This window comes from Urocitellus parryii, chromosome 5 (assembly GCF_045843805.1).
Source record: "Urocitellus parryii isolate mUroPar1 chromosome 5, mUroPar1.hap1, whole genome shotgun sequence".
NCBI lineage: Eukaryota > Metazoa > Chordata > Mammalia > Rodentia > Sciuridae > Urocitellus > Urocitellus parryii.
Genome location: NC_135535.1, coordinates 86294139 through 86438317, shown reverse-complemented (window position 1 = coordinate 86438317; position 144179 = coordinate 86294139). Strand labels below are relative to the sequence as shown.

The following is a 144179-nucleotide window of genomic DNA, read 5'->3' as shown; positions in this document are numbered from 1 at the left end:
AGGCAGAAAGAAAAAACATTTCATGGAAGTAAGTAAAATGGGAAAGGGGTAAATGATAATGAGACATAGCTTATTTAGCCATCACTATTCTATTCCATCTTGTTTTGGCATCCAGAATGAAGTATATAGCAGGATATGTTGCATCAGTTAGTATTTCACTACTGTAATGAAATACCTGAGACAGGCTAACTTTATTTTTTAAAGAGGTTTATTTAACTCACTTTTGGAGATTCAAGATCATGGTGCCTAAATAGACTCAGTTCTGGTAAGGGGCTGCATCACATCGGGTTAGATATCAGTGGCATGTAGCTATGGTGGGAGTATATGAAGGAACAATTGAAAATTTGTTGAGACAAGCTGAAAGGCTGGGTGGGGCAAGGCTCAGACTCTTATAGCAACCCTCTCACAATAACTAACTAGTATCTCACAAGAAATATCTCAATCTCTTCTGAGGACACCTAAAGACATACCAGTAGGCCTCCCTCTTAAATATCTATACTACCTCTCAACATCACCACCCTAGAGACCAATCTTCTAATACATGAAACTTTGAGGGTATCCAAACCATTCCAAACAAAAAGAGGGAATGATACCAGATAGTCACTAAGGACAACCCCCTCTGCATCCCTAGAGGTCATCAAGAAACCACAGACACAAAGTGACTAATAGGATCATTGGGATTATGGGCTGCAAGTCAGTGTGTCCTCCTGACTCTGAAGATAGGTTGTGTACTCAATGTAGACAGATAAAACATCTTTTATCATCTTCCACTTCATTCTTTAAGTATTGATATAATCTAGAAGTGTAATTTTAAGAAAATAAACATGTGTTGCCTTCATTTGAAAGATAAGTCTCAAGAAGCTATGCTTTGACAAAGTAACGGTAGCTCAAATTTTTTGAAATTAAGTATATTATTACAATTGCTAAATTAGTCACTTAAGTTTTTTTTGCAGCTGGGTAGAAATAAATAGTATTGCTTAGAGATTTTGAAAAATATTGCTGGAAAAATTAGGCTTATAGATCTGTCAAACCAATCTTATCATTTTTCTATAACTGAGTGGAACAGAAATGTTTCCTTGATATAAAAATTAGTGAAAGTCATTAAAATTATATTTTAAACTTACTCACCCCCCCACACATGCACATATAAAAACGATGCCTTTCACATAGTAGGCTTTAGTAAATATTTGCTGATTCAAATTTTTAGAAAAAAGCATATGTCAAATTGAATTCTATGTACAAACTATCTCTTAAACGCACTTTTTTTTAGAGTTTTGCTCTACAAAATAAAACAACATAAAATTTCCATAATTAATGACTTCTTTGATTTTACATGTTATATTTTGTCATCTTAGTATTGCTTAGCATTGTTCTGGATTTGATGCCTCTACCTTACTTCTTAAATGTAAAATGTAAATACCTATTCAGAGACTGGAAATGTCATACATTGTCCATATAGTAGGGCTCTCTTCTCCATTATGTAAAAATAACCTAGTTTAAGAGAATGAAATTGGAAGAAGGGTGGGAAGGTATCAAATATGTCCCTGAAAACCTCTTGGAGCTCAATGACCTTGTTATTACTACTTATCTCTGGAAACCTGTGACTGTGACCATTTATGATGCATAGTAGCATCATTTCCAAAGCAGGGAAAAACAAGGGAAGTCAAAGTCCTAGAGGGAGAGAGAGTATCAAAGATTGAGAACTTAGGTAATGCTCTGCTTAGGAAACCCAGTGAATGTGTAGGTCTTGAAGTTCTCCTTCTGGTAGGTGATCCTCAGTGAAAAAGCCTCATCAAGTTCTCAGTCATGTTGTTTTCTTCTACAGAGAAATTCACTACACGTGAACACCCATACAGAGTGTACATATAAATATAAATTTGTGTCAAGAATTACTTCGTTGGGGTAATAAGATATTGAGTGGGGGAGACTTTTCTGTTGTTCAGAATAGCGGCTATAGTTCAAAGCTCAGGGTAAGAGTACAAAGCACCCTTCAGGCTGTAGACAGCCACTAATAAACTTCTGACAGCTGGAGTCAGGTTCATTAGAACAAACAGAACTGACCCTAACACCCGTAACCACTACTACAACCCCTCCCCCACAGTCACTCCAAGAAAATGGCTGATTGTGAAAGGAGAGTTTGGACAGTCAACCTTGTTGAGAGAGCATTATGGGGGCATCATCTCCTTCCCCTCCTGCTTCCTCCCTACTACTTACAAATTGAAGGAGCTAAACATTAAGAGGAAAGGGAATGAGTGCCCAGTACCGCACCTTGCTGTCCTCCTCTTCCAACTCCTTAAACAAATCTAGAGCACAATGACAAAGTGAAAGAACTTTGAAATGGACCTGAGGTTTTGAAAATTTTTTAAACAGATATGGGCTAGTTTTGAGTGAGTGACTGACAGTATACAGTATGCCCAACCTGTTATTAGAGATGAGAAAGGAGGAATCATTAAGTCCATGTTAGATAAAGCAGAACGGTTTTTTACTTATACTCCAATAATGGAAGACTCCTCAGTTAACTATTATGCTTCACACAGATGAAAAGGTAAATGCTAAGTTTTATGCAAGCCACAAATAATCATTGTACATTAACAAAAGATAAAAATGAAATTTCCAGGTTTCTGAGAAATATGATCAAATGTGCATTTCTCTGCCTGCAACCATGAATATATTTTCCTAAACATTTTCCCCTGTCTACATTATGATGCTAAGAACTAAAAGACCTCCTGGGTTTTCACCCAGTGCCTGGCAAAGGATATACTCATTTGTGCACGACAGGGTATGGGTGGGCTGCAGGAAACAGGGACCTGTGTATATTTCATGCCTATTCTTTACCAACTAGACATCCTAAATATGTGATTCCATTTAATCTTCAAATTGTGATAGACAAACAGATAGATACAGGTAGAGTTAATTATTAGAATTAAATGTCAGCAAGTTTTAACTAAAATAGCCCACTATGTTGAATTTAGTTTTTTTCAAAGTAAGAATGTTTACTTTTTAAGTATGACAGTTTGGAGAATATAAGAATTTCCCACTATTATATCCACATAAACCTAAGGCACGTTGCCAGAATCATCTATAAAATCAAGTATAAAACTAGTGTGAAATAAAATCTAAGTTCTTTTTCTTTTTCTTGACAATTTCCACTAGAAAATGATGGGATTGGCGTAAATCTCTAAGGTACATTCCAACTCCTGAAGTCTAAGATTCTTACATGGTAAAGTGGAAAGGATAAACTAAAAAGCTCAGTTGTTTGTATCAAGCAAATCTGAATTAGCCAGGTCTAAGGTTATATCCACACAATGCCACCTAATCAGTTGAAAAGTGAAGATTTCAGGCCAACTGTAGATTTGCCATTACAGAGGAGGCAAATGGCCATACAAAAAAAAAAAACCATACTAACAAAAAAAACACAAAGTTTTGCAATTAAAACTGTGCTCAGATGTGAACTAAGATCTCTGAGATTTCTCAAGTCCTACAATCTCCTTTCCAATAATAAACTATACCCCAACAATTTCTCTTTCTCTTCCAGGAGTGCTGTGGCTACACACACCAAGTGGAATTTCCTCTGGATTCTTTTCCCAGAGGCTTTTGAACTTCAGCATTTTGAGGTTGCACAATCTTAAATTAACCTCCTTGAATGCTGAGGCCAAACAGACCTTATTCTAATTTCTTCTTTTTACAAATCAGGAAACTGAGGCTCACTGGCTTGTTTCTTAGCCTACATCAGCACAAATTCCAGCAACGCGGGCTATTACATTTTCATCTCAAGATAATTTCTTTACAAAAAATATTACATGTTCTTTGTTTCTCTTACCATTGGAGCCCAAACTACTAAAACTACCTCAAAAGAAAGAAGTGTTTTTATAAAAACTGGAAATGATGTGTTGTAGTGAAGGAGAAAGATGTGGAAAGAGGAAACACGATAAAAAGAAAGGATTGTTATTTGGTGGTGTTGATAAATTTCTCATCAGGTGATTTGTCATTTGTTGAGTTAAAGGCATTAGAAGCATAATTTCAGGCTCCCCCCTAGATTTCACATCTGATTTAAAATAAACCAAAGTGGACTTTTAAAAAAATAAGATCCTAAAAGGATACTTTGTTCTTTTTTCCTCTGAAGTGACTCCAAAATCAACAAAAACAAAAAGGAAACCACTGAAGGATGGGCTGCCTCCATCTGGATTGTTTGGTCACTGCTTGGTTCAATTTAATTTAACTCAACCAACTTTTATTGAGTATGTGAGATGTTTAGGGCATGAGCACTTTTATTTTCCTGTCCCATGACTGTGTAACTCTGAAGTTATAGAAGTTAGTTGAATGGGAGGTGACAGGTGAATGGAAATTAGAGTTCAAGATTATATTTAGCCTTTCAAAACTACACTTTTTGTACTTTCTGAGGTAGCTAGTTTCAGATGGAGATGTGATGCTGGCAAAGTATCTGGCAAAACTAACTGAATGTCAGTGTGATTACTTATTTCACTTACATTTCATTGAGTTAATGAGTCCCCCGCCCCCCCACCACCTTAGTGTGCCAGTGGATTAATATGTATCTGTGTATGTGGGGGAGGGATGGTTCATTCTCTTGATTGCTTCAGAACTGCGGCTCAAAACTACCTCTAAGCTATTTACACGAGAAAAGTTACCGTCACATCATATTGATATGCACAGAATAATTCTCCCAGAGTCAAATGTAAATGTCCCTACCTTTATAACAGCAGAAACATAAACTTTCCTTCCAGTTATCCCAAATGTTACTAAGATTAAGAACTTTACGTAGTAATCATTGTAACTTTGGATTTACAAACACAAACAACAAAGACCAAACATACCCATGTTAACTTTTGTTTTGTTTCATTTTGAGTTTACAAAATTGATGCTAAAAAAGTCTATAACATTTTTTAAATGTATTAACATAGGGGTGCAAAGATTGCCGTGAGATTACTGTGTAAAAGCTTTGAATTTAATTGTTCATTCTGGAGACAGGTGTTAATATTTGTATAAAATGTTAGATTTGTTTAGCACTTCGTTCCACCTAAGACATTTATAGATATTAGTTTACTAAAGCTTACCACATCATTGAAGTGTAAAAAGACCTAGAAAGTATGACTTTCCATTTAAAGATGGAGAAAACGAGAATCAGAAAGTGATAGCTTATTTGGTCTGAGAATAAGCAGGTGGTATGTTTCAGAGATGCCTGGGACTCAAGGATAGGAAGCCACAGAGCTCCTGCCCAGAACCCTGTAGCCAATCCATGTATCTAACTCCTTATGTCATTGTTGCAGGTTCAAGGGTTCATATTGTAGTGAGTGCAGAAGGAGGACGCTTTAAGAAACTAGTTCTTAACAGTTCTGGTCCTTTGTAGCTCAGAAGGTGTCAGAAGAACTTTAATTCCAACCTCATTATCAATTTCAACCAAATGAATGAAGAGCTGTGGAGCCGTCACACCAACAGAGATAGAGGACCCAGTACCAATGCCAGCAGCTTTCCAGAACAGATTTTCTAGGCTTTTGGTCTTGTACTAGAGTTATTTGTGTATATAGTGCCATGGAAAACAAACTGCAGAGTTAGAAAAATAAGCCCAGTCTTGGCTTGGCCCTCTGGTAGCTGTGTGACATGCAAAAGTCATTACACCCAAGTAGGCTCAGTGACCTTCTCTGAAGAACTGGTGTAGTAGAACCATGTGACCACAATGAGAACTAAATGGCAAAATATAAAAAGATTTTGAAAATCAGTGGACTAAAGTGTTATTTTTCCTTCTGAAGTAGATCTTCAGGTGGGGTGGGGGTGGAGGAGATTTGGGGGTTGAAAGCTTGTATTCATGTAACTCAGTTTGTTGTTTGCAATTGATTCAAACTTATTTGTGAAAGATTCCAAAGAACTCTGCTTATATTCAAAAGCCAAAAGCTAGTTCAGGTTAATTAGAAATGCAAAGTGACTCAACTTGGAACTTTCTTTGTTGCATTATTAATTAAGAGGTTTTCACTAGGCATTATGGCTCAGCTCAACTAAAGCTTGAAGAAAAGGGAAAGCAATGACCCAGGACTCAGTGTGTAGAACCTCTGGTCAAGTTAACAGTCAGGTGATGGAGCACTGAGGGGAAAGCACCGGATCTGTAGGATGAGCTGTCATCGACTCCGTATGGGGAAGATGCGACTCACTGTAGTATCGACACCCCAAAAGGCTGTGCTGTTGCTCACAGCTTTCTCACATGGATTCACTGTCTTCAGTTACATTTTCTTTGTATGCTACAACACTGCCGTATCTCATCTGGTTTTTCCACATCTCTTCACATAAAAGAAACTTTTGACTAGAAGTAAAACATTCCCAAATTATTTTTCCTTTACCAGAACTAAAATAAAACACAATTATGAATTAAAGCAAGGGGAGCATCAAGAAGGAACCAAATCTTTACTTTTTTTATATTTTAACTTTCACTTGAATCTCACTTTTCTGGTTTTTACAGAAATTGGAGGTACTTAAAAATTGCAGGAGGAGCTGTAGAATTCTGACAACAAGAAATGCCTACTCCATGCCAAAAACTTCTTCAGAAAAATGGAAAACAAATTTGAAATTTCCCAAACGTCTATTATTATGACTCTGATTGCAATAAACTCAAATGTAAAAATTCTGTAATTGCCCTACAACAATTATTCTTTCTTCAGGACAGGTGCTCTGACTAAATAAAATAATTGTTAAGGTTCAAGGTTGTAAAATATTCAATGTTCTGATTTAGTTTTGAGTTATTAGTTTTTAAAATTTTTTAATTTTTTTTAGTTGTAGTCGGACACAATACCTTTATTTTATTTATTTATTTTTATGCCGGGCTGAGGATGGAACCCAGGGGCCTCGCACATGTTAGGCAAGCACTTTATCACTGAGTCACAACCCCAGCCCCCTGAATTATTAGTTTTTTTAAAAACCACATGAGCTTAAGTCTGGCTCCAACGAGTTCCCTAAGCTTTCTTTGAAAGAGTTTTTAAGTTCAGTTTACAGTTGAGTTAAAAAGTAATCTTAAAAGTCAGGTTCACATCAGGTTTAGCCAACCTTGTGGTTTCTTATGGTTTGAGATTGAAAGGTGTGTTCAGGCCCAATCTTGGCTTCAGAGGCCTGGGAGGTTTGCTTGGGTGGCAGATATTGAGAGGTAACAGGCTGAGTTTTATGCAGTGTCTGTGCAGCAAGAGATAAAGAGGGGAGAGGTCATCTGCTTGGAGAGGAGAAAAGGAAGTGCCCCAGTCTCCTGCAATTCAACCTGAAAAGTCACTGTGCTGTGGCTTCCCCTGCCACCCTGACACTCGAGTTCCTGGCAGTTGAAACAGTAAATGGGGGCTGGGTAGGGGAGGAAGGAGAATAGTCTCCCCACAGAGGCCAGTTCCTTCTCTTGACACCTCCTCCCACTTTACCCAAGGCTGGTCTCCCAAGGGGGCACACCCACGGTCTGCTGCCAGGAAGAGCTTTCTCCCACCCCCTTCACCTCTTCTTTGACTAACTTAAATGTCACTTATCAGGCAGACCTCCTGGACCCTCTGCTTTGAAATTATATCCGTGTTATACATGTTCATGTTCCCCTGTATTTCTCCTTTATTGTTGGTATTACAATGGTAGCTGTGATGATTGTGTGGTTATTGCTCATGTTTGTGGTTCTCGTCAAATTTTTGTTATTATAACAAAACACCCAAGGCAGGCTAACTTTATGAGAAAAGTGATTCATGTAGCTTACAGTGTTGGACTCTGGAGGTCTCCTGCAATGGCATGGCAAAGGCTCAGAGAGGGTCACCATCAACAACCCATCTCCCACCATCTCTGCTTGCAAATATCACATCATGGTGAGAGTGAATGTAGATCTCTATGTCTATGTGGCCTTTCTCCCCATCCTTCTTAAGCCACTGGAGTTCAATCATGGAGCTCCACCCTTACAAACTAACCTGGTTACTTCCCAGAGTCCACTCCTCAGCAACATAGTCAATTCAGTTTCTACCCTCTTGACACCATTAATCTAAGACTTTGGGGGATTAAACTTCTGCTTAAGTCTGGGGGAACAAACTATTAGCAGCTAGTTTCTTTTATGAGACTCTTTAATCCACAAGTGAAGAACAATGGGTGTTACTTAATCCTCTACTCTCAGCCCCCAAACCTATCAAGAAGAAGGCCAAGAAACCAATCCCATCCATGAATTGCTTGTCCCATCTTCAAGTCCCATTTTATATTCTAAATATCCTTGGGTGAACTACACCTTTAGCAGTTAGTAGAGATAATTAAGACCATCCATGATTGAGGCCCTAATGTGTGCTAAACATGAAACGAAAGACACCATAGAAGTTACTCAATGAAACCTTCTCAATACTGTGAAGTGTGTGAAGTTATTATTTCTGTGTTACAGGGAGAAGAAATCAAGGCTGGATTAAGCCGGGGCTGAGGTACATCTCCATGTGGAGTAGGGAAAGGGGGGCAGGGGGTGAGGAGTGTGTAGAGGAAAGTAAGATGAGACCAGATGAAGATCGGAGTGTGTGAGTGAACATTGCTCATGTCATCATTTCTCCAGAGTGAGTCCTGTCTGTACCCAGTTAACAGAAATGCATATGTCATTCGTGTTGCGACTGAGGGCAGTAGGAAGCTTGCATTCCAGAGCTGAATCCCCTTTCCTATTGCTCCAAGAAAAGAAAAATGACAGATCAAAGGAGAATGCCAAAAAGAGATTTGACTTTGTGGCCCCTATTGTTTAATACCTATTAAATGGATTCTTTTTCTAGGTGTCTATAAAATTTTAGCTAAGACATGGGTGGTCAGCATAGATAAGCCCCCTTCCAATCTTGTTAGTCTACAATTCCAGGTCTCTGTAATGATTTCCTCTGTATTCTGTCAATGGCTCCTACTTCCCTTCAGACTGAAGCTTCATCTAGCACTGAAGTTCTGACAACATCTAAAATGTCTGAACTGATAGTGTCATAAAGACATTTTTTTAGCCTCCATTTATATCCCATCAAGATAGATAAGTAGGAATTGGATAATTAAAAAGTTAATTTGGTCCTTTGTGACAGCCATACTTTTCCGGCATCTCATTCCCACCCTTGAAGCAAGGATGGGCAGGAGCTACTCTGGAGTTTGTCACGTAGCACTTTTAACTCTTCAGTGACAACTGGCATGCAGGCAGGACTGCAGAACAGGCCTTCCTCCCAAATCCAGGCGACTCTCTCCTCCTCCATATTCCTGGCATTTCCAGGGTTGTGTAAAACTACGTGGATACGGAACTGTGTTAAATCGTGACAATTACATAATTTGGTGTCCTACAACTTTTAAAGAAGAGAATGCTGCTGGTAAATGAAAACTTTAAAGAGTCTCAGAGGGGTTTATTTGATTAATAGGACTGTGATTATTTTGGTGTAACTTGAAATTATTGAATTAGAGTGAGATTTGAGACATGAAAACATTTGAGAAATAATGATGGTAAAATATGATTGTGGAGGTAGAAAAAAAATGTCCTCTTCCACCAATACCCATAACTCATGGACTCGCCAATTTGGGTGAAAAAACTGTAGGGACCAAAGTTACCTTCTTCAAGTAAAGATGAGCTTAGAAGGAAAGAGACTCCATGGCTCTCTATTCCCATCATTTAGTCTAAATTCATTTGCCAGTCACACTAAGAAGCAGGAAAGCATCGAATGCTCTGTCCTGAACCAACTGGCAACCTCTCCCCTCTCTTTTTGCAGTATTTTAATTTATAAATTAGTTATTTAAAGTAGTATGCTTTAGTAAAAGAGGAAAATGAAAATAAGTGACAGCAATACAAAGATACTATATCACCATATGTGATTTTCCATGAAGTTTAAGAAGAAGAATCCATACGGTGTGCCAAAATAAAAGGTTAATAAATGAATTACTTCCAGTTTGGCCATTATTGCAGTTTACAAATTCACACACAAAACTATATATGTATGCACTAAAAATGGGAAACAATAACTTAGAAGAGAAAAAATATGAAACCTATCCACAATATGAAATTCAATAAAAGAAATTGAATACACTAGAGTTTTAAGCTTAAGTGGGCTTCTTTAAATATTTTTATTTCATTATGAATATTTTATCAAAAAAATAATAGTTTTAGCACAGATTCCACTTTTCAAAGCTCACATAGCTCCAACACTGAGGTTATCTTGTTTGGCATTAGAAGAGCTCATGTCTACATTAAAGCTGGAATCTTAGAAGTGACATAAACAGGCCTTTTTCTATAAAGATAAAAGGCTACGCTTTAAAGGATTTTATATTTATAGATAAATGTTTCCATAGTAATCAGTACTATAAAACTTGCTGGTGTCAGCACTACTTTGCATACAAAAATGGCTCATATTAAAATGAGCTAGATTCAGAGAATCAAATGTAAATTCTTTTTCCTTAAAAAAAGAAAAGAAAAGAAAAGAAACAAGGTGGTGGGTGGGATAACTTTTGTGAGAAGACCAGAAGTCTTCTTGAATTTTGTTCGAAACTCATCTACTTTTGGTCACATGCATCCCATACTCCCACAGAACACACCAGGGATGAAGGCCTGACCTTTAAGGACAGCGAGGAGCATGATGAAAAGTAATTTACAACAGCACACTCATTATTACATCCTCAGATGATGAGCTTGGAGCTATGCATTTTAGATTTTCCCAGCATCTGAGGCCAGTTTTTTTTTTTTTTTTTTTTTAAGAAAGAAAGTTCAGGAAGAGGGAAAACAAAGTTCAGAAGGAGGGAAGATTAAAAAGACAAGAATGCATTTGTATTGCCTTAGTAATCGAGTCAGGAATGCATGGGAGAAATGTCACTTGTAACACTGTATAAAACAGGTAAGAAATCTGTTTTTAATATCCATGGGGATCCCCCAAAAAAAGAAACATGTATTCACTGAAAAAAGTGAATAAGCATATTCACAGAAACCCTATTCAAAACTGCCTCCATCTGGAACCATCTGAAAATCTACCAACAGACTAGGTAAATAAGTTGAGGTACGTTTATGAAATAAAATGCTATAGAATCAAAGTGAACTATTGTTATATGAAACCACACCATGTAATGTTGATCCAGAAGGCAGGGACACAGAGAAGACATATTGCAGGGGACTCTATGCAGAGCTCACAAATGGACAGAACTGATCTTCTGGTTATGTGACCTTGGGATTAGACAGTGACTGGGAAGGGAATGGCGGAGGGTTCTGGGAACATGGCGATGTTTTTAAAATTAATCTACTGGTTACAATGGTGTGTTCATTTTGTGAAAATTTGTCAAGCTGAACATTCATGATTTATGCCCTTTTTTGGCATGAATGTTATACATTATTAAGAATGGAAATAGCATTGAGGTAGTCTGAGCATTTTTTATTATATAAACATAAGTGTTGCCATTGTAATCAGCTCAGTTTTATCTATCTTAGATACCCCGCCAGTTCTGTTTCTCTTGGCCAGCAACCATTTGATGCGCATAAGAGGTTACTTTTATAAGGTGAAGTACACGTGTGCACGGTATGCACATTTCCAGTTCCAGTTCCCCAAGTTTTCTGTGATATTCTAGGAAGACACATATTCAGTTTTACCACCCCAAAGCCACTAAAATCTAGGACTTTGCTGGGGGTGGGTTGATGCCAGGAAGCAATTTTTAAATAATGAAGCTGCTCTGGACTGGGTGGTGACTGTGCTAGCACCTTACTAAAGGGGTGAGTGTAGGCATGAGAAGTCCTTCAATTGCAAAAGAGAGAGAGAGAGAGAGAGAGAGAGAGAGAGAGCGCCACCCTGGTGATCTATGAATGTATCACACTGGGCCCTGAGAGACTGGCAGATGGGGTGGAATCATGGGTCTTCTTGCTTCTTCAGCAGAGAATTTTAGCTTGTCATTCTCACGGCTTTCGATGTGTCTGGAAAAAATGGAAAATTAAGTGGGATTTTGTTTTGTTTTGAGTACTGGGGATTGAACACTGAGCCACATCCCCAACCCTTTTTAATATTTTGGTTTGAAATAGGGACTCACTAAGTTGTTTAGGGCCTCACTAAGTTGCTGAGGTTGGACTTGAACTTTCCATCCTCCTGTTTCAGACTCCCACTTCGCTGGGATTACAGGTGTGTGCCACCACACCCAGCCATTCCAGGAGGTTTTACTCCTTGCTCTGTACAAGAGGAGTATCTCAGCTTTTTTTTTTCTTTTTTCTTTTTTTTTTTATTCTTCAGCATGAGAAGCAGCTAGCTTTGAAGTGGAAGCAGTTAGGGTAAGGTGGTGAAGAGCTGAGGCACTATAATCCCTGACTATGTCACCTCAGGTATAATACTTCACCTTCACAGTGGATGCCTTTGCTCCTTCACTGTGAAAGGGAGGTGATCCTAGAGCGTTCCTCATATAATCTCAGCAAGGACTAAATGAGATAGTAGTGAAGTCAGCAGGTCATTATATCCTGGCACAAAGTGCAGTAAGCACTCAATAAATGTTAGCCATTATTGCTATTTTATTATTGCTCTTGAAAAGTGTTCAGCTTAATATCTGGATTTTTCCATTGCATGGGGCTTATAAAAATAAAATCCTGGCTGTCTCCATATTGCAAATATTCATACATAATCTTCAAACCTCAGGTACACTGGCAGCTATGTTCATTGGTGAGAGCTGGACAGCCAGGAACAGAACTTCTGAGACAGGATAGCTCTGTGTGTAGGAAGGCTGTCTCCAAAACACCACAGGAAAGAAGCCTTCTGAACCCCAGTTTTCCCCACACTTCTAATTGAGTTTCTTTTGGTCTCTCCCATCCTTTTTCCTCACTCCTTTGTCTTTTTATATCTGTTCTTGCTTCCTGACCTTAGCCTAAGTTTAGGAGTCAGGTTGCTGAAAAACTCAAAGACTAAGCCTAAACTGAAGGAGCTAGTCATAAAAGGAAGAATGAAAGAAGGCACTAAGAGAAGGGAGTGTATATTGGCAGGATTCATTCGTGCACACACATAATACCTTTGGACAGTCTCCTGAGATGAGTTGCATGGCGATACTGCTGCCTGTATTCAAATGTATTTAATAGTCCTCATTGCATTTCTAATCATGTTGCTCATAAGGGAATTTCTACCCTGAGATATGACAGCAAAGCACAACAGGCATGAGGAATAAATATTGGCAAAACAAAGAGTGAAATATTTTACCTGCAACACTGGCCTTCACCTTTGGCAAAAGCAAAACAAACAAAAACAAAGAACTGAATTTGGCCATGAGTTTCCTTAGGATCTAAGAAAATGCAAATTGCTAGGCTGGCAGTTTTTCCAACATTTCTTTTCATTTCTTTCTCCATTCCCTTTTCTCAAGCAAACTAAGAAATATAAGTGCCAGAGTTTCATAAAAAGTTCGTTGTTTTTCTTCCTGTGGTGGTTGTTTTGGTTGTCCATGATCAGTAGAGAGTGATGTGCGATCAGGTAAGTCAAACACTGTGTCAAGATTGTGGGTCTTCAGTTTTGCATCATCAAGAAAGTTAGATAAACTAGATCTATTGTCAGATTTTCAAAGCCTGTGAATTTTAATAGAGGAAGGGTCAAGACTTCCTGCTGTGAATTGTCAAGATTGAGCCATGACATGAAATTACCTAGCTAAACAACACCCTGTTGTATTTCCAGGTGTATCTTTCACACATGGTTGGTGAGCTCCTGAAATCTTACTGTGAGAAACAACACAGGTATCAAACTTGATAGTGCCTGACACTTTGCAAACCCCCAACCAGTGACACTGAGCATTGTTGTTACAGCCCTATGGGAAATCCCTTGACCTGGTGGTACCCAAACAAACCTTTCCCACAAAGCTTTTCTAATATGATGGCAATACCTGAGCATCTAAGAAAACACAGGTGGAAACTTGAGCTTTGAAAAATTCTATATGAGATAAAACTGGAGCTATCATTACACACATGTGTAGTGGTAAAAATGACCCAATGGTAGCTTCACTAGGAAGCTTCAGTTTCTGAATTTAGACGAATCATGTAAAAGGTAATTCTATAACTATAAACAAGACGGAATGAAGGAAAGTAAAGAAAGGTGGGAATCCTCTACAAATGTGACAGTGTGTCTCTATGGTGGTGGTGGGGTTGTTTGTTTTTAGCTCTAGATGGAAACAATACTTTTATTTTATTTATTCATCTTTTTAAAACGTAGTGCTGAGGATCGAACCCAGTGCCTGTACACATGCTAGGCAAGCGCTCTATTACGGAGCCATGACCCCAGCCCCAGACTGTGCTTTTGCAGCTGTCCACACCCTTGCCACACAGGGGGTTTCACTATAAAGGAAGACCCCCACCAAGATGGCTGGGGAGCCCCCCAAAACTGCACTTCTTGTTGGGTTTCTATTTTTCACACATAGTCAAGGTTCCTTCACATGCATTTTCTTTTACCTTGCATTTTTTCCCCCTTTCATACCATTTCAATGCCTCAGCAAAGATAACACAAATAAACAAGAATCAAACCCTTGGCTTTGGCAAGTTTCAACCGCTTAGGTTAAAAATCATGGTGATGGTTGTAGAATTCTACAAATACACACCAAAATCCAGTGAATTGAACCCTGAAAATAAGTGATTTCTAGGGTATTAGAATTAAATTTCAATAAAGTTGCTTTTAAAAGGTTACAAAGTTTAGGTCAGGCTGTAATCCATGGATTTGGAAAAGGAGACAAACTACCAGAATACCTTGCACTTAAACTAAATAAATCCCATATCCAGGTCTTTTGAGGATGGAGTGCTAAAGCAAGGGCCCCCTGATTTGTCCACCTCCCTGACCACAGAACAACTTTTAGGAGGGGGTGGGTAGAAATTTCTGGATAGATTTGGGAACTGTGTGAACAGATACCTTCCTTCTCTCTATATTAGCCCAAATCCACAAAAGTTATCTGAGAAGTTGACCCAGAAAAATCCTCGTGAAGTTTGCTGCAAACCAGATGTGTAGGAAATCAGTGAATGAGAAGCTCAGACATGGCACAAAAAGCCCAGGAACTACAAGGGACAAGGAGTTTACAGCAGCGACCTTTTGCAAACAATGAGGACAATGAGGACCCAGCATGCAGGAGTGGCAGCTAAGAGGACTATAGCCTACTTCCATCCCTTCCTCTTGGTACTACACAATCCCTTCAGAGCTTAAACACCATCCCAGAACAAGTAAAGGAGACCTTGAATTGACTGTAAGGTTTTTACCTTTTATCCAAATGCAGTATCAATCCAATTTTATTTTAAAAAGTTGCATGGGTTGAGACTGAGTTTGGAGATTGAAATTTTATCTGTTACAAGGCTATTTTATAATCAGCACAGGAAATCATGAGGGCTGAGGTCTTGAATGCCACAAACCATAGTGGGCTGGTTTTCACAAAGGGTGAAGAGATTTTTCTGTCATCTATGCCTCTTAAGGCAGATCCACTGGACATTCCAGATTCAGAAGAGAAGCATCAGGAAATTAAAGAGACATTTACATTTTCTGTTTAAGAAATACCATAGTTGGAATTACTTGCGCAGTAACGATCTCTCCTTCCCTGAAAGGTTACACTACAATGACATCAAGTCATTTCATGGGTTGAAATATTCTACTAAACCTCAAACAATCTGTTCAGAATGGCTTTGAGTTAGAAAGGGGAAAGTATATTAGAATGTTTATTATAGGGTTTTTCCCATATGAGTCATATTCTAAACTGCCATTCAGTTGCCAATGTGTGCTCTTATTCCAACTCCTCTTCAATCTCGAGAGTTGCTTCTTGGTTTATTATGCATCAGAAGCCAATGTTATCAGGAAACACATGTGCTTGGTATCTACCATTAAAAATGGAATCACATCTCTTTTTACAATCACCCCATAATTCTGCTCTCTTTCATATCTGAGTTTCTCGAAAGAATGATTTACATCTGGTCCTCTTCATCTTTGCACTTCTCATTTGTACTTTCATTTTCTGCAATCTGATTTCTGCTCCAAACATTTTCAGTGAAGGGGTGTGGCAGCTTGTCCATATCACCAGTGACCTCCATGATTCCCATTTCAATGGGCACCTCTCTGTGCCTGATAACACAGTCCTGGAGCAGGCAGACAGCACCTCTTTATTGAAAGGATCTCTTTTCTTGTCTTTTGTGACACTGCTTTGATTTTTCCTTTTACTTTACTGGCTGCTCCTTCCCATTCTCTTTTGCTGGTTTTTTCCCTTGCTAAATGATCTCTAAATGGAACTCAAGGCTGAAATGGAAAGCCTCTCATCTTCTCTGATATCTCATCATTTCCATGGGTTTAAATATCATTTTAATTCTGATGACTCCAAAATGTTTATCCCCAATCTAGGCCTCACTTCTAAGCTCTGCATTCCAATTACAACATTGCTTATTAATATAGTGTATTTTGCAGATGTCTCAATCTTAAATCCAAAATGGAATTCTTGATTTCTTCCTCAAACTGGTTCCCACATCATAAGCAAATCTTTTCCTTAGTACATGGCATCACTGATCTCTTAGTTGATTGAGTGAGAAATGTAGGTGTCATCTTGATGTTTATATTTCCTTGTGCCCCACATCTATATAATTGCAATAGTGAGTCTTGTCAAATCCATCTCCAGTTTTTTTTTAATTTGTTTTACATAATCAGTTTTTTGTTTTGATTTGTTTTACATCTCTTCCACCACCTTGGGTAGCTCACCATTATCCCATTGCATGGACTACTGTAAGTTCCATTGATCTTGCCTCTTCCATTTTTACCCCTTACCAAGCCATGCTCAACATAGAAGCAATAATGATCTTGCTAAACTTGATATTGTCTGCTAACAGATATTGTCTGATATCACTCCACTGTTTCAATATCTTACCAGAGATCTTAGAATAGAATCCAAAGCCCTTATCATAGTCTGTGATATCCTGTTCACCTCCCTGGTCTCAGCTTGTGCTAGCCCTGTTCTTGACTCAATGTGCACCAATCACTCTAGTACTCTATTTTTTTGGTTTCATTTTGTTTTTAATATAGCAGGTCCTATGTTTCAACACTTTTTTTTTTCCTGCCTGGATTCTCTTGTTCTTTGGCCTTTGGACTAAATATCAAGTTCTTGAAGTTTTCCTTCCTGGACCCTCTGTTTAATGTCTTATCTTCTATCTTATGTTTATTTCCCTTAACTCTATAATACTTAAACTGATTTCAACTATTTTACTTATTTATCTGGTTACTTTTGGAATTTGTGTCCCGAATATAAGCTACCAGAATGTAAGTTCCAATTTGCACATAAGATAAATAATGACCATCATGTTCATTATTGTATTCCTAGAAATTAGAACAGGGCCTACTACAGAGAAGATACTTAAAAATATCTATTGATTGTTTAGTGTTAACACAACAGAAGGCAAGTTCATATCCTCGTGTGTTTGTATGTGTATGTAAGGGGAAAAAATGAGAGTTCATAAGTATCCATTCTAATACCCAGTGAGATAGTGGTTATGGCATAAGGTCCTTCCATATAAAAATAGTGAAGATAGCACACAGAGATACCCTCATTCATCTACCTGTGAGATTTATTTAAACAATGATCTCCAAAGTTGTCAGGGTATCTTTAACACTGAGCAGATGTTGTGCCATATTAGGAGCTTGAATATATATTTGTTCATGGATGTTTTTAGAACATGTTTTCATGTTTGCTTGAACTTTTTTACTCATCTGTTTCATCTGGAAATTGTTTACTCATTTCATATTTCGAGCTAGTTCTTGATGGGTTTATGTATGTGTTTATATGACACGAGAGTACATGGTCATTCTTGATAGTAAAGTCCAACATCTCTTCTTCCCATAATATTACATTATATTACATTCTGTTGGATGTTAAATGTATTCTAAATTGCTTTCAGACAACTTCTCATCATAATCAATAAAAAGGTAAAGTATCTGTTGCCACCAGGGAATGTATATGCCATTGCTGTGTCCATGTCTCTAGCACTCAGCATCCCCAGGGAATTTCCCATCTCATACTTACCCTGGTTTTGGTTTCTGTTATTGTTGGTTTTACATGTCAATTTGGCTTGGCCATAGTACCCAGGTATTGGGTCAGATATTATTCTGTTTTTTTTTTTTTGACAAGACTAATATTTAAATCAGAAAACTACAAGTAAAGCAGATTATTATTCATAATGTGAGTGGGTCACATCCAATCAGTTAAAAACCTTAATAGAAAAGAGTGACTGCCCCAAGAAGAAGGAATTCTACCAGCAGACTGCCTTTGAGCTTAAACTCAGCATCAGATTTCCCTCTGGTCTTAGCCTGATGGCCTACAATGCAGATTTTAGAGTTGCCAAGCCTCCACAATTGCATGAGCCAATTTTTTTAAAATAAATCTCTCTATATAGATACATATCCTGTGGGTTCTATTCCTCTGGGGATCCCTGACAAATACAGTTTCCATCACCAACCCATTTTCAATTTGATTCCCATTTTTAAGAGTACCATAGAAGCCGCGAACAAGACTAAGACTCATTTTGTTTTTTCTATTTGAAACATTCACAAAGAGTAAGAATAACTGTAATTTGGATAAATGGAAGTACCCTGTTCTCTGTGGTGGAGCACATTAGTCTCTGTGACCTCAAGACTCACCCTAGTCACTCTTTCCACCAACTCAAAGGCAACAGATGCTGTAAATGATATTGTAGCGGAAAGCTCAGCAATGCAAGTTCTCTGCTCTCCACTCCTCTATTGACCAGTCTTATTGACTTTGGCCAGGTCAAGAGCTTTTCATTGCTTTAGTTTCTCCATCTGTTTGTGTAATGCTTATTTCTCCGATATTCTGAACTCCTTCCATAAGCAGGTGCCCCAGAAGAGCAAGTGTGGCTATTGATCCTGTGCTATACCCACAGAAAGTCTCCGATTAACATGCCTGAACACATTACCCTGCTTTGTCACACATTAAAAGCCTGAAGATTACCAGAAGTATTTGATTTGGGTTGTTCTTTGAAAGATATGACTGTAGCCACAAATATGTAGAGAATACTGGTGGAGGACTCTTGAATCACAAAAGTAAGTCCTTCCCTCTTCTGGCCGCAATCTTTGATGGTAATGAAGAATGTGTTTACTCAAGTTCACAAAAGAGAACTTGGTTTGCTCTGTTTTAGCAACAGATTAAGATTTTCAAAGAAATACTGGCAATGTAGGTCATTTTTTTTTAACAAGCTTTGAAGCCATCCTGAAATCTTATCAGCATGTCAAGATTTAAAAACTCCCACCTGTACATTGCTCTTCCTAGAACTCATTTGAGCAGCTGCTGCCTCCTCGTTCACTGATTATGTGTGAACAGAAAAGGAGCATACACTCAGCTCTAGGCACTAGAAACCTCCGTAAGCCATTTCCATCTCCTTATGGCCTGTCTGGTAGGCAGATTCAAAGCCAACATGGATTCCTAGGGATATATTATAATATATATTATGTGATTAAGTTGTGCTGGCTTACCTGCAATGGATTTGTACTCACTCTCTCTCAGAGCCCCCATATTTCTAGCAGTAATCTTCCCAAAGGGAAGGCTTGCTCACTGGGCTCTTTTTAAAAGGCGTGCAAATCTCAACACTGCAGCCATTTAATGCCACAAATGTGATTGTAAAGCGAGCACAACAAATGAAAATATTGTACTTTCATCATTCATCAATAGGAGGCTTATGTGTAATATACCCACTGCAGGCAGGTCTGGTGTGTATGTTCATTTGTTAAGGAAACACATCAAATTACTTCACACACAGGAACCATATAAAGAGGGTCAAAAGTCAGCCCCAAAACTAAGTCGCAAAGAAAAATCCCTGCAGAGAACAATCTGCCTCTCTTTTATTCTTGGCCATCACAGCTTTTTCTCTTCTAGGTGACTTCTGTTTAAAACAAGTAACAAACCTTAGTTTCTATAAAACGATTCAGCCCACATAGGATGATGACATTTTAGGGTAGACATAGAGCATGTTACCATATGTTAACTTCAAAGCCTTCTCCTAACTCTCAAACTATATTCAAACCAAATATCAGATGGGTGTCATCTGCAAGCCACCGAGTTTCATCAGAGTGTCCACCACCAACACATTAAAATCACTGAATTTGATCCAGAGAGAGCCATACAGCAGAGCTGGTGGACAATGAACTCAAGTCACACCTCTGATCTAACTTGATGTTTACATACATTTGCAAAAGTAAAAGCTCTGAGCAAGCACAGCCTGGAATTTACTTCCTGGTATAACAGCAATTCTTTTCTTCCACTCTTTTGGAAAGCTGGAGCAAAACCTTTTTAACAAATAACACCCAAGAAGAACTTGCCACAGAAGTGTGATTTTCCCAGCTCAGTGTCACAATTATTCAGTGTGTTGAGCTCTATATGTCTTTTAATTTCCTATAATCCCTACCATAGTATAATGTGGAATTCCATTTATTCTATTTTAATAGGGATGAAGTCATCCAGGGTGGAAACTATGACCTGATTGAAAGTACTGAAATGCTGCTATGTCTCAGACTGGGCTCTGGCACATGCAGAAGTATAAATTAAACTCTTCTGCAGACATTTGATCTCTTGCTATGAAAAGGGATATTGTGTTTCCTCTGTTTAACAGTATTCTCTGTCCACTGTGAAAAGAAGCCTGTTTGCTTAAAAAAGTGTGGCATATTTTTTCCACTATGAGTGGCATTGCAAATGAAATCACAGCACGCACCAAATACACTTCCAATGGTCTATATGAATTGTACATATATCAAGAGAAGCCAATGTTGAAATTGTGGTCACTTAATATGAGATGAATAATTTAATAATATGATGACTGATCACAACCACATCTCTGGATGCTAAGACTGGCAGCTTTTGTTGAGTGCCCACCTGCAGACAGCACTGTGCAAAGCAAGCTAAACAGAAACAGTTGTGCCTTCTAATTCCAGTCGATCTTGCTGCACTCCAGAGGCTGCCCACGCACCAAGTTAGGATATCACCGTGACTGGTGGGACATTATTCTAAAAGTGCATGCATGCTTTATCAAGTTGAACAGAAACATTTTCTTTCATTTCCATCCACAGACCCCTTGTGTCCTATTAAAAACCATAATAATTCTTGGTGAAAGAGTATAGACTAAAAACTCTATGATAGCATACTATGAAAACACCCTACAACAAACCTTTCATTAGCATCTAGCATATGGCAGGCACAGTGTGGACTGGATGAACCAAGGCTATCATCTTTGGGGAAAAAATTCTGGCAAAAGTTTTGACACTCGTTTTTGCCCATTCTATGGAGGTATTTCAGGCATTACTGAAATTTTGTTTTTCTTATAACAACTCCTTTTTATCCTGATGCCTTGGACTCTCTGTGCCATATCCCCTGGAGGCTGGTGAATGAGAAAGGTGCTCATTTCAGCTACTTTGTGCTGGTCAGAGCCAGGGAGACCCTGTGGGAAATCCTACTCCTCTGGATACCCACCCACCCTCTCAGTCTCGGCTAAAAACATAGCTGCTCCTAACTTGTTTCTTTATTGGGGTTTGGAAAAACCATGCTCAGTTTCTACAAAAACATTTGAAAACCATGGGTGAAAAACATGCTTTTGTGCCTTTAAATAAGTTTCATTTTTTAATGGCTTCTTTGGAGCGATGGCATAGACGAGCAAGTTACATGGCAGGTGCCACAGACCCAAATGATGACTTTTGTTGTCCTAAACAGCAATCAAGTGTATTTGGAAGAAACAAGGGATTTATTTTTCTTAACTAAAGCACCAATAACAAGTTTATTTCACTTTGTAATGAAAGGAAAATATTATAGCCTGACCCACAGTTTTTTTCTACCCTAACCTAATTGGCAGTACTTACTTTAGTAAAATAATCTGGAGACCCAATAAAAAATTTGGCACAGTTACTTTTTATATTGCTGTCATTCCTTCTACCAAAGTGGCTTGCAAAATTATAGAACAACTAACCCCAACTATTTCCTCATTATTTTGATGCTCTGAAAGTCCTCTATTATAGTATCCAATAATATATGATGAGTTGAATGAAGAATGCTATTTGACTCAATTTACTTAGTCATTTTTGCAGTGTTTTCCAAAATTTCATGAAGATCAAGAACACCTGGAACATTTGGCAAAAATAGATTCCTGGGCCCCAAACAGACTCATAGAACTAAAATTTACAGGGGACATGGATGGAAATCTATACACCTAGCAGGCACTGAGGATGATTCCTATTTTCACAGAAGTGATAGAACAATGGGACACATCTGCATCAAGTTCAGACTCTGAGTTAATGTGTCTCATTCTACCCTGTATATAGTTCCCTCATTAAAGAATAATGGTTGAACTGGAGAGGTTAGAAACTTAGGACCTTGGCAAATGCACATAACTAGCCTGCCAACCCACTAGACTAGCAAATGATAAGTTTGGAATTAGAAGTTAAGTATTTTACTTTTCCAGCATATGCAAACATAAAATCATTTGCTTCATACTAATATCCCTTCCTCTTCATGCATTTTGATGGAGAAGTAGCAGTCAGAATATGGCAGCTGAAATGGGTGAATCCAGTGTGTGTATGTCTAGTCTTAAAAAACTTTCATTGCATAATTTTTTATTGTACCCATTACCCTAGGAGATGTTCTGAGTTTCCTTTAAATTCCCAAGGCTACCACTCTTCAGACAGTAAGGAGCTGGAGTTTTTGTGTATTTATTTTTTTGAAAATCCTTTCATAATATATGATTGGTGTGTGTCTTTGTGGGTGACAAATGACTTCTCTTAAGAATGATGCATGACCTTTCCAAGAAAAGTGAAATATTGAGTGGCTGTCTGGTGAATTCAAGCATTAGAGACAATAAAGTAAAGAAAGTTAAGAAAATGTACATTACCAGTATGATGAGATGCTCTTTGGGACCCTGAATGCACCACTGACCCATAAATCACTCTGGAGTTTGGCTTGTGCAGACTGGTCAGTTTTGTCTGCCTCTCTATCCCTCCAAACCCTTCATCAGCTCAGTCTCCTACGGGATCAAGTTCAAAGCAGTTTGGATGGTGTAGGAGCAACTCTGGAGACCTAACTATCTCCTTCCTCTCTACCTTCTTTCAATCTTAACCTATACTCAGTATTGAGCATCAGGAGCCCCGTAGTTTCCTGCATGGAACCTGTGTTTCCCAACATTTGCTAGTGTCATCACTCTCCTAGGAATATCCACACCCTTTCCCAACACCTTTGTCTTTAGGACTTAGCTAGGGCTCATCTTCTCCAAGAAGCTCTCCCTCTTCTGGCCTCATGGTCATTGAAATCAACAATGTCAACATCATCCAAGCTGTACAGTGTGAACTACAGAACAAAAGAATAGAGAAGGGAGAGGGCTTGTTAGCATTTATGCCCTCCCCCTCATTTATGTGTCGGTGTAGAGCCTGACCTACAGAAGGTTCTCAAAAAGGTGGTTATTGACTAAAAAAAAAAAAAAATGTGAGTCAATTCTGAGTGTTTGCAAGTAGTTAAAATGATGAGACTGGATTATGCCTGCCAACATTGCTTTTCTGTAGTCTGATGTCCTTCAAAAATGACCACAGTCATTTTTTGTTACAACCTTGGAAAGAAGGCCAGCAGTACAAAAAAACACTCCATTTACTTTTGATGGAATATATTTGTTTGGTATGCAAGACGATTCTTTGTGTGCCTGTTACATGTACATTTAAAAAATTAGTTGCACCTTTTCCTTTTAGAGGTGCTTAGTAACCATGTTGTTTCAGATACAAAGGCCTATAGAGCAATGCCCACTGCCCTGTGAATGGGGCCTTTGTTCTCAGTGCTGTTTTGGTAGGAAATGGTTGCTATTTAGGTCTCCAAGAGGGAATATAAACTATGCTCACCTAATCAAACAGACCAGTAAATACAGCAGTTAATCTGACAACTTCAAATTCCTGAGTTGCATTCTGAGAAACAATTTAACACCAACAATCATTTAAAACCTATGTAAATCATAAGCCTTTGGTTACTAAGAGGTTTATTGTCTTTTATTTCATTTCATTAATTACTGCAAATGCCTGGTTCTAAATTATATTTCAGCATGGAGATTTCTTGGTAGTAGAAAAGCAATCACATCGGAAAATACAGCATTAGAGCTCAAAAATAAAACATGTTACCCAGATGTCAAAGAAAGGAGGTGAAGAATGTGGGTGAATACATGAAAGCAAAAGACAAAGCTTTCAGGTTGGTTTGCCATGGAGGGGGATTGGTCCTGAGGACAGAGGAGACCCCAATGGAAGTCCCCACGTGGTCCTTTGTTCTCACCTCTTCAGATAGTTACTTCAAACTAATCTGCCCTGTGGCTATGGAATAAAAACCAGTACCTGTTTGTTCAAGTCATTAGCAGTTTAACAATTCCTCTGCCAAGTCACCTTGAGAGTCCTAGTCACCATTTGAGGAATAAGAGCACAGAAGCAAGCGTGTATGTGTGTGTGTGTGTGTGTGTGTGTGTGTGTGTGTGTGTGTGTGTGTGTGTGATCCAGCCAGTTCTGAAATGCACTATATAATGATAACCTTAGCCCAAACAAAACCAGCAAAAACATGTGCTTGTTCAAGGTATGGGATAGATACATCACCGTTTAGATCCTGTTTGCTCACTATCACAATAGCCTCTTCAAACTCTGTCCCGGAAATATTCTAGGGGGCAGGCTCCACTATGCACACAGCCTGTATTAGAAGCACTTATCTGAATGACTCCTTCCCTTCTGAAGAGAAAAATCTAGTGTTTCTGATTTTTAAAGGAGCCATTGTCACTCCTGGTTGAATGTTTATTTTACCATCTTCTGCACAGTGGAGGGCATTTCACCTAGAAAGAGTGATTACAGAGCACTGGGACAATTTGAATACTCTAATCAATGCTAGTTAAAGTAGGAATAAATAAACTTTTATGGCACCAGGGTCCCTAACCTTCATGGAAATTATTGTTAATTTATTGAATCAATAATCTTAAAATATTAAATTATGATACCCTTTGTTTTACTAAGCCCTTCTCACAGTGTGTTAAAAAAACAAGGCTTTATACATATTGCAAAAGACTGAAAGGAGGGATTTTTAAACCAAGACTTTGTATGTGGTCCATTATGCAGGACATGAGACTATAAAAGTCAAAAGAGTTGTGTGCACGGGGAGGGGGTGACTTGAACACGAGTAGACATTAAAATAATAATAATAATAATAATAATAATAATAATAATAAAATCCCTTTACAATTTACAGTGACTGAGCAAGTAATTTGGATTCTTTTTCTTATTAACCCTGTCACTACTTACAGTCATTTGATTTTACTCTTTGGTTGTTTGAAAATTATTACTTACTAGGAGCATACATATTACAAATCAGGGAGAATATTTTTAGCAGATACAGGGTGGATGCTGACTAGCCAGAAGAAATAGTTGCCCTCAATATTTTTTTCCTAGCCACAGTCTCATTTTTAATCTGTTCTCTACCAAAACCCTTAGGGAAAACCAAACTCCCAGGCTCATTTTGAATTTCGAAACTCCTGCTATCCTCACTCAGCAAGGATAAGATAAAGTGGCTAAAACCTTGTCTGGCCCTCTCGTTGACTCCAAACAAAATATAATGTTCCCTCTCTGGGGCCATCCCAGTTCTGCTTCTCCACCCCACACACAAGTTTAACAGGTCATGAGAATTGTATCCTTGAAATCTTTATTAGTTTTCTCATTATGTTTTTACCTTTCATAGCTATCAAAATATCTTTTGGGTACCTATTCATCCTGTTACAAAATTGTACCCAAATGCAAACTCTCTGGCTTTAAAAAATAAAATATAATGGGGAAAAGTGCACATTTGGGGTAATATCTGCAGATGAGACATTATTGTAGAAGCAATGTCCCAGAAGCTCCTAATATCCAAAGCTTTCTGTATAGATTAAGCTCCTCTAATGGCTCTACAGCTACTATACACAATTATCTGCTCACTAACAGCATCCCTTAAAACAGACGTAAGGGATCTTTGAAGCCGAGCTCTGCATACCTTAATTACGGAACCAATTTGGGACACTATTTGTTCCAACATTTTTTAAAGGCCTTCCCTAGATTATAAGAACACATCTAATTCAGGATTATTTTTTTTGTGCTTGGAGACTGCAGACTTGAAGTGCAGGCCCCTGAAATGGCCCCCCAGAGTGCCGGCATTTGCCACCACATTCTGCTTGGGGGTTTACAGTTTTTGTTACACACTGACCTAAAGCCAGAAATATTGTTCCCTGGAGCTGAACTTGTGTCAGAAGTGTACCCTTCTTGAGATCCAACACTGACGAAGGACTGTAATATTTAGCACCTGAAGGGCCCCCGCCAGAAAACTAGAAGCCAACAATGTATGGAATTTCCATCAATCATTGATATAGGGCTTTGAGGAACTGCAGTTGAGTTCAAGTACAATCATCCTGGGACTCTGAGGAGTTTGAGAGATATTCCTGGACCAAAGGACAGAAGGGAGACCCAACACGTACTGAGTACCTACCACATGCCATTAGTGATGGTAAACCAACCAAATCCTCCTAGAGCTGAGTTTTGGGCAGAGGCCTTCTGTCTGATCTCCTGGTAAGAGAATGACACACTGGCAGGAAAATCCCAGGACCTGCATTGATTTAATAGGAATCCTAGTCAATCCTTGGCTCTGGCTAAGGATTCTATCTTGGTCTTAGGTTTTTCTCCCTTGCATATTCCTGGATCAGCTCTCAAGTCCCTGGAATATTGTTGCAGGATAAGAAAGACTCATATCCATAAGTCTTCATTATATTCCATTGCAGGGGGAACTAAGTGGAATTTCAGGCAGCCGGTGAGGACTGGACTGTAATAAACATAAAACAATGGCTGTCCCGTACAGATTGGCTCCTATATACCAAGCACTGCCACAGGAGACTCCTAGGTGATTCCACTTGGTTTTTACAACAGCCCTTTGGGTTGAGCATACAATCTTCATTTTAGGACCAAAGAATGGAGATTTCTGACTGGTTAAGGGACTTGCCTAAGGGAATAAGGCAGCAGAGCCAGGAAGTGGCAGATGTCACAACCGGGTCTTCCTGCTCCAACCATCATCCTTATATCAGTAAGGCACAATTATAGACTTCCCCTGAAGTTTGTCATGTCTGTCTATGTATCTTCTAGGCCTTGGCAACTTTTCTCTTTTACTCATAGAAATGAATCCAAACCTCGTTCTGAATCAATATTCGTTATTTAGTTTCAAGATTCATACATTTCGGTGAATTCATTCATAAATAAGAAGGTTCAGTATTGATTTAACATTAGTGGGTCTATGAATATTAAAGCTAATTGTACTAATTGTGTTCTTCCAACATGAATCCTTTAATGTTCGTGCTCTTCTCCTTAATGCTCCAAAGAATGAATTCTCTTCCCATGTTTCAGTAAGAAATTCAAACAACTTTAATACAAGGGAAAGGAGGTTATTTTGTGAATACATATGCAAAAACTGAGACAGAAATCTTAGGGGGAAATTCATAAATGGCCATGTGCTGAGCTTCACAGAAATGAAAGCACCGTTTAAAAACAAGAAGGACCTACATACCAGAAAGTGAGATTTTGTCACTTCACATTGTAGAAACAAGGGTTGGGTGCTCAGCTTTTCCTTTCAGAACTAAAGTTCTCATCTCCTCATTCCATCCTGTGAGTTTTGGCTGCTGATATCTGATAATTTAGACTCTCTCCATGAATCATTTGGCCTAACTGAGCCACCTCTGCCCAATATGATACAGCTTCCTGGAAGCAGCCTGCCTATAAGGGCTAGCCTACACTTACACATAACTGTAAGGGGCCACCCTACTGGAAAATGCCCATTAGATTAGATGGGGCTCTGTTGCATTGGAGTTCAGACTCTATCTCTGCCTAACCCTGATTCCCCTTCTCCCTTGTGATTAATTCCTTAGAGAACTATCCTGCAAACACATCTCCATCTCATAGTCTAATTTGCAGAAACTGACCTAAGACACTGCCAAAGATGCAGAAGTTTACTAGAGACTTGCCATCCGTCTCTTAACCCTTCTCTGTCTTTGTGTTGCCATTCTTCTCATTACCAACCCCATTTTTACCTTGACCAAATGCCTTATTTTTATTGTTTCATGGCTTCTGGTTTTGAAATTTTCTGCATTCCAGGAGAGTCCCTAAGGGATATATAGAAGGGCATAAACTAGTTGAAGATATGGGTTATTTTAATAATTTTTATTTAGACAGATCCATTGCAGTATCAATTGCCAGGAGTTGGGTGTTTGTCACTATTTCAGTACTAGAGGGCAATATAAGCCCACATTTATCCCAAATATACTATTGGTATGTATTCAGAAAGACACAGAAGAGTACTTTGTCAGAATAGTCTGTCCCCTGGGGCCAAGATATTCCCTGAGGTTTCATCCACAGACACTACAGGCTCTGGACAGTTACCATGGACAGACCAGCCTCAAGCTCCTATGTCACACTTGTGGTCACAAATGCCACCAAATTGTGTCACACCCTGAGCCAACAGCCCACCTAGACCAATACAATGCTACATTAGGATCATGGCCCATGCTTCTATGGATTACCTATTGTTAAGATGGACTCATGGCCTAAGACCACTGCCAGCTAGCCACAGGCTATCCTCTCTGGAATAAAAGTCCAATAATCTTGGGCTGCATGTCTTACCCCAGCATTGGAGATGTTCCAGAGGCTCCATTTGAGGGTAGGCTTGGGGATGGGAGGTATTTAGGATCTGCCAATTGTTAGGTTAGGAACTTGGTCTAGCACCAAGTTCCAGGGAAAAGTCTTATGTTACTACCCTGTCTTACCCCCATATCATATCCACTGCCTAAAGAGTAGTGAAGGCAGTCCATTGGCCAGAGTCTCATAGCCATACGGACCTGAGCAGTATGAGGGATGCACAAAGGCCTATGCCACAGCTGGCAGTAGTAGGTTGAAGGACAGGGGGGTGGAGACTCTTTCTGATGCAGCCAAAATGTGGATCTGTCTCACCAGTACACAAGTTTCTACCTGATGCCAAAGCAAATATAGAGGGTCTATGAATTCTGGCCTGTTTATGAGGACCTCAGTGTTTCCTGGATGCTGGGTCTCACTGACGCTGGGCTCCCAGACAAAGTCCTGTGCTAGTTTTCATGACCTGCTTGCCAGCAGGTGGAGTCCTGTTCTCTGCTCTGCTAACCAAAATTGGAGAAGGGGTGGTAGTCGCAGTCAGCCACATAGCCTACCACAGTTCCAGCAACTTAATTTGTAGTTCCAGATGGGTAATAGGGGTCATGGGGCTTTGCTAAGTACTGGGTTACCCTTAGCAAGCCTGGTATTGGGTTGCAAGCCTAAGGGCTGGCCTTAATTCTTCTTCTCCCAGTGGGAAGTATCTCCCTGGGAGCGGGGCTGCAGAGAGTTGGGGGGAGAGGGAGAGATGACAAGGACAACTCCTTCATTCCTGCCTTCTTCAAAAGTCTTTTGTCAATACTAAAAGCAGGCACTATGTTCTCTCACCTGATTTCTTTAGCTCTTGTGAAGTCGTTTGATATGTGAATAGCTGTTCAACTTGGTGTGTCTGTGAGGGGATGATTGCTGGAGGATCTCACTCAACCACCATCTTGCTGTGCTCCTCCTTTCTCACCTTTCAAAGAACTACTTGCTGCCCAGTTCTTGTCCAAGGCTCTGCTTTTGGGTGTAGGTGGAACCATTTGGTTGTAAGAATGGACTTAAGCTGCATTTGCAAGCCATATATAAGAGTAAAGAAATCCATTTGTCTGTTTAATGACACTGAAAATGCCATTAGGTATATAATAGACTTGAAAACAATTCTCATGAAATAAGAATAAAAAGATGTAAAGATATTTTTTTATTATGGTAGCTACTTGGGCCCAGGCTTCTAAACTCCAGTCTATTTTCTATGATGAAGGGTTTTGAGTGGAAAAAAATCTAATCTGAATACTTAATATTCCCCACTCACATGACCAGGCAGAAGTTGGCTATAACTGAATGCTACTGCCAAATTCGACAAACCTCTGTGTCTGCAGGTGGGGCTTTACTCAGAGTTCATTTAGTTCCCTTAGCTGTCTCACTGACTCTAAGGTTCTAGGGGAATCATGTTACCAGGAGAGTTTGACCTACTTCTCATGTAAAAGACACTGGAAGACTGATTTGTCCTGGGAAAGGATGGGTTTATATACAGTGTTCACACACTGTAGCTGCTATGTCAAGACTGAAGAAGGGAGGAGAAAGAAAGGAAATTATTGGCTGATTTTTAACTTTTCTTTTATTATTATTGTTATTATTTTATTTTTAGTAATAGTAGTAGTAGTACCAGGGATTAAACCCAGGGGTACTTAACCACTGAGCCACATCCCAAGCTCTTATTTATTTATTTATTTATTTTTATTTAGAGACAGGGTCTCACTGAGTTCTTTAGGGCCTTTCTAAATTGCTGAGACTGGCTTTGAACTCATGCTCCTCCTGCCTCAGTCTCTTGAGTCTCTGGGATTACAGGTGTGCCCCACCATGCCCAACTGAACTTTTATTTTAAATTGGCAGATTCAAGAGTATGTATTTTCTGTGTACAGCATGACAGTTTGAAGTACATGTACACTGTGCAATGACTAAGTCCAGCTAATTAATACAGGCAATACCTCACAGAGTTAGCATTTTTGTGGTGAGAATGCTTTATATCCACTCTCCTACCATTTTCAAGAACACAATAAATTATTAACTTGAGTCACCACATCATATAACAGATCTTGAACATTTTCCACCTATCCATGGTTAATTTTGAATCATGTGATAGGATTTCAATTTAGACCTATGAAGCTACTCTCCAGGATGAATTGTGCCAGGTTACCTGATTTGTCATCCTTTAATTAATCTTACAATCTGCATTGCATAAATTAGGGTCTTCTCTAAGTTTTGTAAGTCAGGCATAAGCGCCGACTTTGGCATGAAGACCTAGGTTGCTTCTGACATCCTGAAGTTCAAGAAAAGCTGCACTGTTTATAGAAGATTTCCATCCTATCCTTATCCTCATGTGCTTGGGTTTGTTTTGTTTGGAGAGGGGTGATAAATAAACAAAGCCCTCTATCAAAAGCAGAGGAAGTAACAGTTTATAGTATATTCTCTTTTAAAATTCTACCCTCATTACTTTTATTCTTTATATGGCCAGCAATGGATCCCCCCAGCCCCCCTGCCTTGCTGTGAAAGTGGAGCCCCCCCACCATGCTCTGAACATGGCGGACAGTCAGATCAACCCTCCGTTGCTGAGGTCAGGAACAAAGTAATGGGCCAGTTGATGAGCTTATTGTGTGTGCTCTGTGAGCCTGCTGTCAATTAGTGCTGGATTGTCTTGTCCCCTCCTCTGGACCCAAATACTGCTACTTGATGATAAGAATTTTAAAAAGGTACAGCCATTCCACTAGTTCTCATCCACCAGCTCCCTCCAGCAGGCTGTGATTTTAGAAGGTGTTCATGTAGTGACTCTTTGCAAACCTGCAGGACACAAAGACGTGACAAACTCCCCTGAATCACACCTGTTCTGTGTTATATTAGGCTTTTTAAAAAAACTTTTATTTAATTGATAATATATAGACATTTTAAAATGTACATGTTAATGGGGTACCAGGTAATGTTTCAAAACATGGACCCACTATGTAACATTTAAATCCACTTGTCTATTTCCTCAAGCTCTGATCATTTTGGGGGGGGGGGTGAAAACTTTCAAAATCCTTTCCTCTGACTTTTTGAAATATATAGTACAATATAGCTATCTACAGTCACCCCACTGTACAATGGCCCAGCAGAACTTCTTACTCCTGTCTCTAGTACCCATCGATCAATCTTCCCCATCCCTCCTACTGCCTTAACCTCGCCAGCCTCTGGTAACCACCATTCTACTCTCAACTTCCATGAGGTCAATGTTTTTAGATTTCACATGAGTCGGATCAGGCAGTACTTGTTTCCCTGCATCTGGCTTATTTCACCTAACACAATCTCTACTTCCATCCTTATTGTTGCAAGTGATAGAACTTCATTCTTTTTATGCCTGAATAGTATTCCATTGTATATATGCACCACATTTTCCTAATCCACTCATCAGTTGATGAATACTTAGTTTATTTTCATTTCTTTGTTTTATTAGTTGGTCTCCATGACCAGAATGACATGTCCTTGGCATCAAACACAACTGACAATTCCAGGAAGAATTTTATTAATAAATAGTTCTAACTTTGTTTTTCCTTATTTAAATTGAAGGATAAGAGCTAGGCATGGTGGCCTATGCCTGTAATCCCAGCAGCTCAGAAAGCTGAAGCAGGAGGATCACAAATTTGAGGCCAGCCTCAGCAACTTAATGAAGCCTTAAGCAACTTAGTGAGATCCTGTCTTAAAAAAAATAACCAAAAAAAAGGGCTGGAGGTGTGGCTCACTGTTTAAGTGCCTCTGGGTTTAATCCCCAGTATCTCCCCAAAGTAAAATAAAGGACAAGAGATCAAAATTACAATTTAAAACAAAGGACAGGAGATCAAAATTGCAGTGTTTATGCAGGAATATGTCTTTCATATTGATAGACACATGAACATAAGTACTTTTCCTTATAAGTGAAAACAATTTGAAAATGGTTACATCCCATGTAATTTTGTTTCTGGATTTTTCACTATGTTTAGTGGCCAAGCATTACGGTTTTGTGCAAGCTGGACTGATGTGAATTTGTCTGCACTTTGTACCTTTCATATAACACCGTTTACTAAAGACTATAGAGTTTTCTGAGCCAATCCACCAAAAAAGCAATGAGAGTATGCAGTCCCAGGACACAGTCATAGATTGTATGGCTTAAATTTAACAGAATTCAGTAACAATATTTTCTAAAGTAACTCATTCATTCATTGCTGAAACATTTACTCCCTACATATTATGTGATCCACACTATGTAAGCCCTGGGAATTCAAAGTAACCAGGATAACTTACTCTTTAAGAACTTACAGTCTAGAGAGGAAGGCAGGTAAACAGTTATCACAGAGCTAAGGGCTTTGGTATTGTGCACAGAAGGCTAGAAATATGGATGATGGATGGGAAGGCAGCTGCATTTTATAGTTCCATGAGAAAAATGAACCTGATTTTCATTGCTTCAAATCCACATAGCCTTCCTTGGATATATCTTCTCAGTAAATTAAGAGAATCCAATAAGATTTTCTACCTTTTTTAGACTCTGATGCCTGGTATTCAGAAGAAAAGGAAAATGATAGATTTTTGCTCACATGGCTGCTCCGTGGGCCATGATCATGGGCAGAGTCAACTCTATAGCATAACTCATGGTTCTTATCTCTGCGGTTGTACACAGGACCCTGAATGCTCACATGAGGAGGCTAACAGATGATGGAAATCCCTTTCTAACAGAACTGTAGGAAAGATCAACTTTCTAGAACTTTAGATTTATCCTATTTGGGGGGGGGGGTAAGGTTCAAGGAAGGACTGATTACAGTTTCCTTAAAAGGTCTCATTATGCAAAAAAAAAAAAAAAGAAAAAAAACAGCATCTGAGAAAGAATAGAAAAGAGGAGGAAAGAAGAAAGGAAGGAAGGAGACATGGATGAAAGGAAAGAAGGCAAGCAAAATATAGGTTGTACTTGGAATAAGAAATTTCATGTTCTGCTGTAAGAAATAACTACAAGTCCTACAACATCAATTAACAAAGGAAGTAAAGAATACTGGGGGTGGGGAGGGCTATCCCACAGTCCTTCCATCAATCTTCTCTATCACTTTATAGCCATCTATTATTAAACCTACCCTGTCAATTCTCCCCTTGTCTGCCTGTCTGCCCATCAGCAAAAGCTGTGTGTTAATTTTTCTGTGACAAATTCTGGTGTGTGGATCATGCAAGTCTCCCTTGAAAATAACCAGATCTGTGGAGACCATGCCCTAATGACCGTTTGGGAGAGTTCAGTGCACCTGAAATGGTGGAAGCCACCACACACATCACAGGAACTCTTGATAAGGAGGAGGTCAAAGGCCATCTCTTGGAAAAGCTGTCATCATTTCTAGGGCTCAGATTCTGCACACCCCTCCCTCCTTAGATATGCTTTTAAGTCATAGCATTTCTTTAATATAATCAGGCAAAAAGAAAAGAAAGGGCATAGACATGCTCGAAGAAGGGAGGCATGAACTACATTAGAACAAGGGACAAGTCTCCTTTCTTAATATTTATTGAATGTTTCTGAAGACATTCAATTTGTTACTACTCTCATGTTTGTCACAGTGATGATTAATATAGTTGTTAAGCACATCAAAAAAAGATTTTTCTCCTGGAGGGAAACCACAGAAGAGAACTGTTCGGAAACTATTTTGGAAATTCACTCTGAATTGAAGCCATACATTATTGCTGTGCAGAGCTAAATATTACATCTAAAATGCTGAGAGCCATAGCCAAGTAGGAATGAAGCATGGCATTTTTGGTTGAAAGGTGACGCCAGCAAGCCATTGAGATGATAATGATTATGTTAAGATGTGCATTCAATTGGAGATTAGACCCCTGCTGTCGGCCTCAGCCTGCTACTTTGGAGCTCTGTGGGACTCCCCGAGAGTTCCCATTGGTTGGGGAAGTGCGGTAGGAGGGAATTCCGGAGGAGGGATTTCCTGTTGGTATAGTGTGTCCTGGGAGAAGGCCGAGTGTGTGGCATTCATGGGAGTTTTGGAAATAAAGTTTGTTCCTGCTTGAGTGGCTCGTGATTTTGTGCCCAGCCAGACTGCGTCACTAAAACAGTAACAATTTTTTAGTGTATCTTTAAAATTGATTTGTATTTTGTTATTCCATAATTAGAATAGTAAGGACTTCACTTCTCAGCAAACAAGAGCCACAAGGTTGTTTTGATCTGGTCTATTTTTTGAAAAGGATCCTTCTGGCAGCTGCACTGAGCATATATGGAACCAGCAAACAGGCCCATTTAGGGAGCTATTTGGTAATGCAGATGAGAGATGATGGCAACTTGGACCAGTGTAGTGGACCCAGAGACGGTAAGAAGTGTTTGGATTCTGCATAATTTTGAAGGTAGAGCCAATAGGATTTTCTGCCAGGTTAGATAAAGACTGTGGAAGAAATAATTCCAGATAACCCTAAGGTTTTCATCCAGATCAACTGGAAATATGGAGGATAGAAAGAAATAAGTTGAGGAAAGTAGGTGTAAACAACTCTTTCAGGGGAGTAATAACAGAAGAGCAAATGAATGGCATTCTGATCACAGGAGATATGGGTCATGAAATATGAAAATATTATCTTAGATGAGAAAAATAATAGCCTATTAACATGCTAGAGGGATGATCCAATAAAGACAGAAAATGCAATAATTAAGGGAGAGGGGAGAACTTCTACAGTGATGTCCTTGAATAGGCTAGCAGGGCCCAAGTGTCCAAGGTCCAAGTGGATGATTCGGTTTCAATAAGACAATGAATCATCCATCTGTGGCAACTAGAAGAAGGTAACATATGAGACAGGACAGGAATTTAAAGGGTCTTTGGGACTCAGAGCTCAAAAATTATCTGCTATGCTACACCAAAGGAAGAAAAAAATGGTGGTAATCATGGCATTGAACCATCCATTCAGATGAAGTATCTACTTTTATATAAATCAGTAGAACATATTGGAAACATAAAGATCAGTAGACCTTCTCTAATCTTCCACTGGGTGTGTGATGTATCATTTGTAAAGTGAAAATAATAGTACCTCTGGTGCCCTTATTTCAGAGTCATTTTGAGGATCAAAAGAAACAATGTAGAGTTGTCCCCCTTATCTGTAGTTTCAATTTTTGCAGTTTCAGTCAACCGCTGTCTGAAAATATTAAATGGAATAGTCTAGAAGTAAACAATTCATAAGTATCAAATTGTTTGCTGATGTAAGTAGTGTGATGAACTGTACACAGTCTCACCCCACCATTCCTGGAAACTGAGTCATACCTTGCCCATAGTTCTCCTCCCTCCTTTAATCATTGCATTTTCTGTCTCTATTGGATCATCCCTCTAGCATATTAATAGGCTGTTATTTTTCTCATCTAAGATAATTGCCCGTATCCATATCTGGACTTTTCAAGGGCTTTTATCCTGTTTCTTGCCCCACCCCCCTTTCCCTTGCACACAAGCTCTAACCTCAAGGGCTTCTGTCCCTGAACCCTCTGCTAGAATGTAAGCTCCACAGAGGCAGGGGTCCTTATCCATTTGGTTCATGTATGTTTTGCAAGTAGCTGAAACAGTGCCTGGCACATAGGAAGCATTGCAAAGTAGTTTTTTTTTTTTTTTAAATAAGTAGAGCATGCCTGCCTGACATAAAGTTAATGCAGCTTTGCCTGCTTTTCACTTAAACAAATTAGTGTATGGTTAGTGTATGAAATTCTTCCAGATCACATCACAATCTTAATTACTGAAAAGAGTTCTTCCTTAAATAAATAAACGCCCCAGATCAATGTCCTACCAAAGATGTAGCCACTTGTTAGAAACCGTGTTCCATTGGCTGCTACTTTACAGAAAGGATCCAATGTCCACATTGAGGGCATTGGTACTTACTTATCATTCAGATTATCTGCTCACCACAATTTAAGGGCCTAGAAATAGTTGGGAAAGAAAAACCTTAAAATAAGCAAGTTGCTCTTTCACAGATAGAATCAAATTTACTATTAAATTTCTTTTTTGGATCAGTGAATGCTGTTACGAGATTATACACTAATTTTTAACTCCATATAAAAGAGAAAATAGTTATTTCTGAAATAAGCACAAACATTTCCTTTTAAAATGTCCTGTGACTTAGTAATTGGATCAGAGCTTTCTTTGGATCAATCAGAAATCTTTCCATACATATCAAAAATGATGATGTAAAGAAGGTTGTCCATATGATGGAGGAAAAATAATATACCTTAGTGAAAAATGAAGAAGATAAAATATTTATAGAATAAATTACATTTATGACTTTTATTTAGGAAAAAAGTATTATACCAAAAACTCACAACTTCCTTAAACTCTAAGCTATGGCAATTTCATGAGGGGTTTTGCTTTTTTGGGGTGTGGAGGTGGTACTAGAGATTGAACCTACTAAACCACATCCCCAGCTCTTTTTATATTTTATCTTGAGACAGGGTCTCATTAAGTTGCTTAGGGCCTTGTTAAATTGTTGAGGCTGACTTTGAACTTGTGATCTTTCTGCCTCAGCCTCCCAAGCACTGGGATAACCTGCGTGTGCCACCGTACCTGGCTTTTTGCCTAATATTCTTATACTGAATTCAAAATACAAGTACTTCCCAATCACCCACATATCTAGATAAAACCAAATACATTTATTCCCAGGATGTCTTTTACATTCTTCTGCAGTGTTTCTTCCATGGAATTCTCAAAACTTTAAAATCTATTTTTAACCATGATACTTACCCACTTTTCACCTTCTTTGAAGAAGAAATCAGGAAGGTCATTTTAAACACAGTCCTTCTCGCTTGTTATGCAGCTTTTAATTCCCAGCACAAGATTTAAAAATCTGATTGAGACTTCTGTAATCAGCTCTATCCCTGAAGAGTTGGTTTTGCTTTGTTTTAAGGATCAGGATTTTTGACTCTCCACAAAGCTCTACTAAGATTGTTTCTATTGGTGGTAGAAGGAAACCCAAAACTGATTGCTAAAGAACCACTCGACCCATTTTTTTGGATCACATAGTCTTAATTCATTTCATTCTAACCCAGTCCTACAAACATTTACTTAATATCTACCTCGAAGGTGTGGTGCTCAGCATTAAACAAATAGCAAGACGCTGCTTGCAATATGGCAGACAGGTCCTCTGTAAAGCACTGAAATGTTCCTCCCAGGAGTCAGAGAAAACTTTCTGAACAAGACCACATCTGGGCAGACTTTCAGTACAAGTGAAATGTAAGCTGGAAAATAGTTAGAAAGGGCATTCACAAATTCCATTGATCCGTTTTTACCAATTTAGTTAAATACACACACACACACACACACACACATATATAAATGAATACACACATATGTACATGTGTACACATATGCACATATACGTGTATATATACATGTAAATATGTTTAATAAAGACATATAAAATACACATATATATGGAAAGAATAAAGTTTGATACTTAGTTTCTAAAAGGAAAAAGGACAGATTATCTGTCTCCTCGATTTATTCTTGATAGTTTACCTTTGCTGAGTTAATTTGGGGTAAGCTGTAGTCCTGTATTGAAAATACTTGATTTACTTTGCTTCCTGTGGTGTAAAATCTTCATTTAAAAAAAAAAAAATAGTTGCCCTGGTCTGAATGTTGAAAGTAAAATTAATTAGGTTTGAATAAAATGACAAAATAACTCAGCTTAGAGACATTCAAAAGAGAGTGTCATTTGATTAAAAATAATAAATAGGTTTAAACATTTGAATGGTGGTGTGACATTTTGAAAAGAAGTATTCAATTTGAGTTGGGTTTGCCAATATCACAAGGATCCTCAGTTTTGGAAGAGAGGTCTGCTTTTCAGTTTCTTAATCCTTTGTTAGTTTGTCTTCCCTGTGCATCCACTGTGCTTGTTTCTATAACATATGGGATTTTACACATTAAAGCAAAGCTGTGTTTGTTAAAAATAAAAAATAAAAAAAATCTGATTTTAAATTCCAGTTTTTATTTCATGCATGCTACACTCTGTTATAAAACAGTTACAGATCATTCTATTTTGCCCAATTTTCACAGTACAGAAGTCCCTTTATTAAGAAAGGAGAGCTAATGAAAAGGAGAGTAAGGCTACTGTTTATATGGCTGCAAATATCACTAGGGAAATATTTCATGTTTGCATTTTGCTGAACTATTTATAGTGGGAGCATACTACAGTACAGCCCTCTTTCCCCCACATAATGGGTATCTTTGTGCCTGGATTCTATATACTTACCCAGTTTACGTCTTTACCCAGCCTTACCATATTTCATTCCACATTACTTTGTCCTGTGAGCCTCACTATATTAGAGCAACACCTTCTGGCAGAACAGAGACACTAAAAATCCAGAGAAATAAAACAGCACCTGTGTGACGGGCTCTTAAATAGTTAGCAGAGAATACAGGCCAAACATAGCTATTTAACAAATCCCTCAGATCAATGAAGAGGCTCATCTTTACCCCCACTGTTGATAGTTGAATACACTCAATTTTCTGCAGCTGAGGTTCGGTCTCTGAATTAATGGCTAATACCTATAGCTGCATTTTATCTACAATTTAACGAATAAACATGGGATGCTCCTATCGCACATACAAATCTTCCGCCTCTTATGAAACAGTTCTTGCCTAAAGTACTATATCAATGAGTGAACTTTGGAGTCCCTCTGGTGGTCATTCATGTCATTTTTAAATGAACTGCTTTCTTAGCCTCTGGTCTCACTCATAGGATCCATCTCTGCACCCCAACCCCTGCCCACTGTCACTATCCCTCCCCCAAGACACACAATTCTGCACCCCATTCCAAGGAAAGGAATAAATACAATGTGAATAACTTTTATACATTATTACTATTAAGTTGTGGAAATAGTTTGCACCTGACATTGGATTTATCATACAATGCTCTCACATCCTATGAGGGTGCTAACAACTAAGTTGCTGAAGCTGCCCTTAAACTTGCAACCTTGCTGGCAATTAAATGTGTTCCCAGTTCCTCGTTCCTCAATTGGAAATCATAGCTCTGGCTTCTTCCTTTCTAAAGTATACTTTAGAAATTAAGCTTAGTGGGCTATTTTTTTTAATTTTTAAAGAATATCTTTTTGTAAGTGTGTGGCCTTTAATGGCTTATACTTGTTTTCAATCAACAATTTTATTTCTGTAAACATTTCTTTAATTTCACTAATTCAAGAGCCCCAGTAGAAAATGATTATGTTCAGAATAAACAGTGACTTGAGGTTATCACTGGGCATATGCGTTGTTTTTCCCTTGATTCCATTTTTCTTTTCTTTTTCTTCTTCTTCTTTTTTTAACCTATATAGGAGCAAAAACTCTTCCTGGTATTGGCCCTTGAGTAAAGGAGGAAACTTCCAGGTAAAATCTTGAACTGTGCTTAGAGGAGATAAAGGCATTTACCTAGATGGAAATGAGATGTCTCCTTGACTTTATTTGATGACCCCCTGACAGTCTGTCATTACCTGTTTCTAGTGAATGGTCTCAGAATTTCATAGCATTTAATGTTCAGTTCCTACAAGGTGCAGTTTTCTGAGTGGATATATATTTCCCACCTTAATTCTCCGTTGAAAGATATTCATCCTACAGAGTTGTGTTTGCTTTTATTCACAAAATGACAATGTATCCTGGGCTATTTTATACATAGTATAAAAGTTGTGATTGTATTGATATTGAGATCATCCAGTGCTCCCACATCTTTCCAACCATATCTCTTCCTGGACAGTCAGAATGTACCATCTTTCCTTTATTTTTTTTATAATGAATTTGCTTGAGTATCATAATGCTACATTATCCACCTATCACCAACTCCAAGATATCAACCACCCATCCTATTAATTAGAATGAACTGAGTATAGAACTGTGATTAAAAAAAAAACACACACGCAACACAGACCATGCTTTCAAATATCATAATAATCAACTATGAAAGTCATATACACATACTTTACACTATTAAAGAAATCATCAAACAGATATAGCCTTGGCCAGTAGGAGCTAAATATTAATGTTGCATTTGTTGAAAGTCAGCACTAGTAAGGAAATGTAGTAAATAATTTTCAAGAAAAAAAACATGAATGCCATCTTTTGCTACCTTTTCGTAAGCATTGCACTACACCACATAAGATAAAAACAAACAGAAGCAGCATAAATTCCTTTGCAAACATCCTTCCCCTGAAGTAGTGTCTAATTTCCAATTCACTTTCATATCCTGTGTAGCTTCAGGGTGCTCTGTTTTTGAAGGGGAGTTGCTGTTCACATGTTAATATTTTTAAGAGAGGTAAGCAACTTGATACAGCAAACAGAAAATCAGGTTCATTGTTCTTTGGATTTTTAATAAGTAGTTACTTTTGAATTATTAGCTACCTAATCTCCAACATCCTATCCTTCCTCACTACCCACATGTAGGTTTTCTGAATCTGTAACATTGTGATTTGTACACTCTCATGAATAACTATTTCAACTGCTGTCATATGGTCCTAATTATTTTAGATTAGAGTAGCTGGCAGACAACACTAGAAACATGGATGCTTAGCACCATCTATTGTTCAAGAACAAAACAACAATATGGTAGATTTGTTAACAACAATATGGTAGATAAAGGGGAAAGACACTCTAGAGGGTAGGACTTTACAACAGAGGGTTTGTATTAGCTTTCTGTTGCTGCTGTAACAAAGTACCATAAATTTTGTGGTGCAAACAGTTTCTTTTCTTGTGTTCTGGCAGGTAGATGCCTTCAGTAGGTTTCACTGGGCTAAATTCAAGGCATCTGCAGGGCACTATACCTTCTTGAGGGAAAATCTGTGTCCTTGCCTTTTCCACTCTGTGGAAGACCCAGCTCTTAAGAGACCACCCACAGTCCTTGGCTCAGAGCTCTCTTCCTTCATCTTCAAAGCCAGACATATTTCCGATCTTCTACTACTCATTTGTGGTCACATCTCCCTCTGTTTTTGATCTCATCTGGGAAGAATTCTCTACTATGAAGGATTCATGTGACTAGGCAAAGCACACCAACCCAACCAGTCTAGGTTATCTTCCCATCTCCAGGTGCTTAATGATCTGCCTACTCAAGATCCTATCTTTATGTGAAAAGTCCCTTGCAGCAGTGAAATGCTATTGTAGTGAGTTATTATTACTTGTTTTATATAGTAATACTATTTGTATGTTAGTGATAGATGACCTTGATGATCAATACTCAGCAACCAATTTTATTGCATTTAAAACAGTAACACAGACTTGTGACCTGCCAGACTCTCAGGCTGCTGCTAGTATTTCATGACTAATCTAGAAGAGGAGGACAAGGTTGGGTGCTAGAGGAATGCCCAACAGACTTGCTCCACATGACCCCCATTCCCTAATCTGACTGGACACATTGGTGAGGACAGGAAATAGAAGGCAGCTTTTGGCTGAAAACATTATGTATGGTCCTCACTGATTCATGACCTGTGCCCAGCACTGTGAGATATCTGAAAGAGAGGAAAGCCCTATTGAATAGATTGCCCTGACCACATTTACTTTGGGATGGATTTGATGTTTGTTAGGAAGTCAGGGAAAGAGTGGACCTTTTTCAAAAAAAGAAGAATTTTGTTTCAAATTTGGTAACAAAATAAAAAGACTGAGGTTTTTTATTTTATTTATTTATTTTATTAGTTACACATGATTGTAAAATGATCTTGATATATCATACATTTGAATTAAATGAGGTATAATCTCTCATTTTTTCTGTGTGTACAGGTTGCAGAATCACATTGGTCATATAGTCACATATATACGTATAATACAGCAATACTAGTGTCTATTTTAGGGCAGCAGAATAAAAAAAAGACTAAGGTTTTGAAAGAACTTGAAATTAATGTTAGCTATTCAAGGTCTATCTGAACTTCCTTCTCAAAATAATAGCAAAAATATAAAAAACAACTGTAATTTATAACTCAGATTCACAATCATGTAACCTGATAATAACACCAACCCTGAACAGGGTTATTTTCAGATGAAAAAACTAATGCTCATATCTAATTGACTAGATTCTGAAAAAGGACATTTATTGATAAGGATATGGAGAAATGATTACTATTACACAATGGCAAGAGAAGGGCAGTTTCAAAATGTTTAGGCATGTCTTAAAGTTTAGAAATGTGAACAAAGATTTAAATAAAACAGTGTTCATCTCAGAGTTGTTTATAATGGTGATAAATTGGAAATAACTTATAGCACAAACTGTTGGTATTCAACAAAATCTGTTTCCCCTGCCTTCTGTAAATACTACTGGTCTACATTACCCAGCCTTTCTGCTGGGGACCTGTCAAGATGGTTACAGGGCCGTATTCTGAATGATGAAATGTGAGCAGAAGTCATACAAACAGCTCTGAGTTCAAGTCCATAAATACCTCACTAGTGGCCTTCATGCTCTCTTGCCCCGATGTAGGTGAAATGCCAAAAATCCAGTAAAGAAACCCCAAAACCCTAGATGATGACAAAACTACTAAATGAAAAGAACCTGTGTTTTCCCCTGAAAAGACCACATGGAAAACCATCCCTGACCAAGAACGTACATACCAAGCTCTGTGTGAGCAAGAGATGACCTTTTTCTGGATTTACACACTGAGAATTTAGTCTTTACCCAGTGTGGAAACTAAAGCCAACCCTAACACAAAATTTAGATAGAGAAATTAGTCAATGGTACAGAAATTAGTCAAATAAACTTAAATGATTTCCTTGCAACATAGATTTCTTTGGATGAGTTATTGATCCTAAACTGGGTGGTAGTCAGGCCATGATGGAGATAAAAGCATGTATTTCCATTCTGCTTTATTATCATCAATTTTAATCCCAGCTACTAAATTAATGCACTACCACTTGTTCACTGCAACTTTGTAAGCCTCAGTTGGGCTCATTCGCTCATTCTGTCTCACCTTTCAGTTTTTGACACTATAGAAGGCAACCCCCTCTCCAAAAAAAAAAAAAAAAAGAAAAAGAAAGATAAAGAAATTCACCTGTAGTTAAATCCTTTACAACTAAAATGACACATTCTGATTAAGTGGTTTTTCCATGGAATTATGGAACTGGAGCTGAATTAGGGATTGATTAAACCAATCACCCAAATGGCTTGAATTCCATGCACCTCAGTCAGAGTCATCTATTCTTTCCTTGAACATTTTCAATTATGGACACTGAATGAACAGAGTAAAAAGCACCTTAGGTTTTTTGTGTCTTCTGTTTGTTTTGTGAAGCTAACAACAAAGATTTCAAAAGGTAAGCAGGCAGGCAGACAGGCTGACATTTGCCAAATGCCCAGTGACTAGGCCCTCGGTAGAGCACATCAGTATGAGTTATTTCATCTAATCTTCACAACTGTGCAGGGTGAATGTGTCATTTTTCAGAAAGCCTGAAGTTCAGAGAGTTGAAATAATTCATGGAGCTGCCACGTTGGTGTATCTGCCAAAGCAGCTGGTGCCTACCCCACCAGGGCGCTCTCCTCCCCCACACCTTGAAAGAAGGAAATGGGAAAAGACAGAGGATCAAAGAAAGTTGGCTAAGGATTGGGAAACCAACATTTGCACTTTATTTCACTAAATGATTAGGCAAAATAGCATCACAGTAGGTGGGTGCTTGGCTTCTAAAGTCAGAGTGCTGAGGTTTATACCCTGCTTTTGTTTCCTAGCATACAACCCTAGGCCTTGGCTTCTTTATCAGTACACAGGGATTACATGTGTAACTTACAGTCATATCAAAGATGGTCTGAGATGATGCTCATGCAGTACTTAGCACAGTGCTTCACAGACAGTAGGTAAAAGGAGTAGAATTCTGTGCACAAAGAGGGTGAGTGTGGCAGTGGCTGGCCCTAGTTCAGAAGTTAGAAGACTTTGGGGGACTGGCAGTTTTCTAAGACACATATTAACAAAATTAAAGTTACTTAAAAGCAGATCAAGCCGGGTGAGGTGGTACACATCCATAATCCCAGCGACTTTGGAGGCTGAGGCAGGAGAATTACAAGTTCAAGGCCAGCAATTTAGTAAGGCCTAAGCAACTTCTGAGACCTTGTCTCAAAATTAAATGTAAGAGCTGGGGATGTAGCTCAGTGGTTAAGCTCTCCTGGGTTAAATCTCCATACCAAAAAATAAAAAAATAAAAAATTACAGTGTAGTTTTGAAATAGGAAGTTCCCTAGACTAATAAGGTGGAAATTTATGGGTGTAGTTTACAATCATTAAACACAGAAAAACAACACCTGATTTTCCTTTAAGGGCAGAAACCATTATTTTAACAGTGGTTACTGCTTCCAAATATAACTCATTCAGATTTTGATTATATTAAGAAAAATTAAATATTCCTCCCCCCCCAAAAAAATTAATGTAGATGACAAAGTTCATATTCATATATAAAAATATGCTCAAAGTTTTTTTTATTTTTTCCATATGGTCATTTTGCATGAATCTGCATGCAATGATTTCAGTGTTGGGAGAAAAGTAGAAGATGTCATACAGAAGTGAGGATATTTCTGTATCGGTTCTAAGTTGCCTATGAGAATCAGGAAAAGATGGAAGGCAAACATCATTTTCATAATGGAAAGAAGAATCCTGGTGAGCTGGAAAAGTTTTAGGAACTTTGTGTGTTGTAGATAATCTAGATAAGAGCTATTAGGTTAGAGAATGGAAGTGGAAAAAATAAATTTAAAAAGATGAACAGTTGAACTCTTACAAGTCAAATTGAGTGAACCACAACATATACACAAGCTGAATATGAAGTTGCTCTACTTGAAGTAGCATGGGTGACACCATTTCCTGGGAGTATAAGGCAGGAGGATTACAAATTCAAGGCCAGGAATTTAGTAAGGCCCTAAACCTCCCCTTTGCTGAAACCTGAACCTCTTCAGACTACAGTTTGGAGACCAGTACCTACCTGGATACAGAAGAATTGCCTTGGATTGCTTGATACAAATGCAGCACCTGAGACCCAATCTGAGATTCTGATCCAGTAGCTCAGATGTGAGACATGGGTTACTGAAATGCTGAAATGCTCTCCTAGAGATTGGGATGTACAAAGAGGTGTGAGGGGTGCTAACACAGCAAATGAGGAAATGCCCTTTAAGATACAATTAATGTCCTTCTTTAGGTATTTAACAAGACAAAGCCATGTTATAGGTTGAGAGAGAGAGAGAGAGAGAGAGAGAGAGAGAGAGGTTTATTCTTCTGTGTAGCCTTAAGAGAATAATGGAGACAACAGAAAAGCTAAAATTATACATCTAAGGAATGCCCAAACCTTGGTTTGAGGATTTGCATAAATAAGAAGAAAATACATACAAACCTAAAGACAGAAGCTTAGCATCATGTCTAACTACACTGTAGTCACTACAAAGTGGCCAAAGGCACAGATCCCTGAACTAGATGCCTGATCCTGAGTGAATTCATCCTCTTCCACATAGCTGTTGGACCTTGGCTAATTATGTAATCATTTAGCCCCGCTTTCCTCCTCTATCAAAGGAGGTAAATAATAGTCCCTGTCTTGTTAGATTGTCTTTTGAGAATTGTATGAGTTAAATTGTGATCAGGCAAAGCAATGAACTAACACCTACGTGGGCTGGACTCAGAATGTTTGTGTTAAAATCTCTGCAACTCCACTTACAGGCTGTAAAACTATGAATATGCTTTGATATTTCAGCATTTTTATTTTTTTAAGCTGTAAAATAGGGATAAATAAATTAAGGTAAATATAAAAGTACCCCCAAAACTACCTAGCACACAGTCCTCCCATAATTAATGTTATTTAATATACAGTAGTAGAAGAAAACATAGTGGGAAACTAAAGATGATTCTGCTGTTTCTTGTGTAAGGAGTAGATAAAATAGTAGTGTCATGACTCTAGAAAATGAGAGATTTGTCTCCATCATGTTAACTTCAGTAGCTGTTGCTGTTGTCTTTTTTCTTTTTTTTACTTTTTTTTCTACTTTTTTTTTTGTGTGTGTGTGCTGGGAATTGAACCCTGAGCTATATCGGGAGACCTTTTATTTTTTATTTTTAGGCAGAGTCTAACTAAATTGCTGAGGCTGACCTTGATTTTGCCATCCTCTTGCCTCAGCCTCCATAGTTGTGGGATTACAGACTTGTGCTACTATATCCAACCTGATGCTCTCAATTAAATAAAACATGAATCATAATTGGATGACAGGGAAGTTTCTAGCTGAAATTTTTGTCATTTGGTGTCAGGCTGCTGCAGATGCTAAGTGAGTGTATTAGTCTGTTTTCCAATTCTATTTTTTTAAAAAAAGTACCTGAAGCTGAGTTCTTTATAAAGAGGTTTATTTAGGTCAAAGGTTGAAAACTGAAGTCCAAGTAGCATGGTGCTGGCTTGTGTGGGACCCTTGAATACCCTTGTAGCATCATAGTGGTAGCACATGTGAAAGGGAGAGATCACAGTGAGATAGGAAATTAAAGGGCTACAAAGGTGAATATGGCCCTCTTGAATCTCCATTCAAGAATTTGCCATTCAGCTACAAAGAGCACATGTATCTGACAGTCTCCACGGCCAGCACCTCCCAGATCACCCTCAGCTTTTGAGTCTAGACCATTTTTTTCCTGTACTAACTCCCAGGAAAAACGTGGCACAACTGGGATTCTAGGTATTGATCATTTCTGCTCCATGCAAGACTTGTCTCATGGGTGGAATTTTAGTTCCTGAGCACCCCATTGGGCTGGCTGAGACTTTGTCAGACTACCTGATGGTCTGAGGCTCTTCCTGTGCAAATTCAACTCCTCTCCCTTTGAAAGGCATTACCCATGTGTATCATGTTCCAGACTTCTTTATTAACAGACAGATATTAGGACAGGAGCTATTTATTAAATTAGGTGCTTATAAACATGAAATGGAACAATTCAATGTGATTATTTGCCATCCTCAAAATTTAAATATAAGTAATTGCCCTGCAGATAATTTCTCATTTCTCTGCTAAGGCAGATACTATAATGGGCACATAAATCAGTGTTCTGAAATCTGTTGTAAAATGTCAGCATAGAAGGTGGCCAGCTTGTGTCTGTAGACATAAAGTGAAATTTATGGCAGCATGGTCCATCCCTCCACTTCAACTACTGATTCATATAAATGATCTTGGTGTGGGTTCAGTCATGAAGGTCAGCAGTTTCTTTGAACCTTAGCAGAATAGGTAGCCATTTGATTGTAGAAGGAATACAAATTATAATTTTTTTTTAAAATTAGCCTATCAGTTGAGGTAAGTCAGGATTTAGTTAAGAAAATAGAAGCCACTCGATATGGTTGCAAACAGAAGTACATCTAGTACAGTCTATTAGCAGCTTACACTATCCCTGGAAGGTGTGAGACAGCAAAGGTCAGGACTGCAGCTTTGAAGACATAAGGAAGTGAAGGAGAGCTTCCACCCGTGATCATCAACCACCTGTAGCACCAAAGCTGGTAACTCCCAGAGGGACCCCAGACACCAAAGGAAGCCACCATAAATGACCTAAGCTGCCACTGGAGCACTATGGCTTTCCCTTTCTGAAAATTTCAAATTTCATGTACATGTCTATCATTTGACAGAATCTAACTCAGAAAGAGATTTTGAGAATTTTATTTCCAGAGTTTTCCCAGGAAGGTGATACAGAGGGGATGGGAATGAGGTTGAATTGCTAACAGATAATCCATTGACTAGTGAATTTCTCTGGCCTTCTAACTCAGCTCACTTACCCACCAGAGTCCCGTTCTTGCCAGGTGATTAAGAGTCTGCAGTTGACCATGACCAGATGTATGCATTAGGCTTACCAGAAATATAAATGCCACAAAAGTCTGGCAAGCATACGACTCAGAAGCAAGAAAATCATATTACCTTTCATAAGAGCATACTACCTGATATCTAAAAAGATGACCTGATTTCTCTCAAGGCTCATAGGCTCGTATTCATTTCCTTAGCTAACTTACTGTTAAGATTTGGAAGTGAGGTGTCCCCCAAAAGCTCACATGTGAGACAATGAAAGAAACTTTGGAGGAGAAATTATTGGGTTATAGCCTTAACCTAATCAGTTAATTAATCCCTGATGGGATTAATTGAATGATAACTGAAGGCAGGTGGGATGTGGCCAGAGGAAGTGGTTTATTGGGAAGTGTGGGTATGGAGTAAATATTTTGTATCTGGAGCGTGGAGTCTCTCTGCTTCATGATCAGCACGTGAACTGTTTCCCTCTGTCACACTCTTTCACCTTGAGCCCCAAGGAATGGAACCTGGTATCTATAGATTGAAACTGTAAGCCTCCAAATAAACTTTTCCTCCCCTACAATTGTTTTGCTCAGGTCCTTTAGTAACAGCAATGAAGAAAGCTGACCAAGACACTTATGCTATATTATTTTACTCTTCTCAGGCAAAGAGAAGTCCATTTTGAGAAAATGTTATAGCAATATTACCCTGGGCTCCTTGAAATATGAGTTGATTGTTCCTTAACCTTGTGTAATTGGTACAGAGTGAACTCATCCCTACATGACCTACTGACCCCACACCATCATTGTACAGACACATATGAGAGATAATTATTCCATAAGTTTTAAGAGTGAGTCCAGATCCTTATTTGTCCTTCAGTTCATGTTCTAAATAAAATGGATTTAGAATTGAATGGTTGCCCTGTCCCTTTTGGAAGAGGATGGCTGTATCTACTGATATGCAAGGCTATAGACATTTTAGACATATACTTAGAAAGTCAAATTAAATTGCTAGCTGGGTAGGTAGTTGGCAATGAAGTTTACTTGGGAAATGCCAGATTCTCTGTAGATATTTTATAGTGTAGACATACATGTAAAACCATATGAGAGGGTAAACTAAACCATGTGATAATTAAATTTCAAATATACTAACAAATTTAAAAGTGTCCATATAAAAATTTTCCAAGATAGAGGGCTGGGGATATAGCTCAGTTGGTAGAGTGCTTGCCTCAAATGCACAAGGTCCTGGGTTCAATCCCCAGCACCACCAAAAAAAAAAAAAAAAAAAAATCCAAGATACATTGCTTTCTAAACTTCTTGTCACTAAGTCTTTCAAAGATGTCAGTTCTATAAACATATATAACTTGAAGACTGAACATTAGAACTACCAACAGAAATAGTAATGTTCTATATCACCCTCTTGTTCCTTTAAAAACTCCAAAATAGTTAACTGTAAGATAAACTACAGTAATAATGAGCTTACATCCAAAATCAAACTAAACTAGCCTATTAAAAATGACACTTAAGGGGGGAAAATTCCACCTAAATAGTGTTTCTGTATGATTGACACATAGCTATAACAAATGGAGGCTAAATGAAACCAAGAAGTTCAACTAAACCATGGAAGGATCAATACTAAACACAGACAAACTGGTCTACATTTTTAAGACTAGAAGTGTTACTCTATTGGGATCAATCTATCATTTTAATCTAGGTATTTAATTTTAAAGTACTATGAAAGAAGGTGTTTGAGGGTGAGTGGGATAGATATAGAACACTCCAATTGAATGTTCTAAAATATGAGGATCTAAGAGAAAACTGTAGAATAATTCTCTTTATTTGTAATTTTCATAGATTTTACCCTAAAGTCATATTTTTCTTGGCATAACTAATACTGGCAATTTTTATTTTGAGAATCTATCAGAAACTTTCTTTTTTTGCCTTAATGTAATTTGAAATGGGTATTAGGGTAAAGTAGGCTAGAATTTATCAAAACAATTTTAACTTTGTGCCAGGGAAAATTTTAGCCTGGGAAAAGTCAAACCAACTAGGACATTTCAAGTTGAGAAGGGTAAAGGGGAAGACAGAAATTATTATATTTTAAAACAGATATTAGAAGTCATCGATCTTCTGAGTAGCCTTCTGGACAAACAATGAGTTGGCTGAGAATATGGAATCTAAAGAAGGCCCAGAAATTACATATCAGCAGTCCCCCGCCTTTTTTTTAAGTGAGAAAATTGCAATGGTGAAGCCATTGGCTAAACCAACATCTTGTTTTCATGAGGAAAAAAAAAAACAAAACACTTTGATTCATGAGAAAATATTCATTGAGAATAGATGAAAAATAATATAGAATGTAAAGGTAAAGCTTCTATTACTCAGGAGAAACACTAAATTCGGTGGCCTCTGTTATTTACCGTTCTGCTTTTTCTATTAGGAATAATCTACAAATGTAGCTACTATTTTGGGGTCCATACCACAAATATCTCTTATAGGGTGGTGAAATTATTCTGTATGGTACTGTAATGGTGGATCTGTGCATTATACATTGTCAAAATTCATTAAAAATCTACAACACAAAAAAAATGAATCCTAATGTAAACTAGTCCTTAATAGATGTTAGTTAATAATAATGCATCAATATTGCTTCATTGGATGTAAGAATTGTACCACAGTATTGCAATATGTTACTAATGGGGCAATCTGGTGGGGGAGGGGGTAGCACAGGAAGGAAATAGATGAAAACACTCTGTACCTTCTGCTCAATTTTTAAATAGACTTTAAACAAGTCTGAAATAAAGGTTTATTGATTAAAAAAAAAAAATAACAAGTCAATGACTCTTTCAGATGGACCCAAAAAACAAAGTAACTGCAAATTTTCTCATCTTTGGAAATCTCCAAACTTTGGTCACTGAGCATTTGTGTCTGACCAGATGCCTTGCGTGATCTGAAGTGGCAGGAAGAGAGTGACAAAAATCTCCTGCACTTAGAGGGTACCCTGGGGACATGTGTGGCTTTTGTCCTTCCACATCTTCCCCTGCATCAGTCTCAGCAGCTGGGCAGAATTAGGACAGGGAGAGGAAAGTGTCTGCAATTCTCATCTACTCCAGGCCCAGTGGAATTTGAACATATGCTTACTGCATTGTCACTTGGACATTAAAACTTAAATGTCAAAATTTTCTTCAAGGCAGAGAAAGGATTTCAACATGGTATCCCCCCCAAATCTCTTTTCCATTTCCTTTTAGGCAGCTCTAAAAGAAAATTGTGCTACTGCTTTAAAAAAGAAAATACCATTTTTATATTCTTGCAGAAATTCACAAAGAGAATATTGTATTTAATTTTTAACCACAAGCAAAAATAATTATTTCTGATGGAAATAATATTAGACATGAATAGCATGGAAAATATTGTCTAAACTTTTATATTGGGTAAAAAATTCATCCTGCACCTCAGGAGTATTGTATACCCAGAGCAATCAGGAAAATTGCCAATGACTACCCGCTGTGGAACTTGTTACTTTTGACAAACATACTCTGCTCCCAGGCAAATTTCCCACCACACATTCTCATATAAAGTCAGAGACAAATTAATCTTAGCAGCTATTTGAGGGAAGATATTTGAACATGCCCCACCCTCCTCCGCCTCAAATCACAATTCAATATTAACTCGTAATCTTTCTCATTGGCTTTGGTAATTGTACCCTTTGAAGACAATCTATGAATATGCATATGGCCTTTAGGCACTGTAATTGCCATTTCATCCAATTAACAGATAATTAAAATGCTGTGTATGGGCACCTTTTCTACCCTTCCTTTTATCACCAAAGAGTGCCTGGTATTGTAAGGATTACATGCAAGAAGCAGTCTCAAGAGAGTCAAAAGCAAACAGCCCACCTCCTCCCACCTCAGAGTCCTAGTCACTTTGTAACCTGACCCTCTATGTTACAAAGTCTGCTACTCGTCTTTAAGGAGTCAACTGATTATTACTGGACTTGCCATAGGTTGTTTCCCAAGTTTCAATGTGTTGCTAGTCATTTGCATGGAATATGTCTTGGGTGGATTATTTTTTAGAGCAAATAAGGAGTAAATCCTACTTATGGCTACATTGTCGAGGAGATCCGTTTATAGTTTGACATCTTTTCCATGCTCATTAAGGGGAGGAAATGAGCATACCTCGCCTCAAGAAATAGAATCTGACTTGATAGAATAATCAAAGTTATATGGCTTAAGGTATTTTTCTTTATTCTATTTCAACCAAGATAGTTTAAACATATAATAAAAAACCCTCAAATCTTAGTGATTCCACTCAGATATTTTTTTTTCATCCATATAACATGTCCATATAGATCAGCAAGGGTCTCTGCTTAATTAGTCATTTGTGGACACAGAGGCCTCATGTAACTTGTAATTTTATGTTCACCAAAGCAGGAAAAAGGAAGTTTGCAGTTGAGTACCACCAATTAAATGCTTCCACATGTGCCACTTCCATTCACTTTTTATTGGTCAAAGAAAACCACTGGCCAGATCTAACTTCCAGAGGGCAAGAAGTCACAATCTTAACAGGAGGCCAGAAGGAAGAGAACCAGAATATTTGTAAATAGCTCCAATTATTACCATACTGGCTATTCCCTGTGATTGATCTATGGAGTTCAATAAAGCCATGTAGCTGGGTGAAATTTGAGGATTTCACTTGGCACAGTCCAGCTGTTCATGAGTAGCCCTGAAGGTCTATGGTAAGGTCTAATGTCATGTGAGAGAGAAATGTAGCTAGTGAGGTACTTGTGATCTGCTACGTATTGTCACATTCACTGTAACTCAAGGGAGAGAGTAAAAATGTCTCTCATAAGCACATGTAGTTGTTCCTTATGAGAACTTTTTATTTTATTGTTTTAAGAAGGAACTCTTAGTGTCTCTTTGAACAGTTTGCATGTTTTCACTTATGAATAATTGGAATCTATTGACTTTGCAGAGAACCAATTTATAAATTTGTCGAAAAGTTAACATATTTTACTTGTTTTAAACTTTGTTTTCTCCCTTGTAATTAATTTTAAAATAATGGCATTGTATCTGTCCTTTTTCTAAACTGTTTTAAGCCTTTTATAGATGAAAGAGTGAGTAAATTGGAATTAAGAGGGAAAAAATTTAGTTTTCCTGATTGTTTTATTGTTTAATAGTAATACAAGATGCTATCACTTGGGAAAACAGCAATGGATGTACAGATTCCTGTGGAATACTTCTTACAATGCATGTGGAGCTATAATTATCTCAAGAGAAAGATATTTTGGGGAAAAACAAACAACCCTGCAATAGCCCCCTAAAGAGGGTTGACTATTAATGCTGGTACAAGAAGTCTCAGTAATGAAAGATGATATATCATGAGCTTTGTAACGTTTTGAACAACCAATAAAAAAAAAAAAGAAGTCTCAGTAAGACTTGAAAAATGTCAAGATTCTCTTTCAAATCAGTTATTTTCCAGGCACTGTGGTGCACACCTGAATTCCTAGTGACCTGGGAGGCTGAGACAGGAAGATCACAAGTTTGAGGACAGCCTCAGCAACTTGGGGAGACCCTGTTCAAAATTTAAAAAAATAATAATTGAAAGACTAGGGATGCAGCTCAGTGGTAGAGCACCCCTGGGTTCAATCCCTAATACCAAACAAACAAGCACCCAAAAAACAAAACCCAATTATTTAATGAAGAAATGTCCAATTTACAATGTAATCGAAATCACGGTGACAAAGAATTTGAGGCACAATAAAGGGATATTTTCAAGGATTAATTTACAAATGGCAAAAGATTCATACATGAAGCTAGCTTACCCTTCCTTCTTCCTTCCTTCCTCTTTTCCTCTCTCCCTTCACAAAAATATTTGTAAATGCCTCCTTTGGCTGAAGACCATGGTAGGATTTGTAAATAAGAAAGAAAAGGTCTCTGCCCACATAGTGCCTATATGCTAATGGTAGAGATGGTAAATAAGCAAATCAAATAATCTCAGTTGCAGTCTGAGCTTTGAAGAAAACAAAGAGAAGCTGCAATGACAGTCATTGGGGGTGGAGGGGTGTCATTCTAGGCAATATAGTCAAGAAGAGCTCTCTGAGGAGATAGAGGAGGAGAACTGACTAAGGTTGTGAGGAGCAGGATGGGCTCATTTGAAGCAGAAGGAAGGGAATATGCAAAATGCCATAGAAAGAGGGAGATCTGAGTATATTTGAGAACCTGGAAGTTCATCAGTATGGCTTGTAGGTGGTTAGCTTGGTGAGGGCAAGAGATGACACTGGAAATATTGTGGGCAGAGATCCAGTCTAGTAATACCAAGAGCTACAATCAGTGATTGTCAGCTAAGATTGATGTAATTACTGGTGCTGTTTGCTCTAAATAGAACAAATTCATCATAAAACTAATAGAAGTTAGAATAGTTGCTCTTTGTCTCTCTGCTGTATGTATCATTATTGTTCCTATATTCTCTCAATTTCCAGTGAGAAAGCTAATGAACAGGATTAGGCAAAAACAAAAATAGAAAATAAGTCAGAATTAATGCCTGTTGTTAGAGGCTTCCATACGTAAATAAAGTACCAGTAACAGGGAAAATTTCATTTGGTTGATATATATCAGATACAATCTGAGTATATTGTGATTCTCAGGGCCCATTATTAGCCAGGAAGGACTCTGCTCCCCATATATTTTCCCTTTGCCAAAAGTTCTTCTCAAGGTCCAGATAAGCTATTTATTTTTATTATTAGAAATCAGGCTTGAATACCATACCCTTGCCAGGGTGACACTAAGATTCAATTTACAGTTAAGACTAAATGACAATCCTAGAAAGAGGTTATCTCCCAGGGTTAGAGAGGGGAATGTGATAGATGAGAAGGTAGCTGAAGGATAATGGTAATATTTTATTTATTCAAGTTGTGAGGGTGGTGCATGGCTGATTCAGATGTCAATCTTTATAATCTTTTGGAATTTGTGTATATTTCTCAATAGATTCTTTTTTTAAAAAAGTAGCTGTCTCCTAAGAGCTTTGAGAAGTTTGAGAGAGTAGATACAAAAAGTAAGAAGAAAGCCCAAGACAAAAGAGGCGACCTTGGGATTTCACCTAGAGAAGCAAGGGTTATTGGTAACTGAGTAAAAATGAAAAATGTTACTGTATGGAAGGAAGCTATACAGGAAAAATTAGGTGGTTTTTTTTTTAAGTTTGAGATGTCTCTCTGTAGCTGAAATATGAAAACACTTTTGTTGGGTAGCAAAAAGGATTTAGACTTGAGAGAAAAAGTTCTTAACATTTTGACATTAGAGTGACTTCCTGAAGAGAGCAGTTGCTCCAGTGATAGTTTAAAAAAAAAAAAAAAAAAAGCCTCTGTCTGTGCCTGTCTGTGCTTCTTGAGATACAGTCCAGCCTGATGCAAGAATTACTTCTCATTTGTGCTAGAACTAAACTATGATCTTCGTCGGAGGAAAACCCAGCTGACTTGACTCTCAGCACCTTCATTTCAGGTTCTAAGAAAACTGTCACAGACTCGTAAGTGGGGAAAGATCAGTCATTGGGGCCTCATGGGCCCAGCACTGCACCTGCAGGCTTTCTAAGTGGGCTAGAGTCCCTCAGTCAAGTTATCAGCCAACTAACCGTCATTGGCAGAGAACTTACATTAATATAAAAGGCAGCGCTTATCTAGGTAAGTATTCCAAAAGATTCAAGAACAGCTGCAACTTGGCTAGGAATGTTGTTGATCTTTATAATTGTGTAGATATGCCCAGAGGCTCTATAATGGCTCCAAATACAGAGAATAAATAGTGTGGAGGAATTCACTAATTAGAAGTCATCTGTTATTTCCTGTGTGGTAATTTTCATAGACCACCGTGATAACTTTCTCACAGGAGACTGAGACAGAAGCAAAGTGCCAGGGGAAAAAATAATCTCAGAAGGAATTAGCAATTTGGGAGTAACATTTCATAATCCAACTGGCATAGGTCAGGTTTTGAACAAACTCAGGACCTTGAGTATAGAAATGAAAGGCCACTTTAATTTCAGAACAATTTACTTTATTTACAAGTTATTTGTTTTGCAAGTGAATCTTGTTTCTAACTTTGCAATGGTTTCTGAGGAGTCTCTTCCTTTGATGTGATGCTGGGTTTTCAGATCAGTGCTTGTACGTTTAAATGTGCAAATGAATCATTTTGTTAAAAATGCAGATTCTGATTTAGTAGGTCTGAAAGGGCCTAAGATGCTGCATTAATTTCCAAAAAGCACCCAGGATTTTCTGATGCTGCTGGTCTGGTAATGATACTTTTGAGTAGCAAGCTTTTAGATTATTTCAAAACGAATCCAGTAGGTGCAATTTTAGACTTTTAAAAGATACTCTCTAAAAAAAATTAAATTAAATTAAATTAAACCCACACAACAGGAAGCTAGGATGATTTTCAAAGCTAACTGGTTATTTCTCTTTGGGCCAAAAGGGAGCTCTTGCCAGCCGAGACCTCAAGAGCAGGCTGGCAGACAAACCAGTGTAGACCAGAGCCAGGCAAACCCGGAGGAGGCAGGAATCAACCCAAGTCACCATGCTCATTGTAATATGGCAAATTCAGTTCTAATCAAGGCCATATTCAGGACCTAGGTTACAGACTGGTTGATGGGGTCCAGCTGTAATCATTATCAAGCAAGAGGTATTGAAATTTGTTCCCAAGGTGTCAATCTAGATTGAAACTGGACCCATCTATATCTGGATGGCAATATAAAAAGTCCAGGCTTGAGAAGGTGGTTAGGCCCTGGCCAAATAGGCTGAGGCTATGAGCATGGTGCCTGTTACCCAGAAGAATTATACCAGTGCAGAGATCTAGTCAATCAGGATGGACAGACATTTGTTGAGGGTTAGGGAGAAAGCTCTAGCTCAGGTGAGAGTCAGGGGAACATTCAGGCAACACCAGATGGTGGTAGGGTTACAGTAGCAAAGCTCATTTCATGCCCCTGAACCTCATTCTTGATCAGACCTGTCTCCAATTAACTCACGATTTTCATGAGATTAAGCCTGCAAATGAGAAGTCTTCGATACTTGGAGGCAAGTGGCACTTGCAGAAGGCATGGAGCTGCCAAACATTTTGTGCCTATTATATAACAGCTAGACACTGTGCAGGGGGATTAAGATATATAAGACATATATTCCTTATATATGATTAAGGAATTTTGTTATGAGAAAACAGGAAAATGAGTTAAATGTAATTCTTTGAAGAATTACTAGTCTAGTGGGAGAGGCAAACATTGACATACATAATTACAAATTCTCTCAGTTTAGATAGTCACCTTAGAAAACCATGAAGAAATGAAATGAATGTGAATGAAAGGATAAAATCAAAACTGTGCACTTGACTGTATGGATAATAGACATTCCAATCAGTGATTAGCAAGAAGAGCAATTATTGAAATAGTATCAGGAGGATTATTGCTATTTGAAAAGTTTCCCTTAGTGGGGAAAAGTCTTGCAGAATTCATTTGTAGAAAATGCAACGTTAACCTCATGGTTATGACCACAGGAAGCCCAAGAAAAATCCTACTCCTTTTCCTCATAGAAAATTTTCGATCACTTTCTTTTTCCTTGAGGACAACAAAACTGGTGAGGAGCTGTTGTGCAAGATCCTGTCCTCATTACTTAACCTCATTTGGCTTTTTATTGTCCATTAAATTGCCCTGTCAAATTTCATTGCAGAAGTAGACTTTTATTCAATTCATCAAACGGTTTTGCAAAATATAACTTTGATACATGCGCACCATAGGGAAATAAAAATCCAAATGACTACCAACATGTGTCCTAAATTGAGCATGGTAGGGGAAGCCCCAGTAAGTATGAATGGGGTTGAACCTGGTTGACTCACTGGGTGAAGTCAGCAGGGTCCAGAAGACTCTGATGATCTCTGTAATCATGTATTTGGTAAAACTATGACTTTTTATTGTTAGGATGGTTGCTTGCCTGATAAAATCATCCCATTCCTCAGTTCCATCAAATTCTTTCCATCTATTTTTTGGGGTACATTGCATTTTGAAGGCATCAATTAGGTCTAAACATAATCTAAGGGGCATTTAATGAGATTAAATTAACCAACACTCAGAAATATTTCCTTCATTGAAATCTGAAATTTGATTTGTGGTGTTTACCTTTAGTAAGTTGGTTTGGGCTGTGCAACTTACCAATTTTAGAATTATTCTCAGATAGGTACTATGCTTACAATCACAGTAAAATATTACAGGTGCCCTATGAGGTGAACACTTTTCTGAACTGCTAGGCATGCCTTGCCTTAGATACCTGAGTCAAGAGGGAATAATACTTTACATAATTCCTCCTCGGGAGAAAAGTTCCATCACCTAAGTAAGAAAGTGATCTATGGTTGTATTAGGGTTCTATAGAGAAATTGAACACATAGGAAGTATATCATGTCTGTTTATAATATTATCTATCAATCTATTAAGATTCAAGGAACACAGTTGCCTCATGTGAATGTGGGGGCTGGCAAGTCCAAAATCTGTAGGGAAAACTGGCAGGTTAGAAATTCAGGTAAGAGTTGATGTTGTAGTCTTGAGTCTCAAATCTGCAAGGCAGGCCAGGAAGGCTGGGAATTTCAGGCAGGATATTTACATTCCTTAAGGCCAAATTCTCCTTTAGGAAACCCATCTTTTAAAAGGCTTTTAAGGCCTTTGACTGGATGAAGCCCATCTACTTTTTGGAGGGTGACCTGCTTTTCTCAAAGTCTACTGATTTAAATATTAATCACAACTCAAAAGATTTCTTCACAGAAACAACTAGGATGGTGTTTGGCCAAACAACTGGGCATTATAGCCCAGTCAAGTTGACACATAAAACCAGCCATCACAGCTACATTCATGTGGAACAGAAAAATTAACAACTAAGATTGGTATTATTGCAATCTCCCCTTTCTCTCCAATTTATTCATGATGATAGGGGCAGATGATGGCTCTTAACTATTCTCTTCTCATGCTCTCTACATGGTAAGAAAGATGTTTTGTTATCTCACCATGACTCAGAAGAAGCCAGAGATCAAAGTATGAGCCACCTCTGTTTATCATAATCATGAATGAATCTTTAAGAAGAAACATTTATTAGGTTATGCAGATATCGTTAAAACAAATGCAATTTAATCTCAAGCAGTTCAGCTTTAAAAATTGGTATGGGGCTGGGGTTGTGGCTCAGTGGTAGAGCGCTCGCCTCACATGTGCGAGACCCTGGGTTCAATCCTCAGCACCACATAAAAATAAATAAGTGAAATAAAGGTATTGTGTCCAACTACAACTAAAAAATAAATATTTTAAAAAATTAGTATGATGTGTTTGGGACACAGCATAGATCTTTCAACTCTAACATTTCCCATCACATTTTTCAAAATTCCTCTCTACTTAGTAATGACCACCTTTGGAAGAGAATGACCATGGGTTTCAAGCAACACTGTCCCTGTTGTATAGACACAGATACAGAGCCCGCCCACTGATTATTCTGTAGATAAAAGAAGCATCTACACCTAGCTCTGGCTATCTTGGTTTCAAGAGTGCCAATCTGCAAGTTCTCACCATTATAAATAAAGTCAAGTTACAATAGTTCATTCCTTGATCTAAGGCAATAGATCACATCAAGTATGTGCAGTAAGACTCTTGATTTGAAAAATATGCTTAAGATCACATTGAGTCAGCACAGCGAAAACATGATTATAAAAGTTGGAAAGCCTCCCCCTTTTTCTCTTTGCTTCTTATTAAATCAATGTAGAAGAGACACTTTCTACCCTGAAGGAGACTGCTGTCTCCTCTGATAAATCATATAAGCTCCAACAAATATATGTCATCACCTCCAGGAATGTCAGGACTCTGTCACTCTTGTGGGAGTTGAGCATTGACACTGTCAGAGGACTTGACTAATAACCTTCGCCTGGACCTTCCAAACTCTGCATGCAACTTCTTGATAGAGATCTTGATAAAGGACAGTATTTTCACAGGTCGACAGGGTCTGGTTAAGAGGGTCACTGAGCACTATGACACTTTTAAGTTCACTTTACAGTAAGTAACTCCTTGGAAAGCCTTCAGCTTCAATGCACTTGTAATCCTTTGGACAAATGACAAGAAAATGAATATGAAAGAAGTGATCATCAGATTTAATATGATTATTCTCTCAAAGACAGGCACTCCTGAGGACAATTTATATGAGGCCTGGTTTGGCTAAAAAAACAAAAAACAAACAAAAAAACCCCAAACAAACAAACAAAAAAAACCATCACTGATGTTCTTTAGGTTTTGACCAAATAGTTTTTGTAAGTTTCTTTCATTCTAAAGCTAGTTAAACACATATTGGTGTATGGCTTTGTCAGTGAGGTATGTACATTATGAGCAATGGGAAGAGGTACTCTATCATTGTTTTACAAAATATAAAGCTAAATTTTATTGACTATAAATTCATAACCAGTGAAAAAGGATGATTTTAAATGCCCATAGTGTTTCTCACTCATATGTCTGATGATGAGACATATTTAGACTCTCTCCAAATATATGATTTCAGGTCTTTCTGTGATATTCAACCCTTTTCACTTTCTCAATGTCGTTTTCGTTTAAAAATACCACACTACATTCATATCCCCTGACCAAAAACCTTGGGACATCATAAAAATGGTAATTAAGCATTATTATTTCATGCACCCAACAATGCCAATTTCACAACACTACACAACCAGGATTCCTTTAAGTTGTTTTATTGATGACAGAAACTGTGCATAATTGCTGATTTGATGAGGAACCTGCAAACAATAAAGAATGTCTCTGTTGCCAACAAAATACAATTATTCCAGGTCCTTTAGACATACAAATATAGAGTTCTTCACACCAGATGGCTTTTGTGCAACAAAGCCATTTTAGAATGTTTAATTGTGCTTCTACAAAACCTTCAAAGAATGAGGTAGTTTCCTTTACCCACTGTATTTTCCACATTCCCATTATGACACTGTAGTCAGCTGAAATCCTTTCACCATAACCTTAAACAATTTTTCATGAAAGCCAATCCTCATTTACAATGTTTATTTCCTCCTTACTTCTTAAAAAGAACTTCAAAAAATGACTACAGAAGAGAAATTGAGGCTAGGGCTCATCATTCCAACAGTAACTACAATCAGATTCTGATACAAAAGAATAGGTTCTACAAATTCCCTGGTTAACCTTAGATGCTGTTCCTATCCTTAAGCTCTGATTTAAAAACTGCCTCAAACGACTTATCTGCCCTTGGCTGCCGTATCAAGCAGGCACAAGTTCTTTGAAAGTGTGGGTCTGGCTCCAGCTTCATGTATCAGCTGGCTGAGGATCCTGTAGGACCATCCTTGTTCTAAGTGACCAGAGAAACATCTGCAGAATTTTCATATGCAGCAGGGGCTGGCTAGCTTATTTTTAAGACATACTTAAAATCTAATTATAGCCATACTCTTGACATAATTCCTATACTCTTTGAAAACTTATCAGTAATGTAGAAATTGAGGATATTTGTATTCCTTTGTTTAAGCCTAGGAACAACTCTAATGTCCATGTCAAACTTGCCTTGGGAAATTAATTCATGTTGCAAATTTTCATTAAAACAACATATAATAACCAATTTCCAAATTAGTTAATCTTCACCAAAGAAAGGTGGTAAATAGTATTTCTAAGGGGGAAAAAATGGCCACAATCTACCCCTTGTCACATATTATTGGGCTTCAAGAATTTCCATGAGTCAGAAAAAAACTGGTTGAAGAAATAGATCTTTTAGACTATGCAATTATTAAAAAGTCTCATCCAAATTGGTAGTAACCTAAAATGGTTCCTACATAACAATACCCTCAGATTACAAGCTTGAGGTCATGGCCTAGTACTAATATCTGATGGATTGGCTACTATAGTCACTTCTTAATGGCACGGCTTGTGTTTGGCACCTACATTGAAGGCTAAAGAGCCCAACACCTGGAAGAAGGCCAACCCAGAAGCAAGTTTTAATTTCTACTTTCTCTTATTCTTCATCTGACATCTCTCATTAATTTTTTTCCCATAAATCAATAATGGACAACAAGGAACCCAACAAGTGATACTGGGTGTGCAGAGAAATCCAATGAAACTGTATTTTAATCCACTCCTGTAGCATAGCTTCCATGAATTCTCACCATTCTGTCAGTGGGTTACATACACTGATCACAATGCAACTTGGGTTTTAGGTCATGTTCATTGGGTCCATCACGGACAGATGACTTAAAACCTTAAGACTTGTGTCTAGTAGATTTTAAATATCTGAGAGATCTTTTATTATGGTATGTATGTTGAAGATGGAAAAAATAAATTACTTTTTCTGGTTTCACATTTTAAAGGGGGCTTTCCAGCAATGATAAAAAATTAATCTCTTTGCAGTACCTTAAGTGGCCTTTCTTATTCAAAATCTCAAACTGTGAAAAATCATGGTTATGTGAAAGTTATTTTCTGAATAGCTGGACCTATCACCTTTTAGCTAATGGTTTAAACAGCTTGAAAGATTGACTCCCAGGATCATTTTCTTTATTTCAATGTAATCTAGCTTTGACTTTAAGATGCTGACTGAAGTAGGCTGTACTCTGTTAGATGTAGCTTGACGGTAACTAGCAAGCCAGAAAGTCACTACCCCACACACCCTGGGGGCAAATAACCCTAAGTACTAACCTTTCTAAGCAGTACTCCACTAAAGGAAAGGAATGAAAACAGAACATTTTCCTCAAAAAGTGAGATGAAATGCTTATTGCAATTTCTTGAGAAGAGAGATATGCTCTGGTCTTCCTCTCTTTATAATCTAGCTACTAAATTCTGCTTTTATATCTAAAATTAGTTTAAGTTACAGATGATAAACTCCAAGAGGTAATGCTATTTATTTTTTAAAACTAACTTCCTATCCTATTGCTGCTGTGTGAGATGCACATTTGTGGGTGCTCCATCAACACTTATCACCTGACCTATAATCCCCACGATCTTGTCTGTCAAGTAATGTTTATTGAAAAGCTGTGCCCCTTGCTAAGGTTTTCCATATCCATGTAGGAAGAAATCCACATTGAAAGGAAGGGTTCTTTGGTTGTATTTAGAATCAGGACATGAAATAAGGAGTTTCTCAAACCCCTAAGTCCTTTGCCTTGGTACATCTGATATTGCTCTAAATATTTCAAAAAATACAACTCATGCAAAGTGAACAGTAAGTCTTTTGCTCGTCTGCTTGTCTTCTGTTTTCCCAATTATGAGGGTAAAGCAAACTAACAGTTTTGGAAAGGCAAAACTAACTAATAGGCTTGAAAAGGGGAAACAGAATACCATAATCGAGCATTAAGTAGGACAGGGAAAGAAATATGGTTATCATGGTGGATGATTTCAACAGCACCATCCCCCTAACACAGACTTAATAAAAAAGTTCCTATAGTGTTTTTGACAAAGTAATACTTTCGTTGCCTCCAAAGGGCCAAGAGTGTTCAGACTTGGGGCAAGTAAGACTACCTGTTTAGGTACAATTTGTTCAAGCAATAAAACTCATTTGGTGAGAGAAACTTTAATCCAGGATGCATAATGGATGCTCCCCTCATCTTCAGAAAAGCTGACATTACATTCCAGCACATAGTTTGTGTGTTGGTTTTTTTATAGCAGTCTTTTGTGTGTGTGGAGGGGGAGAATTGGAAGTGTTTATCAGTAGAAAGAACATGATTCCCTAACAAGGATTATTAGTCATTTCCTTCTTATCCCTTTTCCCTTGTGCTTTTGAGAGCAAAGGCTAAAACAGGTATTGTATTGATGCATTCACCTGCCAGCTATAATGGAGGGTGTGGTACATAACCCAGACCCTTCTTTCGTGTGTCATGAATTGAATACTTGATTAATGACTATAACAACAACAACCAGAATTTTCTAATAGCAAATCTCTTTGGGAAATTCTCAGGTCTTGTCTATGTCAGAATACTGCATTTTAAGATCTTGATTTTTACTGATATGTTTTGGGCAAAGCTGACAAACTCGGTCTGATATTGTAAAAACTGGAAAAAGTGGGAGGAAGAGAACATGCAAAATAAGTTAATCATTATCATTTTAAGTGCCACTAGTTCTGTTTATATTCATTCACATGTGAATTGCTGAATCTCATTTGATCAACCCAATTAAACATTAAATAATTGCAGCCAATTATGCAAATATCAGCAACAATATTAATTTGTTGATCTTTTTGAGCAGATTAGCCTCACATGTTCCTAATGCTAGACTATCTTATGCCTTAAATGATCAATTAGTGTTAAGATAACTTAGTCTTGAAGAATGGATAATTGCCTAGTTATAATGTGACACTTGCTGTATTACTCCACTGCAATTAAACAAATAGTGCACAAGAAAAAAAGAAGTGCAGATGTTCCTTTTAAATCTATTTAACAAGTGAGTGTCAAGGTCAATTTCCTGTCTTTTTTACTTAAGAGAATGGAGGTCTCTAGTTTTTAAAAATACATATCCTTAGTCTTCTCCGAGTCTGGTGGGAAGGGCTTAACATGCTCTTATGTTTTTATGAGAGAAATCATATAAACATAGTGTTCTCTAGCTTTCACAATGGGCTAACTAAATTTAGAAATGCAAAGTATAAAATGTACTTATGGCAAACAAGTAATTTCCCTTTCTCAAGGGACCCAGAGTCTAGTTATTATGTGCTACTTGACAGTTAAAATTACCTGAAACTCTTTTCTGGACTGCTATATTAAGAAGGAGGTCAAGGGACTCAGTAAAGGCAAATGCATACCCTCACTGAGCATGTGCAGAGGAGTCAAGAGTACCTTAGGCTGCAGAGAACGGACTGGCCCCAGATTGCAGATCACCAATTAAAAGCCCCTAAAAGATATTTTTACTATTCCTTTTCATCTTAGCCTTCTCTAATTTTCATTTTACCAGTCCTCTCTAAAAGAGACCCTACAGCTAAAAGTTTTGGAAAAGAATCAAAGCCCATTTGCTATGTGTTGTTAAATGCCTGGAGGAAATGTTTCCAATGCATCAAACTTTTAGAATGTTTTTCCTTTGCTCTGAAAAGAGAATGAAATATGATCAGCAAGATGAAAGTTATTAGGACTGAGGGAAAGCAAACTACAATGTCTGAGGGTTGACCTACCAAGGGTAAATGTTTTCTGTCAAGATTTGACTTTCCCATAGATAAAGCAGGAAAGGATACAATTTTAAATTCACAGCACCCAAAGGAGGAAAATATCATCAGTAATTGCTCTCCCTGTATCCTAACCACATGCTCCCTCAATCCCCAGTCAACAGAAAAGAGTACCTGCACAAAGAGTGAAAAACTTGAGGATTCCTCTTCTTTCCTCCCCTCCCCTTCACCTCTGATTTCTTTTGCATTTAACACTTAACATGTAACATCTGTCATTTTCATTTGGTTGCTATAATATCATGAATTCTCTAGAGCTATTGCTTCCACTCCAAGATAGCCTGCAAACATGAACCAATGCTTGCAACTATGCCTCTCAGTATCTCTAATGACTTTGGAGTCCATGGAAAATAAAGAAAACATGAGGTAAACATTACACACCATCAGAATTGTTCACAAATTCTAATAGAGGTTTCAAAATACAGAAACAGAGAAGGACTACTTCTATAGGAGCTATATGTTCATTCGTTCGTTTGTTCATTCGCATCAAACATTTACTGAGTACCTACCATGTGCCAGGCATTGGGGATACAAAGATCTATAAGGCATTAGGCCCTCAGTCTGGTAGGAGCCCATGGACAGCCAGTTACAAAGCCATGTGGAAAGGCAGTGGCAGCAATGTGCCCAGGTTTTACGGATGCACAGGTGAGCTCACAGAAGACTGAGATACCTGAAGAAGGGAGGTATTTACCTTAAGGTGGACTTAAGGGCCTGAAAAACACAATGATGGAAGGAAATCCAGTTTTTCTTTAGAATCTTCATTTTAAAATAAAGCACTTTCTGAGTGCTTCTGAGGATAATGATGTGTCACCAGAAACATTACCTATGAAGTATTCAAATTAGCTTTCAGACACACACACACACATCTCATTTGGTTGAGGAGCCATACCTTATACTAAAGAATAAACATTTTTGGATCTGAGTGAACCACTAAGGGAAGCACTCAAATTATTAAGGAAAATTCTGTTATATGGCTTACATTATTATCTTTCTGGGAAAAGGTAGGAAGGTAAGCTACTACTACCAAGCCTACAAAACACCATTTGACAATTATGATTCATGTTCTCTGGCACAAGGGGGAAAAAAAGTCATTCTTGTAACACACTAATAATGCAAACTACATTATGCACAACTACTAACAGGTAGGCAAAAAGATCTATCACAATTCAAATGCAGCACTCTATTCCAAAAGCATACAGTAGATTTTCTGCATTTTTCATTCAGGATAATACAATTGTCCAGTCGCTCTCTTCTCTTCCATACTAGAACAAAAGCAAGAAAACATGAGTCAGTACAAAAGCTCACAGTGTGGGAATAGGTTATAAACAAACTTCACACAACCAAAGCTATACAAAGAGTTCGCTTCTGTTTTGAACATTAAAAGCATATATATTCATATTAAAAATAACATTAGAGAGAGAGAAGGAAGGCGGGCAGGAGAGAACGAGAAAGAAAGAGCTTACAAAAATATAAGAAAGTTGTATATAAGGAAATCTGTAAAAAAAAAAAACAACAAATAGCTAGAAAGAATCACAAATTTTTATAATGATTGCTGAACAAATTTATAGCTGGTGTGTGTCCTTCATGTATCATTTAAGTACAAGCCTCTTACCACTATTTCTGTATTTAGCTTCTGTTCTGCAAGCAAAGTAACTGAGTTAAATTGACTATTTGTTATCTCTTCTCTAAAAAAGTGCTGCACCAAGTGTATTCCTCACACAACTTGCATCAGGTTGTTAGAAATGGAAAGTTCTAAGACCCAGCTCAGACTTACGGAATCAGAAAATCTGGGGATGCATTTCCCGCTGAATCTGAAGTGCACTTATTTCATGTTCATGCACAAAATGAAGTTGAAGATCCTCATAGATCGTCTCTAAGTCAAAGTTGTTTGTAATATGTTAGCATCCCAATTTTTCCTGTTCCTTTAAAAGTCATGTAGCTAGTATCATGAATAGAATTTGCTTATTTGCACTAGCAAATAATCTGCTATGAAACAAACCTGAATTTTAATACTTAGAATTAATGAAACAAAGATATTACGTGCCAGAAATGGAAAGCCAGTTTTATACTCAATATTCGTTTCCTCATTCAACAAACATCTGTGTTTAAATAAACTGTCACCCTTTGAGCAAAGCTGCATGCCAGGAGCTTCCCAGACTTATGACCTCATTCAGTCCTCACAGAAACTACGGACAGACAGTAGGTGCTATTATCAATCCCATTTTATGGATGAGAAAGCTGAATATTATTAATTACGGAGGTTAAATAACTTCCCTAACGCTGTACTTAAGATCCCAGATCTCAGGCAAGGTCTCTGTCACATCAAATTTCACATTCTCGACCATCACTTTGATTGCCCTCTACCTGTCCACAAAGGCGTGTGTGTGTGTGTGTGTGTGTGTGTGTGTGTGTGTGTGGAGACAGACCTGGAGTACGTCTTCCCAGCCCAGGGAATCAGGGCATTGAATCTGTCACTTTGAGTTCGCCCGAATCACTCAGACCATGTCCCTTTCCACATGAACTGGTTTACTTGGCCCTAATATAACTTTAAATTAGTATGAATCAGAATTTCTGAAGTAGAAAGGACTTTACCAACCATCTTAAATATAGGGCAAGACCCAAGTAAGAGACTCCAGATGTTATTTCTTTACTTCAGGATAATTTTATTTTTAGCTGTTTTTATATATTGGGATTCCAGGAAAGATTTCTTTTGAAGAAAGTTCTGCTTAAAAACCAAGTGTGAGGGGCTGGGGTTGTGCCTCAGTGGTAGAGCACTTGCCTCATTTGTGTGAGGCACTGGGTTCTAGCCTAAGTACCACATAAAAAAAATAACCAAATAAATAAAGGCATTGTGCCCATCTACAACTAAAAAAAAAATATTAAAAAAAAAAAAAACAAGTGTGAGGGAGTGGCGGTAAATGCCTCTCATCCCAGTAACTTGGGAGGCTAAAACAGAAGGATTGCAAGTTCAAAGCCAGGCTCAGTAACTTAGCGAGGCCCCAAGCAACTTAGTGAGACCCTTTCTTAGGGTAGTAAATGAAAAGGGTTGGGGATGTAGCTCAGTAGTTAAGCACCCCTGAGTTCAATTCCTGGTACCAGAACAGAACAGAATAAATCATGAGTGTGAAGAGCAATGAATCTTAATCCAAGCCTGTCATTTCATACACAAGGACTCTAAGGTTCTGATCACACCTAGGCACAAGCCCAGCTCTCCTGCCTCTAATGTTATTTCTCCTGAATCACACTGTGCAGTACTGTGTCCCTCCTAAGACATTTTTAAAAACCAGAGCAGAAACCATCAAATACATAAGAATAGTGGGAATTGAGACAAAGTCGACACACTGCCTATGGTTCAGACCAGAAAGAGTATGAGGGACGCCAAGTGACATGAGACTTAGTCCACATCAGATCCAGCTGCCCAAAAGGGCAAACATCAGACAACACACGCCCAAATGGTGCCTCATTTATGTATGATGTCTACATTATTTAAGGTTCAGAGCAAAGCACTTGTTTTATTTTCTTTATTTGGATTCTGACACTTTTATCATCACTAATAATTGAGAGTTGGTGTATGGACATTTTGTGGATCATGATTACTATCACTTCACCTTGAATCTCAATGGTTAGAGTAAATTTACTTTAATTAGTTGTTTTATAAATGGTCAAAAATCAATTTTGGTTACAATGACAGAAATAGTCCATATCACTCTACAGACCTGCATTATACGGACTCAGTTTGACCCCTCTCATCCTGCAATTTACACTTTTATGTAAAATTGTAGCTTTCTGAGCTTTATCTAAGAAATGTGCTATTATTACAGATAACTTATCATGTGAAGACCTAGTTATTTAGCCATCAAATTGTTCGTTGGACTGATGGATGATTCAATTTTTCAAGGAAAAATAATTCTAAGTAGAGATGGAAGATTTTAGTGAAGCTAAGAATTCCTTCCTTAAAAGTAGGAGTTCACAGAAGAAAGGGAAAGAGAAAGCATGCCTACATGAGTTAAGAAGTCATTATACAGATCTAGTATCTCTAATCTGAAATGCATGGGACCAGTGCTTTGAATTTCAGTTTTGTTTTGTTTTGTTTTGGAATTTTTGCATATACACATTGAAGTACCTTGGGGAACAGGACTGAAGTCCAAACACGAAATTCACCTGTGTTTCCTATATGCCTTATATACACAGTGTGGAGGTATTTTTATACAACATTTTTAATAATGTTGTACATGATGCAAAGTTTGTGTACACTGAACCACTAGACTTGTGAAATCATGTTGCCACTCAAAAAGTTTCGAATTTGGATTTTTGGAATAGGGATGCTCAGTTTGTACTATTGTCAACGTCATTACAAAACCCACAGGGAACCTCCAACATTCGCAGGCCCACCCCAAGTCATATTTACTTAGCTTTATTCATTGGAATCAGAGATAGAGCCAAAGCAATGTGGCAGACTAGATTACATCTGCAGAAGGGTGTTTTGAGCCCACATGTTTAGTATGATGTGCAGAATTTCAATCTCTTTAACATTTCAGTTAGAACCCCAAACCAAAACATGACTAATGACAAGGCCATTGCTTCACACTTGAGATACATACGGCAAACAATTTCATACGGCTTTTGCTCAGTGCCTTTACATTCTGCAGAAAATTCTTGGCAACACACAAGGACAACCTGTGTGTCATGTACTCACTCTCTGCAATGCCAATAAAAATATAATCAGTGCCGCCCCCAGCTAGTAATTTGTCATCGTTGTTCTAAACACTATTGAAGGGCTGGGCAAAGCTTTGTAGTTCTGTAACATGTGGAAAAGGGTGTGCTGTGAACCGCAGGGGCTGGAAACTGGTCAAGGAAGTCAGTCATCAGGGTAATCAGGAGGGAACGTTCTCCTGTACACTGAGGACAGCTTGGGATATTGGAGAGGCTTCTAACCCCACACATAAGTAACTGAGCTGCTCTATTGAGAACCAAAAAAGTATAATAACTGCTAAATAGTCATTTGTGCTTTCAAAGCTCAAGCTTCGAGTGAGAAAACAGACTTTGATTCCATCAGGTGACCCAGAATCAATAGGGATCCTGCTCCGGTCCCTTTTAGCCTTTCTCTTCTAAAGTACTTAAGATGTCTATCCTTGGGTCTTGGCAGTCATTACGCCCCACTTTCTGAAACCTCAATGGCAGCCATGCTGGTCACTCACACTGCTACCGCTGGTGATTAAGAGTCAGGTTCTAGCTTTTATATGATCCAGATAGCAGTGTCAATGTGTATCTCACCTGGAAAATCTGAAAGTCTTCTGTTGAAAAATAATTTGACACTCTCTATGGTTTGGATTTTGGTTGGGGTGTCCCACAAAGGTCCATGATTGAAGGCTTGGTCCCCAGGGTGGTGTTACTGAAAGGTGGTAGAACCTTTGTGATGTGGGACCTAGAGAGAGTCCTTAGGTCATTGGGACCAGAACCTAAAAAGGAACCTGGCCCATCCCTTCTGCTTCCTGGCTCAAGATATAACCAGCTGCTGTGACAAGCACTGCTGTCAATTGATCTCCTCCTCTCATTAAAGGCCAAATCAATGAGGCTCAGTGATGTTAGGTTTTGAACCTCCAAAACTGTGAGCTAAATAAGCCTGTTCTCTTAGGAAAGTTAGTTGCCCAAGGTATGTCACTTTAGCAACACGAAACTGACTAAAACAACATCCTTCAAGATATTCCCTCTCCCTTCTTAGTATGTGTTAATAAACAAAAGCAAAAGATCTTTTGCTCTTTGGTACTCTCCTGGTGTCTTACTTAGCTATTCACGGCTTTATTTATTCTCTGAAGAAGCACCATGGCCTATGTATTCTGCCCTAGAACCTGTGTGAACCCTGGGGCATGACAAGAAAATAAACAATTTCAACATCTGAACAGGTTTTCAAAGCAGGGTATAAGGGTGTGGCTCATTATAATGTATTAGATGGTAATCCCTGAAACTATGGTCAGTGTAACACTTAAGTGAGTATATGTGTATTTGGGATGCAGGAAAGAGTTAATGTTCAAGAGAGACTTATTTGAGATGAGTATGGAAGATAACCAAGACCTTATCAGACAGGCAAACTGTACAAGGTGCTGCAAAGATGGGTGGCATCAGAGAGCACAGCACCTTTGGAGAAAAGAGAGGACCCCAAAGTGGGGGCAAAGATTAATATGATGGTGAGTAACTGGAACAGCAAAGTATGATAGGAGAGAAAAGAAACAGACAACATGACGAATGTTCTCCAAGTTTACACTTGGTTAAATATGAACAAAGACATGAGTTTGTTGTTGTTGTTGCTTAAAAAATGACAACAACAACAAAAAAATGGGAAAAAGAAAATAACTATTCTTGGAAATGTTCCCCTTCTTGGAGGTTATTTGTGGAGTAATCTAAGACTCAAGGAGCAATATGGGTAATTAGCTAAATGAGATGATGGGATGAATACTTAACTTCAGAGATTCTGACTCATGCAGAAGTACAGAAGCTAAAATGAAAGTCAAATCTGTGGTTAAGAAGAATTTTCCCCCTGGGTCATTCTGGCAAGAATCTTGAAAAAATTTTTTTTGGTGGTTGTTGTATCCCTCATCTTCAATTTTACCAGAGTGCTTTGTAGGAACCATTTGTGTTTCCATGTAATGCCAAAAGAGATCAAATGTGAAGCATGATGCAATGCCATGCTTTTTCTTCAGTAATTACTTAAATTATTTTTCTTGGAAACAGACAACCTAGTAGGTTGGCCAATAGCACCAATTTGCCATCTTGTATGAGAACAATTTTGAGACTTTAGGTTCCGTGCACACAGGCATAAAATAAATGAAGAAGGAAGGTGTGGTCCTAGACTATGAAGGGTGGTCTTCTGTGACTCAATGTGGAGCAGATGTGGAGCTTCTGGTTTGTGGTTAATTCAGAATTGCTGTAGTTGCCCACAAGTCCCCCTGACAGTATCCCTTTGTTTCTTTGTTCACTGTGGGGCTCTGAATCAATCATTAGTTTTTAGGGTTTTTACCATTAAATTTTACTACCTAAAGTGAAAAGAGGAATTATGAATTTCTTCTTAGTCACGGCACTAAGGCACGCAGAGAGCATATAAAATTAGAGGGGAAAGTTCAGGAACATTTTCTTTAGTCACTAGCATTCGGCTTCCATGATACTGCTTTGAAAAATGTTCTTTTTTGAAAACTTTAATAATGGATTCCCAGCTTGCCCACAAATTCCGTGTGTGTGCTTCTCATTCATACTTTTGGGTCTCATGCATACATGTCAGCATCTCAATGCCAATGAGTCCCTTTTCTGCCTTTGCCTCCTAGTGATTCCTTCCCATGACTATGTTTACTGAACATCTATGCTTAGGTCTTTCTTTCAATTCCAGCACAGTGGTGGAATTTCTCTCAATGTAGTGACTTTTCTGTGAAGCCTTTACAACCAAATCAAGTGAGTTTAAATTTTATTTTATTTTCTGCAGTAATGGAGACTGAACCCAGGGCCTTACACATGCTAGGCAAGTGCTCACCCTGAGCTACATCTCCAGCACTTAAATTTTCTTATTTTATATAATCTTCAAAAGACATCCCTGAAATCTCATTTTAGGTATTAGCTGCTATAAATGTGTAATTTGTGCAAGAAAATTTTCGGAAGCAATCTTTCTCTCTTCTCATTTATGGACACACTTCTTCCCCTCCTAAAAATCTCTAAATTCCTATGGAAAAAGGCTTTCTCAATCTATCCGATTATGATTATTTTAGTTCCATTTATGTTCTTTATCTGAGCAAAACTGCAATGATTTATCATCTTTATCAGGTTTATTTAGACAACTCTGAAAAAAATTAAAATGTTTGAGCCATCAATTCAGCAATTGTTTATTAGTTATCCCTCAAGTTACTTGTTTCTGCATACAAAAGCAGAAAAAAACTGAGTGATATTTTTCTCTCTTCCAATATGAAAATTGTTTTCTTTTTCTTTTTTTTAGCTTACAGAAAATTCTTAGAGAAAACTTTGTTGAAGTAAGGCAGCTCACTGATTCAAAACCCAGAACCATTCTTTCCTTTTTAATACCATAAAGCTTACATAAAAGTTATTGAGTAAGTCTTAAAAGAATACCATTTTTATCACTACCCAAGAACCTCATTTACTCTCTAGGTACCTGCTGCATTCCCAACCACCTTTAAATCTGCTTAGTTTTATGACTCAATATCATCTGACATTACCTAATGTATCACGTTTTATTTGACTTTTCAATATTGGTCTCAGTTCCCTTTGGATAATTTCAGTAACAGGCAATGATAGTATCTAGGCTCAACAAAATCCTCTAACTTGTAGACGGTATGTAAATTATAGAATAGTCTCTTCTTTAGGTAGCCCAGTGTTATCTGATATTTGGCATGTCTGCTTGACTGATGAGACATTACGGAAGGTTGTTGCTCAGAAAAAAAAAAAAATGGGTGAAACAAAGCTAGTGGAATGAAAAATAGGGTGCATGCCCTTCAACTCAATACAACACCAAGGGATTGGTTTTCCTAAGTAAATAATCAATTATATACTATTCAGAGAAGTGAAAACAATCATCAGCAACACAAATGTTCAATAATATGATTTCTTTAAAAAATGATAATGTATCAATATAATAGAATTCAATTGAACTATAAGAGGTATTGAGAAAGTGATTTCAGATGAAAAAGCAAAGGGAACAAAATTATGTATAATCTGACTCCATTTTGGGGGGGAAATCATGGTCTAAAAGTATACAAAGGCTTACTCAATATTGAAGGCATAGACCTTCAAGAGTACAGTAGTTCTACCTCAGTGTTGGAATCACAGATAACAGTTTGCTTCCTGTGTTTCGTTCTGTTTTCAAGTGTTTTTTAAACGAAAATGTCATACTTTTTAATGAGACTTAAGTATTATCAAAATTTACATTTACTTTTAAAATGTTAATCTGGAGTCTCTAACAATCTCTCTTTCTCTTTTAATATGTATCTTCTTTTCCATTACTGCTCTGCTCATGCCTACCCATAGGAGAAGGAATGGTTTCCTTAAATTTAATTTACTGATCTCAAATTGTAATATTTACTTTTTTTTTTCCCGGATGGAATAAGGTGGTATTTTATTTTTATTTTTTGCTTTTTTGTGCTGGGGATCAAACCCAGGGCCTTATACACGCTAAGCACACCTCCAACTCCTATGTGGTATTTCAAAAGAAAGAAGTCTTTACCTGGATATCAGTCAATTTGTCCAAGATACGGGTTGCCAGCTTAGGACCATTCTCCATAGTTGGAATGTGTATCGTCTATAAAAGAGAAATGAGATAATTTGAGGATAACATTTTGGGATATAAACTGAAGCAAGTCTGTCTATGTCTTGACAAAAGAGGCTTCTAAATCTACCTCGGGTGCAAGTAAAATCTCCAAGGACCATGACCTCCATAATACTGGACAACATAATTAAATTTGTGGCTGAAAGAGATTGCATGCCCCTAATTTGTATGTGAGTCATGCCCATTCACGCCTCACTGGCAGTGGGCTTTGGGCAGTTTGATTTTAGTAGATAGTTGTACTCTCAAACACTTTTCTTATTATGCCTTTTAGTATAATAGGATAATTAGATGTAACTTTTGGCTCTAAATGCCTTCTAAAACAGAACCATTAAAAAGGTGAAACTTTATAAACTTGTTTCTAGAGGTGAAATAATAACTGGATTTTTAAAAATCTGACCTAGTGACAGCTTCTTTTAATAAAGGGGACAGATATCGTTACCTAGGGACTGTCATAATAAAATACTGAACACTAGCTTTATAATCAGTATAAGTACTGATATAAAACAGTATAATTCTTTTCCCATGAAACAACCAATCTGTACGTGGATTTATGTCAGGAACCATCCCTTAAAAGCCAAGTTCTAAAACCTTAATGAAGCAGCCACCATTAAAGTCTATAGAAAAAATCAATCTGATTTGCTGAGGAAAATAATTGTATGGCTTAAATAATTGTGTGAACTTAAAGACCAGTGGAATTTGTATTTAATACGGGCCATGTAAGTCAATTCATCTTGTAAGAATAATTCTCACGTGTCTCTAAGTTCTAAAGATAGACGCTTGTTAATCATGAGTATTAGAGCTTTGTTAAAGGGGAAAGTCAAAGCACTGGCAAGATAATAAAAGTACCATACATACAAAATCAGACTGAGAGGAGAACATTACTTCCAACCAAATCCTCAAGTTTCTTGGGAATATTTTAGTTAATGTACTGGGTTTGCCAAATGAATTTTTTTATACTGCAGTCTATTTAATAACAATAATACAGATAGTAATAAGTGAAGGAATTGACCATTCAAATGCATTTTTCAAAAGTATGTGGCATTCCATATCCAGTAGTTTTTGGAAATCAGAAAACTACCTACTGATTCTAACTACCTACTGAGCCTTTTTTAGTGAGCTGGTGGAAAGAGATAAAAGTGGAAGTCCACTGGCACAGCTCCAGTCCTAAGGTGAGGTAACACAGACATGACACTTGCCAAAGACAAAATTGAGTTCCTACCATGTTGGAGCTTAAATGAAATCACTGGAAAGGTGGTTGTAATATGCCATTACAGGTTCATCTGAGCAAACTGTCCTGATTAATGTAATGCCATGTTATAAAACAACCCTCTGTGTCTTGGGTCCAAATAAAATTTTATTCACACATTTAAAAGTTAATTAAATTATAGGCAAATGTTTAAAAAAAAAAAAAAAAAACAGGAAGGAAAGAACGGCTTGTCTTACCTGGCCCTTGTATAGTATATCAGAAACTGGACAGACAATGCAGGCTGTGCCAGAGCCAAACATCTCCCTCACTCTGTTCCCCTCCAGGGCGGTTGTCAAGTCGTCCATGGTGAGGTACCTCTCTGACACTTTAAATTCACCCTGTTTGGAATATATATATGTGTATATAAAGAAGTGATGCTTATCTTAGTATTTTACTTTCCAATTCAACTCAGATAATGTCATAATCATCCTTTAAGGGAAAGCTGGGAAGGATGTAATCTCACTGTATTGGCGAATGCACTGAGGTGTTAAGCAATCTATTTCAATACCAATAGTAATAAGTAAATGAGATTATCAGAATACAAAACTGACTGATTCCAAGTGCTACTTAATGTACATTCCACATACTTTAGCATAAAGAACAATAATAACACATTATACATTATTAATAATCACAGTTACCATCTACTCATTATAAGCCAAGTTCTTTAATGCTGAAGGCAAGTGTTACTATCTCCTTTTTACTTAGGAGTAAACTAAGATTCAGGGAAATTAAGGGTTACCCCCAAGGCCACACAGCTAGTAAATGGCAGAAACTGAATTTGAACCCATGTCTGATCCAACTGGCTCTAAATTTTGACCACTTTTTATTGGGTCTTTTTTTGGGAGTAAAAAATAGTTTGAGTCTAGGTGCAGTGTTAAGTGCGCACACTTGTAATCCCAGCAGATCAGGAGGCTGAGACATGAGGATTGCTAGTTCAAAGCCAGCCTCATCCAAAGTGAGGTGCTAAGCAACTCAGTGAGACCCTGTCTCTAAATAAAATACAAAACAGAGCTGGGGATGTGGCTCAGTGGTTGAGGGCCCCTGAGTTCAATGCCAGGTAACCCCCACACCCTCAAAAAAGTTACACTGAGTTCAAATATCTGAAATGTTTTTTTAAAAAATAAATATATACTTGAACTTTACTTGAGAAATTGCATTGTACATATATTTTTTCTTTATAAATTCATTGAAAGTTGATTTGATAATCTTCCTTTTTCTCTTTTAGTATCACATGAGATTGTCATAATGGAATAAGTATGTAACTTCATCAACTTCTGCTTGATTGTTTGAATATCTTCATTGCTTAAAACCAGAAAATAGAAAAACAATTCAGGAATCTTATAAACTACCTGCTTAAACTACCTTTCTAATACTATGCTTTAATATTTTAATTCTCATTCTTTCAAAGTTTTATCAAAGGATCTTTTAATTGAGGACAATAAAATTGGATATATTGAAAGAAAAATGAGAGTCTTTTTTTAAAAAAACCTATAAACCATAGGAATAAGAAAAACAGTAGAATGAATCGGACGTAACTTTCCTATGTTCATATATGAGTATACCACAAGTGAAACTCCACATCATGTGCAATCACAAGGATGGGATCCTAATGAATTATATTCCATGCATGCACAATGTGTCAAAATGCACCCCACTGTCATGTACATCTAAAAAGAACAAATAAAAAAAGAAAAAAACAAAACCTATAAAACCCACGATATATAAAAATGGAAGTCAAAGTCCTTGGCAAGATAAAAAGTATTAGAAAAAGCATGCATGCTGCTGTAAGTGGATTTGCAGGATAGCAAAGTATGTCTGCAAAAGAAATATGTACGTTTCTCTCAGTCTGCACTTGCAATTTTGTTGTTCAAAGGTAAATAAATAAGTTCCAGTAAATCAGCCAAAGTTATTGAAAACAAGCTCAGTTCCATGTTCTGGAAAAGAAAAAAATAAATAAACAAAACTCTGGTAAATAAACAGAATTGTTTTTACTCTGTTCACCCTTACTTATCTTTGGACAATTTCCCCTGTTTGGCAAGTAGTGGTAACCCCCCACATGCCTCTTGGCATTTGATGTCTCACTGTTTTAAAATAGCTTTTAAAATAAATTACAGCCAAGGAGTCAAGAAAAACTTCCTCCATAATAACCTATTTTTCATGCTAGCAAATCATTAGTGTGGGAAAGCATTTCCACTTGCAACTTGTCATCAAACCTTCTGTACTTGGTTGATTTTTTTTCTTTAATAAAACAAAAATTACTGAGCGTCGAAAATATATCTTTCCAACTGCAAACATATTTAGGACAGGGCAAGCTGTTTGAAATTATACCAACAGTTTGTAAATGTCATGCCCAATGTGCCAGCCAGCATGTGGCAGTTGGGTCTTGTCTACTTCAGGGTTTTGTAGAATTATTTATAGCACATTTTTTCTACTTTCAGTCTTTTCCAGAGAAATTGCCAGTACTCTCCTGGATAATGTGTGCATTTCTGAGCATTTGTCCTGTCAGTATTGTCTGACCACAGTATGCACAAAGCCTTTCCTGGTCCTTGGAGGCCATTTTAACACATGGGTCAAAAGTTCCCTCCAAGAACCTTTGCCAGACAATTAACTCATCCAATAGTCATCTTGAGAACGCTATGTTATTTCCAATACCAAACAGTTTAATAGGCTTGCTTGTGTCGCATGGATTTGAAAGTCTACTGAAAACAACTTGACATTTGCCTCTTATGTTTTGATGTTTAAAAAATAAGCATGTATATGAACTGTGGACGATAGGGGGCAGTAGAGAGAGAAAGAAGGCTACCAAACTAACAGCGTTCTGCTAGGAGACATTCAAACGTCAGGAAGACTCTTCCATTTGTATGGCAAGGTGGTTACACTGGACAAGCAGAGGAAGCGAGGAACCACGCTATCCTACAGGACTGGAAAGACAGCAGCACACAGAGGCTCAGCGGGACAAGCTGGTGAGATACCGATATAAAGACTGAGACAAGGACTAGACCACCTCCTCATTAGGACATCTTGTTAAACTGGTTTCTCTGTCCCTTCCCTAGAAACAATACTCACTTGATAAGCTTGCCAAGATGGTCTTTCTAGGGAGTTCTTTCTATCCAGTGACTCAAGGTATGATTTAAAGATAACACTGGTTGGAACCACAGGATATTGTTTCACTGGGAGCTGTGCTTATTTTGATTACTGTACTGTTTCGGGCTTATGAAAGTCAAAGGTTACCCACCCACTTGTGCGCCAGGTCCAGGATGCACCGCCTCGTCACTCCTGGAAGAATGATGCCATCTAGCGGAGGAGTTGCCAGTTCTTCCTCTGTCAATTAGAAATTGGAACATATCCTTAATCAGTAAAATAAAGAGATGGTCTTCCACTATCAAGTAAGAAGTAAAGAGTACTTCTCAAGAGGAACATCCTGAAGTCAAAATTTATCTTAATAGAAAAAAACCTGGTTCATAGTTGAGGCAAGTAGACAGGATCCTGCTAAGAAACACGGGTCACATTATCCAACCTTTTAAGAATTCTATGAAGAAGGCTGTTCCCTAAGAAATGCTCATACAGCTGGTGCACGCCTTTAATCCCAACTACTTGGGAAACTGAGGCAGGAGAATCAAAAGTTTGAGGCCAGCCTCAACAACTCAGCAAAACCCTATCTCAAAAAAAGTGGGGGCTAGGGACGTCGCTCAGGGGTAAAATGCTGGCCTAGCATATATAAGGTGTTGGGTTTAATCCTCAGTACTATGGGAGGGAAAGAAAGAAATATGCCTGGCTACTTGGGCTGGGCACTACTTCTGCACTGCCCTTTGAGAAATGTATCTTTAGTGGTTTTCAAACCTGCTGGAGTATCAGCACCAAATATGTAGGTGCTGACTTTACCCAAGAATTAAAGAGGAAATCCCCCAAACAAACTCCATGGCTGGGCCACTTGTCCACTGTGAGAGGACCACAGGCCCCAAAGTCAAGCACTGATGGAAAGTGGAAATGCAGGTTTACGCAAGAGCCCTGAACACCAGCAGCACAGTGAGCGCTGACGCCAGGGTCTGTCTCTCAGCCACACAAGCTCTTCTTACAACAGGCCGTCTCTGGTACTCAACATTTGCCTTTCTTCCCCACTTCTGGCACCCGGGAATCTAAATCTTTAAACCATAAATCATTACCCCACAAGGATGTTGAACTTTTTAATCAGATAAATTGTTGCCCATTAGTCCTGTGCAGAGAAATTCACAAAGTGTCCTTGAAAGGGTCGCTAGGTAGTGAAAGCTGGAAGGAATCACACAGATGACCTGGGGCTCCCCCAGGGTCTTTTATGTAGTTTAAAAAAAAAAGTTTAGAATTCATTTAAACCAATCCTATTTTACAGAAGAAGAAATAAACACAAGTGCTGGGCTTGTCAAGGTTGGTGACTCTGGGGTAAGGGCAGGACCACAGCTCATGTCCCCTGACCCTTGGGCACGGGCTCCAATGTGGCTGCTACATAGGGCTCTGTTTGGATGCCCCAGAAGTCCAGAGTCATCCTCAGATCCTCAAAACTCATTGTGACTGGCCCAGAGTGGTAAACAATTAACTATTTTTGAACAAATAAATAAACCCTCTTTGCTAGGATACAAAGGAGATATGGATTTTGGAATTTTGTCTCTAAAAATCACGTGCTGAAAATTGCTTTCTGCAAAGAAGAAATGTGTTCTTGGCACTATCCTCAGGGCTACTTTTTGTCATGTTTAGAAGTGTTGATGATCTCAAAATAAACATGTGTTTTGTGATAGCTAGTTAGCTAGATACAGAAATGTATAGGTCTATATGTATGTGTGATTATCTCTCTCTCTCTCTCACACACACACACACACACACACACACACACACACACACACACACATTTCCAGTGAGCCTAAACTGGACCTTTCCTAAAGCGTGCACAGCTCTGAGACTACACAAAGTTAAATGAAAACAGCAGCTTTGCATGTGCAAATGCTGTTTTGTGAAATCCATTTAACACCCAGAACTGTAACCACTAGCCTGAGGTCAAGGAACAGAACATCTGCTCCTCTGGTTGCCAGACAGAGAGGATGACATGACAACACTTGGGTGAGAAATATTCATTTTCCTGTGCAACCACAAACATGCTCACAGGAGCCAGAACCAACTCCAGATTGCCCAACAGGAGGAAAACAGAACCTACAAAGTGCAGCTTGTCTTTAACAAAGAGATCATTTTCAGGGGATGAGGAATTTAGAAGCAATAACAGCAGGATTTGCTTGACTTCCCAAAGTCAAGCACTGATGGAGAGTGGAAATGCAGGTTTACACAAGAGCCCTGAACACCAGCAGCACAGTTACTCACTTCTTCAGCAAGTATACAGCAAGTGTAAACTGTTTTAAGCTCTATGAACCAGAGTGATCCAACTCCCTACTTACTTTGCGACAGGCACAGGCGAACAATTTTTGTGTTAAATATTCTCATTGATCATGGAAGAAAAAAAGAGGGAAGCGGGGAAGGTTACAATTTTGAACAAAGACTCAAGGAAAACCATACTGAGGAGTCCTTCACAAAGACTGGGAGGCTGAGAAACAGAAACACCTAGGCATGCAGACGTCTGATGGCCAGAGCTCTGAGGAGAGAAACACCTACGTGGCCAACCAGGCTCACAGGCTGGGTGGACATAGCAGCAGCGACACCCGTGGCCATCATGCTCCCATGCCAACTGTGAGCACAGCCACAGGGCTGGGCTATATTTTCTGAATGTCCCTGAGAAACTAATGTGACTCCATTTTTGAGAAACCAGCCTCTACCTCAGAGCAAAGCCTGTCCAAGGAATGGGGAGTAACCCTTGTCCTTGGGAAAAATCCACAGCGCAGTCCTAGGCACATACCCACCCTGCTGAGTTGTTTGTCTGCAAATAACAGGAGAGATCTGTGGCACCAGGTGTCCCAGACTCAGTTAGTCTAGGTGAAGACCCATAGCAACCCCCTAGCAACCACCAGTCGGCATGAGACAGGGAAAATACCTGGGATGCCAGATGACCCCCCAGTAGTTTATGGTGGTTGATAACATGTTGGGAAACCATGTAGTTCAGCACATACTCCCCTAGTGGCTTAAACCAATCAGTCCAAATGAATCCCCCTCTTGTACTAACCAATTACCCCTACCTAACTTGTTCCCGCCAGTGAATGTGCTAATCAATGTTAAAAAATGTTGTTGGACTTTCCCGCGGTATGGAATGATTTGCTGTGTGATGTTGTGATGCATAGAGTATCCCCCCAAAACCTATAAAATCTCACTGAACAAAGGACCGGGACTCACTCCCTGGGACTGCTGCGTTGGAAATGGTTGTGAGTCCAGGCTCGAGCTTGCAATAAAGACTCTTGTGTGACTGCATCAGATTTGGCTCCTGGAGGTCTACTGGGGTCCCACAAATCTGGTGTTACATCCCCAGTGTCCAGACCACAATAAAATTTGTTCAAACAGTGAGGTGTATAAGTTAAATTACTTATCAACAGAGTGGGAAAAAAAGAAAGAAAGAAAGAAAATGGAAGATGTGAGATTTTTATTACCAGTTGGTTACAGGAATCAAAATTCCCATGAGCTACAGACCAAGGGCCACAAATAGCCATTGGGCACAGCATTGTGCTTTCCACACACACTGTCTGCCTTATCTTTCTGCACCAACCCCTTGTCCAAGAGTGGTGGTAGGTGTGAGGATAGTGGGAGGGTGGCGGGTCACTTCTGAAAGAACCCTGCTCATGTCTCCTGTTATCAAAATTTGTGAAAAAGATCAGTATTTTGCTGGCTTTCAACTTTATTTATTTATTTATTTATTTATTTTGTATTTTCAGAAAGTCATGTGGTGGCGTGAATCAAAGTCTCTGCAGAGTTGCTTCAGTGTCTTACTTTTTGGTCTGAAGGTTGTTGCTGACGTTCTGTTTTCTTCTCTCCTAGTACTGTTCAGGAATTTATTTCATCCCCTTTCTCCTTGTTTCAAATTTATTTGCCCTTTTTGGTGAACACCCCCAACTGAAGGTGCACTCTGAACCTAAAGTTGCCTCAGGCAAGAGTTACTAAAGAGGAGTTCTCCAGGTCTTATTTTGCAAGAGGCAGAAGACAAATTCACTCATTTTTATTCTGACCTTTAAAAGCCATGATAGAAATGCTCCATGATTCTTGTTTGAATAAGGAATGTTTTTTAGCTGGGCAGTTTCTGGATGTTTCTGATTAAATCTTGTAGCTCTGATTCAGCTCAGCGGGTGCTTAAATCCTGACAGCTCTCAGCCATAAACAATGGTGGCACCAGTCTGAGTGATGCAACTATTTTTGCTTTGAGTTGGTTGTGTGGGTGTGGGGGTGGTGGGGAAGAGAAGGAATAGGCAGGTGGGAAGAAAAGTGGAATCAATCAGTTTTCTCCTAAGTACGGAGTTCGACATTCACCATCTTTTTCCTGGCATAATTTTTTTGGGGGGTGGGGGTGAGCCTAGGGATTGAATCCAGGGCATTGTGCATGTGAGGCAAGCACTCTACCAACTGAGTGATATCCCCAGCCCCCCTACCATACTTTTATTTTTAAATAATTTTTTAGTTGTCAATTGACCTTTATGTATTTATTTTTCTGTGGTGCTGAGAATCGAACCTAGCGCCTCACACATGCTAAGCAAATGCTTTACTACTGAGCCAAACCCCAGCCCTGGCCTAATTTTTGATGTATGTGTATAAAATAACTCAAAAACTGAAATTCACAAATTTTCCAGTTTAAGTGTAGTTTTTAAACAGTACCAAGTACAAGCAGCAGGAACGGAAGATGAACATGGGCTGTACCTGGCTTTCGTATGCCAAGAATTACCAAGGCCAGCTCAGGACAAGGGGTGCTGCCCATACCTCCTGTGTTCCCTACCTCTGGTGAAATCTAAGGCACACCCTGTTGAGTCTTTGCAGCTAATGCTTAAATTGGTACACAGCTCTGCACTCAGCCACATCTGAATCACCACTTTCCTCTTTTTTCTAGCCAAATAACATAAGAGCACCAGAGGCTAGTGTAGAATTAAAATGTCATTTGAAAATACTGAGACCTCACAAGTATTCAGAAACATCATTTTACATTTCAATTCAGGACACTCACTGTGAAATGAACAGTCTAGGAGGAAAAACACGCTTAAAAATATGTTTCTAAATTTTTTGTGGTTATCAAAATTCTAATAGAAATAAATACATATCTCCCCGCAACAGACACACTTTTGGCCATTTAACTTAATGGTATATACATTGTCAACACTTCACCAAACCCCTATGGTCTCTGGCAACTACTTAAAAAACAAAATAGCAAAGAAAGGTAGTGAGCATTCAGGATATTAAAGGTGGTAAAGAAGTACTGATTTCTAGACATATAGTAGTAGTCTTAAATAAACAAGGATCTAGATATAATCTTAAGATACAATGATTTGTCTTTAAAAGTGCATTTTCATCAAGTAAAGCTCCAGAGTAAATCTGGAGGTTTTCTGACAAGTTTTCAAGGTATGGAAAAAAAACAGTCTGCAATTATTTAAAAAATTATAGAAAGTTGGTTGTGGGTGTAGCTCAACAGTGGAGAACTTGCCTAATGGCATGAAACCCTGGGTTTAATCCTCAGAACAGAAAGAGAAAAATAAAGCTACACACACACACACACACACACACACACACACACACGCGCGCGCATATATATGTGTGTATATCAAAAGGGTACACTAAATGCTCTATTAAAAAAATCAGTAGACTATATTACTATAGTATTTCAAATTTTGTTAATGGTTAGTGCACACTGAACTGATCTGAGACCTATTTCCTCATACAAGGTATTCAGATAGGAATATGCCTGCTATGTGGCAAACAGCAGAAAGCAACATATCTTCAAATCACAGTGACTTAAATCCCTTACTGTGACATCTCAGTAATTAGTACATCAAAAACAAAAACAAAGTCTTTATAACTTCTTGAAACTAAAACTGAAATCCAATTGGATCTCAAAAGCACAATATTCCTTGCCTTGGGAATTGGATTACCTACTCCCTCTTTCTAATTTTCTAGTTCTTATCTTTTTCAGTCTCATTGAAAATGGTCAAAACATAGCACAGAGCTGAAATCTGAGTGTATTACCTCCATCTTCATTTATCCAGTAAAGAAAAAGATTCATAGTTCCGACTTCCGTTATCTGATTATCCTCTCCATAGAGCCAGAGAACCTGCTGACAACCATTCTCTGCTGCTTCACTTTGGGCAAAAAGAGATGACCCATAATTCCTTTTAAGGGAGAGAAAATATTATGATTATTAATATGTCACCCTAAACCTCATCTTGAATACTGAAATATGTATGTCCTTAACTCACACATGGATGTAGTCAACATACTTAATGTTCTTAAGATGTTCAACATGTTCTTAATATATGTACTCTCTCTAGTTAACTCCAATACATTAAAGGAAAACCCATCAGAGAACCTAAATGATCTCTGCATACATCTGAGAGACAGCAAGCTAAAATCTCAGAATCCTAACAGGAAAAGTGATGACAAGAGAACACAGGTAAATAACCAAGTTAACAACAACACGTTAAAAGTATTTTTTCCACACACAAGCATTTTACATGACTTATTTAATTTAAACCTCACATCACTCAATACTATGTGTTACCCATTAACATTATTTCTGCTATTCAGATGAGAAACTGAGGCTCAAAAACTAAGCTCAAGTAGCAGAGCATTAACTGATGTTTTCTGATTTGAGATCTTTTAACATATTCCAAAACCACCAAGTAAATGCCTGGTGTCTGAAATTCCCAAAGGTGGAAAAAAAAAAAAATCCTGAGTTTGACCAAAAAGTATTCTGAAAGCTTGCTTTTCTTAACCCACATTATTTATCCTAGATTTTTTAAAAATCAAAAGAGCATAGCGTATCTTCCTGGAATGACAATGGAATTTAGTAACATTTCAAAATTACAGTTTATTTAAGCTTAAATGAGAAAATAACAGAGTATATTGCAAAATATGGATGACTGTTTAATGATAATCTTCAAATGAATGACTCTTGCTTTCCTCCCTAAGCTCCTGGCTGTACAATTCACTCTTCTTGGTTTTTGGAGAACATTAGGAAACTAGTTTGAGAAGCACCATATGGGACAATTGGGTATGGGAAATAAATCCTGCACCCACCCTTGAACTAAAGTCCCTAGAGGTGCACAGAAACAAACTAACTTCACTAAAACTACTACAAAGCAATAATGCAATCATCTGCAAAATACTTGATTAGGTCTTTTTAATTACCTCTTTCTTATAGGTGAGATGACAATGTGCACTGTTGTCTAAATAAAAGTATAAGTGCCAGAGCTATTATTATAATGAATATGAGCCACTTTCACTTGCTTATCTTCCTTTCCCACTGACTTCCCTCTTACAGAAACACAGCCCTTCCTGCAGAGCATCTTGCCTTGCTGCAATTCAACTCAAGGGTGAGTGTGTGAGCTAAGCTGCACATATCAAGCCCTTCTTTGGGTTCATTCATTTGTTCACTTTAATGTATGAAACCTAAAATATAAGTATTTTCTCCTCTCTAGGTTTGCACCTGCAAGGACACAGAAACCTAGCAACAGTGATCTTAACTCTTAGCTGGTGCATCACCACCCTCCTAGTTAAATGTGCCAGTGGATCCCTTTCCACTTAAGATTTCTAGAGTTGGGGACCATTTGGCCCAGCTATCCCACTTCTTGGTCTATACCCAGAGGACTTAAAAACAGCATACTACAAGGACACAGTCACATAAATGTTTACAGCAGCACAATTCACACAGCTAACCTGTAGAACCAACCTAGATGCCCTTCAGTAGATGAATGGATAAAAAAAATGTGGCATATATACACAATGGAATATTACTCAGCATTTAAAAGAGAATAAAATCATGGCATTTGCAGGTGAATGGATGGAGCTGGAGAAGATAATGCTAAGTGAAGTTGGCCAACCCCCAAAACACAAATGCCTAATGTTTTCTCTGATATAAGGAGACTGATTCATAGAGGGGTAGGGAGGGGGCAGGGGGTTAGCAATGATGGTGGAATGTGATGGACATCATTATCCAAAGTACATGTATGAAGACACGAATTGGTGTGAATATACTTTACAAACAACAAGAGATATGAAAAATTGTGCTCTATATGTGTAATATGAATTGTAATGCATTCCGCTGTCATATATTTTAAAAATAAATTTAAAAAGATTGCTGAAGTTGGTTTTCTGACTTGCAATTGAAAGAATATTGACTGGTAACTGAAATAGTCTAGAAATCGGTGAAAAATAGGCATGATACCGCATGGCTGGCTATCAATAGTGGAGCATGAGGTTGACTCACTCCAAAGTTATGCTGAAATTCACCGAATGATCCTCGGAACAGATGCCAAACATAAATTCTTGATCAATATGGAGATGATACAAGTCTGGCATACAGGATGCCTTTGTCTAATGACCATAAAAAATTACACTATGAAAACATGAATGCCTTCTAATAATGATATAAACCATACTATAGGAAGAGCCCAGCAGAAAGACTATGGGTTTGGGCTTCACAGGACTGAGTATAGCTCCTGTGCTTCTACTACAGACCAAACCCCATCCCACTGGGGGTTCGGCTTTGCAGTGGTCTTGAGGTGAGAAAGCCACCTACTATCAGCTACTGTTTGTTGAGAAGTGACTACTATCAGGCAGGGTACTAGGTACTTACTTACCTTATTTCACGGAATCATCTCAAAACAGCCCTATACTTTGTTATACTTTTGAGAACCAAGAGGACAAAAGGATTTGAAATACTGAATTTTAACCCTTTCCTGGGCTAGCAGTACCGACAGGTTGGGAAACAAAAGGAGGCCACACCTCCCTGTCAGCCACAGAAAGCATAAACAACTGATAATAAGGTGAGCCACGTTGCTAAGGTGTTATATTTGGTCAGTTAAATGCATTCTCCACTTGAGATATTTTCAACCTATGATGGGTTTACCAAGTTAAGTCCAGTGAAAAAAGCAAATCAGGTCATATTTTTGCTTCATCAATTTATTTGACTGACAAAAATATTTTGTTTTATGTCATATGTGTATGTGTGTGTGTGTATATATATATATATATACACGTGTGTATGTTTATATATGTGTATACACACACACATATATATATATATATATGTCATAAGTTGTTTGGAAAAAATAAATAACAAACACTAAGAAATAGGTTATATAAGCCTGTCACACCCCAATGTAATATGTTCAAAAATATTCAGTTGAATTTTAGCTGAATTTTCTCTCATTGTGATACAATGGTAAGATTTTGCCATATCTAAAAATAAATGTTTATTTCACATGTAAAATGCCCTTTAATCTATAAAAAAAAAAAAAAAACACAATGGGAATTCTTCCAGCATGAATAGCCTTTTAAATAAGGCTCTAAGAACAAAAAACACACCCTTTTGAGAGTATGCCTGAATGAAAACTACCTGGGCAGGGAAAGAGAAATTAAAGACAACTGATTCAATGCATTGAAAAGATTTTAATGTTTAGTATTTGACTGATTTATACATCATACTCTATAAATGTTTTATCTTTGATACAAAATTTTCAATAATTTTTCTCAGTTGTTCACTGTATTATAAATGCCCACAGAGAAATTGATATCTTTGTAATACTTATGGGTTCACTCCCATGTGCTTCTAATATTCAGAAGAGAAACATATGTCCTTTCGGTGGGGGAAATAATAACTGAAAAAATGGGAAAACTGCCTACGGAGAAAAAATTCAATGTAAATTTAAGTAGAATAAACATCTGGGAGATTAGAGATATTAAATACATCCCTCCAAGAGAGTAAATTCTATTGTGTGTAATCCAACTGATAAGGAGAGTCCAAGATAAAGAGAGTCCCCAAGATAAAATAAGAAAGTGAAAAAACCACCTACTGTTTGTTGAGAGGTGACTACTGTCAAGCAGGGTACTAGGTACTTACTTACCTTATTTCATGGAATCATCTCAAAACAGCCCTATACTTTATTATACTTTTGAGAACCAAGAGGACAAAAGGATTTTACTGTACAAAAATCAAAGATGCTGTGATCCAGTTTCTCTGCCTACCAGCCAATATATTTAGCCATTTATGCAGAAAGCTTTCTATGTGCCAAGCACTTTATATCATCTCACTTAATCTACATTAGTAAGCATTTTCACCCTGATTATAAGACTCAGAATAAATACAATACCCCAAGGAAATTAGCTTGTTTTTAAAATAAATACTTTAATCATTTATTTATTCACTTACTTTTTTTTATTTTTTTTTGCGCTAGTTTTAGGTTCAAAATGAAAGGAAGGTGCTAAGATTTCCCATACACTACTTGCTCCCACGGGCATTATCAATGTCCTCCCTTAGAGTGGTAAAAGAAAAAGCAAAAACTAACAGGTAATTGTGTGTGTCGGTGAGGGCACAAGGAGATATAAGGAGAAAGAAGCCTGACTTGTTGTGAATGAAAAAAGTGATGGGTACTAAAGATATTCCTGTGATGAAAAACCTTCTTCTAGCTCAGTGCTTCTCAAGTGTGGCTGCACATTAAGATATCCTGATGTTCAGTCTATACCCCACACCAGAGAAATCAAACTCTCTAGAGCTAGGAGGCAGGCATCAGCAAGGGGCTAGACTCCTGGAGATTTCACTGTGCAGCCAAATGAGGCCCATGAGGCTACAATTCCCCCTCAGCTCTGTGCTATTGTACTACTGTTCTCACTCACACTTAGAAATAAAAGGCTTATGTTAGCTAGGCACAGTGGTACACGAGTACCTCCCAAGTAACTCAGTCCTCTGGAGGTTGAGGCAGGTGGATCACAATTTTGAGGGCCAGCTCAGCCATTTAGGAAGACCCTGTCTCAAAATAAGGGGGACATAAAAAGGACTCAGGTGTGTGGCTCAGTGGAAAGACCGCTTGCCTACCATGTGTGGGGCCCCAGGTTCAATCCTCAGAATCTAAAACAAATAAAGAAGGCTTATGTTATCTCCAGGGGCTAAAAAACAGTGGAATAACCTTAGAATTAAGGAAAATATCATCTTTCTCTCCTTTCTTCAGAATCACTTAGTCAGCTTGTGTGAATCAATTGCTATTTAATAATACCAACTGAACACAGGGGTCCTAAAAAGTGCTTGGAGGGTAATTGCTGACTCAATTAGACTGAAGGAAGTCATAAAACACAAATCTTCCCTTGACTCCAAATGTCTCTGCCAACTAAATTAGCTGATACTCAATGCAAAATCATGTTTCCCTGTGTTTCTCCAGTTTAGAAGCCTAGGAATAGGGAGCCTGATGACATCTTGGAAACAATATGCATGTAGGTTAAAAGTCCGTCCTCTGGTTCCTGCCTCGTCTTGCCAGTGCTGCTTTCATTACGAGCTCCAAGACTCAGTCCTCTCTCATCTCTTCCTCTCCTGTAAGACTATTCAAATCAACTTCCATTGATCACAGAAGACCTGGGCCTTAGTCAAAGCATTTTTTTTTCTTTTTAAATAATGAACGTTATTCTTAAGAGTACTTTAAGCCTTAGAGAAAGTAAGCAAAAAGCACAAAGCGTTTTCATCTACCCCTTCCCCAGCTCCAGTTCTCCTCTTATTACCATCTTGCATTAAGTGTGGTCGACAAGTCCGAGGGTTATGTGAGGGTTCACTCCGTGCTTTAAAGAAATATGAACAGTTGTATATGCACCCGTTAGTGCAGACTCCCATGCAGTTTCTGAAGCTGAGCATGGAGACCAGATCTCCAGCCTGACCCTTGAGTCCTTCACAGCATCGTTGTCACCCATTTCAGCTCAGCTCTGCTCACTCAATACGTACTTCCTATTATCACTTTAAATGAACCATTATTTTTTTGATGAGTTAAGAATAAGGACAAGAAACATTTTACTTTATCTTCACAGATTCCTTTTCCTACATTATTCCTTTCTGACACTTTCAACACTTTCTTTTAACACTTTAACTATTTCACTCCACCTTCCACTTGCTTAATGGCTTCTGAACAGAAGTCCACTATAACTTTTTTTTAAGTTCAATCCATATTTTTAAATTTTTCCATATTTCTTATTGGTACACTACAGCCGTACCAACGGTGGGATTTGTTGTTTCATATTTGTATATGCACACAATAACATAATTGGGCTGCTATCATTCCCCCTCTTCCCCTCTTCTCACCCACTGTAATTCTTTTTGTAACTCCTATGTGCTTAAGGCATTTTTCTCCCTCTGGTTCCTTTTAAGATTTCCTGCATTGTCTTTAGTTTTTCAGCAGTCTAAAGATGATATTTGATGTTTCTGGTATTTGTCTTGCTTGGTATTCTTTAGGCCTCCTGTACCCAGACTTTGGTTTTTGTCATTCACTTTGGAAAATACTCAGCCATTATTATAACGAATATTTCTTCCCCTTCCCTTTCCCCTTCTGGTGTTCCAGTAATGTTCAACACATCATACAGTAAATATTAGGTCTACTGTTATATTTTTCCATTCATTTCTTTCCCCTTATTTCATTTGGAAAAGTTTCTACAGACAGAGCTCCACGCTCTCTGATTATTTTACTAGCTGTGTTCAGTCTACAGATGAGTCCCTCAAAGCAGTTGTTTATATCTACTACAGTGTTCTCTACTTTTAATACCTTTGATCTGTAAGAGTTTCCATCCTTCCTACAACACCTATTTGTTCCTGTAGTTGTCAACTATTGTCCATTAGATCTTATACATTAATCACAATTGCTTGACACTGCCCACTGTGCATTTTTGAATGTGTATGCTGTAACTGATCCTGGGAGGGTGTTTTAGTTTGGATATGAAATGTCCCCCAAAGGCTCATGTGTTGAAGGCTTGGTCTCCCGTGCAGCAGTGTTCAGAGGTACAGCTTTGGGGAAGTAAATGGATCACGAGAGCTCTGATTTCATTAGATTAAAGACTTGATGGCACTATTGGGAGACATTGGAGACTGTAGGAAGTGGGACATGATCAAAGGACTGGGTTCTTGGAGGCATGCCCTTGGAGACCATACCTTATCCCTGGCTCCCTCCTCTCTTCCTCTCTACTTTCCAGCTTCCACGAACTGGGCAGCTTTCTATTGTCATGCCCTTCCGCCATGATGTTCTACCTCACCTCAGGCTCAATGCAGTGGAGCCAGTCGAACAGGACTGGGACCTCTGAAACCATAAGCCAAAATAAAATCTTTCTTTCTCTCTGTTGTCTTCCTCAGTGTTGTGATAACGGCTGTCTTGTTGTCTTGTCTCCTATCTGTGTTATTTGTAACAGCAACGAAATGCTAGCTAACACAGGGGGAGGGGAAGAGAAGGGGAAAAGGAAGGAATGGAAAGGGCACTGTCTAAAACATCAGCCGTGTGTCATTCGACTCCGTGGCCTTCCTGAATGTACGTGTTTTATCAGGGACCAGATGATGCACATCACTATTGGAGACAGACAAGGAAGAGCCCAGCCTGCTTAATCCAGCCATTCTTATTCACCTATAGGGGCATTCCCAAACCAAGGCCAAGTCCACTCCTGAAACTGTCCAACACTTTTGAATGCTCTTTTATTTCCTGCCAGCTACATATGGCCTGAGACCAGCCTGAAAGAGCTGAAGTGGACTCCCCTCAGCCAGTTCGCAGCAGGTGTGGCTACAATCTCTGGCAGCATGAAAGCACTTCAGCGAAGCAGACAAGCTCAAGTACGGACAGCTGAACTGATTCCTGGTTTCTCTGCTGTAGTTCTTGCCTATATGTCATGTCCACCTTTCTCTCTCGTGAAGGGCCATGGGTTATTCTTTAAAAAAACTACCTCCTTTAAAACACTTAAACCTAAACAGGAAACAAAAAAAAATAAGCATTTGCATTTGCATATTATTATATGATTCACATTGAAGCCAAACATTAATTACTGCAGGATTGGGAAGGACTGTCTCCTTCAGAGAGAGAGGCTGACTTACCCTCCCATCTTGCAGTCTCCAGTCCCACCTTTCCAGGCTCTGACATACTTCGGGTTGGCCCACAGGGACACTGGATTAAAGGTTCCGCTTGAAAAATAAGGTCCCACTGGGCTTAAGATTACAAAGAGCAGGGCTTTGGTAGGCTTCTTGACTCCAAGAGAAGGCTGCAATAAAGTAAAAGTATACAAGTCTGTAATTTACGATGTAGACACTAGTCCTAAACTCCAGAGCTGACCTGCAACTATCTCCCAGCCAATTAAAGTCAAGTGACACGAAGCCTTTTAAGGTCTTTTAAGAAGGAAACACTTCTTGGCTTTGTTTTCTTTTTTCTTTCTTTTTATTATTGTCTTTATTATAATCATGTGTGCATACATGCATATACTTATACACATATATGTAAATTTTGGCTTTGCTTTCTGAGTTACAATTTTAGAGAACATGTGAATATATCAATTATTGTTGCTGATAGGACAAGGTTGCATTGACAGGAAATTGACAGAGGGAAAACCTCAGTCTCTAGTATTGGGAGAGGAAATACACTATCCTGCTTCTCTTAACTTGCCCTTCTGTTTCCCAGCCTAGACAACACTCCAAGACAGATCAGCGCCTCCAGCAGGTGACTGTTTGAGAGGATGCCATGCCCACATCTGCCTGGTGTCTCACTTAACAGAGAGCAAGAGTGTGGTTTTTCCAAAGGCAAAGAGACCAAGCACGATAAACACCATCAAAAGGGCAGGGGGAATGATTCAGGAGCTTGTATCATAAATAACACAGATAGGAGACAAGACAGCCGTTATCACAACTACCAGGAATCAAAAGTCAGCAATGCACAATCATGCCAATCCCTCCAACACAAAAGCAGCTATGTGGCATTAGGGCCAGTGAATTATTAAGGAAGAAAATTGAGAGACTAGAAGTTTTGAGGGCTACATAAAGAGTCACTGGGCTCTTCTATATAATCTAAGGCCACCGGAAATCACAAACCGAGTCAGTACTGGAGCCACATCTGCCTGAACTAGGCAGGGGGTGGGAAATATCATGTAGAGTGAGAGAAGAGAAGAGGAAACTATGTCCAGCTGCTATTGTGTTTCTATAATGTTGTCTGCAACTGGCCAAGTGGAGTTTGGGTGGGCAGGGGGTAGTTACCTGACTTTCCCTTATATGTTCTCCTCCTACTCCCTGCCTCCCAGTCCCTAGCCCACTACTTTGACATCAAGAATCATAGGTAAAATATTTGTGAGCATAACAAGAAGTGTGTATGTGCCCACTGAGGCCATCTGAAAAGTGTGTCCCTTTAGGAAACAGGAAGCTGACATTGCTAGCACCGTACAGGAACACAGGGACTCAGCAGAGCTCGGGAGGCCACAGAACAAACCCATGTGAGTGATGGATGAGTGAGTTAGAGAAATTAGCAAGCAGCAAGAGGTTCTGCTTCCATGCTGGTTTGTGTTTGTTTGTTTTTTCCACGGGGGGGGGGGGGGGGGGGTGTTAGATGAGAATAATAATCCCAGCGGCTAGGGAGGCTGAGACAGAAGGATCACAAGTTCAAAGCCAGCCTCAGCAAAAGCAAAGCATAAAGCAACTCAGTGAGACCCTGTCTCTAAATAAAATATGAAATAGGGCTGAGGATGTGGCTCAGTGGCTGAGTGCAATCCCCAGTACCCCCCTCTCCCCTCCCCCCCACAAAAAAAAGAAGGAGAAAAAAAAAGAAAATAAGAGCCTTCCACCAAGAAAGGATGAGGAGCCTGAGCACTTCATTTGCCTTTTTTTGGTTTCATTGTTTGGAAGGGAAAACGTCAGCATAGTATACATACCTGCGTTTCTTCCGGCTTAGATAAAACTTGATTATCTCATTTCTGTACTTTTATTTACCTATTAAAGAAAATGCCAATATCTCCCTTTCATGGTTGCTTTGGACCTTAATGTTTTAAATATTTTTTTTTACCATGAAAAGAGAAACTTCTCAATAATTTAGAGATACAATATACCAGGAAGTCTACAAGACTTACCTACCTTCTAGTTTCTGAATAAAATAGCTTATTTGTGTAAGAGCTGAAAGCGTTTTATTAATTATCACATGAATGCCTGGACAGTTTTTACTGGGAACTCCCGTATTTCACACGGCCTGTACTATATTTAAAGAAGTAACAATAACACATCATCATGGGATTTTTTTCCTGTGATAAATTTCACTTCCTTAAGGGTATAGGTGGTAGGGCATGTATCCAGCATACACTTGGCCCTGGGTTCCATCCCAGAACCTTGTTCACTTTCTTCCCTGGTATTTCCTTCCAATTTTAATTAACAAGTAAACTTCATTTATTCCACTAGGTGGTAGTATAGAGAGCACAGATAGAAAACAGGGAAGAATTCTACACATACCCGCTCTGGAAAAAAAAAATGTCTCCATGAGCCTTAAAGCAATGTTTTTATTTTTAGCAAGCAGGTAAATGATGGGCTACAGTTTTTCAGTGGCAAAAGAAATATTTGTTCATGTGAACTAACATTTTATATTCTGAAATTTAAGACTGGTCCTCTCAAGTCTTAGAAGTACTCTAAGTACTACTGGTGAGGATCACATCTTAGTCACCTTCCTCCTTCAAAGATCACTTACAAAAACAGTCTTTCTGTGTAAAGATTTCTATAGCTGGTTGCAGCGGCACACGTCTGTGATCCCAGCAACTCAGGAGGCTGGGACAGAAGGATTGTAAATTCAAGGCCAGCCTAGGCAACTGAGCCAGACCCAGTCTCAAAATAAAGCAAAAGGGGCTAGGGATGTAGCTCTGTAGTACAGTGCTAGCCCGGCATGTGTGGAGCCCTGGGTTCGAAAGACAGTACTTACATTTTAAGTCTCAGCACCAGGAAAGGAACTTGGTGATTGGGTCTGCTTATACTCTCAGGGACCATTGTTTGTTCCTCTGTTTAATTTGCCTTTCTATCCTAAAAAAAATAATTTAAATTCTGGGCTGCCACGAAGACTATTTTATTGGATAGTTTAATCAAATGATTATTAATAAAATTTTTAATGGCCAGATCAGATTTCTAATTAAATAAAGCAAAAGCCACAAACATACAGAGACAATAAGGATGCCAATGGCTAATCGAGTGGATGGGTCATTTTCAACAAGTCTGATACCCTGTGCACATTTTGATTGACTTTGAATTCTTCTCTACTAGCTTTTTGAAATACTTCAGCAGAATGAATGAGAAATTAAAAATTTTCACATGCAAAGCACATTACTTCACAACCACATTGACTTTGAGATAAAATACTAATGTATAAAAAAACAGAAGATTTTTTTTAATTTCATAGGCTTCATCTTACAACTTTGTTGTGATAATAAAAAAGAGGCAAATTGCAGGGAAACTGCCACTTCTTTCTGGGTCAGCCAGAAGTACCTCCACAGGAAGACACAACATGGGGTTGTCTGAAGTGAGCTCACCAAGCTGATAAAATTCTATTAGTCTGTTTGGGCCTAAAAGGCAGAGATGCGGCGGAGTAGCACGTGTCTTGAGCAGTTAAGAAGGAAAAAATGAAACTGCTAGGAATAACAAATGAGCACTTTTCAAAAAGAAGCATTTTCTTTAACCCAGAGAGCAGTCTGATTTCTATTTTGAATTCTGCTAGCTCTTAGAAAAGGTTACCAAGCAGATGCTGGTGGTCACATCTATAATCTCACTAACTCAGAAAGCTGAGGCAGGAGGATTGCAAATTCTAGGCTAGCCTCAGCAATTTAGTGAGGCCCTTTCTCAAAGTAAAAAAAAAGGGGGGGGCCAGCCTGGGGATGTCATCAGAGGTAGAGTGATAGAGAACCCCTGGGTTCAAGCCCTAGTACCACACAAAAAGAAAATAATACTGTAGTCAGGGGTGCTGTACAGGAGAGGATCCAGCAATGTGTGTGTGTGTGTGTGTGGGGGGGTATTGTGTGTGTGTGATGTGATGGTCACACCCAGAAGGAAAATCAATTTCCTGCAGTAAAATCAGTTGCTTTGGAAAAGATTTTTTTTTAACTTCAGTATTATACATTGTTTTTTGGCTTCTAAGATATTTTTATAATCACCGTCTTATGTATGAGAATACACAGGGAAGTCAGGAGTTACACTCCTATATTTACATTGAGGAAAATGAGACTCAAAACAAAAGATTTGCTCAAGAGCTACACTTAATCGACAGCTATTTTACACTATATCAAAGGTTTGAAATAAAAATGAATGGAGGACTTGGAATTCCCTACCCTAAAGAGAGCTCCTGGGCGAGGGCCTGGCTTGCTGCCCACATACTTGCGCTCCCCATGTTCCCCGCTTTCAATCCCTTCCCATTCTCCTACCTCCACATGCTCTCCTGTAGTATCTCCTCCACCCGGAACACTCTCCTTTCCCCCACCCCATTACAGACTAAATTACCGCATTATGTGGAGAGCAGGCTGGGCCTTGCTGAATCCTTCCATAACATGTAGAACAGCAGCTTTCAGGCTGTGCCTAGACCTGAGCTGTTCTATAGCGAGTGTAAGTGCTCGGGCAGAATGATGTGGTAATTTGTCTGGGCAAAGAGATACCAGGAGATGCTGGATATAGAACTTATCAAAAAGAACCTCCTTAAGCTACATAGTACAATCATAAGACACAGACAGATAAAGTAATCAGGCGAATAAAAATGACCCCCTGTGAATTTATCAAGTTAAATCGGAAGCATAAGAACACTGGAGCAGTCAAACTCCTATCTGAAAAAACCAGGCAGGCCTGTGAGCTTATCAGTTTCTCCACAAATTGATAAAATTCTCACCTAAAACCCATAAAAGGAGTAGCCTCCCAAGACTGACTAGATAACACACACCAACGCATCATCAGGCCAAGTGAATGCTTTTGTAAATGTATCATGAGGTCGACAGGCAACTATCTCCCAACTGTCACTGGGTTTTCAGATCAGCTCAGCTCAATCTCTCTGTTGGAAGTGGCCCACTTGAATGCTGCCCACCAGCCATCTGGACCCCAGCCTAGAACAGGTTCCATGCACTGACAGCTCTGTTCTCAGAACAGGTTCTCAGGCTGGTCATTAATCGCATCTGACCACCTGCAATGGCTCTTGCATTTGTATGTGGCCTTGGCCTTTGCTCTCTCAGTGTAGCCTCCTGAATCCCTGTAGCCACCCTGACCCTTTCTTAGCCTTTCCATAACCTATAAATATATCTACCATTGTGTGAAGCATGCTGTGACTTGAGTATTACAGATTAGAATAGTAATTAAGATGGGAATAAAAGAACCTATAATTGCCTGGCTTGTATCTACCAAGTACTCAATGAATTGCAACTGAAGAACACGATGTAGCTTGTGAATTAATTGTTAATCAATAAATTCTGACAGAGTAGAAAGACACAACCATGGACAGTCTGTGTTAATGTCATAGCTCACTCATGATAATTATGACTTGTCAATTTCCTGTGTTGAAGACTTAACCTCCAGTGTGACTGCACTCGAAGATGAGGCCTTTAAGAAAGTAAGAGGGGTTACATGAGGTCATAAGAAAAGGGGCTAATCCTATAGGACTGGCATCCTTACAGAATGAGGAAAAGCCACCAGTACTCTCTCCCTGTACCTGTGGAAACAGCCTTAGGCTGGTCATCTATACATGCCAGGAAGAGAGTCTCTCCAGAGAACAGCCCTATTAACTGCACCTTAACCTTGGACTTCCAGCCTCCAGGAAGTGATGAGCAACCGAAGACTCACTTGTATCCTCTTCCAATATGATCACTTCAATCTCAATTTCAATGTCATTTAAATGTCACTTCAGGAAACAAGCAGTCCTAGATCAGCCTAGGTGCTTTTAATGCATGTTACATGACATCTTGCACTTCAAATTTAGACAAGCAAAGTGGTATCACACTTTCTGATATCAACCTATTTGATTCTCTCCTTCTTGCTAACTCCATGAAGTACAGGACCATTTTTGTTGGGTAATTTATTCCATATTTTGACCAAATATTTGTGGCATGACTGTTCATCTTAATAAGATGTTGCTTTTAGAAAAAAGATGAGGGCCTCTATCATACTTGAAGTATTTTTTTGTGGGGGTTGCGGGGGGACAAGGGATTGAACTCAGGGGCACTTCAGCATTCAGGGACTGAATCCCCAGCCCTATTTTATGTTTTATTTAGAGACAGGGTCTCACCGAGTTGCTTAGTGCCTCACTATTGCCGAGTAATTATCTTGAGTTAATACGTAGATATGGAAAGAATGTTGAGGGAGAAGCAAAAGCCCTGAATTTCCTCAGAATTGCTATTATACAAATAGGGGACAGATCCAGGTTGTTTCCCTGTTCACAGGGACAAAGAGGACAAATTTAACACTTGACAAAAAGAAGGCTGAGTACGAAACTCTTAGTTTTTAAGTAAGAATGATTTAAAAATCAAAACAAAAGTGTACAGAAAACGAAAGAGGAAATGAAAAGACTAAAGGGACATACCGGTCTTACCCAGATTTCTTCCCAAGTAAAGATAGTGGTAATGACCGTATCTCCTCAGAGGGTTGGTACCAGGATTAGATCAGATAATAGTTGAAAAGTACCCCAAGGCCGGATCTTTTTTCAAGCAGTCAACAAACAGCAATAATTATTATTTTTACAAGTAACAATTGATAAGAGTAGTAGTGTAGTGGTGGTAAATCAATCGATCTGTGCCAGAACAAAGAGATGAAGACAACATTCCAATGACTGCAGCTGCGACCCTGGCACTGCACGCGACACTCCATGTGGGGACCATGGAGAGGGAGCACTAGGGAAAGACATGGGGGGTTATATGGATGTCCTGGGAAATGTGGTTTGGTAAACTGAAAACCTGTCCTAAGTAGAACTGCATCATGGTTGGCTGGTCAAGAACACTTGCCAGGGAAATGCTCGGGGGAGCTGGAATGAGTCACCCTCAGAAAAGCCATGCCTCGCTTCCCTGGCAGGAAGGGCTCCAGGTCAGGAGTCACAAGCTTCAGCCTGCTGCTTTTACAGTGCCACTGGAACAGGCTCGATCATTTATAAGCTAGCTATAGCTGCTTCTGCACTGAAAAGGCAGAGTTGGGTAGCTGTGTGGTCTGCAAAGCTGAAACTATTTGTTATCTGGCCAGTTTCAGAAAAAAGGTTGTTGGTGCCTTCTCTGGATAACAGGAAAATGCTTATTGAACTGGGAATGACCTCGGAGCCAGGATCTCCTCCCAGGCTCCTGATGTGGACCTTGTGAGTCCACCCAGTTTGTTTCAATTGATTAGGACAAGCACTGTGCTGGACTAGAACAGAGAACAAAAACAGTTCGGGTGCTAACATTCATGCTGCAGACCCAGAAGAGGCAAGGCCAACCCCAGCTGAGCAGGTGAGGGAGAAGATACTGATCCTGGTAATCAAGAATATTACATTTAAATGAAGGGCCCACCCGAAGACATGGGTGACAATAAGAGTGTGTGTGTAAAATTGGAAGCTAAAGAAGGCAAGTCCTCCCATCTGGTCACATGCCACTGGCCACCTACACTGCTGCCACCATCAGGAATAGACCATGATATAGAGTTTTAAATGTTTTCACCATCAGCTTTGCTTTTCTGTCAGCTTAGAAAGATGCCAGAGCTCTCATTTAAATACAGTCCCTCTACCCTAAAGCCTGAGACTCGAACTAGCTGTCCATGTCTCTGCCCCACCAGGTAGCAGAATTCCTTACCAGATCGCACTAACTCACCAGCATAACGTGTCCCACTCTCCCTTGACTCCATAATATTCAGTCTCTCAAGCCCAAAATTGAACTGAAATACATTGATCAAGATCACTAGGGACCTATCTTCCTGTTGCCAAGTTCAGGAGACCATTCCTACCACATTTTATTGGTTCCAGGGACTGGATTTGCCACAGTTGCTCCCCTTGCACCTCGTGCTTTGCTTGGCTTCCAGTGCAACAAACTTCTCCTGCTTTTCTTTCTACCTGATAGACAGACCCCACAGCTGTTCCTCCTTTTTTCCTAAACACCTGCCCACAGCCTAATCCTTGCCTTGTCTGCATCTCTTTCTCCAGTTATTCTCATAAAGACTTCACCAGGGTCCTGTCTTAAAAATACTTTTTATTCTAAAGACCAGAGTGTATCACTCAAATTCCAAATTCTCCCAGGAATAATGGACTTGCACACCAAGTGAAATCAATGGCTTAGGTTTCTGCACCCTAAATTCAAACCATCATCACTCCAATGAATAAAAATTATCCTTCTTCCCTGACCCAATAAACGGTCAGAATCCTGTCGGTAAGGTCCATAAGAAAAACTTGACCTCTCTTCTCTCACGTTCACATCCAATCTATCATCAAATCATGTGAGCTGCAAAAAAAATATCACTGAGTCTCTTTATACACACTAGGGTATATCTATAATATAAATATAGACTTTAAGTGTAGGCTTTCTAAATTTAATTTTCCTGCTTTACTCATTTTAGCACTAACACTTCTATTTGTTACATGAACATAATAGTAGATCCACAGAAAATCAGCTAAATAAACTAGGCTACCATATTTCAGATTCTAAGATGTCCATCTATTTTCACTCTTCACATGTCTGAGATGTGGACTCAGCACTTTGGTACTGCTATTGGCTAAGCAGTGGAGCAAAGCTGTCACAGCCAGCCTTGCTCATAGCAGAGTTCATGCAGTTCGTCCTTCTAGTGGATCTTCAAAAAGTTACAGGATGATTTGGTACTAAAAAGTACACAGAAAGGAACAAAAACAGGGACACGCACTGAAAGCAAAAAAAGGAAGCTCCCGGCCTTCCCAAGCTGAAGCCAAAGCAAAGACTTCAAAGGCCAAGGAGGCAGAGCTGGAAGAAGTCCACGGCACAAAAAAGAAGATCCACCTCTTCTGTCATCCCCCTCCAGCGGCGCAAGACTCTGCAGAGAAACAAGCTTGACCACTATGCCACCATCCGGTTCCCTCTGACCACTGAGTCGACCATGAAGAAGACAGAAGAGCATCAGATCAGACAGGCTGTGAGGATGCTCTATGACACTGATGTGGCCACGGTCAATATGCTGATCAGACCTGATGGAGAGGAGAAGGCCGATGACTGGCTCCTGACTATGATGCTTTGGGTATTGCCAACAAAATTGGGATCATTCAAACTGAGCTAGCAGGCTAATTCTAAATATACATTATTTCTCACCAATAAAAAAAAAAAAAAACACAACAGGAGCTGGATGTGTAAAAGTGCAGAAAATACACAAGTTGATGATGATAAACAACTGCTGTGCTAACTAGAAAGAAATTGTGAAGGGAAAAGACATGATGTAAAAACATTAAAAAAAAAAGAGGCAGTGAACAAAGGGAATTCTTTTCAATGGAATTGATATCACTATAGGTAAAACTGTATGTATAATATAAAGATTTTACCAGGTGATTTTTTGAAAAAATGCATCTGTGAAATGTGCATGTCCTTATGCTCCCTGTGGAGTGAACCACAAATAGAGCGACCTGTTTGGGACTGATAAATTTGATCTCTAGCCTTTCTTCAGCCACTTGAAAAATGGCAGGGGAATTTTAAGATGTGAACTCTAATAACAATTTCATACTGAAAGATTTCCCAGGAAATGTTGAACAGAGAAACAGGTCATGTGAGATGATTAAAAGGTTGTTCTGCATTATTCAAATTGTATTCTGTAGTCTGTGCATCCAAACGCAAACTGATCTGTAGCTGAGCTCAACCAGAAATTTATTTAGAGACAATCCAAATTCAGGACTATGAAGTTAAATGAATATGAAGAATCAAACAACTTTCACATCAGCCAAGATCAGCCTGTCTTTGAGAACACCTGTTTTGATAAGGGCAAATTTGCTGGTAGCTTGCAGACAGATCTGTAGTAACCAGTCTGCAGCCTGATTAAAGGTGCTGGGTGCTAACTACTGTGGGGCTGTCCCTAGACCTGACTCTACCCTTCTTATTGGCTACTTCTCAGCCCTGATATAATTTAGGTATAAATTATATAATTCAGTGATTTTCTCACTCTGTTCTCTTATTCCACCACCTTTCAAATGTAGAGTACCATGAAACAGGACAGAGATACAAGGAAAAAAGTGGAAGATGAAAAAGGATTTTAGAGTCTGTGGCTGGAAGTATTTTCACTATTGAGACCACAATCCTATGAAGCCTATATGTGTACCCATGTGTGTGCATTCACACTGCTGAGCCTGCATTAGAGAAAATGGGTGGTTTAAAACAGCAAAACTTGCTTCTTTGGATGTGGGGTTGTGAAGCTTCTAGTACTAAAATAAACCTGAAAGTCATGATTTTAACTTCTTGTCTGATAAACTAAAATCATTCATGTACATATTCCTCATTTAAATATTTTTATTGTAGAGTCTCTGGGCATAGCTCAGTGGCAGAGGTGTTGCCCTCAATCCACAGCACTACAAATACATAAATAAATGAATGTTACGATTTCAGATTTTACCTTAATTTAAAATTGGTACATAATCAGCAAGAGTTTGAAGCACTCTAACTTTTAATTTCTCGCTTAAGTTTCTTTTTAAAAATTGAATAATTTTATTTGTTTTATAATAAAAACCTTGCTTTAATATTATAAGGTACACTGCAGGTCCGTCATGCTCCCAGTTACTTTTGGGGCAACAAATGTCCCATTCAATGACCCAGAAAGCAGGAAAAACAAGAACTTTCAGAGTGTGTAGAACTGGTATTTACAAGTTTTTCTTACTGAAATCTTCTCAGTCTACACAGGTATTGCCACAGCACTTGCTTTGATGCTCAAATGCCTCAGAAATATGTTCATTATGTGGGTCCTACAAAAGGTTCAATTGTTAGCATGCAAGCAAATAGTACTAAATAATATTACCTAAACTATGGCTGCCAAGTACTAGATCTTAATAATGAAATCAAATTACAAAACATTTCCTTGTAGAGCTATACAAAAGACAAATTTTTAATAACCTACAAATAAACACTTCGGAAGATTTTAATTAAAATAATACTGAAGTTTTTTTTCTTTTTCTTTTTCATTTTTTTTTGAATGTGTGTGTATGTCTTAGTGTGGATTGAACCCAGGGTCTTGCTGTGATAAGCAAGTGCTCTGCTACTGAGCCATATCCCCAGTCCCTGAAGTTCTTTTTAATATGAGAAATCTTTGGCAATGCAAATGATTTTATTCTCTAAACTTTTCATAAAACTTTCATGTACAATATGTCCAATAAACTATATGTATTTATATATTTGCATGCTACACAGATACTATAATTCATGTTGCTAATTTTGTGTTTTAACTTGTGCATTAAGGTTTAACATTGTGTTTGAATGGGAATTTAACAAATTTCCCCCAAAAATTATCACCCACTGGTGGCCTTATATTTTTTACTAATTCCTACTCACAGGTTGTATGTTAATAATAAGTTAAACATGTTTTCCAATATTTTATTCTTCTGCTTAATATAATCTTAAATATAAAAGGATTTAGTAATGTATTTAATTATTTTTCACGTTAAAAATTTCACAAAAACATTGGTATAAAAGGTACATACCTGTGAAGACAATTAAAAGTTAATTATAAAGAATGTAAAGATGTGAAGCGCCCTTTGCAAATACAATGAAATTTATAAGTTACCAACAGAGCATGTACATGGTAGCTACTGAATCTTACTGAGCATGAGAAGTGATAAGTAATACAGGACTGTCACATCATGGCCCATGAGCGTGAACTTAACACCCTCCTCTCAATGAAGGTCAGCTCTCAACTTATAAATATTTCCACCTTGCTGCCAGCTTGCAATCTTTAGAGTAAATAAAGCTTTAAGACCACCAGATACATAGGCATGTGATGCCTTAACAAGATCTGAGATAGTGACACTCTTGAAAGTGGTTAAGAAGAATTGCAGAGTGTGTCAAATTACAGGGTCTCCACAGATTTTGATTATTTATGTCTTGACTGGGACCCTTACGTGTCTATTGTGGAATACTGAGTATTCTATCAAAAAAGTGACTGCCACACCAGAGAATACAATTGGACACATCTGATCAACTAGGAGGCTCTCCTCTCCCCTCTCTACGGGTGCCTCTTTTTTGATGGTGCAGGGGATGGAACCCAGGGCCTTGCACATGCCAGGCAAGCACTCTACCACTGAGCTACACCCCTAGTCCCTATATCTCCTAATGAATCACACACACACACACACACACACACACACGCTCATTGGAAGAAATCCAAATGCCTTTGGGACATAAGGCCTAGTTAATCAGCTAATCTAAACATGAAAACAATATGAAAGAAAAACATGAAGACCAGCAGCAGAAAAGACTTTTTAGTCTTTTTGCCCTTTTAGGGCGAAATCACATAACTGACAGAAGTGTGCCTACAATCACTCTGTGAAGACAGTGAGATGACAGAAGCCACCATAAACCCCATGGAACATGGAAGACTGTGACTTATCAAGTGATCTTAAGGCCGCATTGTTCAATCCTGCCATTCCAGCTCCTTGTGAACTCTATTTTCAGCATTTTCTATTTGGAAGAGGACCTCCTATTCTGAGTCCTTACCAAGAAATCCAAAGACTTCAGGAAAATAAAAATAAACATTAGGAGCTCTCCCTCTCCAAATTTCTGAACCAGCACCGCTACACCACCTTAGAGCAATGCCGCCATGCTGGCAGACATCACACTCATGCACTTGAGAAATGATGATTGGTCTTGATGGGGGAGGGCAAACAACATTGCTCTTTTCTCATTCACTGGCTGATTTGTGTTTTGTCTATGGCTGTTTTAGTACTTCAATGAGAGTGGAGTAATTGTGACAGAAGCCACATGGCTCCCAGCGCCTGAACTGTTTACTGACCTTTCACAGAAAATGTCTGCTATCTCGTCTTGACCATCGGGAGAAAGGAGCCATTATAGGTGCTTTTTCAAGCTAAGGACTGAAGATTTCCAGCAAGAACAATTGATGCTAACTTGCCCACCCAAATACTCCCAAACAGGAAGTCAACCTGTACCTCAGTTCCAATAAATGTGGGACGAATGTAGAGACTGGCAGAGGTGGAGTAGGGCACCCATTCTTGATCCAACTGCACAAGCTGCTGAATACACTCCAGAAGCTCTTCCTTGTCAAACACCTGAAAGAATGAAAAACCCAATGAATGGCCTTCTCCCAACATGCCAAAGAGAAATAGTCCTCATGGGCACTCCGAAAGGTAGTACAGGAATATATTTTCAGGACTACTTGAATCTGTTTTTCAAGATTACTGTCCTAATTAGCTCTAAAGAAATGTAATTGTCTTTATTCACAAAAACAAAATAACAAAATAAAAAGTAATCATAACAAACCCAAACAAAAAAATATTTTTCTGTAATATTTTTCCCCAAAAAACATGGTTGAATTAACTATTCATATAGGAAAGATAAGAAATTACATCCCATTGGGCCCAGTGGTGCAACCTATAATCCCAGTGGCTTGGGAGGCTGAGGCAGGAGGATGGCAAGTTCAAAGCCAGTCTCAGCAAAGGCAAGGTCCTAAGCAACTTTGTGAGATACCTCTGGGGATGTGGCTCAGTGCTTAAGGGCCTGTGGATTCAATCCCTGACATGAAAAAAATAAAATATAAAAAGATTAGCTCTCTGTCTTTTCCTTACCCTTAAATTCACTCTAATGGGATTTTATACTTAAGTGTGTGACAAAATATTAAGACTTTTATTTAAAAATAGAGAATCTCTATGACCTTATGAAAAGTAACTATTTGGGCTGGGGTTGTGGCTTAGTGGTAGAGCACTTGCCTAGCACATGTGTAGCCCTGGGATCAACCCTCAGCACCACATAAAAATAAACGAATAAAATAAAACTATAAAAGAAAGAAAAGTAAATATTTTTAACTAAGAGATGAAAAGTAGCCAGGCTTGGTGGCACATGCCTATAGTACCAGTGACTCAGGAGGCTGAGGCAAGAGGATCCTAAGTTGGAGGGCAGCAGTGAGGCCCTTAACAACTTAGTGAAACCTTGTCCCAAAATAAAAGATACAAAAGAGCCGGGGATGTGGTTCAGTGGTGAAGCACCCCAGGTTCAATTCCTGGTACAAAAAAAAAAAAAAAAGAGTGAAAGAAATGTAAATACAAATCATTAAGGAAAAAAAAATCAAGTAAATATACCTATTTAAAATTTTAAGGACCTTTGATCTTCAAAGGATTAAAAAAAAAAAACGACATAATTGATGAAATTGGTAACATTTCCAACAAAGGATTATAGTCAAAATGGGTCCAGCTATCCTGAACATCAGAAAGAGACAGACGATCCAACAGGAAAACTGGGCAAAGGCAAAGAGCACTTATTTCCAAGGAGAAAGGGTTTTTCATATCCCAGATGGGTGACAGTTTGTAAAACAATTAAGGAGTTACTCCACTGCGGGGCAGAGAAACATGCTTTCCGAGAGATGATGGGTTACCCATGGTGGAAACCCATCAGAAATAAGTATCATGACACTAGGATTTGCCTATTTAAACACTAATTTTGAACAACAATCACGGTGTAACAATGTTACAAAAACTGAGTTCCCATCACGGAGATGTATCACCTGCTTAGATCTCAGATACTGCTCTCTAGAGATAAAATGTAGTGAATTTAGTGAAAAGAAAATCTGACTAGGAGTCAAAAAAACTGGATCTAATGTTTTTCCCTGTCCTGTTGTGTGACACTGGTCAAGTCACTCAAACTCTCTGGGCCTGAGTTTTCTTCTCTGTACAAAGGTGCTACCCTAAATTTTACTATAAAGATCTTCTTGACAATGGCTTATTGTTATGATTGACAGATATGGAAAAGTGAAGCCACATAACACCATTGGCGGCAGAGAATGATACTACCCTTTTCCTCCCAGTGACCTAGCTGTAATGGGAAGAAGAACAAAACTAGGATCTAGTCCAAGACTGTACTTTAAATTTCTTGGTGCTACCATACTGTGGCTTCCAAAGGAGGTGAGGACAGCCAGGGTTATATAACCAAGCAGAGGTAGCAAAGGCCTGGTGCAAAAAGAGGGGCTACTTGGCTTTCACTGTCCTCAGACTTCCTCTGCACACAGCCTGGGCCCAGCTCTCCAGGTTAGACCTGCAGATGTGTCAAGGAGGGGGGCTTCTTTCAGTTCAGAAAAGCAACCTGGTCACGGAAGCCATCTGTCACCTCCTACTTTATGTGTACCTTAGGGTCTAAACTGAATGCATTTTAAAATAAACTCTGCTCCATGACAATATTTTGGCCAGGATACAAGGGCCATGAGAAACCATTTTTGATTTGATATTCTTGTTTTCTTTTCTCTAAAACAAAACTTGGAATAATATAATGAGTTACATCACTGCATATTTGCTGGTGTCTAAAGCAGTTAGGTCAAACATCATCCAAATAACTGCTGCATTCTGTATTTTCCATTTTCAATACCATAATTTCATGTGGTCTTTAAATTTTATTTTAGCTTAAAACATGTTTTTCTTCCTTATCCTTTCATCTTTCATATATACATATTAATCCCCCACAGCCCTTCATAAAGAAGCAGAAATATTGTGACCTCATCAAACGGTATTGCCTATGTCCTTATATTTCTACCTCAATGATTAATCATAAATAACTTCAACGTTCATATGATTTGTAATGAACATTCACATAATCATGCAGAAATGATTTTGCGTGGTGATTAAACTCAAGTGACCCATGGAGTTAAAAAACACTTCTAAATTTACGTACCGGCAAAGTGGCTCTCACAGCAGACTTACACATTCTCTCCATGTTGAGTTCTGGCCGAAACAGTCGAATTTTATTATCTACTCCTCGAAATGCCTTTAAACCTTCAAATAACTGAGGATAAAAGAGAAATATATCTTATAAGGTTTCTGAATGAAAATCACTCCTGTGTTCAAAAGGTATCATTCAATCATTCACCACGTAAAGCTGTTGACATTGGCCTCTACTGGAGAGGATTACATCTAGGAAAGATAGGAGTCAACAGCATTGGGTATAATGACTGGGAAAAAAAGGAAGTCCTTTTATTAACAGAATAAGGTGGGAATTCGGATTGCTGTTGCCCTAGCAGGGGTTATATTACTAAATGGCACACAGTAGACAGACAGTGTTGTCAATCACAGAACAAGATTAACTGTCTGGACCATGAAGATTGAGAGAAACGACAAGCTCTAAGCTACTCAGCCTTCTCAAATGTATCCACGTGTCCTTTCATCTAAACTGGTTCATTTGAAGTCCAGATTGTAAATCATCTATGTGACTAGAGCTGGTTCAGTTCCCCAAATCACAGAAACCAGGAAGCTCTGCTATGTTAAGGCTTCCCCAGCTGGCCCAGTCCAACAACTAAGCAGAGATATGAGAGGATTTTGAAATATATACATACACTGATAAATACAGAGGAAAAAAACAGATCAATAATTTTAGAGGAAAATTTAACAGAAGCTCTCTATGTAATCATTAGAACAAACAGATAAAAACTCAATAAAGATATGGAAGATCTGAACAAGGAAAACAAACTCACCTAATCCTAATGTACATCAGGACCCTACAGGTATCACCTGCAGAAAACATGTTTGTTTCACATGTTTTTCAAACACAAGATAGGCCAGAAATCAATGCCAAAACTATAACCAGAAAATACCCACACTTTAAAAAACAAGGTACCTGTTACTAGAAAGAAAAAAAAAAAAAATCAATGGAAAATGAAAAGTAGGGCCTTTAGAGATGTGTAGTCCAAACTCTGAATAAGAAAAAAAGGCAACTCAATTTAAAAGCATGACTTTTGACACTGCTTTTAAGTACAACCTATTATTAATTTCTAAAATATAATAGGACTAAAGCTTCAGTTAAAAGGTAAGTTTTCAGACTAGACTCAGCAGATAAGTTCTGAAACAAACAAACAAAAAAGGCTTATCATGCAAATCCTTTCTAAAATAAAGCCTGATGAGGTCATGTTACTGAATATAAGAGAAACCAGACTTTAAGGCAAGAAGCTTTACTAAGGACAGAGATAACTTCCTGAGTTTCCCTTTACTTCACAACTTTTAAATTGTACACACCTAAAAAGGCTATAATCAAAAGACAAAGAAGATAACAAGTACCTGCCAAGAATTTAGAGAAAGAAAACTCTTGTACATTGTTGATAGGAATGTAAATTATGTAGCCATTGTGGAAAACACTAGAGATATTCCTCAAAAAAAACAAACATAGAACTACCTACGGTCTACATATCCAGAGGAATTCAAATAAACACGTTAAAGATGTATCTGCATTCCCATGTTCATCGCCGCACTATTTTAAATACCATAACACAGAACCAACCTAAGTGTCCACCAACAGATGAATGAACAAAGAAAACATGATTTGTAGGCACAATGGAAGAATACTGGGCTTTAAGGGGAAGGGAATTCTGCCATTTTGTCAATGTGGATGAATCTGGAGGACATTATGCTAAGCAAAACAAGCCAAGCACAGAAAGACTCTGTTATCTCATTTATGTGAAATCTAGAAAAGGCAAACTCATAAATGTAAATATTAGAACTATGGAACTGTGGCTACCACATGAGGGGGGATTGGCAGATATTGGGCAAAGGATGAAAATTTCAGTTAGGAGACATATGTTTTGAGATTTGCTGCACAGCAGCTTATCTGCACTTGGCAATCCAAAGAAGATAGATCAAAAAGTGAGTGCGATGGCCACTGCTGTTGAGTCTCTCCTCAGGGAAGTCCCCAGGTCAGGCTCACCCACAACAATCTCTCTTTTGCTTACCATTAAATCAACTGATTAGAGACTTTAACCACATGTGTAAAACCCCTTTCCAGCTCCTCCTAGAGTAGCGTTTGCCTGAATAACTGGGAGAAGGTGTGCTCCTGTAGCAATGTGACCACTGCCTCCTTTCTGCCCTGCAAGGTTCTCTCAAGAAAAGAATCTTGGAGTCCACTCTCACCAGAAAAGACTAAAACCAGAAGTCTGGGGACAAGTTCAGATTAATTATACTGACACATCAACATGCCATCCCTACGCTCTCTGGCTCTGGGAATATATCTTTATCCATGTACAAATTTGAAATGTCATGCAATGATCATTTGGGAAAACTGGCTCACTGAGCTATGCATATCTACCAAAGACTAACACCTCTTCATACTTCCTATATCACCCCTAACATCAGAAAGCTCTTTAAGCCACGAAAATGGTTAAGTGAAAGAAAATTCCAAATTTCTAGTTTTCATTTGAGTAAGAATTTCATTATTGCTGAGACATTCTTTCCATTGCTTTGCTTAAAGTGACACGTTCACTCATTTACGAGAAAACGTCTGACAAACGCCCAAATCTGAGTAATCATACTTTGTTCTTTCAAGAAAAATGGTGTTAGATGAAAAAAGCAACCAGACTTACTCAGAAGCTCAAGAGAATTACACAATCGCTTTTCCTTGAGACACATAGTACTTTAGGATACAGAAGTACTTTACATAAAGTTGCTATTTATCACACATTCCCCAAAAACATTCTGCAGTAAAACTGGCATTCTTTTTATAATTGTGATGGGTAGACCAACTAGCAGATGTTGGACAAGGAAGCTTTCCTTAGTGCAAATGCTAATACAATGAAAAACAAAAGTAATGCCTAACTATTACAAAAAGAGTTTTATTCTTAGTTATCTCTGAAAGGGTTTCAGGGGAACCTAGGGAGTCTGGACCATATTTTGAGAACTGCAACTTAGAGAAACTCTCCCAAGTGTACCAGCATTTCACACACAATAATGTTGCAGAAGGAAACAACAAAGCCCATCACCAAGGCTGCATATTTTCGCATAACATAAAACTACTACTGCCGAGACATGTGAATGCAGTACCTACCACCCTTAGATCCAGGTAACCAGGGCCTCTACCCTGAGCCCCACACTTTAGAGGGCTCTTGCTCCTACCATGTTCCAGTTATGACCTTCTCCCTGGAGCAAGTGGTCAGAAGTGCCAAAAGGACATGCTCACCTGGACCTCAAGCCTCCCTTCTACTCCAGGCTCCAAGAGTTCCCCGAAACTCTGCCCAAATAGCCCTGATCATATCTTTAGGAATTAAATAGGTTCCTCAAAACCAGATGGCACCACTGGTGTGCCCATGCCTAAGTCCTAGGAATGGCCACAGGTCACTGCAGGTGGGTGGTGAGGGCATGTATGTATGCATGCTGTGGCACTTGCAATATAGGATGGAGCCAGGATGGGAAGACATGGACAGGACAGATCATGGGCTTCCTGTGTGCATATTTATGTCCCATGCCCCACATATGTTAGGGCTGGATCTGATTGGATAGATCGTTTAACACTGAACTCAAATAATAAGGTACATGCAAACGCACCCAGAATGTTATTCCACTTACAGAAATTTCAAAAAGAAGCAAAACTATAGTATTAGAGATCCACACACTCCATACAAAAAAGCAAAGCAAGGTTAGCACAAAAGCAAGGGTAATGTGCTAAAAGAAAGAGACAAGGTCTATAATCAGGATGGGACATAGAGGGCTTCTGTAATCTCAAGTGTTCTGTTTCATTACCTGCATGGTAACTATTATAAGCATTCATTTTTTAGTATTCATTAAATACATACTACATAGTACATATATGTCTTATCCTTTTGTTTTATTTTGTTTTGTTTTTTTACAATTATGCTTTGTTTCACTAAATATATATTTAAACCTGGAAATGTAGTCTCTGATATCAACTTTTCATTTCCTTTTATGTTCCCTACTCACAATTCACATATCTTTCCACTATTTGAAGTCGTCACATGTTTATCTACTTAAAAATACTTTCATATATTAACAGAAATCACAAGTCCTGGGCACTTGGTAGACACTCAACATTCATTGAACAAGTGAACAGGGAATGAAATGAATGTTCCTGGTAAGAAAATCCAGGGACCCTATACTTTTTATGCTTCCTGAATTCCTATGACACTGACATAATATCTAACCTGTGACACCTTAAAAGTCTGATCTGTCACTCAAAGGGAAAGCCAAATGCATATCAATGTCTCCCCCATTCCTCACTGGCTGAGAGCCACAGCCAAGTCTGGATGGCGCCAGAAGGAGTGGTTAAGAGGTGATGCCAGTGAGCCATTAAGATGATGATAATTAAGTTATAATTGCTGTGACTGGATGATGCTGGATTGGGACAGGCTGTGTATTGAGTTGTATATGGACCCCTGCTGTCCAGCAATAGGGTGGCTGGGGGTGGGGGGGAATAGGGCCAGGAATAGGATGGTTCCTGCTGCCTCGGGCGCCAGCCACTTTGGAGTTCCTGCTGAGTTCTCGGTGGTTCAGAGAGAGAGAGAGAGAGAGAGAGAGAGAGGAGCACAGTGGAAAGAGGGGAAGAGTTCCCGGGGAGTGTGCATGGAGTGCTGGTGGAGTTCGGGCAATAAAGCTTCCTGTTTGACAAGTGCTTTGTGGCAGCTCAGTGATTTGTGCCCAGCCAGACTGCGGCACTCACTCTACATATCACAGTCTATATGTTCCAAAAATGGCCAAACAATATTTCCATATGCTCTTTCAGATCTTTGACATTCCTCATCAAGAGGTGGGGCATTTGTTCCCTTCTTTTGAACTCCAGCAGTCCTCTGTGACTATCCTGACTAATAGAATACTGCAGAAATAATGCTATGTGCTTCTGAGGCTAGAATGTAGAAAACAGTGGAGCTCTCAACTAGCCTCAGTCTTAATACACACAGCTCTGGACTCTGAGGCCACCATCTAAGCTACCTGACTACCCTGAAGCCACCAAGCAAGAAATGACATAGAGAAAAAGTGATACTGAAAGCGCCCCAGCTTTTCAGTCCCCACGTGGGTGCCAGGTCATGTGACTTCAGAAGCCTTTGAGCTGACACCAACCCATCCACTGACCCATCCACGTAAGAGACCCCCTAAAATAAACTACTTAATCATACTACACAACACCCAGAAACATGGAAGATAATTAATAAGTCATTCATTTTGTTAGGCAAAGTCGATAACTATACATTACACAATCCAGCTCTTAAAGAAAACCTTTTTAATTTTTTTATAAGTAGAACCCTAATAATCCAAAGACTTTGGTTTTTACAAGAAAGGATAACAGTATTTTGAGTCCCTGTTTTATTTTGTTTGCAACGCTGGAGATGAAATCCAGTGCCTCACACAGGTTAGGTAAGCACTCTTATCACTGAGCTACAGCCCTAGCCTTGAGATTTTTTTTTTTTTTTTTTTTTTTAACTATCAGCTCACAGGACTCCAAATTGGAAAAACTAATCAAGCTAGCATTTCAACTCATCTAAGTAGATTTCCAAAGAGCTTTCAAAAACCAATGACCACCAAAATCTTTCCAAAATGGTATAATCCCTTCTAATTTACTTCCTGTAAGCCAGTCTCAAAAATGCGGTTCCTAAAGCAATAGAATTAAGGTGACCTCAACACTTGTTAGCAATCAGAAACTTGGAGGTGGGACCGTGCCGAGTTTGAGGAGCAGTGTTCTAGTTTGACCATACTACCAAATACCTTCTTTTCAATTAAAAGCAATTTCAATTGTTCTTCATTATAGGCTCTGACATGGCAAGGGCTTGGCATGATTTACAGAAGAACTCACCAAGTTGATACAGCTAAAAGAGAGAGCTGGGAATGGAACTTAAGAATCCTAAATTTTACATTTTGTGGATATATATGGATAGTGTATATGTTCCCAAAATTATTTGATTTTCTAATTCTGAACAAGTTAATGAAAATAAACCTCCTAGTCTTTTGAGTGCATACACTTAGGATCATGAGTAAGCTCCAAGAGTAATAGGATTGAATCCTGGCTCCATCTTCACTACATAATAGTGGGCGAGAAACAACTTCTTCTCAGTCAGCTTCTATGGTAGATGATGCTCCCGAATCAGGGGTTACCATAGCTAACAGCTGGGAGCTCAGGGTGCACCAGGTATGGTGTTACATGCATGAATTAATTATCTTATTTTATACTTAGAAGAACACTGTGATGTAGATATCAACACTATCTTAATTTTATAGATAAAAATATGAAAGGCACAAATGATTAAATTTCCCAAGTTGAAGAACTCCCAAGGAAGCAACTAAAACAGATTTTGGGCCCAGAAAGTCTGACTCCAGAACCTGAATGTTTAACCATATGCTGCTTAAGATAATTAGAGGAGATGAATGATGGATATAAGGTACATAATACAGGACACAATGAAGGAACTCAATGCACAAAATAGTTATCATTACAGCTATTAGTATTTCACTATTATTATCTTTTACTCCCTTAATAGGTAGACCATTATCTATTTTCAGCACCCTCAATATTTTGGGAAAGATGTCCAACACATTAAAAGGGAATAAAATGAAATGTAGAGTCAACAGAATTGCAAGTATCTAGTTAACTGTGTCTCCTCAGGAGGACTAGTGAAAAAATTCATTAAACTCTTATGCCTATGATTACTCCAACTCATCAACTCATGCTTAAAGGAGAAAATTTAATTACATGTCCCTTAATGTACATAACTATATGTTGCTGCTAGTCATAAAAGCATGCAATTAGCACTAAAATCTAATTATAATAATGTACTTAATAACCCCTTCTCAATCATTCCAAGATCAGAAAAGACAAGTGATTTAATAAAAGATCAAGAGTATGGGATTTTTGTTCACTAATTTTCCAACCAACTATCCTTTCTATTTGTTCTAAGTGGTTTTTGTTTTTTTTTTTTAATTGACATCATAGGAAGTTCAAGATTATCTGAAAAAAAAATCTTAGGACTTATCCTCAATTCAATTGTCTATGGGAAAAAATTTAGTGACATTTATAACTCCCTCTAGTATATAGGATAAAACCTAAAATACCCAAAAGCTATTTTAGCAGGGGAGCTACTTGACTTCCATAGTGAAGTATAAGCACATCACCATCATCAATTCCCATATACTTACTTCTACTGCATAATGCAAAGTCGATGATCCAGGATGCAGTGACAGGTTTTGAAAAGGCTTGATGTGAGGTTTCTCCCATCCAAACTCAGAGGACCACTCCACTGTCAACATGTGATCCGTAAACACAGTTCCAAAAACCAGAGTATTGGGATCTGGTTTTTCCTTCAAGATGGTGGCTGGTGTGATTATTAGATCTTTAGCCTGGGGGATAAAAATCAGCAACATTCAAGTTAAGTATCTGAATATCTACCAGCGAGGTGATACTGAGGGTATAGAGCAAAATCACTTGAATTTTAATTATGGACAACTAAAACACAGAAATTTAACACTATGTGAGCCAAATAGACCCTACTTGTGTTCAGAATTCAGTTGATTGTTCAGAAACTCTGCAATGTACACTGCCTAGTAGAATATCAGAACAAAAAAACTTCAGTAATACTTTGTACAGGGACAAAAATAGCAGATGAGGTAAAATATTGCAAAAAGGAGAAGACATCTCTTCATTACTCCCACCACAGTTGAGCATTTGGGAAAGAAGAAAGGGGTGTCTTCCATAATACAAATGACAATGGTCACAATGACTTGTTAAATGAAATGGTCATTAAGAACGGAAACTCTTCTTGACAATGGCTATGCTCTAACTCCCCCAAAGAATTTTTGGCATAAACCCTCAAAATCCTCTGGATGCTCAACAGAAGAAATTAGCAGAGTGAAGCAAATGTTTTTCACTTTGAAAACAGACAAGAAGAGAATGAACACTAGGATGTAAATCCTCTGTTATGTGTTAAGGAAGCAGTGAACAAAAGGCCTATTCAAAAACACATAAGAGAAGTAGGAAACAACTTCGCACAGTATTTCACTAACTTTCGACAAAGCCAGTTTGCTCATTTCAGATGACCAAGTACGCAAGTGTACAAATGACCACCAATAACTTTATAATAGTTGTGGAAAAAAAGGCAGAAAAGGCTTTTTGACAGCAGAAAAAAACAGGAACAGATTCAACCTGTTCATAGGTTGTAAGCAATGTTGAATACCATTTAAAAAAAAAATTCTCCCCCTTTTTTTTTTTCCTTTTAGAAAAAGTAGCTGCACCTACAAGTTCATGCCACTCTGCCTGGTTTGCACAGTTTTTGTTTTTGACATATTGGGTATAAAACTGAGGGGCTCATGCATGCTAGGCAAGGACTCTACCACCGAGTAACACACTCAGTGCTTTTACTTCTTTTAAGACCATAAAAATATTTCCTCCCAAATCAAATACAGAACTTAGAGATGGGTCAGGAGGAAGTGGTGTAGCTCAGTGGTACAATAGGTGCTTCGAATGCCCAGGGCCCTGGGCTTACTCCCCAGCATTAAATAAATCAAACCAAGACAAAAAAAAATAGTCATTCTACATCATCACCTCTTATTATTTTTAATTGATCTTATTATTCCAGATCAATTCACTGCCTTACAGCTAGCTACCTTAGTCTTAGATTATAAATGACAATCAGCTTTATTTTTAGAAAAATATTCAGGCTGAAAACTGTTTTTGTTTTTAACTGTCCTTAGACACAAATTTATTAAGAACCATCTCTGTCATCCCAGAAACTTGGGAGAAAAGACTGAGAAGAGCAGGGTGGGGTAAGTGTCCCAGGGAAAACAGTCTCTGATGTCTCTTCCAGGTATGGGTAGAGAGGAGGCTTGGTCCCAGGTGGCTCCACACTGCCCCAACCACTTTGCACTGCTTCTCCAGTAGCTGTGTGAGTCCACACCTGAGCGGTGCCCACACCATGACATCAGGATCCACAAAGCTCAGGGGCCTCTGGCTGTCCATTTGTTTTGTCTGTCTCAGCTCTCCATTTTCATTGGAGCCACTTTCTGAATCCAGCACATTTCTGTCCTCCTTTCATGGGAGCCACTTTATTTCTGAACGCAGAAATGACTTTCAGGCCAAGCAGCGGGAACATGGCATGCAGCAACATAGTTGTTGAATATAGGTGGCAATTCTCGTAGTCCCCCCTTTCATCCCTTGCTGTTGCCATGTATGGGTTGTGGGGTTGCCCTATAGAGAGAAGTTTTTCTCTATATAGAGTAGTTTTCTTCTGGCCACATACCCTGGGAGGACTTGCTGCTGTGTTCCAGCCACCGATGATCGTCCAGGAGCTGGTGTGGGGCACACAGGGACATGCTGGGGAGCTATGCTGGGAGTGGGGGTCCTTGCATGCAGGCTGGCTCTTTTGCCTCCCTTTAGCCCTGACTGCTTGGCCTCCTCAGGCCACGGATGCTCCCAGAGCTATAAGGGAAAGGGCCAAAGGGCAAGTTCACTGGCACTCCTCTTTGGGTGAAGAGAGAGGTTAGCAGGGGCATGGGCAAGGCCCAGCCTCTGGATGCCCAGGCTTTAACTGGATCATGCAGCCTGCTGCCTGGATTATCAGGTGCTGGAGTATCAGGTACACAGCCATTGTCTCATGAAATTTTCTATTTGTCAGAGATGCCCGGGTATTGTTTGGGTCACAACCCATGTTAAACGTGATTGTCATTATTATGAAGTCTGGGTGGTTTGGGGAGTATGCACTAGAACGATCAGTGAATGTACCTTACCCTGATTCAGCCATGGGTGCCCCATGATTTGATCTACCACAGGCCTCTGTGTGGAGTCCACAGTCAGTATTTAATAGTTGAGGTTTCACACTTCAACAGAAACCTAAGGGAATGTAGTACCTTGCATGCAGGATCAACTCTGTCAGCTGCCAAGCAGTCGTCCCTCTTAAATGAGTGGCACCCTATGACCATAAAACACAGAATGCCACCCAGGCACCAGATGTTCACTGCAAGGGTGCTCATAGTTTTCCCTCTGGAAGATTTATGGGGCAGAGTATGAGACAGTGCCCTCTCAGAACCTGTCCAGCTTGTGCCCAACCATGAACCTGCTACTCAGGCTGAAGTCAATGAGTTTGATGTTTCCTCTGGCTCTCACTGGGATGTTCTCCAGCTTCAAGTCTCCATGAGCCATGTCTTTCTTCTGGTAGTAGCACATGGTACATGTGATCTACCTGAACCTTCTCCGGGTAGATATTTTCAATGTGTCAATAATTTGAAACAGCTGGATCACATTTGAGTGTTCTAGTCCCCATTGTATCCTATTTGAATATGATGGGGGAAGTGCTGCTACACATTTGGCAGGACTTTTTACAGTCACCTCTGTCCTGGTGAGGAGATAGCAGGCTAATTTCACCTGATCAAAGCCACTCTGACCAATGTCGCTCAGGACCCATTCACAGTCCGTGAAGATGGACCAGCTTAAGCTGGTCCCCTTGCCACACTTCACTACTCTGACTACTCTCACTGCACATCTCAACTACTACAGATGTTAGTTAAAAATTCCAAAAAAAGAAAAAAATAGACAAAAAAGAAAAACAAAACAAAAAACCCAAATCAAAAAATCAATATCAAAAAACCAAAACTAGAACCCCCAAACCACCAAACGCGCTAACTATCTTTGAGTTTCACAGGCTACCACCAAGGTTTCCCTGTACCTAATGAGCGAAAAATCCAGGCACAGCCAGGGCCTTCTCTAGCTGGTGTTTGAAATTCCCTCACATGGCTTCTTGCGAGGTCAGAGCAAGAAATGACTCAAGTCATGTGTGGGCCATAGCTCACGTTTTGGCCTCCAGGACCAAAGAATAAGAAAGGACTCCAGAAGCTTCTGTGGGTGACTTGTTTTGAAACTGAAATCTTTTCAAGTCTGAAAATTTGCAATGACTTTTGTCTTTTAAAGACCTCATCGTATCTCCATGCAAGGTTTTGATTCCTTTTTCTTTCAACTTGGAATAACTGGTATCAAAGGGATGGAGGCAGCTCACTCCTGTAGTTACAGGATAACAAAAGGCTCTGTTCCCTTTAGAGCTCGGTATTAACATCTATGGGGTAGAGAAGGAGGGGGTGGCCTTTTTCACCATTTTCTCACCAAGTCCTCAGCAGATTTCTCCTAAGAGACCTTCAGAGGATTGCTGGTCAAAGACACAGGGAGGGACTCTAGGTATGATACAAGTCTCTCATCTGCAGACCCCCATTTTCAGTTCATGGCTGAATTCCTGAGGTGAAATATGTAGACTATGTTCAAGATTTCCTGTCTTAGAAGCAGTATTAATGGACCGCATCACCATTTATTTTTGATGATAAAGTCCTTTTCTCACCATGGTGCCTTTTTGATCGTGGTTTGAATTCATGTTTTCTATCATCTTTATAAAAAGTTGTGGGACTTCATTCTCTGCCAGGAGCTTCGCAATGTTTTCCACCACCTCGAGGTGCCCACGAGCAATCATTACTTGCAAACGCAGGCTGGGGGCTGGGAAGGAGTCTCCATTTGTTGTTCACTGGAATTCTCGGGCTAGCAAATGTGTCCAGCAGGTCGTCCATGAAAGCGGGGACGTTTCTCCGCAGGCTCCTCTGGCCTGAGAGTGGCGGGCACCTTCCTGCGCTGCATCCTGCTCTCCGGCAGCTGTGGAGGTACAGGGGACCCCACCGCCCTGCCAGTCTATCTTGCCTGCCAGCTCCGAGGGCCCCGAAGGCAATCACTCAGCAAGACCGGGAGTTCAGGGGTGCAGGCGGTGGGTTCGCCTTCCCAGTTCCACCGCCCACGCCGTCAGCCCTGCCCAACTGCCACAGCTCCAGGTGGGGCCAACGGTCTGAGCTCGCCCGCTGTCCGCCCACTGGACATGGAAAACCATTCTAAGAGGACTAGAAAGCTCTCATTACGACGAAGCACGCGCATTACGACTTACTACTGCAATGTTCAGGCTAACCTAGTAAAGCCACCTTGTCACATGTCACCCATAAAGTGCCACATTTGGATAGGATATCGACTTTTTCCTATCACTATTTAATCGAAATAAATAAATTAACTTACAATCCTTTACTAAGTACAATACATTTATTTAAAGGGATATAGTTCAGCTAAATTATTTTGATTAGCTTTGAAGCTCATTTCTCTCCTGATCTTCTAGACTAAGTAGGGGTTTGGGCAAACCCCTATGCTGTAGACTAAATGCAGCCAGCTGATCTGTTTCAACATTTTACTGGAACACAATCATACCTTTCTTTTACCTTCAATAGTGGCATGATCCACTAGTTGTGACAGAAAGCTTTTTACTTGCTAAATTGCTAAATGGCCATCAAGCTTACAGTATTTATTAATGGGACCTATTAAAAAGTTTATTGATCCAGTGCAGTGGCATATGCCTGTAAACCCAGTGACTCAGGAGGCTCAGACAGGAGGATTGCAAGTTCAAAACCAGCCTCAGCAATTTAGTATAGCCCTAAGCAACTTAGTGAAACCCTGTCTCAAAATAAAAAATAAAAAGAGCTGGAGGGCTGGGGATTTAGCTCAGCTGGTAGAGTGCTTGCCTTGCATGCATAAGTCCTCTGGGTTCAATCCCCAGCACCACATACATACACACAAAAACTGGCAAATCTTACTGTATGTTAATTTTTTCTCAATAAAATTGGCACCAAAATTGTTTTTTTTTTTTTAAAAAAAAAGAGCTGGAGATATAGGTCATTGGCAAAGCATTCAAGGGTTAAATTCACAGTGTCCTCCCCCCACCCCCCAAAAAAAAAAACAGAAAAATTTGTTTAAAAGATTGTCAGGGGCTGGGAATGTAACTTAGCAGTAGAGGCATGCTTAGCATGGATGAAGCCCTGAGTTTAATTTCAGCACGCGCATATGCATGCATACACACACACTCACACAGATACACACACTCACACACCAAAAAAAAAAAAAAAAAAAAAAAGTTTGTCACCCCTGTTCTCGACTGTTCTGACAAAAATTCTGACTGGAGTATTTGAATATATCTGAATACTTACAATTACATCTCCATCCCTAGCACCATGCCTGGCACAGAACAGTGTAGTTTTCCTATATTCTGATGATGTTTGGTGTATTCCAGATATGTCGCCTCATCAATGATAGACACATTTATAGAAGCCGGTCAAGATTCAGAGTCAGGACAATTCTAAGACAAACATTTTCATGATATGAATAGCTTCACAGTGCTCTTGCACAATGAAGTAAGTACCTGGAATGTTTTTCAGTTAGCTGTTTTTAGTGAATGGGGAGAAATCCTGTACTAAGAAAAATCTGGAATCATATAAATATTGGAAGATAAACTTAATGCAAATTTTCTTCTCTTAGGACAACTAGTAAATGTTTTTCTTTAAAGAAGTAAGTAATAAGACACACAGGAAAAAAAAATGGTTGTGAACTGGAGAGAAGAGTATGAACTGAAAGGGTGAACTCTTTTTACTTGCTAAATTCCAGATACACGTTAAATATGACAAAGGCAACAGCTCTTGCATCCCTCCAACAGAATTTAAAATATGCATAGTTTTTAAAGGGCAACATAAAAGTTCACCATGCTGTTACAATTACTGTCATTATTATACCCCAAACATGAAGCCTAGTACACATGATCCTTAAACTTTTTTGTATTCCTAAGATCTATAATTCTCTTCCTGCCATGAATGGTAATGGTAGCTATGACAATGACAATCTACATAAGAATATTTTTAAAACAAAACCAAGTTTTTGTTTCATACCAAATAAATGTAGGGTAACTTCCCCACCTTGCTTGCTCTTCTAAATTTCTCCCTTATTATTCTTAGTATTTTACCTTCATTAAACATTGGCTGCACCAGCACTACACAGTGCTACACAGGTTGTATCAATAGTGCACAAATCTCAAACTTCCCTGCTTGGGCAAGTTCTCTGTCAGCCATGAACAGGCACAAACTGTGATTAGTAATTACTATTCATTCAAACTAACAATTTTTTTAACCTACTATGTACCTGTACTGCTATAGATCTTAAGGAACATCAGGTTCTTGTTCTCCTAGTGAGGAGAAATTAAAAAAAAAAAAAAAAAAACAGATAACAACTAATTGTCAAGAGGTGATTACTGCTATAAAAAAAAATCAAAGCAACTGAAGAAAATAGAGTGGGAGGGCTGGGGATATAGCTCAGTTGGTAGAGTGTTTGCCTTGCATGCACAAAGCCCTGGGTTCAATCCTCGGCACCACCACAAAAGAAAGAAAGAAAATAGAGTGGGAAAGAGAATGCTTGTCTTAGAAGGTTTATTGAGGGCCTCACTCATGAGATGAAGTTGTATCTGAGCAGAAACTTGGATGGAGAAAGAAGATGTGCCATGTAGAAATCTAGGGGCAAAGTAATTTAGGCAATCAAAGCCAAGGACAAGGTTCCTGAGGTAGGAACTAACATGGAATGTTTAAGAAATAGCAAAAACCCCAGTGTTTTGGTATGGATCTGCAATGTCCCCCCCACCCAAAGTTCATGTGTTAAAAGCATGGTCCCCAAAGCAGCAAGGATTTATCTTCACTTTGGCCCCTTCTTCTCTTTCTCTGTCTGCTTCTTGCTGCCACTTGCTGAGCACCTTTGCTCACCATCCTCTCCCTCCATGCTGTTTCTACATTGGAGCCAGCTGACCAGGGAGAGAATTCTCTGAAACCTTAAACCCAAATAAATCTTTCCTCCTCTAAACTGTTCTTGTCAGGTATTTTGGTCGCAGCAACAAAGACTGACTAACATACCCAGTGTGGCAGGAATGTAGAAAATGTGGATAAATAAAGTGGTAGGAGACAGGTCACAGAAGTCTTGTAGCTACTGGAGCCAGAAAAGGGATGGGCAAGGGCTGGGCTGATATAGCCATTTAGTCCATTCTACTGGCTATCCTGATAGACATTCCAGTTTTCTGCGAGCGTTGACTCTGTTCAACTAAGATTATATCCCATCTTCCTTCTTCCTTAGAAATGTTTACAATAAGCTGCCAACAATTAAAGTAAGCCTAGTTCATCACTCTATTCCAGGCAAATCAAAGGAGCCATTGAGGATAACAGTAGAGGTAGGTCTACCATGTTTAAAATTTCTTACTGATTTTGAGGTATGAAGAAGCAAACCAGGAAGGGGAAAGGCAGTTCACAGGAGGTGAATCTGAGTAATGTTGAGCTTTATTCTGTGAGTTGCTACACTTCCCGCCTCAGCATCAGTGATTTTCCAATCCGTCTTTCAAATTGATAAGATCTTCAAGCAAGGTAATGTGGCTACAAAGTCAGAATCACCTGTGTAGCTTAAAAAATGAATAAAATATGTTCCGTCCCCCACCCCTCTGAGGTTCTGATTCAGTTATGAAATGGGAATGATGAGACTTTTTAAAAGCTTCCACAGCTAAATCCAATGTGCAGCCAATATTGAGATGATCATGGTCCACTATATGTAATTTTGTTTTCTGAGTCCTTTCCTTGAAATACCTCTAGGGCTGGGTTGTAGGTCAGTGGTAGAGCACTTGTCTGGCATATGGCTCTAAATTCAATCCCTAACACCACAAAAAATGAACAAAATACCTCTAGAAGCACACATAAAGACCCACTGGTCCAAGGAGATGAAGTTAATAGCAAAGCAGAGATATAGAATAAGGTTTGTTATATGCAGATTAATGTTCATCTAATTATAAATTGCTCATAATAGTTAAAATTCTGAAGATGGAATATAAATGATTGAATTTCCAGATATTTATTCTACTTCAGTAGACCATAACACTCTTTTTAAAATTATTATTTGTTCTAGTTAGTTACAACACCCTTTTTTAAGATGTGATTTCTCAATAATATGAATAATAATGTTCTAACTTTGATTTGTACATAGGGATACAGATTTTTTCAAAGTAATACATAATTGGGTGACTTTAGAATTTCATGAAGAACTCTAATTTCCTTTGTGAAAATTTCTACAAGTCTGGAAATTAAAAATAAGAATTTTTAACCTGACCTCAAAGAAATTACCTAAATATACTAAAACAACTAGGTGATATAGCTGAATGAGTTCAAAAGTAAATTAATAGCAGAGCATAGTGGTCCACACCTATAATTCCCACTACTTGGGAGGCTGAGGCAATAGGATTCCAATTTGGAGGCCAACCTGGACAACATAAGGAGACCCTGTCTCAAAATTTAAAAAAAAAAAAAGGCAGTAGGGATATAGTGCAATAACATAGTGCCCTTGGGGTCAATCCCATATCATTAATAAAATAAAAACAAATAAACAAACAATATTAACTGAAGGTATGTGACTAGTTTTGAGTAGATACTAAATTAGGCTCTAAGGGGAAAAAATAATTTTATAAACAATTTTTATCAGTGTTTTCAAAAAGCCCTTTTCTTTTCTCTACATTTCCCTAACTGATGGGTTCTAAAATAACAGAGTTTATAAAGTGATGCTCCACATTGTCTGATAACTTCAAATCAGGATTTTTCATGCTATATGTTTACAGAAGAATCTGGAATGCTACAATGACTGATTGTGAAATGACAAGACATACTGACAAAAGCAGGGCATATTAAAATTTTCCTGATTCAATATTTGTGGTAGATAGCAATTTGCTTTGAAGTGGGGAAGCCCATAGCAGGGAAGTACAACTTGCTGGAAAGCACCTGGGGACTCTCTTAACCAGAATTCAGCCAACATCCTTTGCTTATACATTTGTACTTTCCTGCACTGCCCACAACACTTAAAACTGTCAAAGACCAAGCCTGTATTACAGATGGACTGGAAATTTATTCTACAATAGGTTCTATGTACTTTTCTTACTCCATTCAGAAAGCCCCGAGGCTATCTATCTTCATTGTCTGTAGAGATACTCTCCTAAAACCTAATGAGAAGGTCTAAAGAAGAAAATTACAGACTTGGAGTGTTTCATTCTGTGGAGATATTGAGTCAGATGGAATTGGAAGAAATGGAAAGCTGACCTCTTTCAAATAAAGAGGACCCTGAACTTCACAGGAAGATTCCCTAGGATAAGTGTGAAATATGATATATCAAGAACTATGTAATATTTTGAACAACCAATAAAAAAAAAAAAGAAAAAATCTCATTGCTGAATTCCATTAAAAGACTGCATTCTCACTTTAAAATGACCTCATTTTAACAGGGAAGAGAAAAACAATATGAAATCTACTTGAGAGGACAGAGAGGCAAGAAAATATTATGAATAAGATAAGATTAATAAAGAGGTAGAAAATTGTCAATAGCAAAGATTGGGGCTGGGAGTATAGTTCAGAGATGGAAAACCATACTGAGCATGTACAAGGCCCTAACTCAATCCCTGGCACACACAAAAAAAGGCCAAGATGATCCTGTAAAATCCATCATGTTTCTTCCCCAAATTATCAAAATAACTTTACATTTGCCCCATCACATATGTGCTATGAATTCATCCATTGAAAGTCATGTTTTAATATATAAATACATGAGTGTCAATAAATATTTCTTCTTTAACTACACTCTTATATGTAGAAATCTAAATAAACAAATAGATCACTTATATTATAATTAATTATTTACTTTGTAAAGAATGCTTCTTTGTATGAAAGTATAAAGGTCTTCCAGGTATTACTTACTTACCACCTTCCTTTGAGGAATTTACTCACTGAATTCATATAGAACAAGCCTTAAAGATTATCAAGTGAGAGTTGTTTTACCTCATTTTTTTTAAGGACCCATGTAAATCCTCAAATGTATCAGTGCTTAGTCTCTATAGTGTAGTAAAGTAAATCTGTTGTTATAGAGTTATGATGAATATTATCTTTAAAGCACTAGTAATAATGTGCACAAATAAAATTCAGGAACTTGAGTAAGGAAATTGGTATATCTTGTTATATTTTGGTTCTTGAAAAACTCATGAGCATAGACCTTATCTATGTACTACACTGATTCCCAGTATCTAACACAGTCCCTGGCACACTGTTAAGAGCTGAGTATGTGTGAAATTGATGAGTCACGTTTCATTCCCTCTCTGAACTCTGCCAGGATGTGAGATCATTAGGACACTCCGTACTGTGAATGACAATCGACAGTGACAGAAACAGGCAGGAGAGCAGAATGAGGCACAAAGAGAAGCAAAATCTTCCAAGGTTGGGGGAGGTGGATAATGATTTATACAATTGGATTTGTATGATTTTTCAAAGTACTTTTACCAGATTCTTATCTCATTTCCTCCTCACTATTCCCTTGTGAAGCATGAGATTATTTAATATATAAACCATGTAATTAAGACAGAAAAGAACAAAATGCAACACTTTTACTATAAAGTATGACAAAGAGAAAAATCACAGTGAACTTCTTCCATAAGCGCAGTGAAGACTATACTTATACAATCAGAAAAACATCCAGGTTAATATTTAGGAATTGCTTATTTTCAATAAAAAGTTATGATTCGTGAAATAAAATAAGTGATTAGGTGCTAGGTAATTTTTTATATGATGAATGGTATTATTGCTTCCCAAGTGACTTTTTTCCCAAGTGGTATTTAAGATGTTACTATATAACCCACACAGTGAACATTCCCCCAAATCTCAAAAAAAAAAAAAAAAAAAAATGGATTTACTCAGTTGAATGTTGTTTTAGACACATAATTTCTGGCTAGCAACTTACCCTGAAAGTCTCCACCACCTCTTTTGATCCTCCTTCTCCAAGGTATTCAGCGGAGCATCCGTTGCTGCAGTCCTTAAAGAAGAATTAAACCTCCATTAAGTAAAACCAAAAAGGATTAACGGGGGTTTGGGATGATCAATAATACTCACCATCACACAGTGTTCTCTGTTCCAGTACCCAGGTGAACAAAAAATGATCTGTCAATCCAACGCCCAGGCACCAGCCCAAACAAGAGCCTCCCAAGAGTGCTGCCCTTCACTTCCTACCCTGCCCGCACGGTCTGGGTTGTTTTTGTCCTCCTCTGCTAGCTTAGGGAAAACTTGTTAAATTCCAGGTCAGCCCCGATGCCAGGGTTCACCAACAAAGAACAAGAAGGTAATTGTCTCCTTTCTATCCGAATAAATCGTCTAGACTAGGGTTTTAACGCCATTTATAGAAAAATCTCCAGGGCGCGCTCAGCCTCGTGGTCTTGTCAATCATTGGCGCACAATAGCCAGAATGTAAAAGGGATGGGGACCGGCGTGAACCATTTTCTTCACCAGCAGGGTCATCCGCAACCGCATCACACCAAACCCCACACTTTAAGGACAATACTTGTGATATTAGGAGAGGTGAAAAGATACAGATACAGGGAAGAGGGACTAATTGGGGAAAGGTACCTACAGGGGGGGGGGGAGCAATTTGCTAATCAAATACAGAAGCGAGGGAAGAAAGGGATCCAAGGAGTAGAAGACTGCGGTCTAAGTATTTGAGGGTGGCGAAGGCTCGCTGGCTGTGGCTGTGGATTCTTGCAGCCCAGAAATTCGCTCCCGTCTCCTCCCCCTCAAAGCTTCCGTGAGGACCTCACATCCCCACTGCGGAGCGGATCACCCAGCAGGATATTAGACTTGGCCAGCAGGGACCTCGCCAAGGCTGAGTTGGCAAGCTGGGAGTCTGGATTTAAGGAAAGGACGCGGGAAGAGGAGCCGCCTCCGCTTAGGCGGAACGTGGAGCGAGGCAAAGGAGGGTGGCGCGAGAAACCGCAGCCCTACGTGCGGTCACGCCCGCAAGCTTCAGAGATGCTGGTTCCAACCTCCCTCCCACCCCCCATCCGCAAACGCCTGGTCCGGGGTACCTGCGAGGCGAGGGCCGCGGCGGCGCAGCGATGGCTGGCCATCAGGAGACTGCAGGAGCGCGAGGCTGCGGAGGGCGGGGGTGGCCCCCGGTGATCGGCTGGACCCGAAAGAGGACGGTGTGGCCAAGCCCAGGTGCACCACCCGCGCGACGCGAGGTGCCACGGCCCGGGGCCCCGAGCCAGCACCAGACTCAGGGAACAACGCAGCCCCTCTAGCATCCCTGAGGGAGGAGCCTCGGCTGTCTGTTCCCTTTCTGTCTGCAGAGGCGAAAACCAAAGTCGTTGTCCTAGCCACTGGGTCTCGAACAGAGGCCCAAGAATAAGCTCCTGGAGTCAGCATCTTCCCAAGGGCAGGCACTCCGAGAGCATTCTTATTTACTACACGACCTCTGGGAGAGAGGCCCGGAAACCTCCAAAGGAGACATTCATTTACATAAAGGCAGCTTTCTGCAGACTCCAAATCAAACTGACAAAAGGCAGGTTCTGCCCTGGGGAGTTTGCAGCCAGGGAATGGCATTAGTACGTGGCTCTTGACAGCCACCGACCCCCAGTTGCAAACGGTTTTTAGATTCCTTTGCATCACCTACCCAAGTGGTTATTTGTACCTCCGGATGTGACGGGGCTACCAGGCTCTCATCCCCTAAGCTCTGTGCTATTTCTGCCCAAAGATCTTCATTCCATTCATCGTTTTCAGACAAAACAATCAAGAGCCTCCTAGTCATACTGCTTTCACAGTTTTCTGATGTAGGCCCGTGATAACGATATTAAAGGCTGGGAAAGTGACGCTGGAAATATTACTCGGTTTAGAAAGAGGAGATTGGAAGAGCGATTGTCTCCTCTCCTATGTTTTCCCAGGGCAATTATCAGCCTAAATTATGAGCCTTCCTGGGTCTGAATAGGAAGTGGTGACTGGGACCAACTTGATCTTTGAAAGGGAGGATGACAGTTCATTCTGGGCGAAAGCAGATAAATCTGGTCAGGTTTTAGAAATGATCTCACACAACCCCACAGAAAATGAAGTTCCAATCTTATCAACTAAGGAAACCTTCACCTGTCCCTTTCTTCCTCCCCTTTAGACAAGGCATTGAAATGCCTCTTCTGCCAGGTGGGGTCCCAAGAACCAAAGATTCAGAGTCCAGGTAGATCATGTGTCATCGCAACTGTGGCAACTGTCCCTGAAAACCCAGAATTTTAAATTGAAAACTTTCTTTCTTTATTTTACTCTTTCTTTTGTACAGACCAAGTAAACCTTAAGAAACCAGTTAGCCACCCCTGACTAAGGCTTAAAAATTAATTCCTAAGTCCATAATGTACTGCAAAAAGATATATGAATATTATGTATTCATAAAATGCTTTAAAAAAAAAAAACAATCCTTAGGGGAAACACCTCAGGACATCAGAATCAGTAAGGATTTTCTGGACAAGATCCCAAAAGCCAAAATGGACAAAAATAATTTAAAAAGCTTCTGCATAGCAACGGAAGTACTCATCAGAGTGCAAAGAGAATCTAAGCAATGGGAGAAAATATTTGCAAATTATGCATGTGACAAGGGATCTATATCCAGAATACACAAGGAACTCCAAAAACTCACTAACTAAATAAATAAATAGCAGTCTGGATTAAAAAATGGGCAACAGATCTATAACAGATCTAAATAGACATTTCTCAAAAGAAAACATAAAAATAGATAACAGGTACGTGGAAAAATGTTCAACATCACTAATCATCAGGGAAATGCAAATCAAAACCACAATGAGAGATCACAATTCACCCGAGTAAAAATGGCTATTATTTTTAAATTTTTCAATTTTTTTAAATTTGTTTTTCTTAGTTATACATGACAGTAGAATCTATTTGTCTATATTTAGACAAGCATGGAATATATCTTATTTTAATTAGGACCCCAGTCTTGTGGATGCACAATGATGGTGAGATTCATTGTGGTGTATTCATATAGGTCAGATTCATTCCACTGTCTTTCCTATTTCTGTCTCCCCCTCCCCCACTTCCCTTCTTTGCACTTTCTCTAGTCCACTGAACTTCTACTCTCCCTCCACCCCTTGTTGTGGGTTAGCATCCACATATCAGAGAAAACAAGAATGGCTAGTATTAAAGACTAAAGAAAATAAGTGCTGGCATAGTGTCATGTTGAAGCGTTACATATGTGTGCAGCTGCTGAATTTGGCAGGTTGGATCCAATAGACAATAAAGACACTCTCTTGATACAAGATAACATTTATTTTACTAATAATATGGAAGCAAGAGCAAAAGCAAAAGTGATAGTCAAGAGAGAGAGAGAGAGAACAAAACACATCACCAGATCAGGGGAAACACTAACACCTGACGTCATGTAACTGGGAGTCCTTGACTGGGAAGTCCCTGGGCAGAACATCCTATTGGGTGCTACTCCAAAGTCTTATTTCCCAGGAAGGCTCCTTAAATTCAAGTAAGAACAAAGAAACCTCCTTTCTAACAACTGTGACTCTCAAGGACAATTCATCCCCCAAAGGACTGGCCAAATCCCCAAGAGAGGGAGTGACAGCCTTGAGATAAGTCAATGATTCTGAATTCTCCTGAGGGAGCCAAATCCACCCAGAAGGCAGCATTCTTTAGATGTAACATCAAGGACATATGAAGGTCACAGCAGGCACAAGGACAGGGTATTTCTTTAGTATGTTCCTTAGCCCTAAATGGATGTGAAGAAAAGGAAATTCTTATGCACAGTGGATGGGAATATAAATTCATATAGCCAGTATGGAAAACAGTATGAAGCGTCCTCAAAAAATTAAAAATAGAACCATCATCCAGCTATCTCAAGAAATAGAAACAACCAAAATATCCATCAACTGATGAACTGAATGGATAAAGAAAATGTGGCACATATGCACAATGAAATACTGCTCAGCCATAAAAAAGGAAACCCTGTCATCTGCAACAACATGAATTGAAGTGGGAAATAAGACAGGCACAGAAAGACAAGCACCATGATCTCATTCACAGGTGGAATCTCAAAATGTGGATGTCATAAAGATTGAGAGTACAATGTGGTAATCACAGGCTCCAGGGAGTAAGGGGAGTGGAGGGAATATTTTTTTTTTTGAAGTGTTGGGGATCAAACCCAGGGCCTGGCCCATACTGGTGGAGCACTCTATGGCTGATCTACATCCCCATGCCAGGGATGGAGAAATGTTGATCAGTGGGTACTATCACGTACTACATGTCAGAGAGCTAGAAAGGTTTCATTATATAGAAGTGGTAAGTGAGGATATAATAGGGTTAACCTGACTACAACGTTATGCAATTTATACATGTCTGGAAACATGTGCAATTTTATATTTTTATGTATGAAATTAAAAATAAATGAGAATTGCTTGTACTTATTTCTCAGTTGTTTGTAAACAAACAAAAAAAAAACTCTCAAAAACAATGAAATAATGCAAAACACATTGAAGAGGCCCATGGAATTGGAATCAGATAACCTTAGAAGTTTGTTCTATACAAGTCACTGTTTTTCAATGAAGAATAAATTTTTCCCTACAAGTAGGTATTTAATTTCTTCACCCAAGAAGTGTTATTAGTAAGCAACAACCAGAATAAGTCAGAACTATTAGTAACTCTTCTTACCTATCATCTTAAGATGCTCTGGCTTTCACAATTTTTACTTTACTTTAACCCAGGGGCAAGAAAACCTACTGAGAAGTTAAGAATTGTCTGGGAATGGGGGTGAGGAGGGTGTGACAGAATTCACATGTGCATGGGCTTCAGTTTGGAGACTGAAAGAGGGTTGGGTGGAGAGGAATGGATTTTTGAGGAAGCTATTAAAGAAAACACATTTCAGATGATCTTATTAATAAATTGGACTTTGAGTTGTGGTCGAGGATACAGATGGAGAGAAACAGCCAGATCCCATCATCTTTAGATAGAATGGGCATGGGGAGTGAAAGGAAAGTGAGAAAGCAAGAGAGGGGCCAGAGAGAAAAGAAGGATGGAGGCCAGGCAGAGATCCACAGGGAAGTTTATTTGTCAAAGCTGACAAATAAAGCCCATCTCTAGAGAAGAGAGAGGCCCCAAGGTGTTCGGGAGTTCAGCTTTTGTGGGGAAGGGTTGGAGTTGTAGCTGTGGCGCCATGGGATAGGCTCTGGGGTGCTTGGGTCAGAGGGAGATGGGAGGGCAATAGCATGGGATGGGCTTAGGTCTATGGTACCATGGGGCTTTCCAGAGCAAAGGGGTTGTGTCCTTCTGGAATTGGCTTAGGGTTATGGACTCATAGGGTAGATCACTAATGGGGATGGGGGGACTTCAGGTAAAAGGAAGTACAGGAAAGTGAAACTTATCTCATAAGATGGCGGTTAACATTTAAGATGGCTGCTCGAATATTAAATCAATACCCTATAGGCAGGAGCAGGAAAAAAAGAAGCAATTAAGAGGGCTCCTTGGATTCCAGCTGTATCATCTAGTTGGCTACATTCATCAAGAACAAGGAGACACTAGAATGTGACATGGTTTGAGGGGATGAGCAGATCTGGTTGGATCCCACTGAGTTTTGAGGTGTCTGAGACTCTGAGAGATCTGGCTATCTGAAGCTCAGAGGGGAGGTCTAGATTGAAGGTAGTTATTTGATGAATCATTGCCATATAGATGCTACCTGAAGTGGTGAATATGAATGAGAATCTCTGTACCTGAGTTTTCTGATCTTTAAAATGGGACACAGCTGCACTTCTTATTTGATAATATGGATACACAATCATAAAGTGTTACCACATATGTGTATGACTTAGAACCACACCTTGTATATCCTAAACCTTCAAATAATGTAGATAATGATTATTTTGCAGTGTTGACAAACATTTTATGTAAAGGGCTGTTAGGTAGAACTTGACACAGGCAATAGCATTTTGAAACACATCCTCAAGCTTACAACATGAGTCACTTCAAGTCACTGGCTCAGCCTGACCCAAACCCCAAACAATACTCCACCATCATGCAAAGAAACCCCACCCACTCCACCATCATTAGGAAATTGTTATCAGGGGCTGAAATCTTGAAAAACACCTCGTTACTTATGAAGGTCACACTCCAAGGACCATTCCCTGACAACCTCCTAGCAACAGCCTAATTTCCCCCTCCCTCATTCCCCTATATTTACACCAGGCTATAAGTGGTCTCAGTCTCCACTGAGTCCCCCTCCGCAGGTTTGTCCCAAATACGCCTGTGTTACTGCGGGGCCACTTCTCCTCTCTCTTTATTTCCTTCATTTGCTTCTTCCTTACAAGGACCAGGTAGAAAATATTTTAGGCTTTGAGAAATATGATCCTTGCTCCATCTACTCAAACCTGCCACTGTTTCACTGAAGTAGCCAAAGAAAATATGTAAAAGAACACACCTACTAATGGAAACGGGACAGAGAACATGTGGCCTGTGGAGGTGGGTTACTTGACTGTATGGTTTAGATATGAGGTGTCCTCCAATGTGTGAGATCATGCAAAAAAAAATTTAGAGATGAGATGCCTGGGTTATGAGAGGTTTAATCCAGCCAGTATATTAATCCCTTTGTGGGGACTAACTGGGTAATAACTGTAGGCAGGTAGGGTGTGAAATACAGGAAATGGAGGAAATAGGTCCTTGGGTACATGTCTTTGGGGTTTATGTTTTGTTCTGGTTGAGCTTCTTGGTCCCTCTGCTTCTTGGTCCCATGCTCCTAGCTGTTTCCTTCCACCACACACTTCTACCTGCCTCACCTCGCACCCCAAGGAATGGAATCAGCCATCTATGGATTGAGACCTCTAAAAGCATGCCCCCAAATCAACTTTTCCTCCTCTAAAATTGTTCTAGTTGGCCCTTTTGGTGATAGGAGTGAAAAAAGATGACTAAAATACTGATCCCTATTCCATTTAATTTTCCTAGCTAGACATAGAAAGGTTATCCATCAAACACATCCAAGAAGTCACCGTGTCTATTAATTCTAGTTTCACATGTGCTGAAGTTTCTATTTCTCCACTATCCCAGTGCCAAATGGCTTCCAAGTAGCCCCTCAGAGTCAGGCTTGATTCCCTCTGGGCCATTCCTAATGTGGCAACCACAGAAATCATAGCAAAATGCAAATCTGAACATACCTCTTCTTGGCTAAAAAAAAAAAAAAAAAAAAAAAAAACCTTCAAGCCTTTGTATAAGGCTTTTGACAACATACTTTAGCAAGCTCCTCAATTCTGGCTCCTATCCCTGACTCTCCAGCTCATCTTTTTCTTCTCTCTCTCTCTCTCTCTCTCTCTCTCTCTCTCTCTCCCTTCCTCCCTCCCTTCCTCCCTCCCTCCTCCTTCTCCAGCTTTCATTGTTTTTCATTTATATGTATAGCCTTTGGATTAGGGGTATACTGCTGATTACAACATGATATGAAAGAAATATATATCTAGTATTAAAAAATATACATTAGTATATTAAAAATATACATCTTGTATTTTTCAAGATTTATTTATTTGTGTCCTACTTGTACTTGGGTAGACAAATATGTACGTAGCATAATTCCTACTACTTCCCCCCACTCCCTACCTCACTGTCTCTGGAAAGGCAAACATGCAGAAATCTTGATAAAAGAATTCTCAGTTGAGCTTATTTAATGCCACATCTCCTCTAACCAAATAAAACCAGCAATTTCACCTCCTATGTCTATAGTTAATGGATCAGTTTCCTAGGCTGCAGTAACGAAGTGCTGCAAACTGGACGGCTGACAACCACAGACAGAAATGGATTGTCTCAAGCTTTGCTCAGTGGCAGTCTTACAGCTAATGAGGCTTATATGAGGCAAGATAATTGCTAATTGAAAACTTTTCCCAATACTCCATTGTGATGTCTTGCAATATAGTCAGCATTGGCAATTTCTGGTAGTCTCTACAGAGCCTGGGGGTGGGGGCAGGGGGGACAGAAAAGGAAAAAGAAATTGATTGTCTCATAGTTCTGGAGCCTGGACGTAGACAGGGCCATGCTTGTCTCTCCCAGTTTCTGGTAACCCAGGTGTTCTTGGTGCAGAGCTGCAGCACATCAATCCCTAAGTGATATCCCCCTTCACATATCTTTTTCTTTTTCTTTTTTTTTTTTTAATAAGAATACCAGTCATATTGGATTAAAGGTCCATGCTAATATTGTGTGACTTCATTTTAACTTGACATCTACAAAGACCTTATTTTCAAACATGGCATTCACAGGCATTGGGTTTTAAGACTTCAACCTCTCTTTTTCGGGGTACACAATTCAAGCAGCACAGTTAACTAACTTTAAATTTGATGATCACATCATCTTTCAAGATTTTTGCTTTGAATAATAGAATGAATGGATTTAGAAATCACATCCCTTTCATGCAACTTTTCATCAGTACTTGCCAGTGGAAAAAGGGGGTTCTTAGCAAAACTTATAGGCTCTCAAATGTATAGCTCTAGACATATGCCCAGTTCAGTACATGAAGTCACACTGAGACTGCTGCCTGCTCATGTCTCTTCTCTATACATGCCTGGCCTTCCTTGCTAGTCCACTCTCCTGGCCAATAGACGAGATTTCCCAATAGTTCATTCTGGAACTTTCTCCTTTTCCGCTAATACATCCATCCTTAATGCTGTCACCAGTATTCTCTCTGAAAAGATTTTCTAAAACCTCAACTTAAAATCCTAATAATAGCTGCCCCACTGTGCAGCCAGATGTTCTGGGCACTTTGGGGAGGATATTTTATAAGTACTCAAGTGTCCTATCCCCACCCTACCCACACACACACACCATAGTTCTATTATAGGCCTTCAGAGAGGTTGGCTCCATTTCCCAAGATCAAACAGCTGTAGGTCAAATCAGTTAGATGACTAGTTTTGTGATCCTACCTAAAATTCTGACTCATTCCAATGGCTCCCATGTACCTAGAGTGTCGACCTCCAAATTTTATGGTAACAAAAATTATAGCATATGTGACAGATTGTGTTTTTCCAAGATGGCCTCAAAATTATCTTCTATTGCACATGCTCTTCTGCTCAAATCCTTATGAGGTAGAGTTTTGTTTTTTATTTTTAAATCCGGTAAGCACTTTGACTATTTTGACACACAAAACATGGCATAAGTATATTAGTGACCTGGTTCTATTTCTGGACATATACTTCAACTCACCTGGCAGCTTCTGCTTTGTTCCTCTTGTACTTGGGTAGACAAATATGTACGCAGCAAATCTCAGTGGGATTTCCCACCAAGCTGTAGGAGGCCAAACCATGTGAAGAGGCCACACATGATGGCTCCCAGCCAACATGCAGCTTCCCGGGCCAGCCACGTGAGTCCGTGAGTCGGCCATCCTATATGTCTGGCACAGTTAGGCCTTCCAATGGCTCCAGCCCCAGGGTACTAATTGAAAGTATGAGTGACCCCAAGAGAAAAACACCGGGCTAAGCTCAGGCAACCCACAAACCAGGAGAGATAATAATAAATTGTTACTTTATTAAGCCACAAAGTTTTGGGATATTTGGTTTTATACCTATGTTAACCAAAAGTGAATATATGGCTATCATATACTTACTTAGTTATGAAAAACAACTTATACAAAAAAATACATTAAAAATAGGAATAAAAAAGTTGAGATAAGCATGAAATAATTAACATTTAAAAATATCTCCCCAATTATGATTTTCTTGTACCATTATGTACCTTGTCTGCAGGCACAATATACACAAAGGCCAGTGGATGTAAACCCCTCTTACATAGTCTTACTAATTATATCAGTTTTTTGTGGTCCACTGCTTGTCAGTTCTGATTAATGCAATTAACAGAGAACTTATAATAAGAATTGGAAAACCATTAGCTGTCTTGAACAATATGGCAAGTTTCCTTGCTTCCATATTATTAATATTTTCTTTATTCTGGTTTTATCCTTTTAATATTTTATTTGTGTTTGTTTTGTTTTCTTGCAGAAATCTTTGAAAGCCAGCCTTCCGTCTTACAAGGAGAACCAATTAACACTGCATGACATAATCTGTAAATCTTCTTAAGTAGGCTGGCTAGACCTCCAGGCATTACAACCTGCTAGGAGCCAGGCTACACAGGGGACCCCACCCCACCCCTAGTGGTGACTATGCACTTCCTCTCCCTTCAGGAAACTGTACAGTCTGTGACAGTGTGGTCTTGTCCCAGGCTAAGCATATATCAATCCATATGAGCCAGATATAACTTAATTTTTTCCCATATCAGAGAAAATAAAATATAATAATGTCTTTGGCACACCAATGGCCTCTTCTACACATCTCTGAGCACATACACTCTGCTCTGAAACTCACTGTGCTCAGGGCAAAATTCAGAGTCCTGAGCTTAGTCCTCAATGTTCTGCTCTTTCTCTGCCTAACTCTCCCTTGCCCCCCACTGCTCACCCTCCCTTGCACTTCTTGTCCCCCCCTTTCCTACACAGAGAAATCCTTAACCCAGTAAGTCCCTAAGTCATCACCAAATTCCTTAAAATTAAGTGACAGAGGGACAGAAAAGCAAACATATGAAGATTCCCGATGGAAAGACTAGGATTTCATTGCATGTTTGGAAATATTTAAACTTATAATTTTGCATTTTAGAGAAGTAGAATCACATAACAACCTCTGAGGGGGAGGAATTAACCCTAATTAAAAGAGGCTGATTTTTTTAAAAACCCATATATTATATCTTGGTTTGTTTTGGAGAACATTTTATCTTACACCAGTATGAAGTAGGGGCTCTGCTTTTAAGAGTTCAGGTTAATTTACTTTGAGAAAATTAATAGCAAAACGAAAAGACACTGGGACCATGATCAAAGCAGAGATGACTGACTGAAGTTTTGAATGATTGGTAAAAGCATTAAAATTACCCCTCTGCATCTGTCAGGGGGGAAGAAATACAGGACCTCCTGCAGACCAAATTCCAGGGATGTTCAAGTTCCTTATATAAAATGGAACCTGTTTGCATCTTAACCTGTGCACATCTTCCTTTATACTAATTCTTCCTTGTCTCTTCTCCCTTACTTAGTTTGAAAAGTCTCTAGCTTACATTTAAGACATAATACAACGTAAATGCCATGCAGCAGTCCTTATACTGTATCGTTCAGGGAATAAAGACAAGGAACAAAAGTGTACCTCTTCAGTAGAAATGGAATCTTTGCAGGCCTAACTACATTGTCCACTGCAGTGGGCGGAATCCACAGAGGCAAAACCCACAGCTATGGAAGACCCAGAAAAAATCTATAATATATGCCCAGAAACATAAACCCGTTCTATTAAGTCCATGCTAAGTATTAAAAAGTGAGAAGTCAGGTCGATGATTGACAATGAGGAAAAGATATGCACCAAATGGGAAGATAGGCATCCTACAATACAATTAATGGGAATGGATTTCCTGTGTATAAGATGTATGTCCAAGAAAATGTAAAACAATAACTTATCTCTGATATGACCCTTTGTTCTAAAATGTGCTGCTCTCCATCAGGAGTGAAGCACACATACCACTCAGCACCTCCTCCAGGAAATCAAAGTGTGTGACAGATACTGAAGGGGATGACAGGGTCCATCAAGCCTTCTGGGGTGAAGTGGTATATTTGCATAGTATATAGTATATGCCCCGGGTACATGCAGTCCTGGCATTCTGTTTGGAAATGTTAAATACTCTCATTTTCACGCGTAGAGAAGAATTAAGTGGTTCCTGTGTCTGTCACCTGGATAATATAAGGGCCTGCGTCCTTCAATGTCTCTCTCTTCAATGCCTATTTAATGATACACAGACTACAATCAGAGGAAGAAGGAAGGTCTTTAAACAAAAATTGTCATAACTCCTGCTGCCTTTCACAGTTTGAACTTGGACTATCATAAAGCTCACCAAAAGTTTCTCTTTTCATTGCCTTTTTCCACCCTAAACAGGAGGATAACTGCAACCAGACAAATCCATGAAGCCTGATAGTAGATTTCGCCGGTGACTCCATTAGAGGAGGTTGGATGGACATGATAACTGAGACTGTCTGTTTCTTTATACCTAGCAGTTTTTGCAGCTTACTAGACCATTTGGAGCAAATGAAAGAACAGCTTTCCTTTTGTACAGTGAGAGAAAGGCAGTCATGAAAAGGGAAATGGGAAAAGAGAATTGGAAAGATGTGCTCCCCACCCAACCCAGGGGCCTTCTGCCAGGCAAGGCTTGGGTAAGACTGAAATCAAGGTCTGTCAAAGCACAACATTATAACAACGTAGCTTAAAGATGTTAATTGGCTTTATTTTCAATTCTAGAATTGGGTAACACTTCATTCCATAACCTGGAATAAGTGTTCAAATGGGTTAAGCAAAGGAGATTGATGTCATGGGCAGAAAGACTCAAGAAAACAAAAGACAAAAGCAATGGAGCAAAAACAAAAGAATGAAAGCAGATTGGTCCCTTCAAATTTACTTTCTTTGCAACGTGGGGACAGGGAGACAGATCAATAGGAAAAATAACTGATTAGTTAACATCAGGTTACTTTGGTTTACTGGTTGTTTTTTGGGTTTTTTTTCCCCCTTTTTATACAAGAGATTGAACCAGGGGTGCTTAACCACTGAGTCACATCCTCAACCCTTTTCTGTTTTTTATTTTGAGACAGGGTCTTGCTAAGTTGCTTAGTTACTTGAGGTTACTGGAGGCTGACTTTGAACTGGTGATCCTCTTGCCTCAGCATCCAGAGTAGCTGGGATTACAGGTGTGCACCACTGTGCCCGACTGGTTTGTTGTTTTTCTGTAAAGATTTAGACAGAGGGAACGTCATCATTATGTCAATTGATACTGGCCTGTTGGGAAATTTGGCTGTATCTCTTTTAATTGCTTTGATGATGTGGGATTTTATCATGAGCAAATCCATTTTGATTTTCTGCCTGGTCTGTGCAGAAGCTTAGTCCAAAACAGTGGTCTACTCTAATCTTTATTTAACATATTGAAGACCTAGAAATTGTTGGTTTCCTAACATCTGTTTGTCCTGAGCACCTCTTTGGAAAGTATCCCAGGAGCCTGAGCTCTGCAGATTGACGTCACTAGTTCAACCTCACTTTCAAGAAGACCATTGCAACATCAGATTATTGCCCTGATTGTTTCTGTATCAGTCTCCAGTCTGCCCATATTTCTAGTGGTTAGTACACAGGCAAATGTGTGAGCTTCAATAAATATTTGCTGAATAAATTAATTGAATATATAAATCCACCATTTAAATTTTTCCATATTTTTATTGGTGTACTATAGTTATGCATAATGGTGGGATTTGCTGTTACACAGTTAGACATGCACATAGTATAACAGCATAACTTAGCCAATATCATTTCCCAGTATTTTCCTGTTCCCTCTCCTCCTCCCTCTCCTGATCCCTTTTATCTACTGATCTCCCTCCACCATGATTTTATCTAAATTAAAAATAGATGAGCTAACATATTTTACACACAGAACACACACACTGTCAGAGAGAGAGAGATCAAGTAGAAAATAGATACTTACACAGTCAATTGTTTTAGGTACAGAAGAATCAAAAGTAGGTTTTAAATGTGGCTATTTGTTTAGGCTGTGTGATGTAGATCTATAGACCCGACTTACTAAACCGCCTTTATCTATTTATAAAACATTTCATTTTTCTCCTTACCTTAATACATTTCTAGAAAGACAGTGAAATATCCCTAGAATTTTTTTTTTTAGTCTTGTGCCATGAACTCCAAGTTCATTAGGAGGGTCTGTGTATCTGATAGATAATTGTCTAGTAGACACACCTAGGGCAAATCACATCATGTCTCTGAACTTCACTTTAATCTATCTGAACTTTGTCTACCTTCTCCATAAAGGTAAAAAGGGAATATGCAACTCGGAGAATTGTGCAAATTACTGAATAGAATGTGATTAAGTTACTTATTTGTGCTAACAGAAAGTTTCCAAGTTTATAGATAGATCCTAAAACTGCACTGGTAAAGCACATAGACCCTGGAGTGACACTGTGAGATTCTACTCCAGCAATGACTCTTTTTAGCTTTGCAAATTAGCTCTAATTACTTGCCCTCTCTGTGCCTCAATTTCCCCATCTGTTAAATGATAATAATAATAGAGTTTTTATGAGGGCTAATGGATAACTCAGGCAAAACCTGTGCCAAGTACCCAGTCAAATCTTAAATCTGCATCAGTTATAATTGTTACAGTGAAGATTCACATAGAGACTGAAGCTCTTTTAACATAACTTGGCATTTGTGAAAACTGAATTATTTATAATTTTAGAGAGAAGAAAGGACCCACAGGAACTCCATCTCTCTACCAACTGAACCTTGTGACATGGCTTAATTAGAGCCGGCTGCAGGGCTGAGAAGAGGTACTTGACCTTGTATGCTCCAAAACTCCTCTGGCAAACAGACACCCCATGTGGTCAGCACTTTGCCACAGTACCAGGAAGGCCAATGGCTTTTTAGCGTTTTCTCGGATTAATGGAAAAGCAATTTTCTACAGAGGTTTTTTAAATGTTCCAACTGGGTACAGACCTCCAGTTAAAACTTCTTTCCTCAAAAGTCCAGTTAATTTCATTCTCTACTTTTAAAAGTTTATCTGGAAGTTCCTTCTCACCCATGATGACACACATTCTTCCCACTGTACATAAGACCAATATATGACAGTCCTCGATTTATAAAACAGACATATCATTGGGTCTTTAAAATGCAAAGTTCTTGTCACAGATAGTTTTTTGGATTTTTTGTTGTTGTTGTTGTTGTTGTTGTTGTTTTCCTTTTCTGCAATAGTGGGAATTGAATCCAGAAGTGCTTTGCCACTGAGCTACATCCCCAATCCTTTAAATTTTTTTTGAGACAGAGTCTCCCCTAAGTTTCCAAAACTGGTCTTGAACTTGTGATCTTTCTGCCTCAGCCTCCCAAGTCACGGGGGTTATAGCTGTGTGTCACTGCACCTGACCCACAGATAGCTTTTATTTTTTTATTTTTTTTTTCAAAGAGAGAGTGAGAGAGGAGAGAGAGAGAGAGAGAGAGAGAGAGAGAGAGAGAGAGAGAGAGAATTTTTTTTAATATTTATTTTTTAGTTCTCAGCGGACACAACATCTTTTGTTTGTATGTGGTGCTGAGGATCGAACCCGGGCTGCACGCATGCCAGGCGAGCGCGCTACCGCTTGAGCCACATCCCCAGCCCCACAGATAGCTTTTAAATAACAGTTCACTTTGTGTATTTGAGTGTGATTAGTCACAAAATATAAGAAGATATTATGACTTTACAATAATATAATCATCTCTTTTAATATTTTTAATTGTAGGTGGACATAACACCTTTATTTTTATGTATTTATTTTTATGTGGTGCTGAGGATCGAACCCAGTTCCTTACATGTGCGGGCAAGTGCTCTACCACTGAGCTACAACCCCAGCCCCATAATCATCTCTTTTATAAAAACATGCCAGAGAGTAAAGAACTGCATCTTTCTCTACCAATCTATATCCTGCTACAGATAGATAGTTTTAGAAGAATGAGCATGTATGTGTGTGTGCATATATGTGTACTTACATGTTTGTGTGTATACATGTGTGCTTATATACATGTTTTATGACACAGAGATTCATCATCATCAACAACATTCTACTTCATTATTAATTACTGCTGATCAAACAAAATAACCTATGCTGGTTCTAGGTTTCAATTCATGATCATGATACAATTCCTGAAAGGAGTTGCCAGTAAAAACTAAGGTTTTGACAGTGGACTTTGGGGGGAATGTAAGATTAAGGAATCCAACGAGAAGGTAGTTTGAGCATCCTTGAAGAATTTGTGTGCCAATAAATTTTCTATAGGAAATGGGAAACTCCTTTATGATACATGATATAAGACTATTGTCAGGTATCATTCTCCCAAAAATGCAAGAGATGGGTTTGAGCAGCATAACTGGAAAAGTAAGCCCTTGGGAATATTCCAGTGCTCTGAGCCTAACCCAGAAAAAAAGGAAGCAGACAATAAATGTCCAAAATTTTGCCATCTCCAGAATGGAACACTGAGTGGACAGCAGGCCACAGAGACATTCTAAAGTCCCCACTCCCCCCCCACCATGTTTTGACATATCAGCGTTGATGGACAGTTCCCAAGGATGGATGACTGTCTAAATGTGACACTCTTCTAAATCTGGGGCCACAGAGCCACGAGTCAATATTGCCTTAGAATTCTGTCTTCAACCAGTTGATTTGTACTTGCCTTGAAAGTCAGCTTTCACGCAGCATGGTACTTGTGTTGAAGCATGTCACCTATAGGTGGGTTTGCATTCTCAGTGGTTCATTGTCTTGATTATAAAAGATACCTTGTACCTTGGCAGACCTTTGTGTTGTTTGATGAGACATTCAGCACTATTCCTTCTATCTTAGAGCAAACAAAGGACAAAATTTGCCATAAAAATAGATGTAGAAGGGAGTGAAGATTTATGATGTATCCTTGGTACACTTTGTTTTAATAACTTTCATTAATCACAAGTGGATACACTATAAAATTCCTTTCTAAATCTATTCCTGACCCTTCTTTCCTTCTATTATTTTTTGCAGTAGCCTATGTAGTCTGTGCTTACTCTACAGATTTCTAGACATACATCAAAAGAAAA

At 38.9% G+C, this 144179-nt stretch overlaps 1 protein-coding gene and 2 non-coding genes across 10 annotated transcripts; 2 read left to right on the top strand and 1 right to left on the bottom strand.

Moving 5' to 3' along the window:
• The first annotated feature begins 49515 nt into the window (after positions 1 to 49515).
• Trnal-caa (transfer RNA leucine (anticodon CAA)) lies at positions 49516 to 49588 on the top strand. The gene has a single exon. It is a non-coding gene; the product is annotated as a tRNA-Leu (tRNA).
• A 17101-nt stretch (positions 49589 to 66689) lies between these two features.
• On the bottom strand, positions 66690 to 128629 carry Bcat1 (branched chain amino acid transaminase 1). 8 transcript variants are annotated; one of them, XM_077798815.1, is made up of 12 exons: positions 128588 to 128629; positions 127474 to 127545; positions 115989 to 116189; positions 108766 to 108876; positions 106041 to 106160; positions 98643 to 98669; positions 93050 to 93213; positions 85195 to 85337; positions 79307 to 79392; positions 76266 to 76406; positions 74721 to 74795; positions 66690 to 66765 (listed from the first exon to the last, which is right to left on the bottom strand). In XM_077798815.1, exons 1-12 carry the CDS (start codon positions 128627 to 128629, stop codon positions 66724 to 66726), a joined length of 1224 nt encoding a protein of 407 aa, XP_077654941.1. In that variant the 3' UTR covers positions 66690 to 66723. The 8 variants fall into 8 exon arrangements, with proteins under 8 accessions (XP_077654941.1, XP_026248146.1, XP_077654944.1 ...); XM_026392361.2 differs by lacking the exon at positions 98643 to 98669; XM_077798816.1 differs by lacking the exons at positions 66690 to 66765; positions 98643 to 98669 and adding an exon at positions 69966 to 69996 and having other exon boundaries at positions 74713 to 74795.
• Positions 128630 to 135341: 6712 nt separating this feature from the next.
• Positions 135342 to 135482, top strand: LOC113185296 (U4 spliceosomal RNA). The gene has a single exon (XR_003301109.2). It is a non-coding gene; the product is annotated as a U4 spliceosomal RNA (small nuclear RNA).
• The last annotated feature ends 8697 nt before the right edge of the window (positions 135483 to 144179 follow it).

Excerpts from the sequence above, each read along its gene's own strand:
- Bcat1 (XM_077798815.1), bottom strand. The coding sequence starts at position 128,629 with ATGGCCAGCCATCGCTGCGCCGCCGCGGCCCTCGCCTCGCAG. Across the intron at positions 93,214-98,642 it reads GCCTAAGGCTGTTTCCACAG|CCTTCTCTTGGAGTCAAGAA; the intron begins GTACAGGGAGAG and ends ACTTTATTGCAG. Across the intron at positions 85,338-93,049 it reads GGAGACTGCAAGATGGGAGG|GAATTATGGGTCATCTCTTT; the intron begins GTAAGTCAGCCT and ends CTCCCTTAAAAG.